General features: G+C 45.9%; 4 protein-coding genes across 7 annotated transcripts; 1 reads left to right on the top strand and 3 right to left on the bottom strand.

Annotated features, from left to right (window-relative positions):
• Positions 1 to 37,974: 37,974 nt before the first annotated feature.
• agap3 (ArfGAP with GTPase domain, ankyrin repeat and PH domain 3) lies at positions 37,975 to 108,508 on the top strand. Of its 3 annotated transcripts, none has more exons than XM_067252663.1 (18): positions 37,975 to 38,317; positions 48,994 to 49,052; positions 50,601 to 50,688; positions 55,201 to 55,286; positions 60,594 to 60,735; positions 60,913 to 61,047; positions 62,143 to 62,270; positions 64,698 to 64,853; positions 70,560 to 70,643; positions 74,587 to 74,691; positions 76,874 to 77,045; positions 83,005 to 83,175; positions 88,811 to 88,972; positions 96,203 to 96,357; positions 96,943 to 97,033; positions 97,356 to 97,578; positions 105,471 to 105,726; positions 106,073 to 108,508. In XM_067252663.1, exons 1-18 carry the CDS (start codon positions 38,200 to 38,202, stop codon positions 106,292 to 106,294), a joined length of 2,553 nt encoding a protein of 850 aa, XP_067108764.1. In that variant the 5' UTR covers positions 37,975 to 38,199; the 3' UTR covers positions 106,295 to 108,508. The 3 variants fall into 3 exon arrangements, with proteins under 3 accessions (XP_067108764.1, XP_067108762.1, XP_067108763.1); XM_067252661.1 differs by lacking the exon at positions 37,975 to 38,317 and adding an exon at positions 41,297 to 42,447; XM_067252662.1 differs by lacking the exons at positions 37,975 to 38,317; positions 106,073 to 108,508 and adding exons at positions 41,297 to 42,447; positions 105,929 to 106,000.
• Positions 108,509 to 114,410: 5,902 nt separating this feature from the next.
• On the bottom strand, positions 114,411 to 115,873 carry gbx1 (gastrulation brain homeobox 1). The gene is made up of 2 exons (XM_067253775.1): positions 115,426 to 115,873; positions 114,411 to 114,925 (listed from the first exon to the last, which is right to left on the bottom strand). Exons 1-2 carry the CDS (start codon positions 115,871 to 115,873, stop codon positions 114,411 to 114,413), a joined length of 963 nt encoding a protein of 320 aa, XP_067109876.1.
• A 2,140-nt stretch (positions 115,874 to 118,013) lies between these two features.
• asb10 (ankyrin repeat and SOCS box containing 10) lies at positions 118,014 to 124,056 on the bottom strand. 2 transcript variants are annotated; one of them, XM_067253349.1, is made up of 5 exons: positions 123,625 to 124,056; positions 120,685 to 120,952; positions 120,021 to 120,525; positions 119,372 to 119,485; positions 118,014 to 118,953 (listed from the first exon to the last, which is right to left on the bottom strand). In XM_067253349.1, exons 1-5 carry the CDS (start codon positions 123,947 to 123,949, stop codon positions 118,768 to 118,770), a joined length of 1,398 nt encoding a protein of 465 aa, XP_067109450.1. In that variant the 5' UTR covers positions 123,950 to 124,056; the 3' UTR covers positions 118,014 to 118,767. The 2 variants fall into 2 exon arrangements, with proteins under 2 accessions (XP_067109450.1, XP_067109451.1); XM_067253350.1 differs by lacking the exon at positions 123,625 to 124,056 and adding an exon at positions 121,253 to 121,592.
• Positions 124,057 to 128,073: 4,017 nt separating this feature from the next.
• On the bottom strand, positions 128,074 to 128,698 carry zgc:92591 (uncharacterized protein LOC436997 homolog). The gene is made up of 2 exons (XM_067252867.1): positions 128,498 to 128,698; positions 128,074 to 128,424 (listed from the first exon to the last, which is right to left on the bottom strand). The coding sequence occupies exons 1-2, from the start codon at positions 128,615 to 128,617 to the stop codon at positions 128,188 to 128,190; spliced, it is 357 nt and encodes a 118-aa protein (XP_067108968.1). The 5' UTR covers positions 128,618 to 128,698; the 3' UTR covers positions 128,074 to 128,187.
• Positions 128,699 to 133,613: the final 4,915 nt, after the last annotated feature.

Raw genomic sequence — 133,613 nt, 5'->3', positions numbered from 1 at the left:
AATATGTTCATGTAGGATGTGTTAAGACAAAACGAAACAATATGAAGCAATGAAAGCTGCATCAAGTGCAGAAAAGTGAAGAGCATAGTGACAACGTCAGACATATTCTACATGTTCTCTTGCTGATGAATCAAAAAGTAAAGGTCAGAAATTACAGTGTGCCACCGATTGAATTAAACATTGAGATCCAAAGTCCATTTAAATGGTCAGATAAAGTGAGCAGACAGCTCTAGATTTGTAATTAGTCACCATCTCTACTATGATCGATAATTCAAGGGGGTTTCATAAATATTGCCCCTCAAGGCTTTTCATTCTGTGCCATTGAACCCTTGCTGCTTACATATTCATGACAGCTCCCAGTGTCTTTGGGTATGCCCATCCAGATTATTGCTGACACACTCAGGAGCAATCAGCAGAGTGAGAAGCCTATTAAAGCCCAGCAGCATATCACAAAGAAGCAAAAACCTTCGTAACTTTTTTAGGGTTGAAATTCCAATAACGTGACTGTTACAATTATAGGGTGGGTAACATGGGGGTGCATATGTGTAATGATACTGGATAGTTGAAAACAATTATAATAGTTAGATATATCTTTCCTTGGCCCGAGTCAATGAGGCGGTGCTGTTAGGAAGTGTGAACTGTGAACTGTATTCCTAACAGCTTGTTGTATATTTGGCCAAAACCAAAGAGGAAAACCCTGCCGACTTAATCATATTCCTCATTCATTGGACACGGCATGGTCCCAGAGAGTGTCGCCAACACTGCCATCTGTCAGGATATAAATGGGCATAAGACTTGGCTGTGTGGTTTTCATGAAGAATAGTTTATGCTATATGCAGGCCAATCTACAGGCTGTGATTTCTTTCTTGGTTTATAGTACATATAAAATGTATTTGCTTTTACACATCAGAAAATAATATATCTATAAATAAAAGTCACTTTAAAAAGCCACACAAATATACACAAAGCTTCTAAATATGATCTATATTTACCTCATCCTGGTTTGAAAATTCAGCAGTCATTGAGCCATCTTCAATATACTTTTAAGCAGTTACTACGATAAAAGTAACTAGATCAGCCTACCAAGCATTGTTTCTGAACACATTCTGTGAGTAAGTGTTTGGCAGCAGTATGAATTAGGAATGAATATTTCTGGAAAATAGTTCCAGATTTGTTCACCAGATGGAGGCAGAAGGCTGTGGGTAACACATAGTTTGGCTTCGGCTGTGATGGTTTTTGCACAAATTGTGTCATTTCTATGTATTGTACAGACAAGTATGCATGTCTGGAATCCTCATAATCTCTTCTGGTAACCAGGGCAGTGGAGTTTGCTTAAGGCCCCATACAATACTGTTACACAAATCTAAAATGTAGAACTAAAATATTTTCGCATTTTAGCCTAGATGGTGTTTTTGAATGTGTGGTTTTCTTTATTTAGAAAATTAATTGTAAAAAAAATTATGGCCATCAGTCTTTCAATTTAAACATGTCCCTGCAAGAATTTAAATCCAATTTAATGTGATATTGAGGCATTGCTCATGAACATATCCCTTTTGAATTGAGTTGAAAGCAGCGTGACAGCTTCAGTCATACTAATTCTAACAACATACAATTACTAAGTTAACTGAAACATCATTTGTGTAACCAGGGTGAGTTCATTATCAGACTTCATGGATGATGATTACATTTTGGGAGTTAGTACCTACTAATATAAAGGTCCAAAATCAAGAAAGAATTAGGGGGACATTTCTACTTTCTACTACATACGTATGTTCTTAATTTTATATAAACCTAATTCATTTTTCTATCTGGGTTTTACTATCTATAATCAATGTTTTTAGAATGTACAGTATGCATTTTAAATGTATGGCTCTTTAAGCCTAAGTATTTCATGCACATTATTGTTTAGTTCTTATGACTCATTGGGTTTAAATAGAAATGTCCTTTTTCTTTACGCAGCAAAATGTTTATTAGTAAAACATCTACTTAATTGTGTTCATGATTAGATTTAGCACCCCAAGGTGTAATAACAGTACATCACTGTGAGTGTTTGAGATATGGTAAGGGTTTTTCAAGTTTTAATGACAAACAGGGGATGCTGAAAGTATAATCACAATAATATATCTGTGAATATTCAGAACGTAATGATTTGTTGATGTTTTATACTTAAATCTCACGAACGCAGTTAACAAACAAACATGAAACTAAAGTATACATAGTAGACTGTATACAGTATACAGAAATGAAACTGTGATATAATGTTTGGCTCAGAGTATACTGATTTGTAAAGTAAAAGTTGGTTTGTGAATTCACACATAAAGTAGAATATGAAGAATGAAGTAGACCATGTCGTAGCATAATATAACATATTCGCCAACGAATTCTGACCATGTTGTGATCAGCAAAGAACACAGCAGTAAAAGAATGGGTGTTGTCCACCAGTAGATGGCTCTATCTCCCAATTATTATGCCTGACATCCACCTCTTCCTGATGCCTGTATCTCCTATTCATTTGTCTTCAGTCACTGGAGAAAAATGCGAATCTGTCTGCTGTTCAGATATTTTTTTAGATGATTATTTTCTCTGTGTTGGCCTTTATTGAGAGAATTGTCTACACTCTGACACACCAACATAAGTTAATTGTTGATGCCTATTTGATAAGTTCATCATTTTACGACATACACATTGTTTGTGCATTGCATGTCTTAGATGCAATTAGAGCCTTTGCGAAAAGTTACATTGTCTCCTCTAATTCGACACCTAGAAACGTAATTCTAGGATTGTCTCACATCAGGTCGGCAATACAATAATCAAATCGTCAAATACATAATAGGTCTTTAGCCTATGTATGGATGTTTTTGCTGGTTGGAAAGGGATGTGTGCGCTTGTGTATAGGGAGGAGGGCGTGGTGTGGGTGTGATTGGGTAGGGTTATTTTTGTATATTCTCTTATTAGACCAATTATTTAGTTGCATAACAACCAGGTATGTCATTGAAATTATGTGCACGTTGTTTTATTCTTTCCTCGCACACGCGCCCAATCGAATTACACCCTCCCCCATCTCAAGTACAATTACGTGATGGATGACGTTTCAGCATGCGGAGGAGGGCGCTGGGCAGGGACCACTTGGACCAAAGAGTACTGAACGCGATCTCGTTTTAACGCAGTAATAACGCATTCAGTAGGCAGTGGACCAGGGCGCCTTGCCGAAGCCGAGCCCATTGTCTCCTTTATACAGAGCAAGTAAGGGAAACCATTCGAATTGACCATCAAAAACAAGCGGATAGCCCTGAAAGGAGTCTCTACTGACAGGCATTTCGGTTTGCGAGCCACAGAATAGAACAGGACACGTATTTAGGGCTTAGTGTAGCCGATAACGGAAAATGAATCACAGTCAAGTTTTAATAATATGAGAAAGAACCGCGTTTTGTTGAAATTGGCGACTAACTATTAATGCTTCTGCGCCGTTTCGCTTTCAGATCTCTGGTTCTCACGGACTGCTTTTGATCATCGTTTGAAATCCTAAAATCAGAGATATTCCAATTGTAAAGAGTTAGTCTTGTAACCCAAGATGAATTTCCAGTCGGGTGTCCCAGTATCGGTGTCCGGTATCTCGCAGCAGTCTCAGCCAGCCATGCCTACTCCAGGCACGGTCCCCGCGCCCGTTCCAGTACCAGTTCCCCAGTCCATTCCGTCCCAGTTCGGATCCGGATCGTCTGCAAGCTCAGGGGCGGGCCAGTTCGGTTCGGGGACAGTATCAGGCCAGGCTGCTCAACCCGGCCCAGGGTCTCAGTTTGTTTTGTCTAACTCGGCGGCCATCAGAGCTGAGATCCATCGGTTTGAGTCGGTTCACCCCAATATTTACGCTATCTACGACCTGATCGAACGTATTGATGACCTGGCCCTTCAAAATCAGATCCGAGAACATGTGATCTCTATTGAGGGTAAGTATGGAAAATGTAAAGCTTGTGTGTTTTCTGTGGAGTGGTCACCTCCTAGTTGGTGTCATTCATGGTCGGGCCAGCTCCTGTGATGGAGAATGACAACAATGTCGCAAAACAGATTGTCAACAAACAATGCTTTGGCTAATCAGGTTAAATGCACCATAGCATGTTCCACAGAACCATAGCATGTTCCACAGAACCATAGCATGTTCTACAGAACCATAGCATGTTCCACAGAACCATAGCATGTTCTACAGAACCATAGCATGTTCCACAGAAAAAAACGATACATAACACAATTCACCCAGCACACATTTGATCCTGCATGCTAAAACTTTAGAACCAACACAAAATACAAATTCAATGACAGTGCACTGCCAAACGTTTTTGATCCTTAGCACCCATGTGCCTTGAACATTCTGCCATGCTCTAAGTATCGCAACGATCAACATACATGTGCTTGTCTCTGTGGTGTAGGCCTGTTTGATTATGAATATTGCAAACGAGTATACCTTTGAAATGAACATGTGCCTCCTGTGGTTATGATTTCAATAATATTTGTATTAGTCTCATTTGCTTTCTCTGCATGTAGAAATTCTCTCACCTAAGATAAATAATGTGTTAAAATATGTCTCTATCAGGGAGACTTTATGTTCCAAATTCTTTCAGACGTGTTGCATGAATAGAAGTGAAAGGCAAAGTATGTGGTGACTGTTTGTCTATCGACAAAAATGTCTGCATACATGCCTACTTTGAGGCACGGCACAGGGGTCAGTGCAGGGACTTCACTGTTCATGAAGAACGTGTCAAAGTGCCTGCCTAAGACATTAGAGTAACAACGACATATTTCATGTGACTTACAACTCAAGCTTATGAATCAGTATAAGATTATACAAAAATCAGTAATCACTACAGGGTTATGCTGTAGCTTTTCATTCTGATTTGAATGATGTATGTTTATGTACCACATACTGGCTCCATAAATGTGCTTTTAATAATATAGCCTATAGCGTTGACATTGAATTTACATCTTGTTACATGACAACTTGATTACAATGGAACCACAAGTCAATTAACTCAGTGATCGTGTCAATACTTATGTTGTTACTTGTTAATGTTGTTCTTTAGATAGCATCATGTGGTTTGGTTGGTTTCAGGGCCAACCCGTCCCCCTCAGCCCCTGAAAGAGGTCAAGTCTGTCTGTCTGTTCTTTAGCCTCTCTTTATGTCAAGATAAACCATTGACTTATCGAGTCAGGGCTTGGATATTCTTACAGTTTAGGCTGGAAGGAAATGCACTGGTTTATTTGAATGCAAATTGTTACATCATCGTTGTAAGGAAGCCATGCTTTTATGCAATCGCTTGATAGGACAACACTAGAGCCTTTTATGTGTCTTCTTAAAAGATGCAAGCATATTTGTTTTAATGAGGACAAGCAGTAGCTTGGTTCACTGCCAACACAGCGCCTGACTCAGATTCCCATTGTTTTTCCATCTAAAAGTCATTTCCTATGATCATTTCTGTTGGTGGTATTCCGATGCGCCCCTGTGTTTTTGCAGCGTCCAAAGCATGCTGCTGCGATGTCTCCATCTTTTCAAGCATGACGGGCTGCAACAGGAGGCGCTGCACTCATATTCACCTGAGCTGTAGGGCTGCAGATTCCCCCTTCAATCTTGCATCATCGCAGGGTCTCTGTTGCTAAGAAACTAGTGGCTCATGCCTTCAGTTGAGAATACCAGAGAGAACATTAATTTAAGAAACGAGCCCTGCCCTCCATCCTTTCTGCACATGTTGGTGTCTGTGTGGATCATTATGAGCTGAGACGTATGTATGGTCATTCTCACACTCATGGACAAAATCCCAAGGGAAGACGAATGAAGCGCTCCGTGCCGATCATACCGAACGCTAGGTTAGGCTGTTTTCCATACTTCTCCCGCTCGCACTATTTGATATTCACATCACTAGTTGGTCTCAGCGAGCTTCTTTTTTTAATATACTGCAGTCACTCATAGCAGGGACGATGGAGGGCTAGATTTAATTCATGTGATGCCCATTGTAGGTTCATCAAAAAGCGATCTACAGGTTATGCAAACCACAGGGTTTGCAAAGACACACCGTGTACAGTAAATGTCATATTTCTTCTATCAGAATGATGAAATAGTACCAGACACATTTCTGGTAGCATGATAGGATGATAAGCCGAGAACATTACTAGAATCGTTGGCTCTCAAAGGCTGAGCAGTATCTGTCAAAAATGCCTTGCAGGTGCACATGCACTCTGGAGGATATCTAAATGAAAACGGAGATTTAGGTCACATGGTGACCCTCATGTATGATTATCCATTTGACAAAATGGCTCCTTGTCCCCTAGCAGGGATACAGAGAGGGTGAACAGGAAATGATGTGCAGTAGGATCTACCAATCAACTCAAAAGCAGTTTGCAAACAGCAGGAAACAATGGAACATGTAAAAACTCCAGTTTGACTTTTGACTTGATCTAATCACATAATACATTAGTGATCTTAAATGAACTGAATGAAATATGGATGAAACCACACAGATGGACTACACGGGCGAGATATGAGATGCTGTATCATTTTTGGTCAAATGATAGTATTCAGCTGCAGAGATGGGTTTTCATTCAGGGGTAAGACCAAATTGGAAGTGTGAATGAGGTATTTTTCTGAACTAGATTGGAAGCTAAGAAAAGAGTCTTGAAGATGGAAGTTTTATTATTCACACCTTGCACCCTCAGTGGAGTTAAACTAAATTTGATCAGGGGTTTGCCTGAAATACGTTGCTTGGTTAGTGGTAGAGAAAAGCATCTAGATCATTGAGATACAGAGGCAGCTGCTCAGATTGTGATCTAATGTGATGTAGGTTTTATTTTTAGATAGTCTTTCCAGTGTGGAGTTCTATTAAGAAGAAAACTCTCTCTGGGAATACTCGCTTTTATATCTACATACATTTCTGCTGGTTGTTACCCTGATTTATGTTCTTCCACCATACTTCTGAAGTATTAAACATAATTAGGTGGACCTTAACCGTATTACAATTTGTAATTCTTCATGTTGTTGACGTGTCTAGTTACATGATGACATGGTCATGATGTGTCAGACCATTTTCATGAAACACAGCAACCATGAAACAGCTGTTGATTACATATGAAATCCCGACTCATCAACAAACAGAATCCCAGGCCTCAGGTGTCAGGTCAGGGACCGAGACTCATCTCCTGATCCCAATTCTACCCCTCTGATTCTCAGGGAGGCTGTATGAGGAGCTGAAGCATGGGCTAACAAGCCTGTACTCACTTCAGCATTGACTAGAGCACAATGAAACATTGTACACAGAGCTGCCAGCAGAGACGACACAGAGAGATACTGAGGACACACACAGGACCCACGGGAGTCTACTGGCAGTGTAGCACCTAAACAGAACCCCCTGGCACACGCTGATTTTATGCATCTCTCCACCGTCAATTACCTCAGAGAACCTGAGGCCTCCAAGACCTCACAAAAAGATAACGGTGACAATAAGTTTCTGTAATAAATATGGTAATAGAAGATTGGTAATTATTCGCTCCCTAATAATCATAGAAATGTAAAACTATTCGATTAGTGTGGGGGTCATATGGCTGAGTGGTTAGGGAGTCGGGCTGTTAATCAGAAGGTTGTTGGTTCAATTCCTGGCTGTGCAAAATGACGTTGTGTCCTTGGGAAAGGCACTTCACCCTACTTGCCTCTGGGAGAATGTCACTGTACTTACTGTAAGTCGCTCTGGAGAAGAGTGTCTGCTAAATTTAATGTTTTTACCAACTATGGCAGACATGTAACTGGGGTTATAAAATACTGTTTGCACATCACTGCTCTCAAGGTTATGACTCGGGTCAAGTAGAGCACTCATTAAACATGCATTAAGATCGTATTAGAGCCATTGAGGATTAGGATGAAGGCTAGTCATTTTTTCTCATGTTCAGCTGCTGAGCCTAAATAGGTCCCCTAAGAAGAAAATATTGCCCAGAAATGATTAGACAAAGTGAGGCTTCAGACCACATCCCTGAGCAATAGCTTATACCTGTGGTTGAAATAATGACCTGAAACAATTAGCATTGAAAATTACTTAGCATTCATCTGGGATGATTAAGGCTGGTACATGATTGAAATGATGGATACGTATGGATCCAGCACAGGCCATCTTTCCAAAATCAAGATAAACACAGGTTCATTTTCAGTGTGTCTCTGATACTGATACCTTAGTGAAGCCTCACACGTAAACACATCTGTAAAACCTGGACTCAGCCCTCTGTGGGTGCATTTCACATGTACTAAGGTCAGACAGAAAGGAACTTCTATCTGAGGAAGACTTTAAGGATTGTTTCTTTACAGTGCAGCAGTTTCTTGTCTCCCTGCTGAACATTTTTGTCAGTTCCTCCTCACCTTTTCCTTAACAATTACAGTTTGGATTTGCATGTCTTTCGCAATCAGCCAAAGTCTTTCTCACTCAGTGAAGAGGAATAGGAACAAAGAGAACACCATCTCCCTTAGTATTCCGTTAGTAGTTTCTGGAACCTGTTCATATCGTACGCTCCAAAGGCGGTGGTACCAAAGCTCCCTTTCCTTCAAAGTAGTGGAGCCCTACAGAGCTCCACATCCCCTCAGGTGATGTAACATAGATTAAATAGAACACCTACAAGGTGTATGACACTTATGCTTATGTCACTCACCCTTGTGGGTATTGTTTTTCTAATAAGTGTGGTTGTGGTTGCCAAAAAACCCCTGTCAGAACAGAGCTGGTGTTGAACAGCACCCTGCTGATGGCCTCGAGGGAAACCAAGGCTCAAATGAACCGAATCCCAGTTGGAAATGGTTTGTACCGCTCATACAGCAAGGTCAGTCGCTTCTGATCTATGTCAGAATACAGTCGGCAGTGCACTTTCACTGGACAGATGTGTGGTCGTTGACAAGACTTGCAAACGCTTGTCACTCAAAAGCCCCATTGTCTGGCAATCACCCTCTTACAGTTCCCCTCGTTCTCCCGCGTCAAAACGCTCATTACTTCCCCATTCAGTTGAGGCCAACATTGGACTGGAGCTTTGACCTGCACCCGTCAGAGATGTACCAGGCTGTAGAGCTACACACAGGGCATGCGCCCCAGGGGTTGGGGGGCTGCCATTGCAGTGGTTTGTCTGTCCTCCTCTTCACTGCTGGGCCACGGCAAAGGCTTAGCGAATATGACGCTATCCTCCAGAGCAGAATGGCCTCCATTGTTCTTGGGAACAAAGACTCTCTCTCCCTCCCATTGGTGGACAGTTGAAATGTTCCTCTGGTTTCGCTTGTGTGGGGGTGAATGGCCCATGTTTTTATTTGGCGGCGGGGGGGGGGGGGGGGGGGGGGGGGGGGGGGGGGGGGTAATATGATCTGGTGCCTGGTCTAATTGAAATGCAGAAAAACGTTTTGGTGCTGTCCTCTCCTCTCCCCCCTCACGTCCTACCCCAGAGAGGCTGCACCCTGGAAGGCTTGTGTCTGACTGAATTGTGATCACTTAACTCCTTTCATTCAACCTCTCTGCCAGTGGGTCCTTTGCAGAGAGTTGAGATAGTGGTCAACCTCATTTGTCCTGTTGTGCGACCGGTATTAACGTCATTCAGATCCCATCGCTGAGGTGCTCGTCTTTCCTGCCAGTGTGGTTTGGTCTGGAAGCAGATGGCCACTGGAGGAAGGGGCTTTGGAAGGCAGTGAGAGAGCAACAGATGGAAAGGCGCATATGCCTCCAAGTCCCCTCAGCCTGCCAGCAGTCCTGTGTCTAGCTGCAGAGATCCATCCCTCCAGGATGGGATGGGGGCCTCGGTGGAGAGGGAACAAGAGGGACGGGCCTTGATCTATTCCCCCAGAGGAAGAGATTCGTACCGTGGCAATACTACCCCACGAGGCACACATTTCCCCTGTTCATTAGAACAGGACGCCAGGCATATGTGGGGCCAGGATGTAGCGTAGTATGACAGCATGCACTGTGACGGTGATCGCACGGGGAGTCAGGAATCTGTAACTCCCGCTCCTTGAAAGCCTATTGAGGACGCGTATTCAATTAATGAGTTGGTGGACTGAGGAAATTATATCCAATTTCTTCACGGAAATTATAGCAACAAGGGTATGTCACAGTGTCTGTGCATCAGTCAGTCCTCAAGGACATGATTTAGGTTTAAGTGTTGCCAACCCACTGTGGTAAAAAGAATGACTACCAGCTTGTGTGTTGATGGGCTGAAGACAGGGCTGTTGGAGGGTGCAGTATGAATGGAGTTTGCAGAGGACGAGGTGACATGAGAGTGTCTCACAGGCTGCCAGGCTTATTACAGTAACACCTCATTGCTTTGGAGTACACTAGAGATCTGAAAAGGGCCTGTTCTCATTTTAACTCCCTGTGGAAATATCAGGGAACACATTGGCATGAAATGATAAATCTGTTTTCTTCAAGAAAGGAATAGGGCCTTTTATCCTTTTAGTTTATCTTGTTTCCACCATGGCCAATGGGCAAATCCCTGTGACATGTTTGCCATTGGACATTGCCAACACTATTTATGTTAATAAAACAGTATAATGCAATGCTATATCACTTTCAATGCAGTGAAAACAGCCCAGTGTTATTCCTGTATAGGTACATGGTGTAGTGTAAGTTGGCTTGGTTCTGTTATCAGATGTGAGTCCACTGTCAATGCAGCTTGTTTAACACATGTCAGAGTAGAATAATCACGCAGGTCCTACATTCCTCATGTAGGTGACGTAATGTGGTGTTGACGCTTCAGCACTGTGGCCTTGTGTGTGCTACCTTCAAAGGGCTTACTTAGGCAACATTCCATGGATTAACTAACATAAACACAACATTTTTTTTCTTTCTGTCTTTACATGCACTGGATATCCTCACAATATATTGTACTTGATAAATAGGGTTTTAAAAAGATAAACACAAATGTGTGGCCCGGGTATACTTCCCTGTCCCACCATTCTAACTGGTATTTGAACATTTGATTCATGTAAATGAGCAGTACTTCAACCTTGAAGTCCTTTTCCATGGTTCCACTCTGATTTGTGTCTGTGGGATCTTGGCCTTGTTCCTCAGGAGTGTGGAGACTGGAGTGGGGAGAGACTGTGTACTGGAGAGACTGTGTACTGGAGAGACTGTGTACTTGAGAGACTGTGTACTGGAGAGACTGTGTTCTGGTGAGACTGTGTACTGGAGAGACTGTGTTCTGGAGAGACTGTGTTCTGGAGAGACTGTGTACTGGAGAGACTGTGTACTGGAGAGACTGTGTTCTGGAGAGACTGTGTACTGGAGAGACTGTGTACTGGAGAGCAGGCTCTGTGAAAGAGTCCACATGGAGGAAGTGTAATGTGACCCCATTGCTGTTTATTCCCCCGTTTCCTGCATTCCCTGACTGGAATAACCCAAAGTTGTTCCACTACACTCCCCCTGGCTTTGACCCGGCACCCCAGTCATGCGGTCACAGACTCACCCCCATGTGTACCAGCACTGTAGGAACATGTTGACGGTGCTGACGGAACTTCAGAAGGGTTTCCAGGATGGGACGTCTGTTAGCACTGGCCGGTGCAGCTCCCAACTGGAGGTTTGGTTTGTTTCCTGTTGAGGTCCGTCATTGGCTTCATGTTTTATGTCCCAACTGGACATGAGCCTCTTTTGGCCTGTACTTTTTTGACTTTGCTTGAGTAGTTTTACAATAACATACCTTGGTTGCTATGAACCATTTGTATGGACTTGAACATTTTAATACTTTGATGCATTTATAAGGCCTTGCTTCATCATATGGTGTCTTCTAATTCGTTACAAATAATACAAACTTGCTCAGGGCTACCAATAAAACACATCCTGAAAACAAATGTACCCATAAAATGTATATATACTGTATAATATAAACATATAAATATATACTGTATATACATTCACAATAGGATGCATTACAGCTGTAATGCTTTTTGCCTTTGACTTATTCCATGTTGGTCTCAGCCTATGGGTAAATTCTATATTACTTCACACACAGGTGGTTGCAGGCTAAAAGATTGTTAATATATTCTCAGCTTTTATATTCAAACAGCTAAGACCCATTAGTTATGCTGGTGGAACGCCTAATGACTGCAGTGCTGCAGCTTCTCAGAGACAGATACATACATCATGGAAAAGAATGTAGAAAGGACTGTGCAGCATGCTAAACAAGTAGACCTACTGGCAAAAAGACAACACATTTTTCAAAAGGGATCAGCTTAATGTGACTAAAGGGAGAAACAAACAGCCATAAACAACAGGAAAGGACCAGGAGGCAGTGTGAATGGAGAATTGAGCCAAGTCATGGCCACAGTTATTAGTTTTTTTCAATTGCATTGGCTCATTTCTCAAATGAGAATTTCCTTTTTTTTTCTAATAAACAATAAATTCAAATCTAGTTGTAGAAGTAGTTTCTTTTCACACCAGAGCTAAATTTCTTATTCATTCAAGCCAATACTATGTGTTTTCGCACAGTAAGTGCAATTGTATACAATTTGCATAATATTTACATGAACATGGCTTGCTACAAAATACTGATGAGTTGATTTTCAGTGAAACTGTCATACAATACTTTTTTGTAAGTAAGTGATTTTGTGACAAATTATTATGTTGTCTATGGAGATTTGGTAACAGGAGAGACAGAATGCTACATTGTTGAGCAGTCCTTTCACACCAAGAAAATTTCATAATTTTTTCTTTGATCATAGTTATCGTGTATCGTGAGGGGTTGGGGGTGCTTGTGAGGGTACAGTGACTGGTTAGTGGGGCTATTGTTGGCATGTGAATGGATGTTCCGCAGTGCCTACTTGGCAAAAAAGCATGCAAACCTTTCTCTCTCTTTGAAAGATGCTAAGCAACTCGCTCAGGGCCGACAGGATGCAGTTTTTCAACAGGATGACGAGATTCTCCTCATGGGCTGCGCAAAGAAGCTGGCAGCGAAAGTGCAGCGTTCAGCACCGACAAGAAAGCAGCCCTCAGAGGATGAGCTCCCCTCCATGTTGTGCTCTCACATGGGAGCAAACTGCTGCCCTCAGAGGAAAAACAAACATTCGAAAAGGTTACGTGAAAGAGAGAATGACAACACTTGCATTGAAACGCAGTGGAGCTCTGTAGCTGGGGGAGTCCTAGCTTGTGGTTCTTCCTGTGGTAAAACTGGCCTGACTATTGTCTCAGCCTGAACATGTTCACTACTGCTTTCAGACTTTGGACACTGGCATCCCTCTTTTACGTCAGTTTGCATGGTCATTTCTGAGGTATCGGCCTCCTTTCCCAACCCTGCCCTCTGAGTTAGCATTATAAAGGCCCTGCTTAATAAATGAGTATTAATGCCTGTGCTTATGTGTGGATTGGTGTGTGTGGACAGGATTTAGAGATCACCATCATTGTTGTACTAGCTGAGCTGGGCTGTTGTGAGAGAGAGGAGGTATGGTGATTACTGGTGCCTTGCTTTGACAACAATAGGCGGGTCAGATCACCCATAATGGATAGATAGATAGAGAGAGAGACATAGACAGACAGACACATAGATGCTAGGTTTGGAGAAGCCAGCTGAGTGGCATCTCAGTTTACTCGGTGCGGACAAACTGAGGTCACTCAGCATGACTTAGTGAGAGAGCTGTGTGTTTGTGTGAGTGTATGTAGGTGTATGTCTGAGGTGAGCCAGAATCAATCTATACTGAAGTAGCGGTAGGGGAAGCAAGGGCTTTCTACCTGCCTGCTTAGGTTACATTACAATGCCTGTTGTGTGTTCATTGCCCCGTAAAGAAGCCACGTTGGTGCATCTCTATCCGTGTTTGAAGACGACGTGAGGCGGGTGGTGGGCGGGTGGGCGGTGGCGTGTTATGTAACAGCCAAGGAGCTGGCCAGATCAGCTCTGTGTCGGGGGGCTTCCTTGAAGCGTGAATTTCCCCTACTCTCAACTCCCCCTTCCTCGTCTGAGAGGAGGGCTGCTTAGTGGGAAGTACCCCGGGGGGGTTCCAACGTAACGAGGCCTCGGCTGTGTTTCGGGTGGGGGTGGGGCAGGGTGCCGTCTCGACGGCCTCCCCTTACACTACTTCCCTGATGAGCCCAATTCTAACCACTTCCGCTACAGACCCCCGCTCCCCCTCCCCCTCCCACCCTACCCCACGACCCGCCCTCCCTCCCACCCCTCCTCCCTTCCCTCACGTCGAGTTTCTGTTGCTGCCTGCCTGTCTGACTCTCTCTTTTTCCCTCTTTCTTTCTCGTGGGCTTTCCATGGCCTTGTTATCACTCCCCCGATCACAGAGCGGTGCTGTGATTCCTTTTGTTTGTGGCTCACTCTGGCAATCTTCCGCTCCGACACAGATATGTTGTCAGATGCAGAAGGCCTGCGGGCAGGTCAGACAGCCTTTGTCGAAAGTAGCTGCTGTCTGTGTGCGAAGGGTTGTGGAAATAAAGCAGCCCAGTTCTCTTCTTGATGAAAGCCTATCACCTCGTCTATAGCCTTCACTCAGGTCAGAGACTATTGTTTTTTGAAAGGCATTACCATTTAAAAACAGGCCTCTTTATTGCTTTGTGGCTTACTGAAGTACTGTACAGGTGTGGGTTATCACGCATGAATAAAAACCTTGTCACCATGCATGTGTGTGTCGTGTACACAGGAATGGCAAATAAAAGATTCCACAGGAATCCATCTTCTTATGCATTCATATGGATCAGTGTTTTCAAAGTTTCTCTGTATTTATTGTGAAGTGTACCCTATTTGAACGTTGTAAAAAAAACATTGTTCCTTAAATGCATCAGTTGGTTGGAGTTGAAATGCTTTTGTTGTTAGTGGTAATGATAACTTGAATGCTAGTAAATAGGCTTCTCTGGAGGAGAGAGAGGGTACAACTAGAATTCAATAGCAAAGCAAACATGGCAGGGTTTTGGATACTTGAAGAAGAACCTTCACAACCCGTTACAAACCCTTCCATGCACTTGATGTTCTCTTCTTCTTTCTTCCATGGGAAGGTTTTCTTTTGGGGTGAAGCTTGAATTTGGAATTTGAAACCGCCCTGACCCTCTTCTATGTTGTATGCTCACTTTAATTCACTTGACAGATGGAAATAAACATTGTCAATAGCCTTGACATTTTCACCAGCCATTTTGCTCTCTCGGGGCATGTTAGGACATTTTATGAAGGTGAATCAGAAATACTCTCTTAACCTTTAAAAACCTTAGAGGAGGTGCACATCAGCTTGGCATATCCCTGCATGTACAACGCCTCCTGTCAGTGACAAGAAAAGCCCAATCCGAAGCCTGCAGACCCATCACAGTAGAGGCTTGTGTGATGTGGGTGGGTGGGTGGGTGGAGGGACAGTAATGTGCAGGACAGCACCGAGATGGAAATGTTCAGAGTTTCATGGGTTCTGTTGATTGGCATGCCTCGTGAGCCTCCACTTCTGTAAATGCGTGGATGCAGTAGGATGTATTTCCTGACAAGGCCTGGGTCCAGATAACAGCAGGGAGGAGAGGGGGGATGAGGACCAGCCCAGCATCTGTTTGTCAGACTATGTGGAAGACAGTTGAGGACAATTCTACTCTACAAGACATTGGGCTCTTCCAAAACACATTCCACACTTCTTTCTTTCCACTATCAGGAATTCTTAGCTGTCCATTTATTTAAGTCTGTATTTGGAAAAATACAAAGCGAATTAAAAAGCTAAACAAGAAAGACAATCTTAACACACAAATATACACAAATAAAAGATTCATGAGACCCCTCAAAATATAATGTCAAGCTTTTTAGCATCTGACAGAATGGCAAACTATCAAAATGCCAACCTTATGGGAACGTTTACATGATAAATCAGTTCTTGACAGCTTGCAACACTTGATGTTTTCATGAATCATTCATATTATTCTTTTGAGATACTACATTATGCAAATTGGATTTAATGAACTTACTCTGAAAAAATGTTGCACAGAGGAAAAGTAAACTGTAAAACTTTACCAAATCAAAGTAATGTGATGTCCAATTATTATTCTGCTGGCTTTAATGTCGATGTTGCGTGTCCATTGATTGATGTTCTTTTCTTTTTCCACATGTCCTTCCTTCATCACCCTACTTTGATGGATGCTGACCACTATCATAAACATCAAACTCTGAAGGTAAGTCCCATTTTGTGAATATACAGTAGGTACTAACTCTGCACACTGAAAACCCATTGAAAACCCACCCTACAGGGTCTCCAACCCGTGGAAAAGACAATAACCCCATTATAAATGAAATAGGTGACTAATATGTAGATAGTACCATCCGATATATATATATATATATATCCGGTTGATATGGACAGCACTCGAGGATTCTAGATTGGTGCTGTATGGACGGTTTACCTTTTGCGTGTCGTCTGCTGACCTCGGCAGACGGAGAGCTGCTTCCTCATTAGCAGCAGCTCAGATTGCCAGCTGTTAAAGTTAGGATTCAGAGCACTGGCTCCCAAACTGAATATGTTCTGGATCCTCACTGATGATCCTGACATTTGGTGAAGCAGGGGGCCTACATGAGGTTGCAGCCTCGACAAGCCCGAGGAATACTAATGCTTCCATTTTTTGAATCGTCCTGTCCCGTTCTCCCTCGGCCTTAGTCCGCCTTAATTGAAATGTGTGCGAGGCGTCAGCCTCTGCTCGAGCCGTCAGCCCAATCATCCCTGAGGACTCGGACGTGACGATGTCGATGATTGCTTGATGACTGCTCAAAAGAATGAAGGGCAAGACACGTCCTCTGAGACACTGCTGCACCTCCCTGGTCTTCTCCCATCCAGGCTGCACCTCCCTGGTCTCCTCCCATCCAGGCTGCACCTCCCTGGTCTTCTCCCATCCAGGCTGCACCTCCCTGGTCTTCTCCCATCCAGGCTGCACCTCCCTGGTCTCCTGCCACCCAGGGTTTGTGGCACCCTGCTCTGCCTGGACAGCAGAGGAGGAGGGGGTTGGTGTTTTGGGGGGTTGGGTAATCATGATACCGTATTAGGAGGTCTTAGGGCTGGAGGGGGAGTGCTCGGCTGATCCAGCACATGGTGTCTGCTCATGCCCAGCGTTTCCCCCCGGGGCTCCCAGATGATGGTGCCACCCCCTCGGCCCGCCTGGCCTAGTTCTCCAGGCCCACGGGCAGTGACTGGCAATTTGTCCAATCCTCCTGCGTTTTTTCTTCTTCTACAGGTTTTAGTCAGCCGTGTAATTACTGTGTACTCTCTAGCTCCGCTTGGCTGGCAGAGAGGGCGTCCTCCACGGCCAGGCAGGCGCTGGCTCTCTGATACTCTCTAAGCCCTCTGAGCTCCCACCGAATCAGACCACAAACCTCTGATCTGAGCATGCTCAGTCCACTCAGTGTTGTGGAACCGGTCAGGTATTGTAGTGATGACCAGTGAAAAGGTTTGTGGACCGTAGCAAAAGTTATTTCTCGATTAGAATTCGTAGCCGAGAGCTTGAAAGAAGGTTTGAGGTGGCGTGTGCTCCGGGCTCAGGGGGAACGTTCAGTGAGGAGGTTTTCCTCATCAACTTGGGTTTTCGGGGTGTTTTCTTTAAGCTCAACACGATTGCTCATTAAGCCGACCCCTCACGCACAGGCTCCTACCCCCCACAAACACACTCTAGTGATTTCCGCAGCCTGGATATCAACATAAGTGTCAAACAGCAGGACTGGACAACACCGCACACTCCCAAATCAGCACAGTTTGACTGCCGTTTTGACTGGGGCTCTGTAACCTCTGTACATATTTGTCACAGTGTTTATGAATCCCAAGTGTTTGAAGCCCTTCTGTTGAAATCCGTACATAATGATGTTTTTCTCATGCTCCTCTTGCATGTGTCTAAAACAGTCCTGGTGCTGTTCCCCAGGAGGGCAGTCCTGTACTGTTCCCCAGGAGGGCAGTCCTGTACTGTTCCCCAGGAGGGCAGTCCTGTGCTGTTCCCCAGGAGGGCAGTCCTGTACTGTTCCCCAGGAGGGCAGTCCTGTACTGTTCCCCAGGAGGGCAGTCCTGTACTGTTCCCCAGGAGGGCAGTCCTCTGCTGTTCCCCAGGAGGGCAGTCCTGTACTGTTCCCCAGGAGGGCAGTCCTGTACTGTTCCCCAGGAGGGCAGTCCTGTGCTGTTCCCCAGGAGGGCAGTCCTGGTGCTGTTCCCCAGGAGGGCAGTCCTGTACTGTTCCCCAGGAGGGCAGTCCTGTACTGTTCCCCAGGAGGGCAGTCCTCTGCTGTTCCCCAGGAGGGCAGTCCTCTGCTGTTCCCCAGGAGGGCAGTCCTGTACTGTTCCCCAGGAGGGCAGTCCTGTACTGTTCCCCAGGAGGGCAGTCCTGTACTGTTCCCCAGGAGGGCAGTCCTGTACTGTTCCCCAGGAGGGCAGTCCTGTACTGTTCCCCAGGAGGGCAGTCCTGTGCTGTTCCCCAGGAGGGCAGTCCTGTGCTGTTCCCCAGGAGGGCAGTCCTGTGCTGCCCAGAGCTCCATCAAGCTCTTTCTTTCCCCTGACGCAGAATAAAGCTCTCCACTCTTCATCTCCGGTGATGAGCTGAAATGTCATTCCCTCAAAATCCATTTGTCATCTGTGACAACAAAGAAAAAACAATAACACACGAGTGCCAGAGGAGAGGTGGGATGGAGAGGAGAGGTGGGATGGAGAGGAGAGGTGCGATGGAGAGGAGAGGTGGGATGGAGAGGAGAGGTGCGATGGAGAGGAGAGGTGGTATGGAGAGGAGAGGTGGGATGGAGAGGAGAGGTGGGATGGAGAGGAGAGGTGGGATGGAGAGGAGAGGTGGGAGGGAGAGGAGAGGTGCGATGGAGAGGAGAGGTGGGAGGGAGAGGAGAGGTGGGATGGAGGGGAGAGGTGGGATGGAGAGGAGAGGTGCGATGGAGAGGAGAGGTGGGATGGAGAGGATGCAAACGACTCGATCGTCGGTCGAATGGACTCACTTGGAGTTTGATCAAATCCCAATGTCAAAGGCAATCACGGCAACAGATGACTGACATTTTAAGAGTGGATAAACCGGGATGGCTATAATCAGGATCTGAGGTGTCCTGTGTGTTTCAGCGCTTAGTAGCCGTCGTATTGAGTCATCCCTGACGATCACGCACGATTGCTGACAAAAAGTAGTGAGTAAGACAGTGTTATTTATTTATTTCCTAATTTTTCACGGGGCCGACCCTTTTGCCTGGCCACCAGTCCACCCTTCCTCCGTAGCCTGTAATGATTATGGACTCACAGTCGGTGGCAGGGAGACATGGGTGCTTGAGACGGAACATTCATTCACCGCCACCCTGCAGATGCTCCAGATGAGTGGCGTTACGTAAGGACTGCGGCGCATACATGAACAGAGGTGCGCTGAATCAACCTGCTCGCAACAGCTCAGTCTGGGTGAGCTCCCCGCGTGGTCGGACACCTCCTCCAGCTCTCCCCCCACTTCTGTCTCTCCCCATCTCTTTCACTCTCCCTCTCCACTTCTCTCTCTCTCTCTCTCTCTCTCTCTCTCTCTCTCTCTCTCTCTCTCTCTCTCTCTCTCTCTCTCTCTCTCTCTCTCTCTCTCTCTCTCTCTCTCTCTCTCTCTCTCTCTCTCTCTCTCTCTCTCTCTCTCTCTCTCTCTCTCTCTCTCTCTCTCCCCTGTCCACACTGCTCTGTCTGTTTGGGCCGCTGGGACGGGCAGGGGTTTAAAGTGAAGGAAATGACAGACAGTTGTGGTTATGTAGGTTATGTCATGTCAAACACTGCCGGCTTTGGATGTTTTCTTCCATCCTTTGAGTGATGTTGAAGCACTTAACTACGGGGAAAGTACGACATGATAACAATGCTTTCTGCAAATGACTTAGTTAGGTCTGTCTCTATGAGAATATTTACTGGGATACTCAAATTTATGGCAATTGAAGATTTGCCTCTTTTCTTGTCTCAGGCAAAGGTCGATATTTGTATTCTGCTGTTCGTAAGCATTCTTTCAGCACCACGTAACAAAACTTTGGCTGGAGCACCCTTCAATATTACTCCAGAAGTTGGAAAATGGGAACTGACGCAACTGTTTCCACGCTAGTCAAGCTTGATGTTTTGGGCCAGAGGATTCTCTGTGCCAGCCTCTGAGTGTGAAATGTTCTGTGCCACTGTCAGCAGACAAACACATGTGTGCACACACATACAGTACCAGTCAAAAGTTTGGACACACTTTTGACTCGTACTGTACACACACACAAAGTCCAAATGTTCTATATCTAGCTTTTTCTAATACTTATGTTATCACCATGACATACAGGACGTACTATCAAACTGGTGTTGTATTCCTGTTACACAGACTTAACTGGTGTTGTATTCCTGTTACACAGACTTAACTGGTGTTGTATTCCTGTTACACATACTTAACTGGTGTTGTATTCCTGTTACACAGACTTGGAGAGCTGTTATAGAGATTTGAAATGAAGGATTTTCTTAGTAAAGAAGGGATTTGAGAGGTCGTCGTTAAACCACATAATCTGTTAAAAACTGCCACAATAGGATTGGACAACTTAACAGTATCACTTTCCTTATGTTAGGCAAGTGTATTGTTAGGGATGTTCATGGTCAGTAGCTTTACACCCGCTGAATTTGAGGTTCCTTTGAGAAATGAAAAGGGAATTAGGTTACTTTCTATCAATCATGATTATTTATTGAACATGGACAGTTTATCAATCATGACCATCTCAAATGGTCACTGTCCTTGTAGGGTCATCAACCACCACTCAGCCTGTGACCATATGCCTTGCTAACGCAGACAATAAACACACAATCCTATCAGAATAAAAGCACTCTTAATACATATATACATTTTACACATACAAGCATAACTAAGAGAAATTCCTTATCAGTAGGTAGACTATCAGCAATCATATTCTCACTGGTGTTTATGTAATTGTGGCCACAAATGATCCTGCCAAAGCTGTGGGTACAAACATGAGCTAGGCATCGTGCTGAAGAGTCAAGACCCAAGAGCATCCGCTTTCCCTGGTCCTGTTTGACGTAGGAGGAAGAGGAGGAAGAAGAGGAGGAGGAGGAAGAGGAGTGTGGGCTCGGCATGTGCAGTCAGGAACCAACCAGAGTCATCACTCAGTTCCAAATCTCTGCTTGCTCGCCCGCAAGCCCGCTCTGCTCCAGTCCAACCCCCCCGGCAGGGCCATCTGGAGAGGATGCCAGGGACTGGCCCAGTGGCACCACCACACTCGCGGGCCTAGGACGGCTGCCAGGCCCAGGAGGAGAGTCCTGGAGGGGGGGGGAGAGGGCTGTGTTCCAGTGGAGATCTTGCTGTCCTGCGCCCTCGCTCTCCCCGGTGTTGGACGCCAGCCCAAAGTGCTGACGTGGACTGTCACAACCTCGCCACATGACAACACCCAGATCATCTCTGATCCAATCATGTTCAACATGGCAACTTGAGCGCTTCCTGTCGGCGGCGCGGTCACTGGCCCCGTCAGGGCGCCACACACTGCGAAGGCTTCTACACCACCTGACGTGACGACATCTCTCAAAACCGAATAGGAAGTTTGGCTTGTTGTAATCAACGGGTAATTATTCTGATTGGGTGCTAATAATATGCAATTTTTGGGCTGGTTTTGTTTGGGAATTAAGAGGTCCCTCCTCCTATGCTGTTAGCTCTTCATTTGGAGCGGTTGGGGTCAGCTCCGAGGTAGTGAGGACCAGTCTCTCCCAGCCCTGGTCTCCCAGGAGTGTGCTCTATTGCTTAGTGTGGTCTTCCTCCACTTAATGAGAGCACTGGCTACCTGCTGCCTGCTCATAATGAGATCCAATATATGCATGTTGATAGGTGTCCGACCTGGATAGCTGTCCTCCATATTGTTTTTTAGCCATCGTACCACATCACTGTTCTGAGGGGAAGATGGGAGGGGAGGGAATCAGCAGGGGAAGGGACAGGAGGAGAAGGAGGGCAAGAAGGTATTTCCGACTACTGGACCCCAGCCAGTGTTTGTGTGTGTTCACAAATGAATGGCCTTGACTGCGTGCCAGGTGTCGTCTCCCCTGAGAGGAGCTCGTCATGGCCACTGATGGACGATGATGGGATCCTTCCCCTCTCCGTCGGATGGGAGAAGCGGCAACCCCGGCGAGCTCACGCCTTGAGTCCGACACGTAGCCCGCTCTCTGACAAACCTACGTTGAGTGGTGTTGTGACAGTCGCGCTCTCCCTGTCCCCACACAGCATATGCTGCTCCACCTCACGGCATCTGGGATTTTGAAGTCTTTTAGCAGAATTGGTGGTGGGAAGTCGGAACTTGATTGTTTTGGGGTTGTGGAGCCTGGCTATTCACTGCCGTCATATGGCGTTTGTTTGTATTTATCGTCAAGTGTTCTTTTCGCAAAAGATTTGAAGTTAGGGTACATAGTTCCTGTCATAGTTCCAATTTAAAGTGGACTAAGTTTGTGGCCTAGCCGTTAGTATACCATCAGGAACCATGGAATCCAAAGATGTGTGCTTTAGTCCTCTAGGGAGAAAGTTTGAAAACACGTATTCTTCTTTTCTTGACCACATTATCATTGATATTGTTGCAATGGACTGCGGGACAAACAGTGTCTGTCTTCTTTTAAGAACCTGCCAGCAAAGGGTCTTTCAAAACAAATCAAATTTATTTGTATAGCCCTTTTTACACGCAAGCATGTCACAGAGGGCTTCACATATGCCCATAGAACTGCCCCTCAACCAACCTTAACCCTCAAGGAAGACAAGGAAAAACTCCCAAAAAAACTCTCAACAGGAGAAAAAATTGAAGAAACCTTGGGAGGAGCAATTCAGAGAGGGATCCCCTCCTCGGGCAGGAGGGACGGTCTTTCAATATTTCAATTGTTTGTAGGCTTTTCTGAGGTAAACATTTTGCTCATTTTCCCATTAGAAAGACACAAATGTTACCTGTTTTTTCTGAGGCCTCTCTCTGAACTCTAGCCTATGCTAATCTGGGTCTGTGTGTGTGTGTGTGTGTGTACGTGTTTTGGTGTGTGTGTGTTGGAGTTGTTGTTTGTCAGGAACGCAGTATGGAGCAATGAGCCTTGTGTTCCTGCTGTGCATCTTTGGTCTCTCACTGTGAAAGCACTTCCGTTCCTGCACACGCACACACACACACACACACACACACACACATACACACACACACTCTCCCTCTCTCCTCTCTTTCTTTCTCTCACTCTCTCTTTCTTTCTTGCTATTCCTCTCTCCCACTCTCCCTCTTTGTTTCTCTCTCAGTCTCTCCGTGTTCTTTCTCTGTTTTCCTCCCTCCCTCTCTGCCCCCCTCCACCCCCTGTGCTGTGAGGGGGGACGGGGGCGGTTGTGCCGTGTGTGTCAGCAGCTGAATACAAGCTGGAGGAGGAAGAGGAAAGAAATTCGCTTGACTATTAGAACATGGAGACTCAAAGTACATCCTTGAAGTGAGGCAAAAATGGTGGATGTGTTTGTATGTCTGTGTCTTTGCATTGCATCTCTGGGAAAACCTCCAACCGTGACCTTGTAGGGCTGTATGTTGTGTGTGTGCCTCAGCCTCTTCTCTATGGGAGCTTGATTTGATGTAAGGCTGCCTTTTCTTTAGTTGTCAACATTGCTGCTGTGCGGTGTTCACTGAGGACTACGCAACAGTGGCACTGATGAGGGCAACACCAGCCTCCAGTGGAATTATGCGTGTGTGTGTTTCAATGTGAACTTTTTGTGTGTCACACCCTTCTGACAGCACACTAGCATTGATGAATGCCTCATCAGCCCCCAGCAGTAGGTTCACTATGCCACACACACACACACGCACGCACACACACACACACACAAATACACACTAGAGGTTTTCTACTTCTTTCTGCCGTTTGTGATATACAAGTCCCAGACACAAGCAAAGGGGCTCTACGATATTAGCATGGTCCATCAGTTTAGCTGTAAGCATCTCTGATCTAAATGTTCTGCTAATCAGAGATTGCCTCTGGCTGAGAAGGAACATTAGGCTGTAAGTCTGTGTTCAAAATGAGACCACTGTGGACAAACAAACCAGTACATCCAGCTTTCGCTTTTCTAGTCAACTCTTTTTGTTCCCCCCCCCCCCCCCCCCCCCCCCCCCCCCCTTACAGGATGTACAGTATGTACATGGGCACACATGGGAGATCTTGTATGACACATCAAAATGTAATGGCGACGGGTTTGGGAAATCTATTGTCATCATGGTTTCGATGGTGTTACAGTTAGTAGTGAACATAATACTGCCTTTTGTCCCTTCATGGGCAGCACAGCACGCAGCAAGAATGACGACAAAGGGTGAAATGGATCAGGTCCTGTACACGAGTGTACACGGGTGATAAGTATATCAATGAATGGATGAAAAATACACAATTGAACAAGTGCAGCGAAAAAAAACGACACTCAGACAGATTCAAGTGTGTTGGGGTTGCCTAGGCAACAGGTTTGCCGGTGGAATGGATTGGACGAGTGGGCGTGCAGTCAGCAGGGGTTTGTGGGCTGGTGAGAGCGGAGGCTGGCGATTGGCACATAGAGTACCTCACATGGGTGTCCATTGCTGGAATCCCATTGCTGCCCTATGGACGGTGACCTTTCTGACCTTTTCCCACTTGCTGGGACTTCATCGGAGGGTCACAACGAGGTGACATGTCAGTCCAAGCACCTCCACTATTGTTGTGCTCGGTGGGTGGGAGTTTGTACATCGCATGTCAATGGCGACCTCTCTGAAAGGCCTCGTTTTATTTGTTGACAGTGCATCCCCCGAAATCTTAATCGTAAACCTTAACCTATCATGTGAGCTGTTTGAAGAGAGCCTCGATTAAGTCTTTAAAGTTACTTTCTCAAAGAAGCAGAACCTGCTTTACTCATACCACTGTTTCATTTCCTATTAAGGTTTTCTCCTTCAGTTCTTGAGAAATAATACCACATTGAAACATCTGATACAGGATAAACCTGTTGTTATTATGTGTGGTGAAAACAAAGATGGTGGTTGGAAGGAACTCCTCTTAAGAAGGCACAACGCCTCCACATCTCTCCTGGGTTGAATGCTTGGAGACCTTGAAGACAAGACCCTAAAACATTCACCACAGGTTAGCCCCTCTGCTAACCAGTGGCTCAAACAAGGTTCTTATCTCTGGAGTCCTGTAAGACTCTTAGAGCCTGACTGAACATAAGACTGGCAAGCATTAGAAACGCCTGCAGTCAGGGGGCTAGTAGACATCACTGTGTATAAATATTGTATGTGTGACACGTATAGAATGGCCATCTGATCTGTGTTCCACAGATAGTCCACGCGTCCTCTAGGTATGGTTAACCATGCTGTATATGCTTGCAGATGCTGTTTGTTTCTGGATAACAGGGATATCGGCCAATGCATGCGACTGATATCCATGAAAAAACATTATGGCTCAAATGACAAGTGATATGTCGCTTTCTCTTATTTGTTTGCTGCCCCTTGCTGTCTCCCCTGCCATTTTGTCTCCAACTTGTGAGAAGGAGTGGAGAGGAGAGGGGAGGGGAGGAGAAGAGAGAAGAGAGTAGAGGAGTGGGGAGGGCAGGGGAGAGGAATGGAGGGGAGAGGAGAGGAGTGGGGAGGGGAGGGGAGAGGAATGGAGGGGAGAGGAGAGGAGTGGGGAAGGGAGGGGAGGGGAGAGGAATGGAGGGGAGAGGAATGGAGGGTAGAGGAGAGTAGAGGAGAGGGGAGGAGAGAGGAGAGGAGGGGAGAGGCAGTCAAGCCTTTAGTGTGAGGAGGCAGCTAGCTGCGTGGGCCACTGCCCCAGTGATGAGTCTCTTATGTAATAGATGTCACTCACCCGCTCTGGGCATGGGGATGGAACAGCCTCCTGTAAGCTGGGCTGGCAGACTTCAGAAGAATTACAGCCGCTGTTCGGTTAGTTTTATGATTGTTAAGACTTTTTTCTGCTCACTTTTTGACAATCTCTACTACGGGGTGCTATCTGATAGTAATTAGACTGGTATTGCTTGCAGCTGTCATTATGGTACGGAATGACTTAGGCAGTTGTTGGTTAGCTGAACTATGCATTGTAATTATGTTTTTTTCCCTATTTGGCTGAGAGGGAATGATTTGTTTTATAGTTCAGTCATTTTGTGTTTTCTCTACATTCAGTAGGCTCAGTCTGTTCCACTGTGGTGCAGGAGACACATTGCCAATTATAATACCCTTACAGAGGGCTGCCGTACAACAAATCCTCACAGTCAATTAGGATAGCTAAAATAAGTTGGTAAAATAATATGTTCCAGAAATGTCTTCCATCATGATTGTCCTCAGAAAAGAAAAACATGCAAATGTGGATTCTGAACAATTCCACACAGTAGAGCAACAGTGACACCATCTGGACATGGTTTGTCACCACAGGCACAGCACAGATACGGTTCCGTTTGACCTCTATCTGTTGTCGAACCCTCTGCCATGCCATCTACACGCCCTTCTCTCATTTGGGCATCGTGGGGAGGGGCCTTACAGCAGGACACAAGGAGAGAGACAATTATAGACCCACTGCTGCAAAAGGGAGCTGCACGCAGTTGCAAAAATAGAATATGTGTGTTGTGTAGTGTTCTGCTCTGTGCGCTACGTGGGCAGAGCTTATGGTGGGATTTATCTGGATCTCCTCCGTTTATTGTGGCAAGGCAGTGCAAGGCAGTGCTCAATTGTTGGCTAAAGTCAGATTATCTATTTGTTTACGCTCCGCAGCTGTCCTCTCCTCCAGGGAACCTGCATCTGAATCGTTACCATGTTGTATTGTCTCTGGGCCTCTTGCATCTGCTGCAAGTGTCACGAAAATACCCCACCCTTTAAAACAGAGACGCTAAATTCATTGTCGGGCAGGATGGTATTTTCCTGTCAGATTCGTTCAGAACGATTGTGTCCTCACTGACAGATATTCGTGGGGTGGGGGGTGGGGAATTTATAGTTTACCCTCAAGTAAAATATCGTCTTTGAGAAGCACGGGAAAGTTTGTGACATTGTTTATTGACAGTTGCTATCTGCCGGGGCATTGGCCTTTTGGTCCCCAATTTCCAAAGGACACATTCTTACAAAACAACCATTTTGAAAGTGAAAATGTCACTAGGAGTCCCTGTACAATCTCTGTCATGTTATTGACTGCAGGCCTGTTTGTGACAGTCCCTATTTGTCACACCCCTGTGGTTGATCTCATAAGAGAGGGTTCATGCACTTCTCGTCCTAATGCTGTCTAGCAGCAGGAGATGTCGAGTCACCTGTGAAACTAGTAGGCACCTCCGCTCTACACCTGAGGAGAAGATAATTAGGTCCCTTCCACCCACTCGCATCTGGGAATAGAAATGGTTGGATGAGTCAGAATAGGGTCGCAGCCCCACCATCACCACCAGTTCAACCAGTATGGACCAAATCTGAAGCTAATTACTGAGTCCTTTTTTGTTTGACGTCAAACTAATACTGTGACATACTATAAACAGTTTGTAGGCTTGCGACTAAGGAGCATTGATGTTTGTTATGTTGAGAGACAACTAGTGAAGTCGATTTTTTTTCCCCCAGAGAAAAGCTTACAGCAGAACAGCAGTGTCAGAAGATACATAGTCAGAATCACCTTAGCAGCGACACACATTTTCACACTAACTGGAGTCTACACAATAGCTGCAAGAGACAGGCAGGGTAAACATAGTACAGCATGACTAAGCCTTAGCACTGCATCACAATCTTGCAGTTATATTATATGGATACATACAACCTCACACTAGGCCAATAGAACATTGATTCATAACAGATGACCCCCTCATAACCTCTCAAGGGTTTCTTCATCAATATGTATTGGAATCCATTACCATCTAGGATCACTTCCTTGTTCCTGTAGTTGGAGGGCTTACAGCTGGCATTATTACTGTTGGAGACAAATGAAGGCAGATCTCACCTGAACCTGTCCGGGCTGGACAGCATGGTGAACCTCCATCTTAGAAATCCTCCTCTTCTCTTTCCCGTCTACACGTAAGGTAATGTCTGTTTTTCACAGCCAAACATTAGGTGAGTATGTGTGCTTATGGTCTCATAAATGATGCCCCTTCATAAAGCGGAGAGAATGTGTCCAAAACTGAGAACATGAAAATGCTGTTTGACGATGCCCCTAACAATTGATAGCTTCTACGGAAGGTCTTAAACAAGTAACACGTCGTAAGTTCATGCCTTCTTGAATGAGTTTGTACGGCGGCTTCAATTGAACCTTCTTTCATCTTTACTGAGGGTGTCCATCTTTCCATTTGGTGTGACACGGATGATCGCAGCCTTTAACTTGAGGTCAGTGGGCATCTGGAAAGCGTGCCTTTCTTAATGGCTAACTACCTTTTCAGACCTTTTCATGAGTATTGCATTAAAGGGTTTGCAAAGCCTCGGTATGTCTTCCGTAGCACGAAGAAACAGCATCAAAGACTCTGGCCCTCCTGGTCGCTCAGAGTGGTTTGACTTTTTCGGCTTCGAAAGACTTCAAGTAAAGACTCATTTTCAGTCGTGGGTTTTTCTGTCAGCTTTACCAAAGGTTTTGCCTTTCTTTAAGCTTAACGCTACTGCACCTTCTGTTCACTGAGACTGGGACACAGAAACTAGAAAAGGTTTTTATCCTAGAAACAGCTATGCAATGGTGTAGTGCATACTCTTATCCCTGTATGGCAGAGGGCCAAACCTGTTAGCCTAATCAGTCCTGATAAGGTTGGGTCTTGGTTTATCCTGGGTTAGGTTTGGGTGCAGGAGAGGGTATCTTTGTGGGCCTGGGGCAGTGACGCCGGGCAGTGTGCAGCTATGTGGATGATTATGAGGCATGAGACCACCTCCCCACCTCACCTCTCATCCCAATCCCACCTCCCCACCCCACCTCTCATCCCAATCCCTGGCTCTCACACAAAAGCAGCCTCTAGCCGCCTGGAATCAGCACCTTTATTTTACAAACTGGATAGATTCCAAATTAGCTTCTCCCAAGGTTACTCCTGTTTCCTTTCTCTTTTTGGTTGGGAGTTTTCTATCCCTGAGGGTTAGGGTTGTATGTTGGCGTTGATCTCAGTGTCGATCTGCAAGCAACACTAAATCCCTTGTTGTGACATGAACGAAAATGGATTCGGTTTGAAAGTGGGGGGAGGGGGGAATGACGTCATGGCAAAGCCTGGCTCCGGTCGTTTCTGCCTCCCTGGAGCAGTGAAGGTGAAGCGCTGTCCATTGTGTCTTAACACACCTGTCTTACGAAGCGCAGAAATAGACCAGTGCAGCGGTGTTAGCCCTGGGGGGGCGGGGGGCGGCTCCACCACGTGACCTACCTGTGGAGATGCCAGGGTAAAAATAGACCCTGCCCTCCCCTGGGTCTCTGAAGAGGCGCTACAGAGGGCTTCCCCTGAATCCGCTATGTCTGCAGTTGTTTATGATGCTAGATTACATAACAGAAGCCCATTAGGATACATTGTCACTTGAAGGGGCCGGTATGTACAATGCAGATAAAGTGGCTGGATCTCTATGGCTTGAGGTGGTAGTGCTACTTAATGATCTAGAAAAGGCTTCCCCTCTCCCAGGACCCCCCTAATTCAGTATTCAGCGGTACGGAGAGAGGGAGGGAGGGAAAGGAGGATGTGGAGAGGAAGGAGGAGAGAGAGAACACCTGGAGGAGAGAGAGAGAGCTCCTGGAGGAGAGAGAGAGCTCCTGGAGGAGAGAGAGAGAGCTCCTGGAGGAGAGAGAGAGCTCCTGGAGGAGAGAGAGAGCTCCTGGAGGAGAGAGAGTTCTGATCTCATTTCTGCTGCCTAAGGTGGTTTTCTCATGGCCCAGCTTCAGTTCTCTGCTCATTAGCTTGCCTTTCTCCCTTCGGATTGCTCCAGGAAGGACGAGTTCAGTGGATGTGTGTTCAGTGTCTGTGTGTGGATGTGTGGGTGGGGGAGTGTATGGGCTTGTGTGTGTATGTGGGGGGTGTATGTGTGTGTGTGTAAGATAAAAAATCAATTGGTGAAAAGTTACCAGGGATTTGGAGATTGGACCCTAGAGTAGGTGTAGGAGGAGATGACACTTCAAATCCCAATGAGGCATTCTGGGTAGACTAAGTGGCTTTATACTTGCCGAGCATACGCCATCACTAGCAACAGTCTCCAGCAGCTGAAGTTTCCAGTAGTTATACAAATGTGGAATCACTTTCCTCAGAGAAGCCAAATCCCTTTTTAGGAGGCAATGTGTTTTTCAGTGAACACACGGAGGTGGAAATGTCACTGTAATATTGATGAACACCAGTTACACCAGTCTGTGATGAACCAGTCTGTGATGAACCAGTCTGTGATGAACCAGTCTGTGATGAACCAGTCTGTGATGAACCAGTCTGTGATGAACACCAGTCTGTGATGAACACCAGTCTGTGATGAACACCAGTCTGTAATGAACCAGTTTGTGATCAACACCAGTCTGTGATGAACCAGTCTGTGATGAACACCAGTCTGTGATGAACACCAGTCTGTAATGAACCAGTCTGTGATCAACACCAGTCTGTGATGAACCAGTCTGTGATGAACCAGTCTGTGATCAACACCAGTCTGTGATGAACCAGTCTGTGATCAACACCAGTCTGTGATGAACCAGTCTGTGATGAACCAGTCTGTGATGAACCAGTCTGTGATGAACACCAGTCTGTGATGAACACCAGTCTGTGATGAACCAGTCTGTGATGAACCAGTCTGTGATGAACCAGTCTGTGATGAACACCAGTCTGTGATGAACCAGTCTGTGATGAACACCAGTCTGTGATGAACACCAGTCTGTGGGGACTGCTGAAGCGTGGGGTCATTCTGGATAAGCCGAGCGCGGTTATCGCACCAGTCCCATGGCCCTTCTGGTCTGTGACAGGGTGGATCCTCCAGGGAGTCCTCCTCAGGCAGCTGTCTGTCTCTGCGCCCACCTTTGAGCGCCCTGTATTGCTTAACTCTCTTTGGCACAGTGTCTCTGCTTCACCATGAAATTATGTATATTCTGACACCACCCAAGGGGAGATGTCTCTCCAGTCCAATAAAGATAACTGGTCAGCTTTTGTAACCGTTTGATAGCAGAGGGTGTAACTCGAAAGTGGTTTTTGCGGTGAACTCGTTGAGATTTCTTGATTTGTTTCTCAGCTGAAGATGTTTCCGGGGAAAGGGAGAGTGATATATTGTTTTGGTGATTGTCAGTAGATATTAATTGGTTTTCTCAGTAAAAATGCACCCATGTCTTGTTCTCTCCTGTCTTGTAAATGTTCCACTGGAGAAACATCCTGTTTCGTACTGTTTATCCCTTTCAGCTGTTTCACTTCCTCATTAAATGCCTCCGATCCCAGTTAAATGTACCTATTCAGGCTATTTATTTTTGAGATTTTTTTTCCGAACTGCGTGTGAATATTCTGACATTGCTTGCTTGGTTCAGCTGTTCTTCTGTGTTCACCTAGCTGGGATCCCGAGTGTGTGTGTTTTAGGCAGTACCAGCGTTGACAGTCTGCAGGGCTCTGGCTGACGGAGCAGAACCACTGCCTTCAGCATTTTGTCCCACCCCACAGAGGACCAGGTCTTTTTGACATCAGCGTCTGAATTTGATTACAGAAAAATCCAAAATTGCTGACGGCACAGATGAAGTAGAGAACTGGAAATAGTAATAAAAAAAGAGACATTGCTTTATTACAATGCAGTTATTTCCATTTTCTATGGATAGTCCTTTGGTTTCTCGGAAGCCGATTTCAAATTATTACCTTTTGGAGGGAGAGTTTCAATTATGCCCAACTTCCCCAGTTTTTGTAATTTGCAGGACAATGATCTGGACTAGTTTAATATCATCAACCTGTCACATTAAGAGGAACACAGGGGAGCCTTCTCCTGTATCCAAATCAATTTTTTGCCAGGAGGTCTTTGACCTTTGCCAATGTCACATGGAGTTGTAAAATTAGTTTTACATATTTGGGGGGGGGGAAATAATGAAACAGAGAACATGTGTGCCTGTCCCATAAGCGCAATGATGTTCAGGTCAAAATGTGTTTTTGGCCTCGAGGACATGAATCTGTGACCAATGGAGCTGTCACACACTGACTGAGTGGATACAGATGTTTTCAGCAGCCTTGCCAGCCTAAGTACCACTCAGCTGTGCTCTGAGCTGGAGGTAAGCCTGTGTCTGTCTGGACTGGGACATGTTCTCCTTCAGAACAGTAATGCCATATCATTCAGGGGGGCAAAGACGCTTAGTTTTTGACTGGAAAATGATTTTGATGTTATTCAATTTCACGGTAGTGCCTTGCTTAGCTGCACGAAAAAGATTTGAGATGTTCCATCTGTGGTAGAGATAGAAGGAGTAAACATCTGTTGATTTGGTCTCTTTGATATTCAAATATCATTAAAAAAAACGGCAGTAGACAAAGTTATTTATATATTTACTGACCTGTCGTCTTCTGTGATGCGGCCATCACTCATTCTGGACCGTGTAATGCTTTCTAACTGTTCATGCCAGTACCATTAGTAGGCTCTCAACTGAAGGGTTTCTAAATTGTCAGTCACCTGTGGAATTTATTCAGTTGTACCTAATCTGTTGCTGCTCTTTCCAAAAAAAAAAAGAAAAAAAGTACTCTCATAACTAGGACCAACAACATTCAATGTGCTTTATAGCCATGATGAGAATCAAACCACCTACATCCTACACATCTCATTCCTATATACGATTAGATGATTAGTAGATGATTTGTATTCCTTATTATCAACCATCTGTTTTCTTGTTTTCGTTTTATCACTTCTCACTGGCGTGTTCTAAAAGTAGCCTACACAAATGCTTCCCGCTTCAACACGGCAACGTTCTTGTAGCCAGTCAGTGTTAAGATGAACCCTATATCAGTGTTAAGCTGCAGACTGTGTCAGTGTTAAGGGGGCCGACGCTCGTGCAGGAATGATTGGATCCCTCCCGACTCCTAGCAAGGGGTTTGAGTGCTGTTGTCAGCCCCATAATGAAGCTACCAGCTCATTGTCTTAACACGCGTGGGCGGCGCAGGAACAGAGACAAAAGACAGAAATGACATGGGAGCCTTCCTGCATGCTCTTCTATTCTGGGCCCTCTCTTTCGTTCGCATAGAAGCCTTGAAAATAGTGGTCAGAGAATGGAGAGAGACAGGCATGTGTGATTTCTAAAGCTCGGAAGCATCGCTGGTCGAGAGAAAGGGAGAGCGGATCTTTTGTCAATGGTTTCCGTCGTCAGGACAGCCTTGGAGCCATGAACAGTTGCATAACATCTGCGTGGCTTTGGTTCACATAGGGTCCCGCTCTGTGTATGAATCGCTTACAAAGGCTACCACACATATGTTTAACAGTAACCGATTCCTATGTATTACGTAATATAAAATGCTTCATTGGTCTTTGTATTCATGTTTGAATCAGTTGTGTAGTAGTCGAAACCATGCCTATGTCCAAACTCTCTACCAGTCCTCTACTTTCTCAGACTTCAGCTGATGCTCCTGGTTGTGAACAGTCACTTTATACCTTGAAGAGTAAATATCAGGCCTGTGATGATCATCATTATTTCTTGTCTACTCAGGGTTGAAACCTCAACTGTTTGTGTGAAGGTTTGAATTCAGAAGATGACTTCTCATTCCCACACCTAGCTATGACTGCTTTTCGAGGCTCGTCTCTCTCTGGGTCTCTCCAGCTCCTCTAAGAGGCTTTGAAGCGGGGGTTGTAGTGGAGCTTGGAGGACTGGGAGCCTCCAGCCCACGCAAAGCTGCCTGTGAAAACTGTGCATCCGAAGATCCTCCTCCGTCTTCTGGCTGGGCTCCTAGTCATACTCTGTGCACGCGTGCAAACACACACACACATACCCACGTTCACACATGCACACCGCACACATACACATATACGGACACGCATTCACGCCTGCACACCATACACACACGCGCGCGTAGGCACACTTACCCACATTCACACATGCACACCACGCACACACGCACATTCGCACATGCACACCTCACACACGTGCACACATACCCACGTTCACATATGCACACCTCACACACACACACACGCGCACACACAAACATTCACACAAGCACACCTCACACACAAACATACACTCACGCACCTATTGTCATGGCCAGGAGTAAAGGAGTTTTTGGCCTTTCTGTTTAGAAACTCTGTCGTGCTCTCTTTGAAGGGATAAACATGATTGTTCACCTCGTCCAGTAGATTGAAATCCAAAAACCAAGCTGTAGATGATTTGCGTTGGGGTTCATTTACCTTCTATGCAGTGCACGCACTCACAAATGCGTGCACACATATGGTCAGACGAAGCACGTTTCTGAGATAGAGCACAGTCTGGAATTTTCTCTCTCCAGCAGCCTCCCACAGATGTCCTCGAACCTATCATTTTCTCTGCAGTGGAGGAATTCTGACGTACGTTCATTGCTGGTGCAGCTGAATTTTAAAAAGCTCCACTCCCACGCTCGATACCACTACTGCAAGTCTAATTATCATAAACTTCCTTCGCTCTGTAGACTCTTCTCTCTATCTCTGTTTATATTTCCTTTGACTTATTCATGTGCCCGGATTAATTCTGTATCAAATGCAGACTGGACAGGAATGCAATAGGAGTGTTCAGTGTTACTGTTTAAATGTAGTAGGGCCACTGTGAAATCAGTGATCCACACCTCTGTTGTTATCTGTCGATTGAGTATTTGTTCAGGGACTGAACATTTCTGGTTGCTGGTGATTAGTGTGTGGGTGTGGAAAGTGGGTGCAGCTCTACTTGGGTTATATGTGTGTTTATTTGTGTGTGCTTGTGTACTTTTTTGTGTAACCTGTACCTAAGGATAGCCTATGAAATTACACTTGTTCTAAATTCATTTGTTGACTTTCATCTCAGTTGACGCTTTACCTCTAGGTGAGGTAAGTGATACTCATTCAGGGTGTCAACAGTTATTCATTGTTGTCAAAAGGCACAAATATTTCTGAGCAAAGTAAAACTGACCTACAGTAGGGAAATTGAGAAAACACTTCAAACATGTCATAGTAAGGGATAGCATGTATTGATCAACACATTTGCACTGTTACACATTCTGATTATATCTATTTAAGGGGAAATATTTGAGATCAAGGTAATACATCTGAAACAGACCATTAAACTATTCTTTTATATTCAAACTGTGATATCATTGGGCTGATTTTGCTCCAGAAGAAGCTGACTGACTGGTTTGGCGACAGCTAAGGGTTGACTTTCTGACCTTCTCACCTTCTGTGCTAGTAGAGTGGGAGGGTCCCATAATCGAGGTATTCCAAGAGATCCTTTCGAGGGATTGGCCCTTACAAAGGTATTGACACTGTCAGTCATCTTGGCTGACAATTCCACATCCACGTGGACCACAAAAGCAGGGAGAGATGCATGAGAAAGTCCTGTGAGGAAGTCACCTGTCTTTTCAGACTAATGATGCCCTCTCCACCCCCTACCTGATTTATTTATATCCCTGTATCTTTACCTGTGCCCTCATTGAATGTGACCTTGAGTCTTATACAGTGAGACTTAGTGATGATGATGTCTACAGGTTCTGCTCAGAGCCTCAGGCACAGTTTCACCCTAAAATTCCAGAGCCTTCCACTTCCTTCCACCTCTGGTCTCTGGTGGGCCCAACCTACTGAACGGGCTGGTCATCGGCCTCCCAAATGCAAGGCTCATCGCTAAATAGCGTGAATAATGCCCTCAAACTATCTTCTGTTTCCCTTTCCACTTTATAGTAACGCGCAAACACTCGCTCGAACCCTTTCTGTGAAAGGCTGACACCCACGGAGGTGGTACTGGGTCCTGTGAGCTCTTGTGAGTCTGTCTGCTCACGCTGACATGCAATATGGTGAACTGAAGCAACTAATTGGCATGACGCGCACTAGTGGAAATGAAGGCAATTATTGACTGTGGTTTTCTGTCATGTTTCTAGGATAGCGGATGAAATCTGGGTTTGTCAACAGAGGGTATACTGCTATAGCGAAGGCGAACATGATCAGCCATCGCCTTGACGACAAAGAGAGCCACGAGTGCACACCTGGCTTTAACGAAGGCAGCGGGGATCATAGCGAGCGTGACGTGAGGGCTTTGACGAATGGTCTCTCCTACTAGCCTGCCGCTGGTATCAGAGGAAGCCGTCCTTCTCACCTACTCTTCTCTGGTCTGTCACTGGGGCTGTCGCTGCTTCCTTCAAGTGTTGAGAGCGCGTCATCCTGTCTGTCATACCACTGCGAACCAAGTTCAGTCGTTACCCCTTTGTAACCCTCCTCAGTGTTGCGTCTGAGTTGAGGTAGTTTGTTTTATCCTAATTCTCATGGTTGTTGTCTGTCTATAGTGGGGCTGCCCTTTTGGGTTTTGCTCCAAACCTAATCCTTCACATTCTTATAGTTAGCTTGTCGACAAGCAGAATCGGGTTGGTTACAACTGGGGTCGGAGGGAAAGCCTAGAGGAGGGTAGCTCTTCAGGAACAGGGTTGGACAGTCCTGTGATGCATCCTTTGTTAAGACTTGTGTTGGCAAGGTCAAGGGTCTGTGGCAAGGTCAAGGGGAAGAGTAATTGATAGGGCCAATCCTTTAAACCACCAGAGATGTGATCTGCAGGATCTGTCCAGTGTAACCCACATCCAAATGGGTTTTCACAGCCTTTCTTCTCAGACAGAGATCTCAAGCCGATCTTGTCTTTGGGAGCTTCCTATCTCCATGTTCAGAGTGACTACCTGCTGCTACCTTTGTGTTGCTATCTCCGAAAACCTTGTGCCTGCTTTACAATCTAGACACATCCCCGCGATGCTACACGGACTGCTAAGTATGTTAGTGCTTGCGTAACACGGTCCTTTGAAGAGTAGTCCGTCCACAGTTATCCAGTAGTTGTAAAGTTGTAGCTGGAGCGAGAGTGGAGTGACTGCCCCCCTCTGGAAGAGACATGTACTGCATCTGCCTTGCAGTTGAAGATGCAACGTGTTGGATTATATCGACCCTAATTGAATTCAGTGGAGTGAACACGGCAAAAGAGAGAGAGGAAAAACTCATTATGGAACCGTAATGAGTTTTTCTATAAAAACTATTTAATTAGACCTGTTCTGAATTAAATGTAGCCATTATTTCCCTACAGATAGATGCTGCAAATGTCTCTCTCCATTCCCAATCCAGCTCGTTTCAGATAAATTTATTTCTGACAGGTTTCATAATTGAGCCCTAACTGTGCTATGAAGACTATCTTTAAATATTCATTGTCTGGGATTCCACCAACAGATTGTGGGTTGTTTTCCAAGAGTAATTATCAGTAACTGAAATGTATGTCTGTCTAAACAGTTCTGAGAAATTGTATAAAAGTGTGTGAATCATTCCACTTTGTCTTATATTGCTGGATTTTGTTTCCAGCACTCGCTTTACTTGTTTTTCTGTTTTTACCTTTGTCTAATACACTACCAGTGCAATGCCAGGTAAAGATGATAGTCCTGTTTTCAAGGAGGCCATTTTTCTCTGTGCTAAAAGTTTGGCGGTACATATCAAAGAAGAACGATCTCAGTTCTCCATCTGTGCACCTTAAACATGGGCCCTCATACATCTCACCCAGACGAGTCACCACAGAGAACACAGACAGACACGCACCCAAACAGGAAAATTACCTCCTTCTGGAACCCCAAACAAGCCAAGCCTGTTTTTCAACCGAATTCTCAACCCAAGTTTTTTTTTGGGTGGGGGGAAAAAAAAAATTCTCCAACTGCTGTTCAGATAGTATTACAGAGACGAGGGCTAGAGGCAACGTATGTACCAGTCAGCACAGGCAGTAAGGGAGAGAGGGACACACAGAGGCTCTCTGTAGCACCCGGGAACAGGAGAGAGATCCTATCACTGACCAGTGCCCTCCACTGGGCCCATGGGACAGTGGATTAATTCTAATCCTATCAGTGCCACTTAGATAGAACCTAGACCAGCCCTCCATGGGGGATTACAAGGAAGACGCGTCTCCTCTCTGCACCTGACGACTGAACTGTCTAAGACACACTTCCTCCCGAGGTTAGTGTGCCATCTAGGACACATTTGTGTGGACGTCTATGGAACTGGAATCGAATCTCAGAGGACAAAACATATTTTTTCCGGTCTGGTAGTTGAAGAACAAATGTTCTGTTTGCGAGGAAATTATAGAGGAGGGAAAATAGCTCAGAAGAATGCAAAGCCGGTCTGTTGGTCATTTTGAAACTTTTAAGAGAAGTTGATGTGAATATATTGAGGGGAACTTTTTAAGAGCATAGGAGGACCATTATGCTCTGCTTCGGGGGTCGCAGGACGACCAGACACCATCACATTCAGTGGAGCGAGGATGACTGTTTACTGGATGACGAGCCTCAAGTCATAACCAACCCTTGCTACCTGGACTCAGGTACACAGGAGCTGAGTCACACACACTCAGACACAACACACATCACACACACATACATAAACACATGCACACAGGAGTACATCATGACTATCAATAGCACAGATAAACTTTCTATGAGTCATGCTGTAGTTTAATCAGCAACTTTTAGCAAAGAAGTCAATACATTAAAATAAACTTTACTATACTATACTGCACTGTACTGTACTATTACTATACTCTTGTTACCTGGTTTTGTTAAGGGTGTAGTGGGATCTTAAGCAGAATTCTTGTTTAAAGAAAGTTAGCTTGAAACATTAGCTTTTCACTGACTTAGCCCACATTTCCTTGAACTTTGCTTTTAAATAGCAATGTCAATGAAGTATCTTTCTACATTCTTACACAATTACAGATACTACCACCTCTTCATTTCTTTTAAATGTTCCAGCTTTTTAGTGAACTGGACTAACGGATGCTGTTAGACCACAGATGTGCTTTCATGTGAGAAAGGGCATGGCTGGCTAGAAGTACTAAGGTTTTCTGTTCTCTCTTTCAGTTCTATACTGAGAACTAGCTTACGCATATCTCTTATTGGGATCTAGTTGAAACATTGTTGACTCAGTGATACTTCTCTGGTATAGGCATTCTAGTACATTTTCCAGGTGCTACCTACCATATAGCTGATCCCTGATCATCTTTTGACATCCGTGGCTGCTCTTTTCAAATAGCTTTTATTTGATCTTTTTCTTCCAATGTGTAAGTATTTGTCATTGAGCAGTTGTCATTGTGGTTGATTTGACAGTTCCATGGGTGTCTTATGTAGCTGTGTTGTGTTGATCGTTGGGGAATTATTTTCTTCACAGCCACATGGGGGCAGTGCTCTTATCTGCACCACACATTAACTTGGTGTCCTGTGGTGTTTAGAATTGGGATTTAGGCTTGACCTAATTGGTTAGATTTCTGGTCCGCATGCCTTCTTCAGAATGGCTTCAAATGGATTGGACCAATGTCTGGTTGAAATGAGTTTTGACAATGCATAAAACTGGGATGTCATTGGAAACACGATTATTCACTATAGTGTATTTCAGTTACTGTTTTTCTCAAATTGTCAATGTACCCCCAATGGTCCTGAAACATTGTTTGTAATTATGGACAGTGTCACTTTACATAATCACTACTTCACACACTGTATACGGGAAGTATCCCATTGTTCATGGCATTCAGCCATTCCTGGAATTCTTAAGCTATCTCCAATTGGGAGTCCCGAGAACACTTTTCTATCACGATGAAGGATTGTCAGATTCAGTGACATCACAGTGAGCGTGTTACTCTCACACAATTACTTTTTGAATGCCTTTCTTCAGGTAGAACATTTTCTCTCCAGTCTTACCCATTCAAATCTATCCAACCCACCTGTGTGCAGCCCATGTGGTCTGCTTTTAGTAGAGCCTTGGATTAGCGGTGCTTTTAGAAGTAGCTAAACCCCGGCTAAATGAAGAAATGATGCCAGTTCCTGGCATTTAACCCCCTTTCACACACACACACGCACACACACACACACACACACACACACACACACACACACACACACCTTGTTACCTCTCTCTCTGTATCTGTCTCTCTGTCTGTTGAGCACAGGGGTAAAGTGTCCCCTTTCATTCTGTGTTCCCTCTTGCTTGTTTAGTTGCAGCAGATAACTTAATGGTGAAAGAATGATATAGAGGAGTAAGACAGAGACATAGAGAGAGTGAGATAAAGAGAGAGATCGAGAGAGAGAGAGGGGGGGGGGGGGAGAGAGAGAGAACGAAGCCCCCTGGCACAAAGTCTGCTTTCATAAGAGTTTGTTTGGGATCCCAGTCTTTGTTGACGAGAGCAGTAACGTTCAGCTCACTCTTCCCTCGACCCCGGAGCTCACGTCGTACATTTGAATCTCTGGAGAGCGGGTGAGCTCAGAAGAGCCTCCGGGGAGAGCGTGTGGAACACCAGCCGGCCCCTGGAGTCCATTCCTTGTTTTCCATGCGTCCTGGGGACTGGGAAGCTGCTAAAAGTTCAAACAGACACACTCCCTCACGCTCGGCACGGCGAGTGCTCAGAGATTAGGGGGTTTGTCTGCACCGCCGGCAAAAGAAGGATAGCTCACAACTTGCCAAGTTGCCGAGAAGGGAGAATGTATCAGTTTTTCATTTGGTGCAGGTTTCACAGGTATGACAAACATGAGTTGGTTTGCTCCAAAGCAAACACCGGCAAGGCTGTTGTTTCAACTGTTCTCACGGGACAGGTAGCGGGGACTGAGGGGAGAAGGAGAAGCCTGCAAACGCCATCCAGATGCTTTTGCCGGGCTGCTGAGTAAAAGACTAAGGGAGAGGTTATGGAGGTGGCACCGAGGCTTTGCTCAGGCTTGTTTGAAGTTGTTTTCTACGTGTCAAAGGTGAAGGATTATGCCTGAAGTTGGAATGCAGCCTGGTCAAGAACTCAGAGACCAGCAATAAACAGCACTGGGCAAAGAGTGGGTGTGTTAGCGTGCGTGTGTGTTGAATGAGCGTACGGTGTCATGCTACTACTGAGCAGCCACACAGAGGATGCTATCCCCCGGGGAGCGGCTGTGGGCCAGCAGCAGGGGAAGACGGTGTACCACGTCTCCGTCATCCTGAATGGGGGCCCTGGGGATGAGCTTGGGCCCGGGCCAGAGACGGAGCAGGGGCTGGGTCAGGTTGATGGCCGTCAGCCAGGAGAGAGCAGCCGGGCTGGTGCCCAGGCCCAGGGTGCGGAGAGCAGCCTGGGGCTGAGCAGGGCAAGGCGGGAGTTCGGCAGGTGGCCCTCCCTGAGCCGCACAGGGAGAGCCATGAGGAGGAGGGAGGAGGTCGTAATGGAGGAGGAGGAGGAGGAGGTGGAGGTGGAGAAGGTGGAAGGGGAAAGAATCAAGACGGACCGGTTTCTCCAACAGCCTTCAGCTACCTCAGCTCAGCCAGTCGAGGACACGGTACAGGCTAGAACAGAGGCAGCCACAGCAGCTCCGGAGAACCAGACCCAGGTGCCTACAGAGACTTCTTCTCCCCAGACTGCAAGCCCTCTCATTGTGGAGGATGGCTGCGCGTCGGGCCACGGTTCTCTGGCGCGGGTCGTACTGCGCAGGCCACCCCAGGAGGCAGGCCCACTTAGCCGGAGAACGGTGAGCATGTATGGAGCTCCAGACAGGCAACAACGTGGCTCAATAAGTGATCAGGAACGACCGCTGAGAAGGCCCAGGAGTGTGTGCATGCTTACAGGCCCCAACACAGCCTTGACAGAGTCCGGGCCCCATCAGGCCTCCAGCGGGGCTGGGTGTCTGGATCCTACTCAGCAGAACAGAACCAGGAGGGCTGAGCTCCGAGCAGTCGACGGCCTCAGGTCCGTCGCGTCCCAGCGGCCCGCCGTCCCCGAGCAGGCAGGGGCACCAGGGCTCCGCCAGAGGGGCAGTAGGCCCAGGCCCGTCAGCATGACAGTGCTGGAGCTGGGAAAGAGGGGCCTTCACGATGAGCTGGACAGCCGGCCGGGGGGCGAAGGGGCAGGCCTGTTCAAAGGTGCCTTCCGCTGGCGGCTGTTTGGCAGAGCTCCCCAGGACAAGGAGAGGGAGAAGGACAGGGGCGATGGAAGGGACAGGGAGGCCGCCAAGCCACCCAGCAACCCGGGGGCCCCCAAGAGGACCCTGAGCTCGCTACGGCGGAGCCTCAGCCTGCGTATCAGGAGGAGCCGTCCAGTCACCAGGCCGGAGGGGCCGGAGGGGGGAGCGGAGGGACGCTCCAGGACTCACAGTATTGGGGAGCAGACGGCTCTGCGACCCTTCTCCTACCTGACCGGGAGGACCTTGGGGGAAGGGGAGGAGGAGGGTGGCGCGGGGACGCAGTACATTGAGTACCAGAGCAGAGGGAAGGTCAAGGTGATGGAGGTGCCCCTGTACCCAGCCAAACTGTCGGCGAAACCAAGCCAGGAGGAGCCCAGCATGTGGCAGCTCATAGCCAAGCGCTTCAGGAGAAAGGAGCAGCCACCCAATGGCACATGTGTGCCTGTCCAGCCCCAGAGCAAAGAAACTGGCAAACATCCACCGGCAAGGAATATAAAGCCCCAGCCGGTTGCTATAGAGACTGTGGCAGGCATTGACTTCAACAAAGGTCAAGGTAAGAAGTCTTTCTTGTGAGGACTCGCAGACCCTGCACAGCCCCTCGACCACTGAACCAAAAGTTTTCTTTTTATAGTTCAAATGATATGGGGTTTGCACTTAGGGAAAAGGCCAAATGAAAAACACATGGAGACTTGTAGGTTTGGAAGATGTTCAAAAGCTTCGTCTCTTGTTTGAAAGAAGGAATTGCTTTTTAGTCGGTTAGGTTTCCTACTGTAGCAGTGTTTGCTTCCCTCAATCAGGGGGAAATAGACAACAGAAAGCCGCCTTGCATCAAAAGTGAGCAAGTGAATTGGTTCACAAGAAGGACTGTTCTTTGCATTGTGTTTTTGTGTGTGTGATGAGAAACAGTCAAACGACATTGTTCAGTCAGTGCCTGTAACCCAGACACAGAGGCCGGCAGGCTGGTAATGCTGCTGGCCTCAGAAAAAAACAGGCTTAGACGCCGAGGCGGGGGCATTAAAGCAGCCAGCGCCAGTAATGGGATGCTTTTGGCAGCTAGCAGGGCTAAATTAGGAGGGCTTACATACTGTAATGATGGGGAGCAGGAGACGTCTTAAGCACCACGTTTGAAGGTTAGTGCTCCGGGTAGCCATGGCAGTGCGCTGTGGCGGTGTGTTCAGTTACCAGGAGAAGCGAACTGGAAGAAGCCATAACTTGGAAGCTAGCTGTTTGAATTAGCTGCCTTTCGAACATGTCTTACAAAAGACGCATTGTCTTGTTTGTTGTGAGTTGGTAGACACCAAGCATGGATGAATTTTATTTCACAATTAAGGAATTTGGAGCAAATATACTAGCATTTTTGTCCACCAGGTTATCTGGAGGTCACTTACGTTATCCTAGGACCTAGGGACACCAAACCCTGTGTGGTGTTAACAGTACATTTTGTGATATTTGTTGATTGTATTCCACTGTGGAGTCAGGTAGTAGGAATGTAGGTGTGCCGATTACGCTGACTGAAGCCTGCTGTTCAATGCCCAGGGTGGGCCGAGGCGCCTGTTACTACCTGCCTAAAGTGTTTGACAAGCTGGCTGCAAAGTAAATCCCAGGCTTCTAGTGCCTTACTGCAAAAACACAGACGCACAGGCAAGTACACACACGTGTGCGCGCACACACACACACACACTTTTTTTTTAAACCTGTGTCATAGACTGTTTTTTTTATTATCAAAACCACCAACCATGGATACTACCATTGCTATTCGTGTAGCAGGCCAGAATGGGCTGTGCTGTGGTTAAGATCAGTGATGAGTATGTTTCTCTCTGGTGTTTTCTCTGGGAGTGTAAACCCACACCGGGGCTGAGGTGTCACGCCCCCGGCCTCCCCACCCCCACCTGTGGATGAACAAAGCCATTCCTGTGTGTCAGGCCAGTGCATGGGCAAGCAGTGAACCATGTGGTCAGATGAGGGCTCTCTGGAGTGGAGGAGAGGGCCGGGGGTGGGGGTGGGGTGCAGGGAGACATGACACAGTTTGAGTTTGACTTATTCTACAACCGAGTAACCTGAACACTTGAATTCCCTTTGGGAGAAATGCATTCAAGTTGAGCTGTAGTCAACAGTGCACTCCAGCCCCATGGGTCTTTCTCCATAGGCTGTTAGGCTGATAGACAGGTGAAATACCAGAAGTTCTAGAAGGTTTGGATTTTAATGATGAAATGGCATAGTAGACTGTGTTGCATTGTAGTCAACTGGCATCATGCCTTGCCTCGACTTGACATAGTTCCTCCAAGTTTGTCAAGAGTCTATGGCGTTTGTCAGACAGTTTGGTCTTGTTTGGTCGGTTTTGTCTTTCATCCTATGACTGACTGAACATGCATTCGCCAATATAGAATTCAGCATTCAAGCATGCAGCTTTCTCTGTATCACAGCCGAGACCTTTCTGGTCTTTAAATGTTAACTGCACTTTGTCGGTGTCTGCCGTTTCCAAAGATTGAGCGTAAAGTGAGTTCATATGAAAGATATAGCTACTGCATTTCTTCGATTCAACGCCGCCCTCAAATAAACGCCGCCCTCGAATAAACGCTGCATCAAAAATGAACATTGTGTATAAAACGCCGCCCTCAATTAAACACTGTGCCAAAAAAATCTGAAAACGTTTTTTTTTTAATTGGTTAAATTAAAACACGGTATTTATTACACAAGTAAATCACAAGTGTATTATAATTCCCTTGAAGCACTGGCAGACACAAGTGGCTTTCTTTTTACAGGTTTGAAGCTTCTTCTCCAAATCCACCGTGAAAACTAAACCCACAGTAGGGCCTATAACAAGAAAATAAAGACCACTTTAGCTTAATATGAACATACAATGACATGCGCAGCATGTAAATACCGTTCACCAAAGTAAAATACAGACACAAAACAACATACTGTACCTCGTTGGCTGCATGCTGTACACAAGGGAATAAAGGTTTCCTTAGATCGCTAACATCCGATAACTACCTTAAACCTTTTTTTTTTAAATTAACATTAGCTACATATCTTCGAATACACAATTTCTTTCTTAAATAAAACAAGGCTTTTTACATGAAAACTGACATTTGTGAATATAGAACTTTGCCATTAATATAATAAAATGTATCAAATAAACCTGATCACGATTGTCTCTACAGTCCTCTAAATTAAAAGACCGAATACTAAGTGTTTCCACATCAAAAGAAATTGGTCTTATCGGAGCATTAAATTGTCCGTGCTTCGCTTACTGTTAGCTTGTCGACTCTGTCACTCACGAGCGTTCCAAAAGACCTTCAAAATAAAGGCACTGCACTCTTACCAAATAAAGTCACTTAATAATACTGAATGTATTATATTATATTATATAATTCTAAATTATGACATTGGTTGAAAACAAATGATACATTATAATACCGTAATGTAATTGCGACAATTACATGTAGCCTACAAGATAACGAGGTAGCTGACTTCACCTGGCGAATTCGCCTTTCATCAACCCCAAGTTCGCGTGCTACAGATCTGTTGCTGCAGGTGAGTGCTTTCTGCACAGCTTTCTCTTTGAAAGCTGAAGTGTAAGAACGTTTTGGCATGCTGCTTCAGATTTCTACACAATGTAGACACACACAAGGCTTCAATTTTATACTAGACTTTGTGTTTGACCTCCTTGTCTATTCTTTATTTGTCTATGGCCGCACTGCAGCTGCAATGATCTAAATCTCTCTTACTAATTAAACGCCACCCTCGAATAAACGCCACCCTCGAATAATCACCGCACCAAAAATTATCATTGTGTAATAAACGCTGCAGCGTTTATTCGAAGAAATACGGTATATGTTTATTCACTTCCCCCAGCAAGGTCTCTCGAAGCAAGCCAACTTCCCTCCAACTTATAAGGTTTACTATTGTGACTAAGAAAATGTTTCACTTCCCAGCAAATGGAGGGAATATACCCTAACACTCTGATAATGCCATCCCACCTGCTGAGAGAGTGGGAGAAAGGGAGACAGAGATGAGGAAAGAGGGAGAGAGACAAAGGGGGAGTTGGATATGTTCTAGACCAATTGAGTCACCGTTGTTAATAATTGAATATGACTTCAGAATCTGCCACTGCAAATCCCTGCAAAGGCATCATTTTTCTTTTCACTCTGCAAGACCACTTGAGACGTCTGCTACAGTAGCAGATGAGACCTGCCCACTGTTACCCTTCTCTCCAGAGAAACGGTTTCTTAAAATCAAGTTATCAAAAGTTATTGAAATCGTATGAATTCAAGAGGCTGGGGTAGGACCTGGTTTTCATTGTGTTGGCTTAAGAAACATTTTCTCTGATCTGTTTCGAGTACGACCAGAAGCCTCAGAGGATCTTGGCCTGTGTGTGTCCATGTCTGCACATTGTTTGGGGGCCATTTTCATTTCTTAAACTCTAATTAGTCTTCCCCAGGGCAAATAAAGGTTTGGTCAGACACGGTTGTCCAATCTTTTTCCTTGGAAGAAATCAATACCAGGCTACGGACAGCACAAAGTTGAAATTCCTGCCTGCCAGTTCTTCGTGGAATCGGTCGACACAGACTGCCTTATGTCTGGTTCAGCACTGATTGTTTTTCATTTATCCTCCAGAGAGAGGTGACATTCTGCTGCTCGGAGATCGATGGATCATGATAACAGTTGTGAGTCGCACGCAGTTAAGCGCTTTTTCTGAATAACCCTATAGAGCACTACAAGATAAGGCAATGATTCAGGATGATCACGCCAAAAGGGAGCCTGTTTGTGAGAGTATAGGCCAAGTGTGAGGGAACAGCAGTGAGTAGCGAAAGCCGTGTGGTTTACAAATTAGGGATGTAAAAATACTCATTGAGAGCTAAATTCTCCCTCTGTAATTGTTTGGACAGTGGGAACGGATCTCAGACCTCAGAAACGAGGGGAGGTTCAGACCTCAAGGTTGCTCTCTCTCCTTCTGGAACGGACTCACACCCCCGTGCTTGCACACCGACACACGCAAGCACCTACGCACTTCTATGCACGCACACAGATGCAGAGGAGCCAGAGAGAAGGGTTTTCTGCTCCTTTTGCATTTTCCTTTCTCCGAAATTCAAGAGGGGGGCTAATCATGCCTCCACACCCCAGGATGGAATTGTAACTGTCATTCGAGATGACGTGAGCAGTGAGGTGAAAAACACGACAAACAAGGCTGCCATGCAGTTTACCCTCTCAGAAACAAAGGCACTGGTGTCCTCTGTGGGCAAGGCTTAGGTCGGGCCTTATTTTGTTTCTATAGGCATTCTAGGTCACTGTTGAAACAAATGATGTCATGAAAGCCTCAAACATCAAGTAGTTTTGTCATTGGACGACGCTTGCTGTATCTGATTGGTACTGATTGGCCATGCCATATGCTGCACAGAGTACTTACTGAAGATGTTAAGGAAATATCACATTATTGGATAAAAAGTGGGTTTCTTGTTGGGGGCAGGATCCATGGCTGTGAAATGTGATGCCAAGAGCCTGTTTCTTCACTCCTATTTTATTTCCTGCCGTTGGAAGATGGTAGATGATGGGTGCTGTTGTTATGGACAGCGGAAACACAGTGTCCTATAAGTGGACAACTCAACAGAGACCCAATTGTGAAATGATAGCCCGAGATGGCCTGTATATTTCCGACCTTCGGCCCATTTGTGCCATTAAGAAACAATGCTGTGGACTGTTACATCATAATGTCAGTAACATGAATTAAAGACTAACCAGTGCCTACATCCTCTAGGATCAGCCTAGATATGATCAACAGAAACATTTTCCAATATAATTTGCATTACAAATTGGATTATAATTAGATTTAAAGAGCCGAAACTCTGCTCCATAAGAGCAGGAATATACCTTCCATTATGCCTGTAGTGAATGTCACCCGCCCTCACACCCTCTCCACCCTGAGGAGCTAAAGAACACTGCGTGTCTCTGCTCGTGTTCTGACTTGTTCAAGGAGAGGTGTCAAAAACCAGTATAGAGTCTGAAAACTAGGCTTGTAAAACAACAGTCCTCCGAAAGAGGAAGTGGGAGAAATCCCTCTCAGGGATACCCCTCTCCCAAAGGCATTTCCATCCGGCCTCGTTTCAACTTCTGCAGGCATCCAATATAAGTCTCATTAGGATGTCTGCATTGTGTGTACAAAGTGGTCGAATACTGTGAATGGTTTCTCTCCGGTTCACTTAGTGAATCTGTTTAGGTGACATGTAACAGAAAGTGAAACGATTATACAAAGATGTTCAGGTTTTTCTGTGTTTCGTTGATTCCATGAACTGTTGCTCTTGTCGAGATGAGGGTTCTGTGGCGGCAACAGTCATATTCACTTTAAAAATGCCTCCGTGCTTGGTGCCTCAAGTGATCTCTGTTATGGTGTAGACAACAGAAGGGGAGGGGGACCACCTGGTTTTGTAGCTTGTTGCTTGGAGATAGGGTGTTTGCCCCCCTCCCCCCCCCCGGTCAGAGATGGTATCTCCATAAGCGAGATCAGCAGGTGTGCTGATGGTGTTAGGTAGGACTTGGACCTTCCTAAAGGAAAGTGGTCTTGTGTGGACTGGGTGTTTTGACTCATGCTGACACATCACCCCTGCAACCTCTCTGAAGAAAAGCTCTCCAGGTTTTGGCTTTCAATGTTATCTTGAACTGACCGACTTTCACCCCTATAATTGTTGTTATGAAGTGTTTTTATTTCTTTATTTTGGCTGTAATTTCTCTTCGAGCCATGATTATCCAGTCAGATGTTCTGTCGTGTCGGGTCAGGCCTGATAATCTGTGACTGTCAGTTCAAGAAGCCCCAGCAGGCTCATCATCAGATCTGGCCTCGAGGCTAGACTGAAGAATCAAATTGCTGTAATGCACCATTGCTTAAAAAACTGCCATGAATGACAATTGTGAATGAGGGAGTATTCCATGGTAAACAAACCAAAACCATTGTCCCAGATGAGTCAGAGTGGGTGCGTGTTGGCTCCATGCTTGATCAGAAAATCAACTGCGATATTTGACAGGGATAAGGTGTAAACAGAACACTTGCCCTCGGATGACCTGTGACCATAATAGTGTTTGTTCTCTCTCCCGCTTCTTTCAGATTCCTTCGTCAACAGCCAGGAATGGACATTGAGCCGGTCAGTGCCAGAGCTCAAAGTGGTGAGTATTCAGCCCCCCCCCCCCCTCAGAGAGAGCGTCACATTTAGCATTGGATTGATTTAAATGTCAATGGACTGAATGCTATATGCATGTTAAGCTGTGGTTTGTATTTTTGCATGGAAGAACCAAGTATAGAAATTGGCTGATATATTCCCTGTCAAGGGGGTGGGTTATTTTTAATGAGATGTGTTGGCATGGAGAAACAGGATGGCTTGCAGCAGGCCTTAGAGATGAGTGACAGTTTTGTGCTCGACTGGTGACACGTCCTGGACCCCATCCATGCCGGTGCAGCAGATCTAACCACTGCCAGGCTCTAGGACACCATCAGAGAACGCTTGACATCAATCACATAACACTGAAACAAAATACCTCACGTCAATACGGCCATGTCCATAGTTTGTTATTTTGGTGACAAATACAGGCATTTGAGCTATACAGTTTCAGCGCTCTACTGTGGTGTTGCATCACGGGATCCTTAAGTGAATATACAGTACTCCTCTTTGACAGAGAAACAGGCTTCTAGTTTTTATACTTTCAGACACACTGCAAGCTGTCAATTTCCTTTCATGTAGCCAAGGTGTTATTTGCCGTACAGAGGGGGTTTATTATCTAGACTGAGCAGCAAGACAGAATTAACCCTCAGATGAAGCACTTCATACTTTTCCCTCTCCCAACAATGGACATAATTGGAAAAAACACTGAATCTATGGCAAATGATTTATCTATAGGGAGTCCCTCTCACAAGTGACACTGATTTTTGCAGACTTTCCAAAAGACTCTACCTTTCCTGAAGCCTTCAGAACATTTCTAACTTGCACATGCATAATTAGGCCCAGATCTTGAAAGCGCCCAAGACTAGAGTGGAAATTACTTGCAAAATTCCTGCTTTCATCTACCTGAGCAGTGATGAGTCAGCAAGTTCCCTTAATGATGGCCACAAATCAGCAGGCTACAGAAGCTTGTTACCTTGAACAGCAACCCTTGTACTTCCGTTGTACCATGTTAGTTTGGACTCTCTAAATCAGAACACTACTGGACACATGCCTCATCCTCATCTCTGTTTCCTTAACCCCCCCCCCCCCCCCCTCCCACACTTTCCGCACAATATAGTTAACCCTACATCCAGCTTTTCCCAAGCTTAGGAGATCTTCCATAGCTCTCGCTCCCCTGTAATTAAAACCATACCTCACTCACTCTACCACCCACCGATGAACTGGGGGAGAGGGGGGTGGTTTGAGGGGTGGGATGTGGGATGGGGGTGGGGGTTGGGCAGGAGAAGGGTGTGGCCAAGCCTTTGTTTTTCACAGACAGGGCTGGCATCATGCCCCCCCCCCCACCCCGTCCCCACCCCCACACAGGATACAGGAATGTATGCCCTACTAGACACCTGGACAGAAGGCCTGAAACGGTTACATGTCACAGCACTATTTCCTTCATCTTTAAACCTCCCCTGTGAGACAAAGTCGATGAAAGTAAGGCTTTTACCTCTATCTCCCTGTGCTCTGAATGAAGCTGAGTGTTCATGTGGTGTGCGGTTTGTTTTTGCAGGGCATCGTGGGAAACCTGTCCAGTGGGAAGTCGGCCTTGGTCCACCGGTACCTGACAGGAACATATGTGCAAGAGGAATCCCCTGAAGGTGAGGCACAGGTGTCACACCACCTTTAAACACTCGTCAACTCAACTGTACTAGACAGACACCTTCAAACTGCTGCTATAAATATGTGTGGCTGTCACTTTAAAAACAAATTCACTGTCAACCACTGGTGAAATACTGGCGAAGAACTCCCCTGTTGGTTTTAGTTGTGGCAGGTTGTTTTAGCTTGGCAATAGATATGCATAAGAAGGTACACAGAATCCAACCATGCGCAAGATCTAACCTAATGATACGTTGAATGGAGTGTGTTAATAAGTATGACACGCAGACTGGAAAGACAGGAAGGCAACACCTTATTAGTGGCATTCCTTTGATGTTTGGGGGGGGGGGGGGTTCTGTTTGTGTTGTTATTCTCTAACAGGAGACTGTGTCGGATTATCTCAAAACTTCCGGATGTGGAAGAGAGATGGCAGGGAGATAATTGGCTTTCCATCCGTTTAACGGTTTGTTTTCTCCCCACTGTGAAGAGAGTGCTGGAGCACAGCCTCAGCAGTCACAGAGGGTTGGGTAGAATTCTAATTCCAGACACATCAAGGTAACACTAATACCTCGGCTTAAAGATCAAATCCTACTAAAACCTCCATTTTTGAGAAGGGAGATTTTTGTTTCAGACTGCAAAACATTTGACACCTTAGGAGTTCTGAGGTAGTATGAGAGGGCATGACACAGTTTTAAAGCAGAATCTCCAGAGATACTGGAGAATACCGAATTTTTCTTTTCGGCAGCGTAGTGATGAGTTTGACCCTGGTTGGACTTTGAGGTAAATGCTTTTCAAAACTCTAAGATGTTTGTGAACCCTGGGTTATAATGAAGAACTTTGTAATGTTTCTTTTTGGTGCAATTATTGCAAATATGAGACATGGAGCACATAATTAGTTCCTGGCATTTTGCACCACAGAGGGGGGAAAATCCTCATAGCTTAATTAGTCCTTGAGAAATCAATGACAAAGACGCTGGGAAGCAGAACCAGAGTGTTGTTTGTGTAATTAAGGAAACATGCCTTTTGTTGCTGCATTTTCTACAGATGGCTTTCAAGTAGCTGTGAATGATACAACATAACTCTTCCAGTAATGGCAGTAGACGAGACTTTCCTGAAGGCCTCAATCTTGTCTGGGTTTTATCCAAAACACAAGCTATATTTTATGACAAACTTCCGCTGCCAGCGAACAGCTACAGTACCTGACTTCAGAGGGTTCAGTGTGACTGTTTTGTCTCATTCTATTTGGCCAGATTTTGTACGTGTGCCATTGCTGTGATATCTGAAAACGTACTGGGGTGTGTTTCCATGGCAACAGCGAATGGAGCTTCGATGGATTGTGGCTCTGTGTCAAGGTCTGAGCCTTGACGCTAGCTGTACATGCTCGCAGCGTGCTAACTGAGCCCACCTCACACTGCAAATCCCAGACTTCCTCTTTGATCAAGCTGGACAACAGCAAATAGACAACCTGTTTTACTTTTCTCCCGTGTCTGGTCAAAGTGATTAACCCTCGTGCTGCCTTTGGGTCACATGACCCAAAGGTTCATAACGAACCATCGTTGTGTTAACCCAATTTTACCCAATACAAAAACAAATAAAAATAATTTTCTTTTAACCTTTGCAATGTGGGGGGTCTGAGACAGCCCAACGGTTAAAAGAAAATGCTTCACTTTGTTTTTGTATGCGGTAAAGTTGTTGCAATACGACGGTGGGTCACAATGACTGATGGGTCAGAATGACCCGAAGATAACACAAGGGTTAAGCAAAATACATCTCTCATTTGAGCTGTATAATAATTAGTGCCTTAATTAGCCTTTGTCTCTGTTTTGGGGCGTCCAACTGTACAGATGGTTGCTCTTCAGGAGATGTTTCAGGGCTCACAGCCAAACGACTTATGTAACCCAGATATATACTTCCACCCACATGCTATTTAAACTATTTAGCTGTAGACCTTATAGTAACATATAGAACAGGCTATGTTATTACAGTACATTTCTAATACTTACTCTACCATTCAGACCCTGTAATCTAGTGTTTGGAGCTGACATCATCCCTACTCTCTGATGCATCACTAGGCAACTCAGAATGGGGGATGCCCAGACATATGGCGACGTTGTCATCTCAATTCTCTTGAATCTCCATGCTCTGCTACTTCAATAAAAGAAAGCTGGCCAAGCCTCTGTCGATGGATCTCCCTCTCTCTGTCTTTCTCTCTCTTTTTCTCTCTCCCTGTCTTTATTACCATCCAACTGGTGAGCTGTTGGACGATCTGGGAGAATCCCGCGTTGGCCAAGTGTGTGTAGCAGGGTGGGGGGAGTGGCCCAAGTGGATGAGTAGTGCACGGTAAAAGTCGACCCTGGGACCTACCCCAGAAAGACTGCAGGGCCATTCATGTGGCCCCTGTTGGCCCCTGTGTGAAAAGAGATCTATTTCTTACTGGATACCACGGCCCTCTGTTCAACAGCCTCACCTTGCCCTCTTATATGATAGAATATTATGAGTACTTGAACTGATAAGTGTGTGATTACAAAAAAAGGCTGTATTTACTTTGTATTGACTTGGACAGACTTTTCAGCACTAATGCGTGTGCTTGGATTACAGTACTTCACCCACAGTCATTTGATATGCATTATAAAACCTTTTATGCAGCTACTGTAGTTCGCAGTCCTACATTATTTAATATTACTGGAACATTGCTTTAAGCGCGAATGCCTGAAGCGCATTTCTCTATTCAAAATGCTATGTTTTCATTGCCAGACCCGACTCTTCCTCTGCCAAGTTTCTCATTTGAATGTTTTTAATCTCCGCAGGATCTTAAACCATCCCTATGACAGTCAAAATCCAATTTAGAGGTACTCCCATTGGCCGTTGTGTTATCTGCAGCCAGCTTTGCTAAAGGCGATGAATACGAAGCAAAGTTACAAGGGAAAAAGAAAGACAGAAATTGAGAAAAACTGACTCTATAGTCGCTCCTTAATCTCCACTGTCCCTCGGACATAAACTCAAGACTGTTTAGGATAACGACCGTATTCTTTGCTACTCCCCAGGGGCGATTCTAGGATCAGACCTTTAGGGGTGGTCAGCCCTCAATGAGAATGTGACATATATAAGTGCCTTGCAAAAATGCTAAACCCCCTTGCTAATAACAGGCATACCAACAGGTCAGGGGCAAAAAAGGCGAGAAGGATACGGTGAACCCCCGACCCTCTAGGGGGGTCCGGGGGCATGCTCCCTCGGAAGAAAATGTAAAGTTAAACGCATGAATCTGGTAGCCTGGCTCTGCCCTCCTACGTACTTCCACTGAATTTTCATTTTGCTTCTGTACTGTGTCTTCTGTACTGTGTGTTAGATATATTTGTCAGATATCTCCGGTAAACTTTTTACCGGTCCAATCAGCGAACAGAGGGAGTGTCTGAGAATGATGACGTTGATGTTGTGCGCTAGTTTGAGTTGTAGTTCCATAATGGCGGCAGAGAAAGATGCGAGCGAAGGTTTAGGCATTAGGAGTGACGATTGGTTCCAGAGCCAGTTGTAAAGTTGGGAAGCAAGGGTAAAATGCTGTGTTGGCCACGGCCACTACCCGCCACACCGCTAATTTCACTGGATAACAATTAATACATGTATGTATTATTATGCAAAAATGTAATGAATGAAAAAACTAAGGATGTCCCTTTCTTCATGAAGTGCCAGCATCAAAAGATAATATACAACAATAATTTTTATTTTTTTATAATTATTATTTTTAGGGGTGCTGAGATGAAATTTAGGGGTGCTTGAGCACCCCTAAATTCTAAAGTGGTCTAAAATCGCCACTGCTACTCCCATCATCTATCTCTGTCTGAGGGCCACAACCATTCTGCATACCCTTATCAAGTCACAGTAAGCTAGATTCAGCCTCAAGCTGAAGCTAATGCGAGCACCATGCTAAGCGTGCTGCTATAACGCTATATAATATTGTGGAGTGGTTGTTGTGGAGTGTTTTCGTGGTCGAGCTGATCGTGTGCTGTTTGTGAGGAGGTGGGCTCCACTCTGACAGTAGTGTTACAGAGCCGGTTCCCCCGGCAGATGTGCGTTGGACATGCTAAAGGGCAATTTCCCTCCCCCGTAATTGTCTCCATAGAGACTCAGTTTCCTCCAGCATATGGTCCCTTTCGCCCAGACACAGTCAGCGGGTTCAGCGGCCCGTGTGCCGGATCTCTGCAAACTTTTGTATTTATTTTATCAAAACTTTTATCATATTGGAATCTGAAGCTGTAATGCGATGTACAAATTGGTGATGTCTGACAGACTGTGCACAGTTCATTCTCAGAGTCAAGGCTGTGACTATTTGCAGGCATTATGCAGACGTATTACTGTGCCAGTGCCAGTCCTTTGCCGGCAAGGCTAAGCAGATGGGTTCACACTTCCCTATTTGTCTTACACACAACACATACTAATACTGTGTATTAACATTAGCGTCTACAGAATTTTTGTTCCCCAGCTCATTCTTGGCTTCTCCTTCTTCCCTTCCTCCTCAGGCGGACGTTTCAAGAAGGAGATAGTGGTGGACGGACAGAGCTACCTTCTCCTGATCAGAGATGAGGGTGGACCCCCGGAGCTACAGGTGTGTAGACCATGCTAACCCAGTCTGCTCGGCCAGTTGATCCTACCTCAAGCCTGAAGGTGCCGATCCACTGGCCGCGAATCGAGACGAAATTCGCCAGCAAGGTTCCGCTTCCCATTAATTTTCAATGTACGTCACGTGACATGCCCCGCCTGTGGTATGGCTAGTATGGAAGGCCGTTTGTGCCAAAACCCCAAATTTAACGTTTGTGTACAGACGGCATATTTAACCGTGTACAGACGTCCATTTATATTGTCTGTACGCGGACATTTTTAAAGTCAGTACACGTTTAAAATTGGGTGCTACCACTTCATTTGTTTTTTGAGGGGAAACCAGATAACAATCATTGCAAGAGAGAAAAACTGTCCCTACTCAACCAATTTTAATTGAATTAAGGTTAAGAAATAGGCTAATATAAATTGACAGTGACATTATCAACAACTGTAGGCTATTTTGTAATCTACGGGTTACTTACATTTACATTTTACATTTACATTTATTCATTTAGCAGACGCTCTTATCCAGAGCGACTTACAGTAAGTACAGGGACATTCCCCCGAGGCAAGTAGGGTGAAGTGCCTTGCCCAAGGACACAACGTCAGTCGGCATGACCGGGAATCGAACTGGCAACCTTCGGATTACTAGTCCGATTCCCTCACCGCTCAGCCACCAGATTCCCCAAATTACTGAGAAAATAATTTGTAGCTTGTATACTATATCATATTCACATTTCAAAAAAGGTATACATTTAAGATTGCTAAAGTTCCCACTAGATGGCAGTGTGAGAGCACAAATGGTAAAGGCCTCTGGTAAATATGATGTGTATACCCACAAATAAATTGTGGCGCATCAGAAAGCAAAATAACATTACAATAAAACAGGTTAGGAATACACAGGGTTGAAGGCAGCTTACAGAGTAGCCTTATTCAAGAAATAAAACACAGGTAATACCCATGGCAATATACAAGTAATATCCAACACAGGGAATGTACAAAATACTCTTATGTAATTGAGACTATATGAAAATGTACAGGGTCTGATTTTCCCCCTCTAGATAGTAGGGGTGGAACGGTACACTGAAGTCACGGTTCGGTTCATACTGCGGTTCAGACATCACGGGTTGGTACGAGTTCGGTATAACGGAGGGAAAAGCAAAACAAACCAGGTTCCTCTATGAGTGAATACGGGCGCATTGAATATGACATGTAAATTCCGATTACGTCAGTGATGTATATGTATCTAATGGCTGGTTAAGCACTGTAGGTAAGAGAAGTTGGACAGTTTTTTTAGTCTCGTTCCAGTGATTGGCACACCTGGGTGATGGCGTCGGATATTTTCATATCATTTAGCACACACCAGATGCGTTATATGCGTTAGCATGTTAGATGTATTTCCACTCACATAACCCACAACCAGTGACCTGTGGTGATGTCAGTAAGAGGCTAGGCACTGAGTTTTGAAAGCCAGATTACCTAATTTATTGTTAGGTTAATATGTTTAAAACAGTAAACACAGTAAACAGTACAAGCAGTAGCCTACAGCGCTGACTGTTAACACAGCCACATAGCCAATCTTTTCTTCATACCAGTCTGTTTGAAACGATCAAAAACATGTTGTCCCTTTTGCTGCAGTAGTCCATCTAGGTCTGGCGTAGACCTCCCTCTTGCTATCAACTCATGTTTTGAATAAAATCGAGCTTGGAGAAATTCCTCAACTCAAATCGAGCTTGGAGAAATTCCTCAACTTCCTCAATGATATCGGCAGACACTGCTGCTGTAATTTTGACTTGAATTTTGCGGGGATTACATTTACATTTATGCATTTAGAAGACGCTTTTATCCAAAGCGACTTCCAAGAGAGAGCTTTACAAAAGAGCATAGGTCACTGATCATAGCAACGAGATAGCCCCAAACATTGCTAGCAGCCAAAACATGAGGCATACAATGTGAAGAACCAAATAAGTGCCAAAGGGAAGAACCATAAGAGCATGTAGTTAAACAAGTTACAATTAAACAACATGAAACTCAAAAAGAGCAAGAGTGTACATGTAGAAAAACAATCAACAGTAAAATATTTCACAGCGAGCACAAGAATTTAAAACCGTTACAACAACCCAATAAGAGCAACAAGTCTCTCAATAAGAGTCATTGTGATCCTGGAGGAAACTAACATCAGGTCCAGCCAAGCATTCCTAAGTGCTGTTGTAATCCCGGAACAAGTGCGTCTTGAGCCTTTTTTTTGAAGGTGGGGAGACAGTCAGTGTCCTTGATGGAGGTGGGGAGTTGATTCCACCATTGGGGGGGCCAGACAGGAGAAGAGCTTGTGTTGGGACTGGGCGCTCTTGAGCGGTGGGACCACCAGCGGGTGGCCGAAGAAGACCGTAGGTGGCGTTGACGCTTACAATGTAGCTGGTTAATGACGTTAGCTGTGCAAATGTCCAGTAATATCTCATTTTTAATTGATCAATGTTTGATACGTAACATAGGTGATTACTGGCATAACATATTTACGTGCAAAGGCACAGCAGAGTTGTGCTTTTCAATGTACATGTTGAAGAATAGAGGATCGAAGTGCGCAAGTGAGTTTTTCGCTTGTTGTCTGCAGTGAACGGACAGTGCATGCTTATTTTACAATTATTTTGGTATTTGATTATGCGTAACTGCTACATTTGTCATCGTCAAGAATAAACAGTAAAAATACAAATACAAGTTTATTAAATAAAATGATTTAATAAACATTTTTACGTTTGAATTTTGGCAGGGTAGGCAGTGCCTACCCAGCCTGCAGGTCACTGCCCACAACTGCTGAACAATGCCGACACACAGTGCTTGTCTTATCCACCATTCTCTCGCGTGTAGTGTAAGTGAATGGGAAACCAAAGTTTTCCCAAACTTGCAATCTTAAAGAGTCCGGTGGGTCCTCTATCTCTCGTGGGTCGCCACCACTCTCCATACTCGTCCTGAGTGCTGCTAGCTATCAATGACTCACGGCGGCGCCAATCAGAGCTTCAGAGCTACAGATTAGATATCCTTAAAGAACACGAGTATCTAACAGTAGTTCCGCATTACATTAATTAATTTGCACGCAAGTCTTTTTTTTTTTAAATACCGTGTATTCTCCTTGTAATTTCATGCACCGAACCGTGATGCCTGTACCGTACGGTTCAATACGAATACATGTACCGTTCCACCCCTACTGGATAGGGATGGGAACCTAGGCTATAGAGGATAGAGACCTGTGTTAGTCAGAGCATGTTTGAACAGAGTTGTAAATTAGTGGAGCAAGGAACAGAGTGCCATTAATTAAACCTGAGCAAGGAGCGCACATTATTAATGGCCCAGTGTCCCAGACATGGATTAAACCTGTAGTCCAAAAGTAAGAGAAAAAGGACTAGTCTTAATCCATGTCTGGGAAACTGGGCCATATCGGCTGTAAGAACAAATACAGTATGTAACAAACCTGTACAGATTTAATCTCCATGCCGCTATGTTGCATTGGCTGAGCAGCACCTTTGGCCAGATATGGTGCATTATTTTGCCTATTTGGTAGGCTATTGAATGTTTGAATCCCCTCTGACCATACATGGGGCATAGTGCACACATCGTTTTTTCACTCACACTTTGGTGGTTGTAAAGTTTCCGCACAAGTTCGTCTCCCACACACAAATGGACTGTCCCAAATAGTAAATGATAGCTATGTAAGAGCCCACATGATCACAGTAGGACTATGTACAGCCTAGCCCAGACACTACGTCAAAAGGGGGGTGGCTATGTTGGTTCCAGCGTCAAAAAGGGGTGGGCATGTTGACGCCAACCAATAGCATGGAAGCATAGATGGTCCAAACGTGTACAGACGTTATAAACGGCCGTGTATAGACGACATAAATTGACGGTTAGATATGCCGTCTGTACACGAACGTTACATTTGGGGTTTTGGCACAAACGGCCTTCCATAGGCTATAACGCGAGTCAGACAAACAGGCTGCCTACCAAGAGAAGCAAATCCTGTTGTATGCGTTTCTTAGGGCATTTGTGGACGAGGAACAAAGTATGTTACCAGTCAAAAGAAAACTATCAAGCAAAACACAGCTAGCACAACAAGATGCTAATCCCAGCTCCACATCTGGACACTGCTAGTAGCTTATGTTTGTGGGGTGGATGTAGTTCATCGTTTCTTTGCTGTGTATACAATCTCCGTGCCCGATTTAGCAGAGCTCCAAACCGGGATCCTAAGTAACAAACTAGCTTTCAGGTTCCAGCCCAGACACTCATTGTATATGGATGAGCCTGGGAGGCTGTATTTCTGCCAACACCCGTCCCCTCCCTCCCCGGCTCCCCCCAATTCTTAAATGTGTTTTGAGGGTCCACATCGCGTTGATTAGGGATACACAATGTTGTTCCTGGCCTGTAAGGTCCCAGAGGAGTCCGATTGAGTAAAAACCGCCTGACGCTACGGCCTCCCCTCAGAGCCAGTGACGGAAAAGTCATTGATACCTGGCCTGCCAGCACTGAGTTATGCTAGCATTACGCTAATTATCCCCTAGATGAGGGAAGAGAGACGGCTTGAGCTCGCTCGTCAGATGCCTGTGTAATTAGCGAGGCATAATTAAAGGCCTTCATTGAATTCCGACTCGCGGGAGGCTGAGCAAAGCTATGACTCGGACGCTGTTTGTTCACTCGGGGGAGGAAATGGGATGGGGTGTTTAACGCTGGACGACACCAACCTTATTCTGCTTGAGGGAGACTGACCACATCGTTCATCCGGTTGAGAGTTTCACGTAGCATGCTGGTAAAGCACATGCACCTACGCGCTGGATAACTGAAGACAAGTGGGTTTCTGCAACAGAGTTTTATATTACCCAGGAAACTGGTGACAAACACAGTAGGTGTCAGGTCGATAAGAGCATTGCTGCGGCAATGCTGCCCCCTCCTGACCAAATATGGAATCTTTAGTCATTTCCTCCACTGCCAGATGTGGTAAAAGTGTTGTGTTTTGCATATTTATATCCCGACTCCGAAGGTAATTTGAGGGTGGTTATTTATTTAATTTGTAGTTCATTAAGGTTGACTTATTCATGTGTCAATTTAATTGAACATGAAATTGCTCGATTATTAATTTTCAAACCCTTGGACCCTGCCTTTCCCAGACAATTCAGCTGATTATTAAAAAGAACTTTTACTGTGAAGCCATCAGAAAAGCCTTGATTTGACCTTGCTCTGCTTCAGTTCTTTCAGTATAACAGGAACTGGGTTCAGACAACAGAGGAGATACCGCTAGCCATGTTCTAACCGGGTTCTGTATCTCCAGTTTGCAGCCTGGGTGGATGCCGTCGTGTTTGTCTTCAGCCTGGAGGATGAGATCAGCTTCCAGACAGTGTACAACTACTTCCTGCGTCTGTCCAGTTACAGGAACACAGCGGAGGTCCCCATGGTCCTGGTGGGGACGCAAGGTGACCTTAAAAACCAAAAAAAATGACATAATTAGCCAAGATGGGCCTCGGTCTGGAACACCGGTTTTGTATTCCATGCAGAGTTCCTGTGACATGTGATAAGGAAGAGAGTCTGACTGGATGAATATCCGTGTGTGACATGCTGTAACCCCCACCCCTCCACCTGACCTTTTCCAGACGCCATCAGTGCTGCAAACCCCAGAGTAATCGACGACTCGCGGGCCAGGAAGCTGTCCAACGACCTGAAGCGCTCCACCTACTATGAGACCTGCTCCACCTATGGGCTGAACGTGGAGAGAGTCTTCCAGGACGGTGAGAGGGCTCTGGGAGGCCGAGAGTAGCGTAGACCAGGCTGGGGAGCCAACCACTGGAGCTGTGCTGTTTGACAAGATGTTGCAGGATGTTGACACTGAGGTAGTCAGAGTCGAGGCTCACTCCGAGATATTGAAAAGATCTGTGAGAACTTAGAGCTATGAAAGCCTTCTCTAAATTGATCGGAACATACTGAGGCTGAAGTGTTTGTGACAAACAAACTCAAGTAAATAAATTGAGAGCTTATATGCCAGCTCTTGGTTATGAATAACTGTTTGCTTACCCTGCAGGAAGCACCACTTAAAGCTCTTTCTTTTCAAACATGTTTGGGTTTTCGAACGCTCAAACATTTCATCATCTCTTTACAAAACTTGTGAATCCGTAACACAGCCGGTATCAGCATGCTCACGTGGCCTCTCATCCACTGGTGCTGCTCAGGCTTGTTGTCCCCCCCCCCCCTGCTTTAATTACTTCCTCAAGCTCCATTTGAAATGATTAAAAGACGTTGAAGTGTTTGCTGTCTGGAGGATGCTCGCTCTCTCTGTCCCCGTCTGTCTCTGTCTCTCTCTCTCTGTCTCTCTCACTCTCTCTGTCTCTCACTCTTGTTCGGTTTTTGTGTCTCACTCTTTCTGTCGCTCACTCTTTCTCTCTGTCAGTACACTTCCAGCTGTCAACCCAACCTGAACTCATCTCCCCCCGCCCCCCTGTTTCCAGAGCGACACTCCGTCTGCATGGGAAATTAGCCCCCCCTACCACTCCCACCCCATCAGCCCCCCAGTAACGGTGACAGGCTCATTTGATTAACACTGCGCCGCACATCTCAGAGGACAGACGACTCGTTTTGGCGACATCGTCTCACGTTATTATTTATCTCCGGGAGACGGGAAGGCAGGGTCTCTCCCGAGACTGGTATTGGGCCTCCTTCCCGTATGTCTCTGTTTACCCAGTTGGAAAACAAATCACCCTGCGGTTGTTTAGATAATGCACTAATGAACCAGTTCTCCACTGGCGTGTCGATGTGAGATTTACCCAGTGGATGAAGTGGGTTTCATTCACTTGATGATGCCGATGATGTGTTTTATTCCCTCAACACAGTGGCCCAGAAGGTGGTGGCCCTGAGGAAAAAACAACAGCTGTCTATTGGTCCGTGCAAGTCCCTGCCCAACTCTCCCAGCCACTCATCGGTCCCTTCTGCTTCCATCCCCTCAGTGCACATCAACCAGGTAAGGCCTTGGGCTGGGTTCCTCTAAACCAATGGGGTGAGGCCTTGGCTGGGCTGGGCTGGCTCCATCTAGACCAATAGTGTAGGGACATGCTTTAGGGTCAGCAATGATGAAATTAACTTAGGTGGGTAACGTTAGCACTACAGCTTAGCAAACAAACTATCGTGATTCAACTCAGCCTCAGTTAGCTCTATCTATCTTGCTGTAAAATAGATCTGGACAAACATGCATCTTGAATTGTAGATTTACATGACAACATGGGTTATTTATTTGAATGAAACACAGTCAGGAACATGTAATAAAGCCCCATTGCCAATAAACTAAATCATCACACATTCTACCGATGCTAGGATACGTTAGCATTGCTAATAACTGTCAGCGACAACATAATACTACAGCTTGTGGTTGTGATGAACATAAGGTCGGAACAGCACCTCTTTTCAGCAACAGCTTCATAGAAAATCATGCTTTACATTGTCCCAGATATTCAAAACTGTCCTCGGTGAAATAGTTAGAGCAAATGTGTAATTGAGGGTTGAACTGCACAGGGATCTTCTCATAGACAAACATCACAGCCCGTCGAGTGTTTACCACCGTAATCCATTTTCAACATGCTAGAAAAACGTTCTTCTTTGTAATTATGTGGAAATACACAGAACAGCACGGAGCAAATTTTGGGGTGTGACAAAGGTACAGACTACAGCCAAAAAAGGTGGAGCCACCGAACTGACGTCAATTCGATGGCTTTTTCAAAACCTACCGTTTTACAGCTACATGTTTTAATTGTGAGATTTGCATAGGAAAGAGGTGTCAATGGACTTTGGGGTTCACTTTATGTCCATTTTACCCATTGAACTGTCGTTAATCAACTGTGACAAGGTAAATTCGCTTCTGCAATCAATGACCCCTCATATTCGACATGATACAAAGTAAATATCAGTTGGTGCCTATTTCAACTTGTTGTAGCAGTTACCCCCAACAGAATGCTTTTCATCACAGGATGATGATGATGATGATGATGATGATTAAGATGACAAAGAGACTTTGACTTCTGCCACAGAAATGGATGCAGAAAAGCTTATGTATGGTAGCTACTGGTAGTTCTCTCCCCATGTACTTTTAGTTACAGGCTTGTGTGGAATTGTCAGTTACACTGAAATTATGACAATAATGAATATAAAAACGATTTGCACATTCTGATCCTGTTGAACAGAGCATGGATGGGGTACGCATTGAGATGTTCATTTAATGGCAGGTGAATTCTGCGTGTGGAACTGTGGAATTTAATGTAATCTCATGTATTCCAAGTTACCAGTAAATGAGTTGTACAACCTGCATATCATGATCAAGTGCAAAAAACTGACCACGAAATTGTGTAGGCCTACTTGGGGCAGAAGAATAAAGGCTAATCTTGAAATAGATTTGCTGGAACACCAGTTACAGGAGGGTGCATGGTCACAGGTGAATAATGTTACTTTTAGGAACAATAGCCTATATAAATACTCGTTGTTGAATATCTATTTGTAGGCAATGAATGATTACATTTCAGTGATTTGTCTTCATTTCAGTGCCAAAAAGCATTTGGTCGGTTCTGAGTGCATGTCCACGGTGTGTAAAATTAGCGATGTAAGGGCTATGAGAATGTTGCTAAAATAAACTATGGAGTGTGACGGGAAACAGTAACGGTAACGTTAACTTAGGTATTCATCAGGGAATTAAAGCACATCGAATCGTGGTTTTATAATCCTCTCCCGACTTATAACTAAGCAAATTCAATTTTGTTCGAGATCGGTTGGCTGAACCAGGAAAGGACACCCCCATGACTGCCAACTGTATCAGGCTCAGAAAGTGGGAGGGGACAGATAGAAATGCAGAGTTTGTTATGGAAGGTTAGGTCCACAGTCAGTTACCATGGACACTCACCACAAGTTTGCGTTACCTCTCTTTCTGGAATGGAAAACCCAGAGTTAGCCTCATTTCAGGGTTACCCAAACCAGGGTTTTCACTAAACCCGCTTTCTGGAATACCCCCCAGGTATCTGTCTTTTCTGTTTACCGGTTTACCTGTATGTGGAACAATAGTATCCTTGTCTTTATGGTCTGACCTGGGACCCTGTGGATTTCTATTCTGTACAAATTCACTATCTCTCTTGTTCTCTATCTCTTTCTCTCTCGTTCTTTCTCTCTTTCTCTCTCTTGTTCTCTCTCTCTTTCTCTCTCTCTCTCTTTCTCTCTCTTGTTCTCTCTCTCTTTCTCTCTCTTGTTCTCTCTCTCTTTCTCTCTCTTGTTCTCTCTCTTTCTCTCTCTTGTTCTCTCTCTTTCTCTCTCTTTTTCTTTCTCTCTTTCTCTCTCTTTCTCTCTCATTCTTTCTCTCTCTTTCTCCCTTTCCGTGAATCTCTCTCCTCTCCTCCCCCTCTCCCCTGGGCAGGCGGCTAACGGCGGGGGCGTGTTTAACGACTACTCCTCGTCCGTGCCCTCCACTCCCAGCATCAGCCAGCGGGAGATGCGCATCGAGACCATCGCAGCCTCCAACACGCCCACGCCCATCCGCAAGCAGTCCAAGAGGCGCTCCAACATCTTCACAGTAAGTATGCGGCAGCTGATGCAGAGCAACACCCATTCACACTACTAGAGCCCCCCCCCCCCACCCCCTGCCAGGCACACGATGTCCACCAGGGGGAGACAGGCAGATCACAGTCCACCTAAGCTGCCCTTCAGAGGCTCCGCCGCAGGCAGAAACGCCTGGCTTCACTTCATACAACACGATGGACAAAGGAGAAAAATAATGATAACAATGCGGTTATTTCAACCTGGGTTGTATTAGACCCACGGAGAGAGAAAAAAAGCTTCAAAAAAAATGCTTCATGTCCTTGCTTTTTCTAAAGCAAATATCAAAGCTAAGCACTGTGGAAAAAAAGAAGAAATCTCATCTTTCTCAATCTTCTGTCTCGTTTACTTTCCCTGTTACTTTCCAGTTGGTAAAGTAAACGAGCGCATAAATTCATCTTTCACATGATCCCCTGGATCCTTTCTCTAAATCAAAATCTTCGACCCCCCCCCCCACCCCTCTTATCTTTACTAGATCCTTTCTTTGCAATGACCCTCACTGTGGAGAGAAGGAATGAGACGACCCTCCCCGCTCACCCCCCTCCCCCCCCCTCATCCCTACCCAACCACAATAAAAAAAAGTGAGGGCCAGGATTTAGACTTTGCTGTCACCACTTAATAATGCATGCTCAATTTTGTCCCCCAAATCCCCGATTCCCCCTAGCTAACGAACCAGCAGATCGACCGATGCTTGCTCTGCTCCCCTTCTCTCACCCCTGCCACTCACGGCCCTAGTTGATCCTCCAGCCTTGTGTGATGTACTGATCCCTGCCATAGTCGCCCCCTTTCCCCCCGTAAACCTGTCAACTGCCCCTGCTCTAACCTCTGCTAAACCTTTGATACCCCTTGTACTAATCTCTGCTGTCCTCTCCTCATCTCCTCTAACACAGCCTCCTCTCCTCATCTCCTCTAACACAGCCTCCTCTCCTCATCTCCTCTAACACAGCCTCCTCTCCTCATCTCCTCTAACACAGCCTCCTCTCCTCATCTCCTCTAACACAGCCTCCTCTCCTCATCTCCTCTAACACAGCCTCCTCTCCTCATCTCCTCTAACACAGCCTCCTCTCCTCATCTCCTCTAACACAGCCTCCTCTCCTCATCTCCTCTAACACAGCCTCCTCTCCTCATCTCCTCTAACACAGCCTCCTCTCCTCATCTCCTCGAACACAGCCTCCTCTCCTCATCTCCTCTAACACAGCCTCCTCTCCTCATCTCCTCTAACACAGCCTCCTCTCCTCATCTCCTCTAACACAGCCTCCTCTCCTCATCTCCTCTAACACAGCCTCCTCTCCTCATCTCCTCGAACACAGCCTCCTCTCGTCCTCACTAACTTGTTCTCTTCTATCCTGACCCCGGCCTCCTACGCTCCAAAGCTTCCCTTTCTCACTTCTACACCCTCTGTCCACCTCGTAACCTTGTCGCCCTGTCTCAACCTTGCCCTGAACCTGTCCCCCCTGCATTAACCCTGTCCTCTTGTCCTAACCCTATTCTGACCCCCACCTCAGCCATGTCCCCTTCTGTCCCAACCTTGTTCTAACCCTAACCATCTCCTAACCCTATTCAGACCCTGTCTGTGTTTCCTTACCCTATCTCTCTCTCTCTCTCTCTCTCTCTCTCTCTAAGCTCTACATTCCTACCCCAGCCCTCCCTGTCTACCCTTTCCCCAGGGCTGGCTGGCTGGCTAGTTGGCTGGCTGGCAGCGTCAGAGCAGTTGAGGCTGTGTGCTAGCTCCCCTTGTTCTCTCCGTCCCCCCTGCTAGGTAGTGACTAACCCTGTCCACCAGAGAAATGAGCCTCTGCCTGTCCGCGTCATGGAGGTGCCGAAGCACGCCACCTATCCCGTGTGGGTGCCGGAGTGGCAAGCCGAGCGGGAGTTTCAGCTCATGACCTTCTGAGGAGCAACGAGAGGGGTCAGGGGGGAGGGGTGTGGTGGGGGGGAGTGGCTAGGTGGGGGAGTGGCTAGGTGGGGGAGGGGAGTGGCTGGGTGGGGTGGGGTGGCCGTGAGAGGCGACGATTGAGGGTTTCAAAGCAGCAGTTTTGGTTAAGTTTTTTCTCCTCAAATGACACTTCAAGATCACAGCAGGCCGAGGAGAGGAAGTGATGCAACGTTCTGTTCTGCCGTTTTTCTGTTTTTTTTCTCGAAACCGAGAGAGTTCGAAAGTTTGCCTTGTGAAAGATCCACTGTAAAGACTACCCCTGTCTCGCCTTTCATCAATCTTAGCTCGGATGACTCCCTGAACAGATAGCAATTATTCACACACACACACCATGCAGTACTACTCCAAAGCTCTGTCTGGCAACACATCGTTTGCTAGTCAGCATTAATAAGCCCATGATATCCACTTCTGCAGTATTAATTTGGACCCCTAAAATGTTTGATTCAAATGTGGAGCTTCATGTAAAATGGAGAATACGCCTTAATATCATTGATCTGGGATTCATTCAGATACCACAACACCATTGATAGTGTCTCACCAACAGTTCTTGAGGAACAATGTATTATTTCTAGATTTGCATACGCAATCTGATTCAAAACAGTTTGAAGGATTTAATTAACATCACTCTAGTTTGGTATTATAGAGGCAATAGCATTTTTCACTTCTTGAAATGCCCCAGAAAAGCACAAAACCAATGTAGGATTATTAACTAAGTTATGGCCATATGAAAAAGTCTGATTTTTCAGCACTACCTGACCTAATTAGTTCTGAGGTGCATAGGACAAAGGCAGCTTTTCATTTGATATTATTATTTCCGATAATTTGCCTCAACTGTTTTGACCATTATATAGAGAGTTAATGGTTAAAGATGTCACATGATATGGATAACAATAGGATCTTTTTGTGTGTGTAACCATTACCTACACTACTAGTACAACTGCTGGCCAAATTCTTCTCTTTTTGAAACTTTTGAAGTCATTTTAGGGTTATTTTTCTTTTTAAAGGTCCTAAAAGCTTTACTCTGAAAGATGTTGGTTTGTCATCATCTTCACGAGTCAGTCTCACAAGCCATGATCATTTCCGACGTCTGTCATAACTATCAATGGCCACTAGGTGTCAGTCAAATACACAATCTTTTCCTAGTGCTTCCATGGTAACTAACCTCAACAATATTTTCGGAGGTGTTTTAGGCTGTTTATCTTTTTGGTGTTTGCAAGCACGGTATTGAGGAATTTAGAGTAACTACTTTTTTCATTTCCCCCCCACGTCACAACTTCTAAACGTCATCCGCATCAACCCTGTCTGTCTATCATGCAGTCCTTACGTTTTTACTGGATGTCCACCAAAAAAAAAAAAAAGAATAACCATCTGATATTTGTTTCAGTATTTACAGATTTGTGCAACTCGTTCCAACCTTTCTTCAAATAAAAGGGCTTTCCAACTCCTTCCGAATTAGAAGAGCTGGGTGATAACAAAAGTTAACGTTGCACCCCTCAAATGAGGGTGCCCCCCCCCCCTTTTGCCCTCCATAATGATAGAGGACGTTTGAGGAAGTGTCCTGCTACCCTAGTGTCCCTGAGCATATGGGTCAAACATCACAAGTCAGAAGGGGGCGCTAATGGAAACCCCTAGAACTACGTGGCTAAAGCTACCTAACGTTGGAAGCCGAGTAGATTTTTGGAGTTGATCGCACACGCTCAAAGCAGACTGTCTAATTAACCCATTAACTGGGACACCAAGTAGGTACTTTTCTCTGCTGGACCGGCGACCCCTCCCCCTCCCCTCCTTCCCACTATACCCCACCCATGCGCCCTTGCGTCCTTTGCCCCCACCTTCCCACGAGTCATACAAGAAGTGTTTGTTCAGTCAAGCCACTCCTGGACCTATTCTCCGACCTCTTAAAGGACAGCCCCTTACATCACACTGCCTTCTGCCACACACAAGGACTCAAGGACTAGAGGTGCCAAGTACATTGCATTTGCATTTAAATCTCATAACTTTTTGGTCTTTTTTTTAAATTTTGTTTTCACGGAAAGTCTTGACTGGACTAAAAAATGTGGTATGTTTATGGGTATGGGAGCGTATCAGGAGTAATATTGGGTAGTTTTATGAAGGCCTTCATAAAAATCAGAGTAGGTTTTCAGGGCGAGATGGGGTTCAACCAACGTAATAATGAATGGAACTGGTTTGCACCGACTTGTATGAATGTAGTTTAAATTAATTTGATTTTCTTTTAACTTAATTTTCAATTCGTTGTTTATTCACACCTCCTTATTTATATTTATTTACTTGAATTTAAGTTATTTCCATTTAGGGTTGGTATGAAGATTATGAAGTATTCCATAATCGCTTTTCTATCATGAAAGGATTGACAAATTATAGACTGCTGTATATCTTGTATTGTATTTTATTTACAATGGTACTCTATTAAAAGTATATTATAAACATATATATGAAATATATGAAATAATGCCTTTATTGTCCATCCTATATTTTGTGGGAACTGCAATGTTTGGCTCAATCTGTCAAATATTTGGAAGTGAACCTGTGACTTAATTTGTATGGTGTCTGTATAGAAACAAAAAATTATAACTATAATAAAAAAATGAAATGTTGAAAAATATAAACCAGAGTTGGTTTACTTGAAGTCAGACTCTACCTCTCTCCATGGCGACTGGGCATGTTTTCATCCTGTTCTGAGTGAGACCATAACAGTCCTGTCTGTCGCTTTGAGTGAGAGCCTCTGTACTTCATCTCTCGCTCTGTGTTTTGGGGGTGACCTGTGTTGCGTACACTGAAATGTTGCCTAATGTGACAAGCCGTCTACTCTTTGACCAAGACTTCCTCCACAGCCTAACCCTGAAACCTGAAATGTTTGTGTGGTTGACAGTTGTTGACTCTGTTGTTTTTCTGACCTTGTCAAAACGTCTAACCCTAACACCTAATGGTCTAAAGCGATGTTTACAGAATGTTCCGACAAGTCCTTATAGGTTATAGATGTGGAGAAATGCCACATCAAATCCAGTGTCCTGGATAGTAACTTTTCTTCTCCCTATTTCTCCTGCTAACCTCCCTCTCTTCCCTTTGATGGTTGACTGGTAAAGCTGTCAGTTTATCTATGCAAAAGTCCAGGGTCTTGCTCGGACCTCGCAGGGTCCGACCCTACTGTCTAGGCCCAGTAGGGTCTGTCCAGGCCCAGTAGGGTCTGTCCAGGCCCAGTAGGGTCTGTCCAGGCCCAGTACGGTCTGTCCAGGCCCAGTACGGTCTGTCCAGGCCCAGTAGGGTCTGTCCAGGCCCAGTACGGTCCCATCTGGGCCTGGGACAGATGGAAGGATCTCCGTATGGGTTTCAGGGCTGAGTCATGACTCGATGTGTGGTTGTCTCCTCTGTGTTGAAATGGTGCTCTGTGTCTAGTCTGGTCCTGGTCTGGTCTTTAAGTTCAACTTGCACGTCAGTGTACTGCTGTTTTCGTTTCCGCTGGTCTGCTTGTTTGTTTCTTTTTTGAGCTTTTCCTTTTTTGTTGACTTTTACTTTTGCGACCGTTTGAATCCACACCACCTCCTCTCCCCGAACACACTCCCTCACACACACACACCCACACACACACACACACAACACTGAGCCCTTCACCCTGATCCCCACACTCACTTCACACACACTCACGTCCCATCTGCACTCAATCCACCCCCACCCCCCAGTCACCATGGTAAGTTCCTGTTGTCGATTGACTCTCTTGTTTTCTTGCAGTCGCGGAAAGCCAGTGATCAAGGCAAGAGCACTGACAGTAAAACTGACAACATAGGCAGTGGAAGAGCTATACCAATCAAACAGGTGAGTGTCTGTCCACACACACACACCATTCTTAATTTAAATGGTACCAATATACATTGAGTGCCCATACTACATATGTTTGTCTGGGTTCATTAGACAGACATTAAACTCCAGATTAGAAAAGACCCTTTCCTACCACTAGATGGGGATATAATGCAGCACTAGAAGGACATGGAGAACTGATTGGGATTGAGATTGAAAAAATGAACACCACTGAGATAATTTCCTTCCAAGTATTTGTATGACGAGCACTTAAAAGGCAGTTAAGATGCAAGGTTCTTATGATTCACGTGTAATGGAACTTGATTAAATGAAATAATTCACAAAATGTTTGGAAACTGCTCAACATTCCAGTAACTAAAACAGGTCTGTGTAACTTTTCATGTGTTTTAAATTTTTTGTGTATGATATTTAGATAATTTATAACAAGGTACCAAATCCTGTATCAGAGGGAAGGTCACTTTCCCAGGTAGCAACATCGGGAGAATATAGTTGACACAATTCTGTTCACTCCTGATTGTTTAAAGGCTTTTCAACAAGGTCCAACATCCTAGCATCACAACAAGGTCCAACATCATGAGAACGGTTCGGGGGTGAATGTCCTTCTGAAAGCGATGATCTGTGGTTCTACATGGCGTCCTTTGGCCAGTTGGGTTGTTAAGGAAACCAAGGGTTCTATCCCTCTCTGCTCCTCTATCCCAGACTACATGTATCAGCCTTCAAACACCACTACATCAAATAACAATATTACATTCAGCCCAGGTCTAATCAAGGTCATGTAACCCACCCCCACTCCCCAGAAAAGGTCCTGAGAAAGGTTCACTTAAATCTTTCTTTAACATTCTTAAACCAAGTGATCTGGTGTGGGTTACATTTCATGTGAAAATATCCGTTTGGAGTAACTGTTGACTTTTAAGGACTATTAAGGAAAGAGAATGATATTGTAAAACCTGTCCCCAATCAAGACCTTTCAAATGGATCCCTGTCAGTTCTAGAGGTGACGATGATGATCAGGGATAGACCCTCATGAGCTGCTTGGTGTTATTGGATTAGACCCTCAGCGACTTAAACCCTTAGAGACAGGTGAGAGGGAGGTCACCCCCCCCCCCCCAAATAAACAAACAAAACATACTTACTTGGAAATCTCTCATTCTTCTAGCCAGCCTTTTCAATAGAGGGGCCGTTCTTGAACAAGAGATAAGACCAGCTTTAAGACTTGGGGTAGGAAGGGAGGGGAGCCTGTGTGTGTGTGTGTGTGTGTGTGTGTGTGTGTGTTGGGGTTGGTGGAGGGGGCATTAAAGAGCAGTGGATGGCCTGACCAGTCAGATGCACATTCAGGAAGATCAAAGAGCCAATGTGAGCTTAATTACCCACCCATTGGGAAAATTACACACTGCCTGCCCCCCCCCCCCCTCCCCACCTTCCAACCCCCCCCCCCCCCCCCCCCACCTCCTCTGTTAAAAATGATAAAGAAGGAACTACAATACACTCACTGCCAAGGGGTGGAAGGCGGGGGGGGGGGGGGGGGGTGGACTGTCCACACTGGGCTTTTCTTCCTGGCCCTCTGCCCGACCCCCTCCCCTCCACAGAGTCCGACCCCCTCCTTCTGCTCTGCTCTGGGCTGTCACAAAGGCCCGGACCATCATTCAGCCGCGTTGGCAGGATGCGGCTGGAGCGGGACAATGGAGGGAAAGCCACTTATCTCCTCTGTGGAGATATGACGATGGTCTGGACACAGAGTGTACATCTGAACACCAGCCTGCTTCCTTATGTCACACAGGCTGAACATGGTCATCACGGTTGTGTGTGTGTGTGTGTGTGCGTGCGTGTGTGTGTGTGTGTGTGTGGTGTGCATAGCAGAAAGCAGCAGGAGAGTGGTGGGCTTGCATAATTGCATAACAGAATTCCTCTTGACTTTAAACCATGTACGCAAAAGCATTTTTTTTCCTTGCTAATTGAACTAATTAGAAGAAGACATATTGCTGCAGCAGTTAACATATGGCCTAAATATATTTAAAATTGGACCAATAATTGGTGCTTATTAGAGTCACTTGCAACATATTTCTTTGAAGCAATTGCAGAGAAAATGTGGATAGCAGCAACAGAGACACTGTAAACCTTTATTCCCCAGTGATGGTATTGATCTCCGTCAAAGCTCTGATGAATTTATGTACGTCCTCTCTGATTGAATTTATAGATTCATGAAGGCTTCAATACGCACTGGAGATGAGAAACATATTTGCTTGTAAAACATGCATTATGCAGTCACCATGGGCCCCGGGACAATATCATTTGCTTTAAGTGATCACAGGGCTGTTAAAAATGTGTTAACAGCTTTTTTATTGACTAAATCATGAACAGTATTTGTACAACATAAATATTTCACATAAATCCGCTGTTTGCTTGAGTAAAACCCCATGAAAAAATATATAATTATTACTCCGTAATACTGTACTGCAGCTAAACTTACAAATAGCGCAGGGAAAAGCTACTACAAAGTACTACAATGTTAAGAAGAACATCCATAAATATCTTTATAGGGACTGCTAATCAGTCTTTATTTCAATCACTTGATCAAACAAAGGTGTATACACCTGTAGGTCCATGTGGACTCCCCAGTTTAAAGGCCAGTGATCAGAGTCCTGCCCCCCCCCCCCCTCCTTTACAGGATTAAGATGATTGTCGGCTAACAGCCTGGTGCCCAGGTCACCAAGGGTCAACTCCTGCCTGATGTGTTAATCAGGATTATAGCCCTGCAGGACAGGCCAGGCTAGGAAAACATTTGAGGGTCCCTTTTAACATTCCTGAACAACACACACACATATACTTTGACTGTAATTTACAGCACAAATACAGCCATCCCCCTGGCTTTCACATTCACTATAGCTGGTACCTCATGCAAATTCTCTACATGGACGCACACACACACACACACTGTTCTTTCTTTCTCTCTCTCTCTCTCTCTCTCTCTCTCTCTCTCTCTCTCTCTCTCTCTCTCTCTCTCTCTCTCTCTCTCTCTCTCTCTCTCTCTCTCTCTCTCTCTCTCTCTCTCTCTCTCTCTCTCTCTCTCTGTCTCTCTCACACACACACACACACACACACACACAGGCCTTGGCTGGAAAAGCACAAACATCCCCCTCTTAATCCCCTAATTAAGCGAGCCCCTCCTCAGTCTTTAGCCCCAGAGAGCCCCCCTCCCAGCGTTTGGCCACCTCCAGCCGAGAACCTGCATTGTTTTCTGTGGATTCCCTAAGCAGATAAGGGAGGTTGTGAAGATCTGAAGTGGCCCCAGAAGATAAGGCAGGACAGAGGAGTGAGCCTGGTTTAGATCACACGCCCTAATCCCAGGATTGAGAAGGTCCTCCAGAGGTCAGCTCGCAATGAGAATGGAGCTCGGAGGGAGGTCTAGCAAATTGGATTGTCACTGCTCACTTTTTGAGTAGAAAGACTCGCGGAGGGGCAAGGCTCTATAAAGCTCTTACTCTGGAATAGGATGGCGCAAGAAGCCATGGACATGAAGTTGGTTGACTGTTTCAGATCAAAATACTGACTATATATGACAGAACCATGCTCCCGCACTTTATGAGAAAAGATCACTTCATCAATGAATCACCAAGAGATGTGGTGTTGCTTATGAGGATACTTATTAGTTGTTAATGATTTACATATTTAGTTATTTATTAGATGCTTCACTCCAAAGCCACATACAGGGTAGTGAGACAGAAGCTACAATGTCATCTGTACAGTAATCAGGAGAGGAACCTGTTTGGGGTGTGGGACTCCAACCCACAATAGAAATCCAGCATTGCGGAATCTGACTCAGCTTCCTTAGGCTGAGCGGGATTCAAACGACCACGATCCAGGAAGAACAGCGAGATCCCAGCAAGCTAGCCACCGGGATGACGTCCTCACCTCAGGTTGTCCTCCTCTCTCCCTCGTCCAGGGCATCCTGCTGAAGCGGAGTGGGAAGTCCCTGAACAAGGAGTGGAAGAAGAAATATGTCACCCTGTGTGACAACGGCCTCCTGACCTACCACCCCAGTCTACATGTGAGTACACCTACCACCCCAGTCTACATGTGAGTACACCTACCACCCCAGTCTACATGTGAGTACACCTACCACCCCAGTCTACATGTGAGTACACCTACCACCCCAGTCTACATGTGAGTACACCTACCACCCCAGTCTACATGTGAGTACACCTACCACCCCAGTCTACATGTGAGTACACCCACACACATGTCTGGGCTGCGACGGAGACCATGAGTGAGTGTGTGTGTGTGTGTGTGTGTGTGTGTGTGTGTGTGTGTGTGTGTGTGTGGTGGGTTATAACAAAGTAGTCACCCTGAACGCGGTGACATGCGGATGAAAATACAGCTCTGATGCAGAAAAGCTCTGTTTTGCCTTAGAAGGTCACGAGAGAGAAATATATTTCCCCACAATTGGAGCTTTTGATACAGTCACCCGACAGTGTCCGAGCAATAATATGACATCAGCGCAAAGGGTTTCTATCTAAGTTAACTTAGACGAGTTAGCCACAGACAAGGTAGCTTCTACTGTATTCAAGTTAGTGAGCTAGCGACTGAGCTAATGAGAACGAGAGGGAGGTGTTGGTGGGGTGTCGTGGTCATCTCCGCCCGCCCTGTGGCGCCCGGCGCTGGTGCTGGGTTAATGGAGACGTGGCGGCGGCTGTGCTGCGCTCCCCTTGCTGCCGTCCCAGCGCCGCGCCGGCTTGTATTTATAATGGCGCTCGCTGCGTGACGGCAGGGCCTGACCGGGCCGGCTCATCCATCTCTGTCACAGCCCCGCTGGGACGCTAATGCCTCTTAAACACTCTGCTGCCGGCGGACAGCTCAGGACCCCCCCCCCCCTCATCCTCCCACACCTTAATTCTCCCTCTACACCCCTTCATCCTCTTACGCTTGCATTCAAACGCGCAGGCTCGTCTTGCCATGGGTGTCTTAGCTAAAGAAGTCACCGTGAGGGTCTCAATGCCGCACTGACGGTACACCCGTTGGCGTTTGCAGGGCGTGAGCTACACGTCCTTGTGGGAAGCCGGAGGGTTTCTCTCGAGCCGCAAACGGTGACTCGACGTCACTGTCACAGCGTTGTTCGCACGGCTACAGAGGTTGAGTCTTAGCCGGTTTGGCAGGTTTGTCCGTTGACTAGACACTGAACGCGCTCATTCACCTGCTGCTGCTAACGGTGCAGTGCCGATGTATGTCATTGAGTAGGACAAGCAAGACGTCTGTTCCTCCTCCGGGAGGGTCAGAGCTGTTTCAGGTCACCAGACCAGCCTGGAAATATTGGCTCCTAGAATGTTCTAAACACCTGAGGGGCAGAGGTGAGACAGGAAAGAGTGACTGCTACATTAGCAGCTACACGCTCGCCACCATCTTGTGCGCCAGAGCAGGGAACAGGAGACGGGAGAGCGCGGGGGAGTCAGACAGGCGAGGGGGCGAAGAGAGCGAAGGGGGGGGGGGGGGTGGGGGGAGAGGGAGAAAGGTAGAGAGAGGATCCCTTTAATTCCACAGTCAGCCAAGCCATCCACACAATCACCTTCTGTTAATTCTATCTGCTACATCAATTAAATTGTTTGTAGAAACTAATTGAATGTGGCTTAATCACACATCTTAATAGCTTTGCACGCTTCGATCTGGCTGTTAATTCCAGCAATAAAATGAAATGAGTGCGCTCACTGGGTAATTAGCGAGGAGGCTTGGGAAGAAATGAGTGCTTTATGGCAGGGTAATAAAAGAGAGAAGCTGGCGAGAAGACCGTCGAGGCCGGGCAGGGAGGAGGTAGAGCACTCCTCCGGCACTTTCTGCTGAGCCCAATGATTTTCACCTTGGCTTACCCCATTTGGGGTGGCCGGCGCTCTAATCCAAATAAAACGGCCAAATTAGAGGAGAAAAGGGAATGAGAGTAAAAAAAGAAATAAAATGGTTGTGCATTCATCAAGCCAAACGCACGTTGTCGTATTTCTGCGTGACTGCGTGGGCACAGGTGATGTGTAATGGTTTCTGGCGCCATCATCTATCTTTAGCTATCAGGGGGTCTTAAGACCTGTCTGTGTAATGGCTGGTGATTAGGGGATGCAAATAATGTGTCGCTCGTAGGCAGGTCATTTGGTCACGTATGTCCAATACGCTGGTTTCACTGCTCTATACACTGTCCATGGAGTGCCTTCGAAAGGTTTCGGTGCATTGTTAGTGTGTGTGTGTTGCAGGACTACATGCAGAACATACACGGGAAGGAGATCGACCTGCTGAGGACCACGGTGAAGGTTCCAGGGAAGAGGCCACCCAGGGCGGTGGCCACCGTGGCCCCCACCGCCAGCCCCAAGACCAACGGGCTCACTAGAGACCGGAGCACCCTGCAGCTGGGCGTAGGAGCCACTGGTGAGAGCTGCTCCCTCGTCTCTACAATGGGGGGGGGGGGGGGAGAGGACAGCCTCTGGACTGCTGGGGAGGGGGGGGGGAGGGGACCAGCCAGCCCTGGACTGCTGGGGAGGGGGGGGGAGGGGGGGCGCTCAACCACCAAAGAGCACTGCTCTGCATCTACTCCATGATTCACTCTTGATTCATTCCGCAGATGTTTTTATCCATGTATATTTAGAAAGAGGCATTCACGATTTTCCCGATATTCCCCAAGGTGGGACGTCCCAAGGTAAAACGAGGTGCCATCTGTTCAGGTGGATGTTTGCTTTATGACTGTAACTTCCTGTCAACCGCAGTGGAAACACGATTTGCTTTCTTACCTAGAGAGAAACCTTAAAGAGACCTAACTGAAACTAGATGATCTACGTTCTACAAACTATCTTGAGGATTAGCAAAGCGATTAGAAAAGTCCTCTGATGGTTGGTGTTTAATACGGTCTTCCTTTGATAATCAGCACATTACTGTACATTTTGAAAGTTGGTCCCTATGAGCCAATTATGCCCATTTATGATTTTTCATTAATGCAAATGAGCTGTCTTGCTGTATACTGTACATGCAGTGATGACTTGATAAGTGCTTTTGTGCAGATTATTAGTTTCTCAAATGACTAAACAGGGAATTTTACTTATGGTTTGAATTTAAATATCACAATTGCATGTTACTAAAACAAGCCAGAACATTGAATATGCAGTACATTGGTAGGTTCTCTGAATTCTGGGTATCTCTATCTCGATCAACCTTACATCATTTGATAAAACCAAGGTTGGAATGTCACAGTTACATCGAGGGCACGTTATGTGTCCGGGCTGTGTCACCTTCCCACTCAGGCAGTGACAGATAAGAAAAAAGCATTGCTGCTTATCAGCCTCCCTGGTTGACTGGCTGCTGGCTGCTGGGGTGTGACTGTCTGGCTGGCTGACTGACTGGCTGGCTGGCTGGTTGGCTGGCTGGTTGACTGTCTGGCTGCTGACTGGCTGGCTGGCTGACTGTCTGACCGGTTGACTGGATGGTTGGCTGACTGGTTTGACTGGATGGTTGACTGGATGGTTGTCTGACTGGTTGGTTGGCTGACTGCCAGTCCAGCTGAATGACTGGTTGACTGGATGGTTGGCTGACTGGTTGGTTGGCTGGCTGGCTGACTGCCAGTCCAGCTGAATGACTGGCTGGCTGACTGCCAGTCCAGCTGAATGACTGCTGGCTGACTGGTTGGTTGGCTGACTGACAGTCCAGCTGAATGACTGGCTGGCTGACTAGCTAGCTGGCTGGCTGAGTGACCATGCAGAGTACTGCTCTGGCAGACTCAGGGAGGCGAGGCTTGTGATTGGGATTCAGGGGTCAGGATAAGAGTAATTAATACTAATTAGCACGGTAATCACCAGAGGGAGTGGGTTTCCACCATCGGCCACGGAACAACCTCTCAGGGCCGCCACTGCTGATTGGTGGAGCATGTGGTCGCGGCGGTAACGAGGTATCAGGAGAGAGCGCTTTGGTGGCGTTCCCGGCTGGACCTGGGCCCTGTGTCTCTGGGTCGACCTGGCTTAGTCAGACGGACTGAAGGGGTAGGAGTTTACCAGGGGACGAGGGGGACGGGGTTGTTCCGTCCAACCCAGTAACAATTAACCTTCAACGGGTTAGAGGAGAGCCATCAGACCTGCAGGGGGACAGAGGCATGGAAAGGAGGCCACACCAGGCTTGGGGTTTGGGGGGAGGGGGAGAGACCACAACAACAACAACAACAAAAGGAATTGTCCGTTTCCTAATTGGAGCGACCCTGACGCTCCTCCCGTGTCAGCTGCAGTTGTCCGCTGGCGTTGCACGGCCCGCTCACGGAGGACGGACACCTTGTGACACTCTGGAGATGTTCAGCCTCCCTTTTATTGTAGCGTCAGGGAACAATACGGGAGAGATTTGAGTTTATCTTCACTTAGGGAAGAGAAAGGTTACAAATCACAAACAGGCCTCTATCCTGTTTGAGGACCCTCTCCTGATTATCCTATCGGGAGTTTGATTTCATTAGACATGCAATTGATGAAGGGAACAAAAGGGTAATTTTTCATTCATGGCGCCTGAATCACAAACCCTGTCTGTGCCTTTGGTAATTCATTCACTCCTTGGATGTGAAGACCTTTATAATCACAGGGGGGACGAGAGATGGACGCGAACGAAGGGAGAAAGAAAGAGGGAGAGAGAGGGGGGGGGGAGAGAACGAGAGAGACGGAGAGTAAATGAGTGAACGCGTGTGTCCTGCGAGTGTGCCGCGCGGCTACCCACGTTTAATTTGTTTCCGTCGGTTGCTGAGCGGAACCGTTTTAAATATGATCCCCCCCCTCCCCTCCCCCGTTAACGTTGCATCCCGTCGTGTCACCGGCGGACAGATACATCGTATCAAAGTATTAATGGGCCCCATCAGTTTTAATCAATCCTGTGGGTGAGAGAGATCCATTTAGAGAAAGGCGGGTGGGGGGGGTGGGGGGGGGGTGGGGGGGTACTGCTCTGCCAGTCTGAATCAGCCTCCTGTTCAGTTCTGCACACCACCAGTGGGCCACCAACTCTCTGAACACCGGGATGGAGGATATCTCTGGGCCCAGCACCCCCTGTAAGTGAACCCCCATGTGTAGGGCATGTGTGAGGGATTTGACATCTGTCCATCTGCGCGCGGGTGCGCATTGAAACTGTATTGGCGTGTGCGCGGAGCTTGCGAGTCAATTCCCACCACGTGGCGGGGGTTTAGGTGTGTGTGAATGTGTGTTCGGAGGTGTGTGTGTGGAGACGGGGGGGTTATGCATGTAGCAGGGATGGGCGGTGATGGCGATAGTGATGGTGGTGAATTACACGGCCCCGTGTCAGATGATATGTGCTTCTTCCCTCACATTAGCATGAATGCTTCATTATCTCCCTACTTGTACATAATGGCAACAACTCCAGGGAGGGGTCAGGCATCGCCACGGCTCATCAGCCGCCTGACGCCGCGGCACACACAGAAGTGAGAGGCAGGCCTAGGCTGCTCCACGCCACGCTAATCCATCGCCTCTACTTAGCACCCAGGCCACACATGCCCCGGAAAACATACTACAACCTTCACTTATCTCATGTATGCTCTGGATGTTGCATATGGTTCTTTTTCTCGAGAGTTTGTATATTGGGCTGTTTGACAAGTTGTTGGTGTCACCATTTGAATTGGAATTGACAGGCATAAAGGATGGAGTGGATTTATTTCGGGGAGGGGCTTTGAGCAAGAGATTTATTTTAAGCTTGCTTTTTGACATTTCTATGGCAATTTCCTCCTTAACGACTTGAGCATTATTGCAATGATGGTATTGGGTATGATTGTCTCACCAATGGGTCTGTATTTCACCTCCACCTACAAACGTTTTTTCTCAGACATTACTAGTGGAGAATGAATGACTGAGCCTCGGGTGATAGAGGTGAGGTGGACTCTTGAAAAATGAACACAGACATGCTACGCTCAGTCTGAGGAAAACCTATAGACATTCAGATGTGAACGGCACATTGTAAACATTTCTGAGAAACCAAGAGTATTGGAACTGCCTAATTCTGGTACACGGACATAGAGTCAGAGTGGTTAGTCAGGCTGTGGGGAGCACTGCTCTTTCTTCTGATGCCACAAGCTGATTATTGCACGGCTATAATTACATTATCCTCCCCTTTATGCAGGAGTGGTCTGTGAAGACTAATTGATAGAGCCATGTTTAATTCATTAATCATTAGCATCGAATTTGACAATTAGAGATGATTGTTGAATTTTTAATATGAATCCAAGCAGGTTTATGTTTTTTTTTATATTATTATTTTTGTATCTGTGAGGGCCAAGAGTCAAACTTCATAGCAAGTTCATGTTTTTTTCCTGAAAGATCACTGATATATTTAAGTGCAGTGTGTAATACTGTGTGTAACGCATGTATTTTAGATTACATTTGTCTCAGCAATTATGTTTGCAGTATTATTGATTGTTAAACTAAACATCAGAAATACAGTGTCCATTTAAAAAGGGTTGAGTCTGTTTAACTTGAGATTTTTTTGTATCAAGTTGCTAGTATTGATCAGGTCATGGCCGACCAATAATAGTCTGCACCAAGTAGTATTAAACATTTGTATTTTTTTTTCTATGAAGTTCTAAAATCCTGTTCCCTTTTCTCATCATTATCTCTCACTTGCTCTCTTTTTCTTTTCTCTTTTTTTAAAAGGAGTTTCACTCACTCACCCCCTCACCATTCTCTGCTCTGATTTAGGCAAGCTAATTTAGCCTGCACAGCCCAGCATGGTTCCCTTGCGCTCTCTCCCAGCTCGCGCTGTGATTCTGTTCTCTCCCCTGTGGGACCCTAAGATTAATATTCCCGGGCCCAACAAGATAATTACTGATACTAATTAGACATGATTATGTGAATTTGATACACTTATTACTCCAGCAAATGAGTAGGACGTATTATCCTAACAAGGGCCTGCGCTGTTTAGTTTGCTTTACACACGGCACACCATCAGAGTTATTGTTACCCCAATCAGAAATGGATATTCTCCGGCTGTTTGTAATTATGAAATAAAAGGCCTTGATGTATGGTGTTAATCAGTCTTAAATACCTCCATTGTATCGTACAATGATCTAAATCAAGGTTTTTATTTCTTTTACCAAAACAAAATCTTTGGCTTTTAACCTGTCAGATTTGTAGTTTTTTTTCTCTGAGTGAATGAAATTGTATTAGATGCCTGATTAATGATCAGCTATCTACGGTCGTATCTGGGAGAACATACAGATAGTAAATGGTTCTCTTTTAAAGCTGCTCAATAATGCCTCATAAATATTGTTCCACTCCCAGATGTGATGTACTGTAGCTCCTTCTCTCATTCTTGAAATCCTTGATTTAAGACAATGAAGTTGTAAAAAAAAAAGAAAAAAGAATGATAACAACATAAAATACTAAAATGTCAAATATCAAGCTCATTTCTTTCTGGCGAGGCAATATTGACTGTTTGAAGGTGTTCTCGTCTCCTCGGAGCAGAGTTGTAGCTGTAACTGGGGAGTAGTTTGGTGACGCTGTATGGCGAGACGGGAGCAGGAGGGAAGGACCCCACGCGGTGCAGCCTAGCCCATGAATTAGTAAAGAGAACCGGGCGTCCGTGGCTCGCCTGATTGGAAGTCGGGGAGAGAGCGCCCGCTGACGCCGGGAGAGATGGATGTGGCAGTCAGAGGGATGAGGCGAGATAATTAGCGTTCCGAGTGTATCTTGTTAATTAAGGGCTAATTAGAGGCAGAGACAGAGGGAGATGTGTGTGGGTGTGTGTGTGTGTGTTTGTGTGGTATTCTACACATGTATCACAGAGATGAGCACTCTAGGATGGAAGGAACATTGTACAGCTATACCACCATTACCCCAAACATGTTGCGGGTTACCAAGAATAGAGCTTAGGAATATTCTATTGATATTAATATATTGTTTTCTTAAACATTACCTAGACTGCTAGCCAGCTAGCCTACTTGGTTTATTCAGTGCCCTGCTAGTGTTCAGCTAGCGTAGTTGAATCATGTTTAAATCCCTCACTGCCCATGCAATGGTGTCACATGGGTTTCTCTCAACCTGCTTGTGCCTGTGCAACGTGTAAGTCTAGGAAGGTGCACAAGATGACGATGCATGACTTCATTTTAAAATGTATTTTCCTTTCTCTTTTTCTTTCTCTCTCCATCTGTGTCTCTGTCTCTCTCCCTCTCTCCCTCTCCCTCTCTCTCTCTCTCTCTCTCTCTCTCTCTCTCTCTCTCTCTCTCTCTCTCTCTCTCTCTCCGTGTCACTCCCTGTCTCTCTTTCTCTCTCTCTCTCTCTCTCTCTCTCTCTCTCCCTCTCTCCGTGTCTCTCCCTCCCTCTCTCTGTCCGTGTCTCTCTCTCTCCCTCTCCATGTCTCTCTCCCCCAGGTGCCCCTCACTCCAGCAGCAGCACGTCTCTCCAGTCGGGGGTGTCAGTGGGGGGCGGCCTGGCTGGCTTCGGGGGCAGTAAGGACGGCATGCACCAGCGCTCCTTCTCCGTGTCCAGCGCTGACCAGTGGAACGAGGCCTCCATCAACGCCAGCGCCAGCTCCGGGACCGGTGAGCCGTCCTCTAAAGACCCTGTCCCCCTCTTCTCCTCCATCCGCTCATCTCCTCTTTTTTTTTCCTTTTTCTTCTCAGTGTCGTTTTCTCCCAAACTTTCCTCCTCCATTTGCAACATCTCTCCACCCAGGTGGAGCCAGATTGAGTTGCTAAAGTGGAGGTGACAGGCTGCAGCTTGAGGTGGTGTAGCTAACAGAAGAGGAACAGAGCCCTCTGGAGGGAGGGAGGGGGGGAGGGGGGGGCAGCAGTGTTGTACAGACCCTCGTCTTGTTCTACAGTTGGTGGGCTGGAACAAAGCTCATTTTCATAATGAGGTCATCAGGGTCGCTGATGGCCCTGACCTTTTCATCTACTGTTGTCTGACTGAGGCTTGAGGACAGCGCTGGGAGATGGAGAAAGGGGGGGGGGGTTATTTTGCCATCCACACTCTCCTTCGCTCGCTTCAAACACCCCGCTCCCTCCCTCCCCATCACACTGCGCCTTGTCAGCGCACTTGAGTGAAGTAAAATAATACACTTGCCGTGCATGTCCGCTTTTTCGCTCTCGCTCTTTCTCTTTAAGTCTCTCCTTTTTTCCTCTCTTTAACTCCTCTCTCTCTCTCTTTAGCTCATCTCTCTCTATGTCCCCCTTTAACTTAGCTCTCTCTTGCTCTCTCTCTCTCTTTTTAACTCCTCTCTCTCTCTCCATCTATCTCTCTTCCTCTGTCCATCTCGCACTCACTTCCCGAATAGGAAAATGAATGCTTTTCGAGGGCACCATTCATCACCAGTTATTTCCCTCTCTTTGTGGTTGGCAGTAAAAAAGCACTTAAATGCACATCAACAGAATAACAGTCATTTCCATGCATGTTTGCACTCTGGTAGTTCTCATTAGCGCGCCGGCGTCTCCCCCCCCCCTCCCGTGGGTTCCCAGGGGCCCCGGCAGTTTAAAGAGCGCTCTTTACGAGCGCTGCTGGAGTCCAACGGCACGGCCCTCGTGGTTCGGCAGACAAGCACGTCTCTCATTTGGAACTGCCAAACGATCAATTCTGCCTGGACGCAGGCATTTCCATCACCCCCTACCCCTCGCTCCCATCAGTAGCACGCCCAAAGCAGAATTACTTAGATTCGTGGGGTCCTCAAATAAATGAGCGTGTGTGTGAGAAAGAGAGAGATAGAGGGGTGTTAGTGTGTGTGTGTGTGTGTGTGTGTGTGTGTGTGTGTGTGTGTGTGTGTGTGTGTGTGTGTGTGTGTGTGTGAGCTTGTGTATGTGTTTCATGTGGTATATGCTAGTGTGTGTTGTCACCTGTATATTTATATTTGGAGTGTGTGTCAGCTTGTGCAAGCCCACACATGGATGAACAGTGTGTGCCCAGTGTTGAACAGTGTGTGCCCAGTGTTGGATAGAATCAGGATTAAGTTACTAAGTGAAGCTACTACCCAGACTTAAACAGTACTGTGTTTGCACCCTGATGTTCAGACAGACAGACAGACAGACATACAGACAGGAGGAGCTGGTTATGGTGCAGCTACAACAAAAAATCCATGTCCTTGTTTGGTAAACTGACAATTCTTCATTTTATCATAGCTCATTAACCATCATCCAGACCACAGTTCCACAATTTCATTTCTTTCAATTATTTTCATGCTTCTCTTTAAGGTAACCACAAATGAGCTCAAATGAGCTGAGGACAATATTATAGAACTGTCTGCCCAGTGATAGATATATCACCAGTTCTTTGTTCTGGCAATCTCATAAATAACTATGTGAAAATGCCCAAAACGCTACAACAGTAGAAAGCGCATAGACATGAAAAAATAAGACTCTTTTGAATGTTTCATTTGAGTATCTCTGCCATTTGCATTACCTCCATACAAATGGAGGCTCCGGAAAGATGTAGTGGAGAATCTGGTTATTCACGCTGTGATGTGGTGTGACTAGTGAATCAGGTAGCATAATACCTGATTGAAATGTGAGCTCTTATCTTGCTTCCTAATGGGGCCTCCTGTAATCAATAGAGGGTGGGCCACCATGACAGAAACTCATGTTTTGCCATTTGAATAGACTTCAACCAAGCCCAATCACTCCATTATCCTTGGCGAAGGTTGCATGCTAACATAAAATGCGATTCAGAGACGCCAAAAAAAAAAAAAAAACAGCAGATTGATGATATCCTCAAGAACGAATGTGTCTTAGCCAGGTAACCATCTCCATATTATTTAAAGGCTGTTCTCATTTGTACACCTACTGAAATAAGACAGAAGCTGGAGAGCCACATCTCTTGAATATTGAACGCAGCTTTTTTGATTAAATCGCCGGGCCCATTTTGTCTATTGCTCGCATCCATAAGACACCTTATCTTAAACTAGGGGCTTCTCCTGCTTGTTAAGCTGCCTAGCTCTCCTTGGCAAGTTCCAATCTTTACTCCTGAATTAAAAACAAGGAAGTGAGAAGTCACCCACGCAATGTGACATGCCCGCAAATGACTGTAGGTACATGACAGAATGACCTCCCAGGTGAAGGTTTTGTCGCAGCGTACGCCACTAACTGCGTACGCGCCTCACATCCTAGCTCCCTGGTTCTTTGCTGGCCTTGTGTGTTGGACGTGTTTCTGCGTGGGCTGACTGGTGTTGGCTTAGGAGTAAGGTAGTCGAGCACACAGGTAGCCTTCCCCCTCAGGCTCCGAGTCGCATTTCTGGAGCCTTCTCTGCCCTCCTGCCGCGAGTGGAGAGCGTGTGAGGAGTTTGATTTCCGCGGCGGGCCATAATGAAGTTTGACATTTAGTTTGGTGAGAGCAGCAGAGTGCGATCAGGCCTTGATTAGTGCAGACTAATTGAGGATAATAAGGGGGAGGCGGTGATTGTTTCTAATTTTTGCCATGAATTGCAGCCGTTGCTTTTGATTGAGGACAGTGCTGCCGTGTCAAGGGGCCTGGCCAAATCACAGTGCTCCGCACCCGGAGCTCCTTGAATTACAGCGGAAAAGAAAGCTTTCCCCCTCTTTCTCTCTCCCCCTTTTTCTCTCTCCCTCTCTTATCTCCCTCTCTGGTTCTCATTCGTTCTCATGGAGCCGACGGCAGGGCCAAGAAGCTGTTACCGGTGGCAACCCCCTCTTTGTCTCGCCCACAGTCTTCATCGTGAAGCAGGTTTAAACTGTCATTTGCACGACGGGAGTGTAATGCTCTGTAATCACAGGTTAGCCCGCTACCTAGCCTGGTGCCCAGGAGAGGCTGTACTCAGCCGAGTGGGAGAGAGGGAGAGAGACCCCCTCATTCCACACGCTCCCAGAGGGCCTCAGACGGCGGTAAGCGTAGGTTAATAACAACGTATTGAACTCTGGGCTCCCTCACACACCTCCGTCTGAGAGACTAGCTGGAGACCAGATCTGAGCCTTTTAACTGTTACCTGTAACCCAACCCTGAAGATAGGGGGTCTGGAGAAGGGAAGAACATTCCAGAGAAACTGGTGTTTATGTCATGGAGTATGAGTAGGATTTGGTCAGATGTTGTTACTCATTAATATTTAGGGTGGCTGCAACCAATGATTTTACCACTTTGAATCGTGTCCCTTTGTGTCGTTTTCCAAGGCGGTATTACTTAAAAAGAGCTATGTTTGTGCCACAGACAAAGAGCTGGTCAAGGCATCGTGTTGAAGTGATAGTAGACCCCAGGGGATCATTTTTCCACAACACCGAGGGGCAGAAATTGATAATTAGACGTGTGTATGAAGCCAACCCTCAAGGCAGGGGGCAGCCCTCCCCTTTCACCTCAAGCGACATTAAACAAACGGCTGACGTCCGTTCCGGAGTTGTCGCCAGTCGTCTCTCAGAAACCTCCGCCATAAGGAGCGGGGCCCGGCTGGGACAGATGCTGGGGGGGGGGAGGGGGGGGGGGGGGGTTACGTCGGACCCCTGTGCCCCCAGCTGTCTGCGCCAGCTAATGACTTGTCTCTGGGGGGCTGTTGTAGGGCAAGGCAGGGAAATTGAAACAGACGCCGTCGACACGCCGGGTTCTACATGTGCGTCGGTGGCCTGCGCCCCGCCCCTCCCCCGCCCCCCCCCACACCTCCCACAGAGCGGCAGCCTAAGCCATGTCGGCCAGCCCCAGACTCGCTTTAGCTTTATTGATCAGGCCCGTCCATAATCCTATTTGGTTTCGACGTCACTGTGCGTTTTCTTCATGACTGGTGTGAAGTGATGGAAGAGAGAATTCAAATGTCATTAATTACAAGAGCTAACAAAGATCAAATTATGTTTTATTCCCATATTACCAATCAACCTTTAACCTGTAGATATAGACAGGGATATACTCCAACACCCATAATGCTATTCCTATAGGTGTACCGGTTCAGTTAACCGAGACACGCATCAAAGCTCAACAGTATAGTTCTTAATGTGTGTGTCTGTGTCGGTGAAAACAATTCCAGCCTATTACGTTGGCTCCTGCAGTATATTCTTGCCCACGCTTAAAGCAGCCAGCTCGGGGCTCTTTAAGGATCTCTAGTCTCCCTCCACTTGAACATCCTCAACCTCCTGCTGGGTTTGTCCCACTCATCCTCGACAGCCCCATCTCCCTAAAGGTAATGACCAAATTAGGCCTAATGTTGTACACTAGCTAATGGCACAGCTACCACATTATAGAATGCGCGACTGGCAACGACAACAGCAATAATCCCTGAGCCCCCTTGTCCTGGCTCTGCGCCCCTGGGGCCAGCACGCTGCACGGGGAAATGAATGGAGTTTGCCACACTACAATGAGCTTTTGATGGGAGACAATGGAGGGAGCTGGCAGCACCACACGGGGTGGGACGTGGAGAGCAATATGGGGCCCCATCCACTGGCCCTCCCATCCTCCATCCCTCCATCCTCCGGGCCCCCGCCCCCCCCCCCCCCCGGCCCTCTTTTCTCCCAGATCCGTAATGGCATCCGCGGGGGGAGGGAGAAAAAAAAAGAATGAAGGGAGGGGGGGGGGGAAGTGATGTCAAATGTCAGGAAGGCAGAAAGATGGCAAGCTGACAACCTTCCATCCTCCCTCCATCCCCTCCGTCTCCTCCCTCGGTGGGCCCACAGTAGCGCAGGTTATTATCACATTTATAAAGTCACTTACGGGAAACCAAGCGGCCTCTTAGCCCCCTGTCACTCGACGGCAGCCCACAGAGAGGCTGGCTGGGGGCTAGCCTAACCAACCATTTGTTAGCTGAGCGCTCCGTGTACCTGTTCCTCACCCACTGTCTCAAGTCATCCCTTCCTGAGTGACCTCCCCCTCCCGCCTGCCCCCCCCCCCCCCCCCCCCCCAAAACACACACGCACCTTCACACACATTTTCTCAATCTAATGTGCAACTCTGTGTGCATCCGTTATCATCCACAGGATGTGTACGTCCTGGTGATGTATTTATATTGGTACTAGAGGGAGTTTTTATTCTGTGTTTTTATGATTTGGGACTCCGAATTTTATTATTTGGATCCCCTGTGCATTCAACATACAGAAGTTTCTGTACATTACATTATTTGCATTACATTTTGCATTACATTTCATTATTATCATTTGATCTAGTTATAGGTGTACTAGTTGATTGGGTGAGTTTTCCCCCCATGCTCACAGAATGCATGTGTCTACCTGTCTGTCTGCCTGCATGTGTCTGTCTGTAATCCAGCCAATGGGATGGGCGATGCCTCCACAGGCAGTGCCGTGGTGTGCAGCGCCACCAGCCCCAAGCTGGAGCCGCCTCCTTCGCCACACGCCAACCGCAAGAAACACAGGCGGAAAAAGAGCACAGGCATCACAAAGCCAGACGGGCCGTCCACGGGCAACGAAGGTGAGACACCGACTGGAGCTAGACAACGCTGTCGCAAAGTAACAACCCTCTCTCTCTCCACCCAATGACATCAGAATCTTCTCCCAGGCTCATGTCTGACGGTCAGTTGTAATCATATTTCACCCAATATTTGGCTTTGCACCCAAGTGGCTGTTCTTGATTAGAGTGTGGTGTATTTGTGGTCAGCCTACCTGTGTTTTGCCCCCGACGGTGACGTCGTGTGAGCCAAAGAAGCTGTGATCCCTTCGTCTCAGCAGGGGAGGGCCATTAAACCCTCTGACCAATTAAGAGCGATTCTGTAGGCCCGATGATGAATGGAGCGCTTTAATTGGATGGCATTGTGAAAACACAGAGTGGCCTCTCAGAGGCCATCAAACCGATGTCACCGGAGCAGGGATCAATCAATCAACATGATTAATAGGCCGCATCTTAACAACATTGGCACAGGCGTTTGGTGACGAGGTGTGGTATTTATAAGTATTGCACTTTCAGCGTGAGGCTCTGACAGCATCTCTTGGACTTTGAGGGAATCTGTTGGCCTCTTCCTTTAAACACACAGTGTGGGTATTTGAGATCAAATGGATATTCCCAAGATTATTTTGGCCCTTGTTTCCTCAGTGAACTTGCTTTCACTTGCATACCATTAAATAGATGTTAATGGTCCAGGACTGGGACTATCACAACCACCCTGCTGTTGTAATGGGCCGGGGCTGTTGAGTGACTGATGGTGGACATTAGGGACTACGGGGTGAAGAGTCACAGCGTACGGAAGGGATCGTTAGTGGACATTAGTCCCTCCAGATACCTCCTTTGATAATTGAGAGTAGCCTGACTTCGGAAAATAGGCTACAATACCTAGCCTTCAGCCGTGGTTGCCAGCTTGTGTCACTGTGTGGAACAGGTCGACTCAAAAGTTTTCTTTCCCATCAAAGAAACACATTGTTTTTCCATCCTTTCTCTTTCTCTCTTATCCCCCCTCCCTCCCCCCTTCCTCCCCCCTTTGATATTTTCTATTAGCATCAGCTTGTCTGTTCTGCTGAATGCCTCAGGAATACAGACATATTGCTTAAATATCGGAGTCAGTCAGCTGTAAGATGCGGGTTCTGTGTCTCAAAAGAAGGAGAGGAGGAGGAGAGACGGGATCCTTGAATAAATTGCGATCAGTTTATCTCATTTACGGGGCAATCAGAGCCCCGGAATGCAGGCCGAAATTGAATTTGAGTAGTTCTGAAGCATCATAAATCAAAGGACCTGTGTGCGTTTTTAGGTGAGCAATCGTTGGGAAATGTTAGACAAGACACTGGTGAATCTGTTGCGCTAATGCCTGTAAACCAGAAACAGGACTTAGCAAGCTAAATGTTGTATGTCACAGAAATGTGGGAGACGCCGACAAACATCAATGGCGACAAAAAAACAGATGGACGGACATGTAATTGTCGCTGAAGCTGTGTCGTGGAGACATTTTCGGAGAACCGCTTCCCCTCAGAGGAAGTGTCAGCTGTGAACTGTGCAGCTTTACCCCTCGCGCTTTAAGAGACGCGACGTTGAAAGACAGCGCAAACGTTTCGCCGCGTCGACTGCCGTTGTGCGCTTTCACGCTCCGACCCAAGCGCCGATAACCTGCTCGCTGTCTGAGCTGTGCAGTGTAATGAACTTCTCATGTGCTTAAAGAGTGATGCAGGATGCATAGCGGGGCAACTGACAGCCTCTTAATGTGTTTCCCAGCAGCCTCCTTGGCGATGAGCTCTCTCAGCGCGCCGCTCTCCTTAAAACCCACTGGAAAATCGATGACCGATAAAGAGTTGTGTTCGAGGGGAGCTCCCATTGATTAATGCAGACTGTCAGGGAACGCCATTAACGTATCTTCTTTTTGGGGTGGAAGGTGTATCAAGTTTTTATTTGTTGTTTGGTAGGGTAGCGTGTTGTGTGAGAGCAGACAAGGGTAGAAGTGGAGAGAGCGAGTTGGAGAATTTTGAGAGGTGAGACTTGGCACAGACTGGAATGGCTTTGGAAATGAAGATATTCCCATTGGCAGGATCTTGTTGGTGTGGGAGATTTAGGTTTGGATGGGTAACATTCTTAATTGACGTTAGGTTGCCAAGGTCTTGATATCTTCAAACTGTTTACTCATAGTAATACTAATACGTGAACTGACATGTTCCTGCCTGCTGTCACTCACACTGTAAGCCCCTGACAGACAGGTAGCAGGTAACCCACTATGAGAGGCCCTCCTGTAGGTCTCTCCACCTCAGTGAGGTAATGGTTAACATCCTCTTGAGTCCAGCTGAGGATTAGAAAATGGAGGTTTAACTGCCTGTGCTAATGGTGGGTGTTTATCTCAATACTTTGTTTTGTCACTCCCAGACTCTGTCTCATTTCCCAAAGCTGTCCCTGGAGCCTCTGTTCCTGTAATGGCTCTCCTCGGCTTCTCAACACGGCGCTTCGCAGGGAGACAACGGAATAACAAGATTCTCATTTGGGCTCCATGCACACTGCCCACAGATACACGTATAATTGACCGTGTTTTCCTTTTGCCGTATCGCTAAGTGTAACTCCTATTAGGATTTTGTGTTGGTTCTAGGGTTTTTTCTTCTTCACCATCAGGTTGTTGAGCACTGCGTGTGTGTGTGTGCGGGTGTGTGTGTGTGCGGGTGTGTGTGTGTGTGTGGAAAAGTGTGAGTGCGGCTCCTTCCACGTTTCCGTGTGCGAGTGCGCGTGTCAAAGAGATGGAGAGTGCACTCTGTCTCCGTGCTCGCCTCTCGGAGGTTGCTTGTGTGTGTGTGTGTGTGTGTGTCGTCCCCCCCACCTCCCCCCGAGGCCCCTGTCCCAGTAATGGCCTGCTCCTGATTGCTCTGATACAGGTTAGGAATATTGGCTTTAATGATGTGTAAAATGAGCAAGCAGCCGCTGTGACATTTACAGATGGCACCGCCTTGGCCTGTTCTTCCCAACTGCTCGTTCATTTACAGGAACGGGGAGCACTTGTTTAAGTGACCACCTGACGCGGGCCCCTACACAACACACAGCGGCAAGGCGACGCACGTTTCGTACCAAAACAAAGTGTTGTGGCGCAGTGTCATCAGTTCAACCAGACATACACACACACTAGCTGTTGTACACACACACACACACACTAGCTTCTTAAAGCCTTTCTGGTTTCCCCAGGGAGATGGATCTCCCCAAGGTGCAGGTGGAGGGTGATAGAGTTGAGACAGAGGAGAGGCTGGCTGGCTGGGCGCTGGAGACGGTGCCGCTGGCCTCCGCCCTGAACCCCAGACTAGAGGGCCTCCGCCCTGAACCCCAGACTAGAGGGCATCCGCCCTGAACCCCAGACTAGAGGGCCTCCACCCTGAACCCCAGACTAGAGGGCCTCCGCCCTGAACCCCAGACTAGAGGGCATCCGCCCTGAACCCCAGACTAGAGGGCATCCGCCCTGAACCCCAGACTAGAGGACATCCGCCCTGAACCCCAGACTAGAGGGCCTCCGCCCTGAACCCCAGACTAGATGGCATCCACCCTGAACCCCAGACTAGAGGGCCTCCGCCCTGAACCCCAGACTAGAGGGCCTCCACCCTGAACCCCAGACTAGAGGGCCTCCGCCCTGAACCCCAGACTAGAGGGCCTCCGCCCTGAACCCCAGACTAGAGGGCATCCGCCCTGAACCCCAGACTAGAGGGCATCCGCCCTGAACCCCAGATTAGAGGGCATCCGCCCTGAACCCCAGACTAGAGGGCATCCGCCCTGAACCCCAAACTAGAGGGCCTCCGCCCTGAACCCCAGACTAGAGGGCATCCGCCCTGAACCCCAGACTAGAGGGCATCCACCCTGAACCCCAGACTAGAGGGCCTCCGCCCTGAACCCCAGACTAGAGGGCATCCGCCCTGAACCCCAGACTAGAGGGCCTCCGCCCTGAACCCCAGACTAGAGGGCCGCCGCCCTGAACCCCAGACTAGAGGGCATCCACCCTGAACCCCAGACTAGAGGGCCTCCGCCCTGAACCCCAGACTAGAGGGCATCCGCCCTGAACCCCAGACTAGAGGGCCCAATCCAGCTCTCCGCTGGAGCCCCTGCTGCCACTCACCAGAGCAGGGCAGGACCACCATCCTGTTGGGTCTAACCCTACGGTGCTCCAGGGACGACGTCATAAAACAGTTAACGATAACCCATGACTGACTGATCATAGTACGGTTAACGATAACCCATGACTGACTGACTGAGGGGGCTGTTCCAAGTTTGCAGATTTGTTAGTTAAAAGTGGGTGTTTATAGTTGTTTAAATGATGACATAGCGACATTTCTGAATCAAGGGCCTTCCAGGTTAGAATGGTCGTACTTTAGGTCAGTCTTACTACTAAACTTGAAAAGGACCACAGCATATTTTTTATGCACGTTTATACAAGCGCTTGCAAGGCAGCTCTAAACTAAACTAATCTAAACTAATGTGTTCACAACCGCAAAGAACAAATAGTTACAGTCAATGTCTGCCCTTGCCTCACTATTCTCCTCATCGCTCCCTTCCAAATGTTGGGCCTCTCTCTCCCCCCTTTGAGGTCCCTGTACCTCTAGCTCAAGGTCAGTGTGCCCCTAAAACTTCATCCATCTCTGACTCATCCAGTACATGCTATGGATATTGTCTCTACTCTAATCCACATCACCCATGTGATTAACAGTCACATGCTCATATTCAACCACTTCATGGGTCTTTAAGTAACTTTGTTACTTTAAAAACGTATATTCTAAGTATCAATTCAATACAGTAAAGCTTAGGAATGTCCGTATTTGTCTTCAATGACATCCAGTTGGTTATTACACCTCACACATCTCTCTCTCCTCACAACAACATTACAGTCTTATCTCCATTTTATTATGCCATGTTAATTAAAGCAAATCATCTTTGCCTCGTTCTACCCAGTTGCCCCCCCCCCCCCCCCCCCCCCCATCACATTTAGATATTATTCCTCCATATCCTCCCACTGGCTTCAGCTATGTTAATCCAGTTCTAATTGACAGGGACTTGTTGATTGTGTAGCTGGTAGATGATACGGTGGCGGGGGGTCAACGCTGATGTTAATGTGACAGAACTGCTTGCTCCCCAGTTAGCGTGGCGCTAACCTGACCTATTGGGTAGCATCAGGAGAGCTAATGATGCTAGCAGCCTGCCATCATGGGCAGCTGCCCGTTCCATAGCAGGGACACCTCGGCCCATCGTTCACGCTCATATCCTTGCCTTGGAGGAGGATGTGCTGACCCTCGTCATCACATGCCATGGAAAGGGGGATTACTTTGGTTTACGCAGTGGAATGGCCTTTTCAGTTGCCTCTCCTGCATTAAAAAGCAATATGCGATACTGCATCTGCTCCTAACGATGTCGCTGGTGGGGCTACGACACTGCAAGAGAACCCTGCTCCCTTCACACCCTCTCCCTCCTCTCTGGTCGGGTTAATGTCCCTCTCCTCTCCTCCTGGTGGTTCTAGTACCGTACTCTTGTTATAGTACACATGGAGACTTGTTTTTGCCGTCCCCTCATCAGTTTATGAAGGCAGCCATTCGTTGCTTTTTTAATCTCCATAATGAAAGTGTTTTAATGCCTCCAATTTATTGCCTGGTCAGCCAACGAAATAATTAGCTTTGTTCAGGTTTTTCAGAGACGAAACCACAAGTGGAACATCATTGGACTCTAAGGAGAGCCACACAAATTGAAGCATTTTGAAGGGATTTTGAAGGCCATCTCAGAGGTTTTTAATGTGTCTGTAAAATGACTACATTATTCTTTGGCGTGGTTTTCTCTGTATTGTTTTTTTGGGCGCTGAAGCAACTCCATCTACTGAGCACCAACTGCAAATGTCACATGTGGTCTGTGTCTCGAGCACCGTGACTCTAACTGCTTCCATAAACCCTCTTGCCCTGTACGTTTATATAAAGACCCTCCGAGTCCTGTATTGATTCTGTGACCTGTAGTCGATCTCACAAACTAAATCAGATAATTGAAGTTGGTGTAGGGCTAATTGGATTATAGCTTTCCCCCTGCAGTGATGGCCCTCCACTAGCACGTTGGGATTGCTCCATTAGTGCTGTCTGTCGGGCATCTGTCATCTGGCAATATCTCCTGTGCCAGAGCGAGGTCATTTCTCCAGACAAGGAGATGGAATTGATTAGAAATTCCAGCTGTGATCATATCTCTGATGAAGCAGACCAGGTTATGTAATGATTTCGAGTGACACAAGGAGATGTTTCCGTGGTGAAATTGGTCATTCAATTGGACATCTGTTTAGCTTTTGGACGTGATCCTTTTGTGTGGCACATACTCACACAGTCACAGATGCCTGTTCCCCCCAAGTTTTTTTTTCCAAGAACTACACAATAATGGCTCTGTCTTTGATAAGAGTTAACACCTAACTTGTCCCACACGCACTCAAACCATTTGAAGAGGTACGGAGAGCTGTGTAGCAGAGCGCCGTCCTCCCCTGTGAATATCCGCCTCCAGTCCTCGAAACATGGTTTATGCAAATGACGAGCGCTATTTGCATAGCCATAATTAGGTAATTACAAATCGTTTGGCAATGAGATCATGCATGAGCAGAGAACAGAGGATTTACATCACTCACATTGTACTGTAGCGGCTTAATGAATTGCCTCTAAGCAGAGGAAGCATTATGATGCTGTGGTATAGCATATGTCGTGTCAAAGCCCCCAGCCCATATGACAGGTGACATTTCCATAACGGCTGCTTCATCATCAGCAGTGTATTACAGATTAAACGTCTACATCCCATAGTTAATATCCTACAGATGTGCTCCTAATTAGGTTAAATAAACAGGATTCCTGGAAAAGGCATGTAAGAAATGGGACACTAAACAGAAAACCAGGCAGTATAAATGCACAGGATGTATAAATGCTGTGGTTGTTTGTAACAACCAGTTATGCTAAGTGCATTATAGCACTGGTCATTATTTTCAAGGGTGCACAATCAGTTTTGAGTAGGGTTGCCCTCATCGTGCTTTAACAGGACATCCATGCCCCGACTATCAATTACATATCAAAGAAATCAACAACAAAAAATAACTTAATTCAAGCACTTGACCGTCTGCCTGCGGTTTTTGCGGCATTGTCCGTAAATAGCCCAGCCATTTGGAAAATTACAATTCTCGTCACACACCTCCAGCTTTTGACATCTCCATCCACTGTAATGTATCCCGAGCATCAGTGGGTAATTTGTGTCGTTCTGTTCCAGAGCAAGAGGAGTCGTTTGAGTTTGTCATCGTGTCCCTGACCGGCCAGATGTGGCACTTCGAGGCGTCCACGTTCGAGGAGCGAGAGCTTTGGGTCCAGGCCATCGAGAGCCAGATCTTCGCCAGCTTGCAGTCCTGTGAAAGCATGAAGAACAAGGTGGGCGCCCGCGCCAGCCAACACAAACAGAACCCTGAGGTCCACCTCAGCGTTCTTTCCTGTTTGATCTCTGATGACATGAACTCCATGCACTCCACACGTGTTTAGTTTAAACACAGCCATGCCGTTACAGCGTTAACCTGCGCCGTACCCCCCCATCATCCAGAAGAGGGTTATATGTTGTCACACAGACAACCCCCCTCTCTCTCTTCTGTCTCCTGGACTGTCTGTGAGCCGTCACTCGTGGGAGGCTGTCTTGTTAGCCAGGTTCAGTACATTGTGGGGGATCTCTTATTAGGGCTGACAGACATCCCAGATAGGAACACAGGCTGTGTCAGCGTGCTGGGGAGACAACACCTCATTTTTACATTCCCCTCCCTGCCTCCCTCTCTTTCTTTCTTTCTGTCTCTTTCTCGCTCTCTCTCTCTCTCCCCCTCCCTCTCTTTCTCTCTGTCTCTCTCCCTCCCTCACTCTATCAGCATTCAAAGCCTCCCACCCCCCCCCCCACCCCCGTACCTCTCCTCCTCCTCTCTCCCCCGTCTGCTGGGATGTTTCTGACCTCCTGTCTCTGTGACCTCCCAACAGTCTCGGCTGGGCAGCCAGAGCGACGCGGTGGCCATGCAGTCCGTACGCAACGTGAGAGGGAACAGCTTCTGTGTGGATTGTGATGCACCCAGTGAGTACTGTCTCCACACGTTCTGAACCACCTCAGGGATCAGCAACGCACCGAGCGGTTGTCTCAAGCCTGCCTTGGGAGTGGTATTTGCGGTGGCTCACTGGATAAGGACGCATAGCACATCGGCTGAGGCCTTACAGCAGTGGCATGGGTTCGAATCCAGCCTGGGACCTTTGCTACATGTCTTCCCTTCTCTCTCCCTGCCTTGCCACATTTCACTGAAAGCTGTCCAATAAAGCATAAAAACGCCTCAAGATTTGTGTTAAACCTAAAAGATTGCGGTACTATTTGTCTGAAACGACTTCCTCTCCCATCTCTCCAGATCCAGACTGGGCCAGTCTGAACCTGGGGGCTCTGATCTGCATCGAGTGCTCGGGGATCCACAGGAACCTGGGCACCCACCTGTCCCGCGTGCGCTCCCTGGACCTGGACGACTGGCCCGTGGAGCTCAGCATGGTGATGGCGGCCATCGGGAACGCCATGGCCAACAGTGTGTGGGAGGGCGCTCTGGAGGGCTACAGCAAGCCTGGCTCAGACTGCAGCAGGTCTGTTCACACACACACACACACCTCTATTGTGTCTGGGTCTGTCATTGTGGTATAGCATGGGCCTAGATTTGAGTATACATCTGACAATATTTCAGTATACGTCTGACATACATTTGAAAACAGCTAATCTGTCCCCCACACTTTTTTGCAGAAAATATTTATCACCCACATCCTCAGTTTAAAACAAACCTTCGCCCCTGTAATATAGTATGCAATTGTTTTAGTTTAGCCTCTTGTCCTTTGATATATTTCTCTCTCTCTGTCTGTCTCTCACTTTGTTTCTATCATCTGTCTTGTCTTAAGACCCATAATTCACAGCGTGTCAAGTGTGACATCATTTGGAGCCTAGGTGTTAAAGGCTCCACTCCGAGTAAACTGAGCCTGTCACTTGGGGTATGAGTGTCACTCTGGTGCTGGAGACCAGGAACCCCTTTACATGACAGCCCCACCGGCCCTACGTTCTACCAATGAACCAGAACTTTCTATTTCATCAACACATCACTGCTGAAATAGATGTTCAGTGCATTTGCAGGAAATGGGAAGCACCTCCACAATGATTTTGAATCAGTCTGACAGTTCACTTTGAACTAGGTTGTGGACAGGTGGTCTATCAGACTGAGTTGTACTTCCCCTCTGTACCTCCCCTCTGTATAAACCAGTAAGAACCCAGACCAGAACATTTTTCAGTTTTGGGTTGTTTATCTCTGGTTGACAGGTTAGGCCAAGCCAGCCCGCCTGTCTAATGGCCTGGGATGAGGAGGTGGAGGTAATTAAGCAGCCCATTGTAGTGTTGGCCCCCCACCCCAGGGGCCAGGCCCCAGGGCTCCTTGCCTGCCCTGTCACATATCCATCACTGGGGGGGGGGGGGGGGGGGGGGCTCGCTGTGCCTGTCAGAGAAGACAGAGGACAGCACTGTTCAGGTCATAGTGTCAAAGACCCAAACACACCACACACACACTGAGTCTGTCGTGCTCTTTGAGGGTTAGAAGTCTGCTTCGAACCGCCATCGCTTCAGCAGAAACAGAACCCCTCCATAGGGAACCATTGGAAGGTGATGTCAGATTAAGGTTCTAGATGTTTTGTAGACCGCAGACACATTTGAGTCGATTGTCGACAGGACGGCGTCCTCTGTCTGTCTGGCTTGCCCACGGAGGTGCCGTCTGAATTGAGCGATGGCCCACAGTTATGTATCGAATGGCCAAAGCGCCTCGACGTCGACTTGATGAAAGATTATCGATGTTGATTCCTCTCCTTCCCCCCCGTCAGTCTTCCCTGAGTCGCCTCGGGGCGGAATGTTTTTCATTGTCAGGAAAATCTGATCTCATCCTGGGGGGGAGGAGGGAGGGAGGGAGGTAATTTCTTCATCCCCCCCCCCCCCCCCATCAAACAAGCATTTCTCTACTTACACCCATTAACCAACCCTGGGAGGAAGAAACCACCACTCGTTTATCTCATGGTAATCACTGATTACTATGTGTTCCTTCTTTTGCTTGTCGTCTTGTCGCGGGCCTTGTTCTGGGGAATAAAAAACATCCGTCTCCACCTTGCATCTGAAGTACATGTTTCCCAGGTCGTATTCTGGAAACGTGAGGGAGGGACGTTGACTCACCTTGTCTCGCCAGGCCTGTCAGACACGTCCCGTCCCCCGCCCTCGCCGGCCCCCCCAGAGAGGCCCCGTGTTTTAATTGTGTCACCGTGTTGACGCCGAGCATCTTTGTGATGGCGCCCAGGCAGTCGAGCCGCTGCGTCCTCCGTCTGCTAAACATTAGTGACACCTAATCTAAACGATTCAGTAACTACCTGAAGATGGGGCCTTGCCGACTGATCGAATGTCTCCTGCTACGCTAGTTTTTATACCCCCTTTTTTGGTGGTGGGGGGGGGGTCTTTTAGAAATTGTATTTAAGATGCATTCATCCACAAGATTGGTTTAGCTTCTAGAATCCAGAATTGAGAATGGGGAGAATTCAACATGCTGGTTGTTGTGGTGAAGATTCACAGACGCTCCATAATAGATGTGGCATTGTCACTTTTGGTCAGGCTATCCCATATCTTTCCATATCTATGTTCAGGTGGATGTAGTCCTTTTATTATCTGCTGCACATTTACAATATACACTACTATACGTCAATGTGGGTAAAACCGCCTGCTGAATGAATGCATGTAAATGTATATTCTGATATAACAGCTTAATAATATCACGCCAGAAGAGTTCAGATTAGATTCATATCTTGGATTACAATGTATGTTTGAAATTATTCATGTGTTTGAATGCCAGTTAGGGAGTGGGTCCATCAATAGATCATGATGACATAAATGACTCAGCTCACATAAATCTCTGAGAGCGATGTGTCCCAGCAATGTCTGCAGTCAGCATATTGGTGGGGAGTTGTTCTTTTAATTAGCACCTGGCTGTCGTTGTGTTCTGCATGTCTTCTCTAATTGGCTGGCACGCTCGTGAGAGAAAATTGCGCGGACTGTATTAACTGGTACAGGGGAAGCCACTGGCTCATATTAACCTCAGACCTCACGGAGTCTCTCTCACACACAAACACACACTTAGAGCACACACAGACCAAACCTCACGCGCACACACACTCGCAGAGAGACAAAGACAGACAGGCGCACACAGGAAGAAAACACACACTTCCAAACACGCACATGCGCTCTCCCTCACACACACTCCTTCTCATTTGGGGCGATGTCCCGGAGCGTGGACGGATGTGGACGGCTATCCCTCACCGACGCGGGCCTCTCACTGTCACCCTCTGTGGGCTCGCGGTGCCCCGGGCGAGGGCCAGGTAATAGCTCTGATGAGAGCCCTCCACTTTGTTTCAGAAATAATTTGCCACTCTCACCGCCTGCAGGGCCCGCGCTGTAATAAAAATGAATCACACCGCTAACCTCTCCAGACCTCGGCCTGCTCTTTAACTCCTTCCTCCCTGGAGAACTCTGCGTGTGGCCGTGCTCCTCGGCAACGCGACGGCGGCGGTGTGTGTTACTGGCAGAGAGCGTAGGGTTCCCGGGCGGGGTAATGACTCTGGCGAGCTCACTCCACCCCCACTCCCACCCGCGCTCGCTCGCTTCCAAACCTCTGAGCTCGGAGACTCGCTGGCTACTCACAGGTTAGGGGGGGGGGGGGGGGAGCGAGAGCGCCAACTCTCTGAAGAGGCTTTAGAATAGCTGGCCTTGCCAGGAGCCCTGGTGGAGGTGGGGGTAATTAATTTAGACAAATGAATGGCTGGGACCCCCTGTCCAGGACGCTCTCGCTTTCTCTCCCTCTCTCACACACTTTCTCTCTTCTCTAAATGAAACCCAGAGGTCAGTAATTAGCCTCGCCCGGGAAAGGGACACGCCGTGGTCACTAATTATCCACGTCACTGGGTTTCAGGACCAGGTAGACAAGGCCACAGCTAGATTTAGGGAGCGTTCGATTCTGCTATATTAGAGCTGTGATGAATTCCCTGGCTAACAAAAACGTACCGTCGCATCACCAAATAGGAGATGCATTCCGATGCAAAGTCAACTTCACGTTGAAGGATTTGTTTGAGTTAGGGTTAGCATGTGCGATCCTCTGCATGGGTGTGTGCATGTGTGCATGTGTGTGCGTGTGATATTGTCTGGGTGCTTTGTGGCAGAGGGAAGGGGCAGTAGGGGTTAACAGTGAGAGCGTTTAAGGGTGTTAGTCTTGCTGGCACAAAAACACAGGCACTCCATCATGGGGGCTCTGACAACCTCATTAATGTCACAATATATTCTAGTCATCTCGCTGCCTGGGGCTCACAGATGCTCCTCTCATGGCCCCTCTTAAGAGAGGCCACTCCACAAAACAACCTTTTGATTCCAGTAGGAACGATTAGGTCTGTCTAGACCCCGCTATGGGCATGGCTGAAAAAAACCACCACCATTCGAGTCTATCCCCGAAATTCTGTTTCCTGGTTGAATTGCTGTGTTGTTGTAACCCCTAGCGCAGGATAAGGGTTTGAAACTGTACCCTGTTGACCATAGGGAGCCTTATTTAGCACTTTAACAGTTGTCCTTTAATGTGTGGCTCGCTCATTGCTCGCCCCTAGCAACCTTTGAAGCTCTGGGGCCCAGTTTTCTCTCTCCCTGCGTGTGTGTGTGTGTGTGTGTGTGTGTGTGTGTGTGTGTGCGTGTGTTTTTTTTTCCTTCTTTCCTCCTTCTCTCTTCCATTTTCTGTCCTCTTCTTTCGCTCCCAGCTTTTCAGCATGGGAGTAGTGAAGCTGTCTGCATGGGAAGCAGTCCCGTACGCGCAGGCCGCCCCCACGGAGAGGCCTGTTTGGATGCCCCCCCCCGCCCCCCTCCCTTCTCAGCGTATCTATTTGATGTCTCCACCGTGAATGTTGAGGAGCAGGGAGGGGGAGGAGGGGGTGGGGGGTTGGTGTCCCTGATTGGTTAGGAGGGCCGGGCGTTGTCCCCGTTCTGAAAGACGGGGCGGCAAGGGATGGTGGGATGGACATCCTCCTCTTCACACAGGCCACTGAGGGCACCTTTACATCGGAGAGGAGCGCACATTCCCCGGCCTCCCCTTTCCTCCGACGCCACGCCCCCTCTGTCACACTCTCTCTTTGCCCCAATAAATCCCCATTTGCCTTTTGTCTTTCAGGCTTGACTAATTACCCTTGTTTGTTCCTCTTTATGTGAATGCAGTCATGTGTTCTTGACTCTGTGGGCTGGGTTCAGGAGAATCATTCCGCCATTTGCCACTTAATTATTTCAGGGTCAGAATCCATTGCTCAACTCGGGGCTTGGCGAGCCCATGGAATTATAAGGAGGCTTTTGTTTCAGTATTTTCTGTAATTCATGCTGCCAAGATTAGAGTGGACGGCACTTAAAAGCAAATGTGAAGTAGTATTTTTCACTTATTTGTTACTTATTTCTCTCTCTCTCTTTACTGTCTACCTATCTATGCTCCCACTGACTTGGGAAGTTCATGCTGCAACCAACTACAGTGTTCATAGTTCACAGAGACAAAGGCACAGCTTTTCATTGACCCCTCCTTGGTCCCTGAGCAACGCAATCATTTTGAGCAAGCATGTGCGCAAGACTGGGGAAGGAGGTGTGTGTGTGTTTGTCTGCAAGCGTGATGGTCGTATTGTCTGTGCGTGTGCGTGTGTGTGTGTGTGCGTGTGTGAGAGAGGGTGAGCGTCGGCTTGATTTCCTGAATCTCCCCCCGCTGAGAAAGTTCCCTCTCTATCTCCTCTCAGCCCCCCCCCCCTTCTTTCTCCCTGTGCTTTGACATGCTAAATCAGCTGATTTTATTTTCTTCCTCCTGTGGAGAGGAAGTGTCCTTTTCAAGGGTCTCGGTTTTCCCCCTGCCTGCCTAAAACCCTACCTCTGTTTGGATAGTTTTTTTTGTATTCCAAACAAAAGACGGAGGCGGGATTACCATTTCACATCCTTTCACACTCTACCTTTAAAGTGGCAGCAGTTGAGGAATTTGAGACACCACTGCCTGACCACTGCTCTTGTTTTTTCTTCAAAAACCTCTTTAAAGTTGTGTGGTTGTTTTTGGAACTGAAGTACCGGGGTACTGTGGGCTTCTTCTGAAGTATTTGGCCCCGGTCTTGTGGCGGGGGCTAACAAAGTGTCCTCCAGGCTCCTTTCTCAGACGTTGACATCTTCTTAATGGTTCTCCTCAGCCTTTTTGCTTCCCATCTTGGTGCTCACTTTCTGCCTCATTTACCTCATGTCACTTCATTGCGTTCTTTGGTTATGGAACCCCATTCAGTAGTTACCTTCCCGAAGCCAACTTTGGACAACTACCCTCGGTGAATTTTAGGACCAATTTCAAATATTAACAAATACTGATTTGTGGTTCATTTCAAAGCAGAGATGTGCTCTCATTTTGCATACATCTGGGATTCCCAGAAGCAGAACTTTCATGTTTTGTGAATCAGTTTTCTGGACAGTAGAAGGAAGGAAGGCCAACACCCTCCTACCCTGAGCTATCCACAAAGAGCTGGGGCACCATTGATCTCCTAACAGGCTTGTCCACACATAATGACAGACTAGAGTTTGATGGAGGGCTCACACCATAAAACTGCTGGCCACTGCAATTGCCTGTCATTAGGACTACATTGTTGCTCTTATAGCCCCTGCAGTCTGAAGAAAAGACTTATTTGAACTGTGTACAAAAGGGAAAGGTAACCTTTCTCAGATTTGAATATACAAATTTCTATTCAACTGGTCCTCACCGGTGGTCATAAAGCTTTGAGCTAATCTGAAAACCTTTAAAAGGACGCCTGTGTAAAAGCTAATACTCAACAATTTAACCTTTTCCCTGAAAATGTTCCGGTCTTTTAATTAGCGATGGACAGTAAGAGGTGGAGGTAACTGTTTTATCAGTAAGGCTAAGTGGCTTTATGAGCTTCTAATGGCTCTTTGCAGTTCATCAAATTCCTAGGCCGGTGCTGACAAGGTCTGGCCTCTTGTTGGACAGATAATTAACCCCTGTGACTGAGGCCGGTGCTAGGGCTGTGTGTGTGTGTGTGTGCGCGCACGTGTGTGTAAGATGGATCCTGGCGAGGCATGAGCCTGGCAGGTGACATATGAGTCTGGAATGTTCTCTGTCTGAAGAGGGCAGGCTACTACCCTCAGCCAGCTGCTATCATGAGGTCATAACGAGAAGTGTCAGGGCTGAGGCAACTGTTACCGGGTTGCTGTCATCACAGCTCCTGGGATAGAAGAGGAACACGCAGACAGAACACACCAATAAACCAATCTACGACGATGACGGCGACCAAAAAAAAAGAAGTCGGCAAATCTTTGTACTATGTTTTCCACACACGCTGAACTGAGCCCTGTTTATTTTCACGTTCTCTCAGCATAATTGAGTGATTGAATGAGGTGAAGTAGCGTGTTGGCTGTGCTTGTTGGTGGATGGTGTGAGTGGTGTAGTGAGTGATGTTGGTGCCCAAGCCCATGGCAGGGTCTCTGGGGAGCCTTGTCACTCTAACCAGCGGAGCCGCTGGGCCCCTATCAGCGGCAGCCCTCTTCTCTCTGTCACTCACCCACACACCCAAACAACGGCCCCTTTCTACTCCCCTTATCAAGCCGCCCACGGGGTCACAGGGTCAGCACCACACTGGGCATGCTCAACCATTCACGTATTGATTTAGAATATTTTCGACCCCCTTTTTTATTTTTTTTTGGACAGTTTGTGTGTGGGAAGAGAAAGAAACAAGAGGTCAAGATTGAGAGCGATAGATAGAATTCGGCCTGGCCGCGGAGCGAAGGCCTTCTATTCTCTGCCTCCGGCTGCAGTTGAAGGAGCCCCACATCGCCGCATCCCTCTCTGGCTGCCATTCAGCCCCATCGATCGGGCTCCGGGCCGGGCCACCCCTGGGGAGGCCTGGACCCACCAAACACGAAGCCTCTTTTGTGGCAATCCACCGGTTCAGACTGACGACTGACAGCACTGATAACAGCATGTCCCCTTCCCTCCTGTATTGTCCACAGCAGACATGCTCTGTTCACAATGTGTAACCTTTAGATAGCTGGCCAGACTTGAACCCTGCTGCCGCAGACTGTAATCAGCGGGAGGTGGGGTAATCGCTAGGAGAAGCATCTGGCTCTTCAGTGCTCCCTCATCTCAACAATGGCCTGACAATCAGGGACCTGGGGTCGCTCTCACTCCACCGCCAGAGAAAAATGGTGCTCATTCTCCAGTGCTTTTGGATCTGAAGAATAACTATTAGGACTAATGGGAGAAATCCCTCCACAGTATTCCGGTTAAATACGACCTATTATGTTAAAGCGGGCCCAGTTTCTGCCCGGTGCAGCAAACTGCAACTCATCTGTTGGGGGCTCTGTCTCCGTCCTCCCAGAGCCTCTCTCTCTAACCTGTCTCTGTTTTTCCCGCCTCCAGGGAGGAGAAGGAGCGCTGGATCCGGGCTAAGTATGAGCAGAAGCTGTTCCTGGTGGGGCTGCCCCAGTCCGACGTGCCCCTGGGCCAGCAGCTGCTCCGGGCCGTGGTGGAGGACGACCTGAGGTTGGTGGTGCTGCTCCTTGCCCACGGCACCAAAGAGGAGGTGAACGAGACGTACGGAGACGGCGATGGCCGCACCGCCCTGCACCTCTCCTGCTCCATGGCCAACGTGGTCATCACCCAGCTGCTCATCTGGGTGAGTCGGCGGGAGGGGTTGAGGGGAGATGAGGGTTCGAAGGTCAGGCGTTTGTCCCCGGATGGAACGGGGTGACGGTTGATTTGGGATGGGGAGGGAACTGGAGGGGGTGGTTTTGGAAGGGATGGATGAACTTGAATGGTGCTTTTTGAAACTTCTTGGTGTCTAGACGCTGACAGGGAAGCTCTTTTCTATCCACCAGGGACCGCAAAAGTAATTATAAGCTGTATTTCAGCATGTATGACGCTTGTCCACAACTTGGGTTTGAGAAACGCTGAACCAGACCTGAGTTTCTCTGTTTTTCAAGTGTTCCCCCACTGCCTACCTCACGGGCTTCTCTCCACAGTACGGCGTGGAGGTCAAGAGCCGGGACGCTCGCGGCCAGACGCCGCTGTCCTACGCCCGGCGGGCAGGAAGCCAGGAGTGCTCGGACATCCTGCTCCAGCACGGCTGCCCCAACGACGCCAGCGGCCAGGCCAACACCGCCACGCCCAACATGAGCCGCCGGAACCCCAACGTCAACAACAATGCCCAGTGCGAGCTCAACCGCAGCGTCAGCATCATGTAGAGCCCGGAGGAGGAGCGGACGAGTGTCACTCACTCTCGCACATACACATACACACACACACATGCACACACACACACACACACTGTGTTCCATATACTGTGTCCCTCCTCCCCCTCCACCGTCTCATACTGTGTAAACTAGACTGTGTCAGTCAGAAGCCATGGACAGAATGCTTTTATTAGATGGCGAATGTTGGGCGTCTGTTTTTATATTGTTTTTTGCTTTTATTTGTTTGTGGAATTATCATCGCAGAGATGTGACAGGCGCAAACGATCATGATAAGCTTGAAGAATTTTGTGATTAAGCATCAACCAAACAATTGTCAAGCAGCATCCCTACGAAAAGCATTTTTTAAATGCTTGAATGTTTATTTTATGTGATCCTCTTTTGAAGCAAAACCATTCTTTGTTTTTAGTTTAATGAGCAACTCCATTCTTTCACACGTCCATGCTGGAATGTAGAAGGACTTTCATTGTTTGGGAATTATTGGCTGAAGGGTACCACACATGCACTCACCAAGAAACTCATGTAGAGTTTAAAAGAAATGGGTTTGATCCAGAAATTAGGGCTCAAACTCTTGACATGCCATTTCTACCAAGAGGCACAGCAGGTCCAGAAGAACATTCAAAATGATTGAAATATTTTGCTTCAGAGGAAAACAGTTGAAATCATTTGACATAAAAGAGTTGATTGCACAATGCGTTGTGGGAGCAGAAAAAAAAAGTCATTTGTTCTTCCACCCTTATCGTGATCCTCTTGCAAATCATCCATGATTATAAGGGAATAAAGAGGAACACTGTTTTATGACCATCAAGCCGAATGGTTTTGTAAAGATGCCTCTTCAATCAAAAATCATTGAAAGGGTTGATTGAAAGAGGGAAATTGTATCATTATGACATCTTTGTTGAAGTAATTTTCTGACTGGTTAAAGTGTTTTGATAATTGTTTGACACAGAAACCCTATCCCCGTTTTCCAACCGCACACGTTATGGAATATCTAATCTCCTCCTGTGGCCAAAGGTTTGAGATCGCTATACACAACAGCTTCTCCTGTTGTTGCTGTGAAAAGTGTGGTACTATGTGTGCGTGGAAGTGCGTGTGTGTTCAGAAACCTGTTTGTGGACACTGTTGGGAGAAAATGTAAATGCCTACAGTGGTTTGGCCTGAAGATTACAGAGCAAAAAGCTGTGCAGACCTGTACAAAGTAGTTCTTCCTTCAGTTTGTGGATTTTTGGAACTGTTGCCTCTCATTTCTTAAAATGTGACTTAAACTAACCCTCGAGCCCCTCAACCCAATTCAGGGCACCTAACCAAGAATCTGTGTGTTGAGATTGAGCTCTGTCCTGAGATTTCAAGGGCCAACAAGGGGTGCTGGGAGAAGTATAGATGACTTTACACTCTGATTCATCATGTGTTTGTGTGTATATATCATTACTTGTCATTATAAACCAAGGCGAGGTAGTGGGATAACAGGAATATTGAAGTGGCACAAACATTTTCTTTATTTTCTTCTGCCATTTTGAGATAAAAGGTCAAGTTTACAATGGCACTGTTTATGTTTACAGAGCAAAGCCTCCTCGAATGAATTTGGTACATTGATCATCTACATGGTTTTGTTGAATCTTTCAGTATTGCATTTTTTAGAAGCTCTACAAAATCGAGTTGTGGTCAGTTAGTAACAGTGTGTAATAAGACCAAGGGAATTTATTTCCTTATTCTCTTCAATTCAACCAAATCAAATTCAAACTGAAAAGTCAACAGAGCTTGTAGATAGCCTTAATTTACTATGGTACAATATAGTTGTCCTTCTCTCCAGTCAGAATGGGTACAGGTGGCTGTTGGACCGACATATTTCAATTAGTTTGCTAAAGCATTTCAAGGCATGTCTGATGAGAAGTTCATATCGTAGTATGCAGTAGGACTACAACAACCTATGTCCGATTTCCCATATAAACTAAGAGAAATGTAAGAAACTTGCTTGACTAGAACCCTTATTCAATGCAAGTGATTCCCTCTCCAAAGACAGGATATACTGTAAGTGTAAATATTAGTTTAAGAAGCTCAAATTCGCAATAGCTGCAACCACGTACCACTGGGGACATTTTTGTGGACCGACCGACAGAGCAAGCTGCAGAGCGGCTTGTCACAGCAAGCAAGATGTATTCCACCAGACATGCACCCAGACAGCAAGATGTATTCCACCAGACATGCACCCAGACAGCAAGATGTATTCCACCAGACATGCACCCAGACAGCAAGATGTATTCTACCAGACATGCACCCAGACAAATACATTGAAATGGTTTTAGGTCTACAGTCACCATATTTGACTTGTAAACCCTTTTTTGGTATGTTGCTTAAAAAGGTTTTGTCCTTGTTTTTAATCATATTTTAGGTACTTCTGTGTATCTACATTATGTGACCGTTTGAGGTACTTTGTGTATAATGATGTACATTTGACATATTTATAATGCAGTATGTAAATATTGTTTTTTGTTTGTTTAATTTTCCTATTGAATTTTGTTTTTCTTTTTTTTACGTTCAGAACGTGAAACAAAGCAAAGCTAAAGAGTTACCCATTGTGTGCTTGGACGCTTGGCTGACTGTTGACCTATTAATAAACACTCCAATAAAACAATGCAGCCTTTTCTGGATTTGGGGAATAACTGTGTGAAATGTCTTCGTATTCACCCCTTGATATTCTATTTGGTACCATAGCTGAGATTACCTACTAATACTATGTCAGTATTCTTACTTTGAAACCTCTTTCTAATATACATCTTTACTTTGATGTACACACGTCCGTCTAAAGGAGTCCCATTCTGTTCTACATGACTGCATATGCGTGTTGTGAGTGAGTGCTACGACCTGTCAAGGTAGGTCGGACCACAGGACTGACACATTTATCTGCCTCTGTCCCCAAGAGCCATGAAGGGCCATAAGCTGGTCACTCTAACATGCCACCCCACAGGTGTGTCACTGTGAGAAGCATAGCCAGCCTGACCTGTTGGTTTGTGCGGTCGGGGGAGGGGGAGGGGCGGGCCACTGAGGCGTGCGAGAGGGCAGGTCTCAGACACTTCCTCCGCCAGTGTTTGGGGTAAGGGGGGGCTGCCCCCTTCGTTTCCTGCTGGCGAGGCCCCCCAAACAGGCTCTGAAAGAGGATTAAGATAAAGAGGCAGCCTCTGTGTCAGGCACAAGGAGCCGGCAGGGGGAAAGTGAAAGGTCTGGGTGTCGAGAAGAGTCAGCCCCACACTAATCCACTCTTTACTTCCAGCTAATCTCGGCACAAACACACACACACCTTCTTCCTCCCCCTGTTTTCTCTCTCATCGCCTGCCTCTTTCTAATGGCTTGTCTTCCTTGAGACACACCAACATTTACTTGTTACATGTTACTCTTCGGTGAATAAAGTGTTTCCATCGACATGTTTCTCTGTGATACCAGCGGGTTAAGCCATGCAGCTACAGTCAACTTCTATGCTGAATGCTACTGATAGACCTCAGGATGTCACCACAGATCCACAGACTGGTTTTTCCATAGCAGATGACTGAAAAGAGAGGAAGACTCGCAACTTCTCAGTTTAGATAAATGACCTCCCTGATTGCAGAGGTGGACACCCTGACGCATGGGCCCACAAGCACCTGTGTGTCTACATCTGCAAACCAGTACATCCATATTTGCAGAAGCTTGCTTGTCCGGCAAGGGACTACCCTGTCACACTTATGCACGGTCACTCTAACACACTACCCTGTCACACTTATGCACGGTCACTCTAACACACTACCCTGTCACACTTATGCACGGTCACTCTAACACAACTACCGCAAAGGTATGCTCGCATAACGATTTGTCGAAAACCAAAGTGTCCGTGATTGCCTACGCTCTTTCTTCTAACATCCTTAATGTCTTCAAGCCTTCACTTGTCCTCTTTGCCTCCCAGTGCCAAATGTTGTGTCTTTTTTAGCCAGCCTTTTATTTTGACCTGCAATTATACAACGAGTATCTTATTTTCAGAGCTTCCTCCTGACAAGCCTTAGATATCCATTCATCAATTTCCCCTCCATCATGTGTGAGCAGCGGCCTAGCAGGCTTTCGTGTTCCACCCGACCCCTACTGACCCTGCGCTGGATCCATGTCTCCACACTCATTTCCATATCCTTGAACCTCTCGCTAATCAGTGGATCTCTCAGCGCATCTTTCTCCTCTCTCCTCACCTCCCTCCCTCTCTGTGTCTCTCGCGCCCTCGCACGACTCGCTTGCTCCCCTCTCTCACTCCCCTCTCTCATCACCCCTCTCGCTTTCCACCTCTCTATCTGCCACATCCTCTCCATCCTCCATCCTCTTGTCCCTGTCTTTCCTTCTTCGCTTCTGTTGAAGCCCTCGTTTCTGTCTCTCTCTCTCTCCTGCTTTCTTGCTCTTCCTCTCTCTCTCATGCACTCTCTGTCTCACTCACTCTCTCCCTCACTCCCTCTTTCTCTCACACTCTCTCTCCCTCACTTGGTCTCGCCCTTTTTCTCTCTCCCCCCCCTCGGCTTGTGCGCTTTTCTCTGTTAATTTGCCTGAGAATGCATTAGCTGTAATGAAGGCTGAGGGCCGAGGGAATCCTCCAGGGTTCCATTAATCATCCCCCCTCAGACAGGCAACCTTGATTACAAGTGGCAAGAAATTCATTAGAGCCAGGCCTCTGACAACTCTTATCTCCGCCACTAGATCTGACTCATTAGGCAGCCAAATTAAAGCTATGATGGCCCTGATGAAACTCATCGCTTGTTTATCTTGTGCGATTTGATGCATCTGCCCATACATCACTGTAGCCTGAAAGTCCAGCAGACCCTCCCACGAAGTCAGACCTCCAGCCGGAGCACACACAAGCACTGCCCTACCGAGGAGGAAGAGCTGGCATGCTGTGTAGAATGAGAGGAGGATTGATTCAGAACATGCGCCTTACATGTCAATATAGGGTTTAAGTACTACATCGATTTAATGGATAGCCTACACTGCCCTAAGAATGAGATGAGCAGAAAAGTAACATGAATAATATGAGTGCACAACACAAGACTGCTTGTAATATGGCATCAGACAAATTCACAAAATAAGATCAACGAATCACATTACTTTACTGGTTCTGTTACTCTTAGTTGTGTGTAATCTCACAAAGCCTGAAATAGCTATTATACTGAGGCAGTATGTCATGAACTTGACATCCAGTATTAGTCAGTTCAGGGACCACTGGCTCACAAGACCATCAATCCTTACCTCCCCATCTAAGTGTGACAATCTTGATGCATGAGGCAGACACTAATAGATAACTTCATATTGCACTTGTGTTTTTATGTTATATTTTTATTGTTATTTTTGTTATTATTATTAAACGAACTGACAGTATTATCTTTTGGACTGAATGTTTACCTTGATACTGTCTAAAACGTTGGAAAGAAATTTGATGTCTTACAGCTTACATTGAGTGAGGTGATTTCAATAAAATATAGGCATTATTTTATTCATGTTATGGTGACGGAGATCAATGATGAGCAGTGACGATTGACGAACATCAATGAAGCCTGCCATGGCGGGCTTCTGAAAAGAGAACAGCTGAAGTTGTGTAGCGGTCAATTGTGTCCTTAATTATCTTCGGTAAGTACAAACCCGATAAAGAATTTAAGGGAGTCAAAAATGTATACTGAAAGATAAGGTTATGCTTTCATAGTGACACATTTCTCTCCTGCCCTGCATGTGTCCAAATTGACTCACATCAACAGGTGCCCGGTGTATTTCAAAGTGAAAACTAGTGCGTAGACACTTTACCTATGAACTCTGAAGTGCTCAGAGTAATAGTGCGGTCAGTTTTCAGTGTTAAAGTTGTGGAGGTGATGAACGCGTTGCCGCGCTATACATGAGCCCTATTTTGGCGACATATCCAAGAGATCTGTTCAACCCACATCCGGCTGAAGGGTCAGTTTTCAGAACACTTGAAGTCCTCTGTATACATTTGGCAGTGGTCACTGACGTGTTAGGAACCGTCCAAAAGCTACACATTAAACCACATGAAACCACTAGAACGATTATAAACTTGTTCTTTTTTTAGGAATGTTAGACGATAAATGAAGGGGCTTCATTTCAATTTTAGCATCCAGAGTTCAATTATCGGATGATGAGATGTTCAAGCACAGTGTTGGTGGTGTTCCTACACCTGCGCTAACTCGATCCACTAAATCGTTTTGTACAAAAAAACATATATTGCATTAACTACGATTCTCAAAGGGAAGATTTGATCAGTATGCGCAAGAATATTATTAGTTTAAATCGTAACAATTAAATTAGGGTGAACTGAAGTGAAGGCTCTATCATTGTAAAATTGCCTCATGACATTTTTTGCTTCCTCATCCGACCAAATTTTGCAGGTGTTACTAATTAGCTAATTGATTGACTCAAGCGTTGCACTTAATAATTTTGCATATCCAAACAAGGATAATATTTAGGTCGACCTATAAATTGTCGCCCTGTGCAGAAGTTTCAATTAACTGCCACCGTACTGGTAGCATACCCTACCAATCTCTGTAGTCATCTCAGGTGTGAAATATAGCACGGAAATCTACCCAGACACCGACATCAAAAAGTTCAATTTTTTAATAAAGCCTATTTTTTTGCGTGATCATGCTGCACGTAAAACACCTCCACACACACACACACACACACACACACACACACACACACACACACACACACACACACACAGTGTAGCTCCCTAGTCTCTTTTCTTAACAGTGATTGATTGTGAAGTTCATTACAATGTGTTGGATATGACCATTCTAATGGGGATCCATCACTCCACCTTGAGACAACATGGCCTCCTAAAGAGAGATAAATGACTGCTGCTGCGATTAACAAAAAAAGTGTTCCTCTCGCTTTTTCTTTCTCGACTGCTTTGTGAAAATCTTCATTTGTATCATGAAGAACAAAGAGCTGCTGGACAGGCATAAGTGCAATGGTTTTCATGCCTATTCAAAATGATCAAACCATTTGAATGTCTACCCAATCCATAGTGAGGAGAGAAGTAGGCCATGCGATCTTAGGCCCTAGTACGCGAGTTTATTCACCCATGATGATAATCATTGATTTACTTTATTTTCTATAAATAAACTCTAAAATCTTATTCTGAAAACACAATTTAAATGTTTAAGACGGAGCTTGAAATTAGACATCTCGTCTAATTTCAAACATCTCGTCCAATTTCAAACCGAATTAAGGCTCAAAATTGTCACTCCACTGATTGTGAATTAGGCCTATTTTATGGTATTGTGGCTTATGACAATAACATGTTTTATTATTATAGTGTTTCATATTGTGATTGGTGATGTTATTGCTCCTATTATAATTTGTATTAATACAATGGTAGCGTTGTTATTCATATAAACCCTTATTGGCCTATACTGTTTTTTGTTTTGTTATGTTTTGTTTTGTTTTTTGTTGACCAAAATAAAATAAATGCAGTGACAACAACAAATAAATATTCGGAAAGGTGAACTACCTTAGTAATAAGTGTGCTTACAGATGTATATTTTCGATATAAAATGAATTTATTACGTCAATATACTTTACAGTGTTACCTTGTTCGGTTACTTATTTCCTTCATATTTTTTTCCACGAACAGCTGGCGAGTGGGCTACAGTTCCTACAGTTTCCTATCAAAATTAACTGTGTAAGGTACATGCAAAATTTGACCAACAAAACGTACCAAATACAAGTGAGAATAGCTTTACTGAGTGAGTAAAGCACATGCAATAAGTAACAGAACATTTAGGCCCTACATATAAATACTTTAAAAAAGAATTTTTACAATCTTATTTTATAGTGCCCATGAGTGTCACTTGACACATGATCATATTTACAGATTTACAAAACAATAAATAAAACCCAAGCTTGGGTTATATGACAAATTGATTCCTCTGCCAGTAAAGTTGGTCCTCAATATCGAGTTTATAGAACATTTGGTGATGCAAAAGTGTAACTTGACACAGACCAAATTAATCCTTTTTTGTGCTTCATGCATTCAACAAACCGGCTGGGAACTTGACTAAACCAAATGTAATTGTCCCCTTCAGGCTATCAGAATAGTTCATGGCCTGCTCCCTTGCTCTATTTGTTGATGTTGACTCCTCACGGCAAACCTGTTGACGTGGACTGGAATGGGTACAACAATTTTGGGATTTCTCACAGGTTCTCCCGACCTGTTGTTTACGTTTCCGGCTTTGATCCTTTTCCACTTCGCCCTACGGTTCTGAAACCAAATCTTGACTTGAACCTCGCTCAGTTTAAGTGCATGGGCGATTTGAGAACGTTCAGTGAGTGAAAGGTATTTTTTACAATGAAATTCCTTCTCAAGTTCAAGTAACTGTTCGCTTGTAAAAGCTGTTCGTCTCCTTCGACTCTTTCCCGCCGAGTTTCCAGGTGGTAGGGGCTCCTGTGACCCAGGTTTGAGTTTGTTCTTTTGGGATAAAGAACCGCAGTTGTTCCCGTCTGAAAAACTCTCGTTTTCACTGTCGGCGGAGCTGTCCTCTCTATCACTCAACACTGTATCTGCTGATTTCATGTCCAGTTTCTCATCGTCTGAGCTGTACAACTTAGTTTCACCTGTAAAATGAAAAAAAACGTCGTTATGGACACAGAAGTGAACTAGTAGCCTAATCAGTTTTTAGGCATATGTTTAAAAAATAAAGAGGTTCTGGTCCTGTGGTTTCATTCCATTTGTCAATCCCTGAACTAAATAGGCCTAAATTAGATTAGAGCCTGTTATTATGGCATATGAAACTTAAAGATCTATCGAATGAAGTCCAATACTATTATTTTCCATTTCACAAGGGCCTACATTAATTATGCACTTGAAGTACATTTAAAACTGAGACTACATTTAAGAGCTACATGATTAATGTCACAATCCAAAAATCAAGTCTGTGAAACACAGTAAACTTGTCATTATAGTGAAATCTTTTCACACACTTTCGACAGTTATCCAAGTAGGCGAATATAAGTCAGGCACAATACAAATTTATTAGATTCATATTATTCTATTGGTGGGCAACAAGTCTCCTCAAAGTACATATAACGATGCCGTACAGAAAAGTAAAGCTTACCTGAAATTGTTTTAAAAGTTTCTGAGAAATTGAGTAGGTCTGATCCCTTCTCTCTCGCATGTAGCTCTTCTGAGTGGGGGCTTTCTTGCCTCCTTGTTCCTGGATCAGCACTTAATCGAGGTCCGGGCAGCTCTTGGGGTGGATAGAAACTGTCTGGCGGATCCGAAAAACTTGGCAGTGTTGTCGTGAGTGCAACCATAGATGGCATCCCCTGCCCCAAGCTCGCACAGAAAGTGTTGGTAAGACGTCCAGCGAAAGATGCCAACGGAGCTAGAGGAGGTATGCCAGATGGTAAAGGTGCATGAGATAATGCTTGCGGAATCACTAAGGGTCTGTATGGCATGAACATGGGATACCCCGTATAGAGCAGGTGTCCCGGCCGAGGTTGAGGAGTTCCTATTAATGAATCGATAGAAAACGCCGTCCCTTGGCCGCCTGGTCTCTGCATGTTTATGCAATTATAGTCTTTTACGTCGAAAATAGTCAGGCGTCCTTGCCCTCAATAAATTACTTCGACAAATCGAGTCAAGTTGTACGTCCTCTGTGGTATTATCCTATGCACTGGGCAGCTAGTCCGAAAGCTCCTCAGCTTACTGCGAGTTGACGCTGTCTTGTTTGGTGCCCACTCCCTCTCCCTATTTGTCACACACTGAGACATAAACACACACGCTCTCCCTTCTACCTCTCCCTACTTTCCTCCCTCTTACTCTACCGCCCCCCCCCCCCCCCGTTCTCTGTGTGTGTGTGTGTGTCTGTCTGTGTGTGTGTGAGAGAGAGAGAGAGAGAGAGAGAGAGAGAGAGAGAGAGAGAGAGAGAGAGAAAGAGAGAGAGAAAGAGAGAGAGAGAGAGAAAGAGAGAGAGCTTGTCGTCTGCAATACAAATGGAATGAAAGGGGGTGTTTCCCTGGGGACTCATCCATCTTCCTCAAATTACGCTTCATTTCCTTATTCAGCTTCTGACTTTTTGGCCGCCTTGAGAGGCGGTAGTTTCCCAGTGGATACCAAATAGATGGGTCGCACCCCCAGCCCTCCACCCCTTTTGGCCAGTCCACATGACTAGAAGTGGTGTGAGAGACTGCCTCAACCCTTCCCCTTCTATAATCGTTGACCACACCAACCCAATCAGCTATTATTAATTTTGATTGATGATAAGTAATTACTTTGGATTCAAGGGACGACGTAAAACAACGATGCTTTTGTGAAAATGTTGGGACGGATGGCATCAGAGTCGGGAGGGAGGAGAGGCAGATGTTTCTCCTCTCCTGAGAGAGAAAAGCTTTTCAACTCCCCTGGGTTAAAACAATGAATTTGGCCTTCGAAAAGTGCGGCAACAATTATTCCCTGGAGAGAGATTTTCTGGCAAAATTAGATTAGGATAATGGGCATTTATGTGAGGTCAACGGCTAACCGAAGCTGAGCAGCTTTGAATAGTCAGTTTGAGTGACTTTCAACTTTATTGGATTCAACGTAAAATCTAAAGCATTTAGCCTACAAATCCGACTTTGCTAGAAAGGCCCCTTTAAAAAAATAAAATTGATCTTATTTAGAATTGCACATTGTTCCGATGTGTTTCATTTTTTATGAGTCCACAAAACAACGAATAAAAAACACTTTTCTCCTTTCTTTAGGTTTTGATTTAATCGGAGATCATTTTACCGTTTAAATGCCAATCCGTGCTGATGATGATTAGCCTCTATTGAGTCCTGGGGGCGCGGACACTCCAACTGGCCGTCTGATTGCATGAAGACATGAACATATCACCACCGACTCTGATTAGCAATGGAGGACCGGGCGATGCTAATTATTCGTATAATTGCAAATGACTCCATTCAGCAGCACCCCTCTTTGATCTATTGAAACCAGATAGCTTTCCTCTCCCGCTCTCCTCTCCCCCATCTTTTCGAGTGGACTTTATCTCTAAATGGAGGCTAGTCTACAATAAGAATCCCCCACATGGAATATAACCTGTGTTTAATACATTTTTATGTATTTAATTCCTTTTCCTTCACATTGTATATATTTTATATTATAGCTTATGCTACTTTCATTCTTTCATGTATTTTATCATAATTTTTTACAATAACTTATTATTATTAAGAAGCTCTAGAACTATTAGGCTATAGGCCTAACTATTATTTTTTTGTTATTAGGCTACATTATAATTAATTACAGGCACTGAATTTTTACAGAGTTTGAATATTATAGTCACGTTTTTAAATACTTTTTTATTTCAGAGGTTTGTGCTAAGACATTAATCTGATACGGTCTGTTGTTGCCGTAGAAGCTGAAAATATCGTCCAACAAACTGTGACAGGTTCATTACCCAAGTCAGCGTATTGTCTCCGTGTCACAACCTTTTGTCGCAGGTTCACCATTCTTCTCCGAATGGGTAGTTGGTATTCAAAGCCTTATGCTCACTATACAGTCACACATGCCGTACATATGGCCCAACACAAAACTAGCAAAGCCTTTTAAAGTTAAAAGCAAAAATAAAGATATAAAGAATAGCCTAACAAAACATTCCATGTAATTGCATAGCCTTGTCATATCATCGGCTATTTGTGGCGTTTTGCGACTATAAGATATACATTCTCGTTTGATCTTTAATAGAATTATTTAACGCATTGACAATCAATATCCTATATAAATGCAATTATTTACAATTGTATTGATAGGTGTATTACTACTCAAACTAAAGAGCCCCCAAAAAGTACATTCAATCAAAACAATAGGAATGGAGGCTGGGCAAAATTAGGAATTTCCAGGAATATTGTTGTCTTTTCATCCAAAGCCTATTGGAAAATGAAAACACAACTTTTTGAAAATGTAAATCAATTTATAATGATACAAATAGATATTTAACAAGTTTAGTCTTAAACGTTTTGCATACGATTTCCGTCTTTCCAAGTCTCTTACCAAGATAGTGGAAACTATAAAAATTGCTTTAGTTTAGGCTGTTTGGCCTATTACTATTGAACCGAACCACCTGCACATAATGCACATAAAAGTTACGATGGCATTAAAGGTGCGTTTTTCTTCTTAATAAATACAAAATGACAAGCATCCCAAAATTCAATCATCTGGGAAAATGCAGTTAACTGGTAATTTGTACCAGTTAACTTAATTTAAGACCACAGCACCCCCCTGTGGTACAAATTGGTTATACATTTCTTTGTTGGAAATGAACTTCCATGAAATTGAAGGCTGTTATCTTCAAAATAGCCCCGATCTCTCTAATCAATTAAACAATTAGCATCCAGATAGACAGAGGTGAAAATAACCAGTTCAGTACAAAACAATCAGTGAGCTAATCGCTGATGTAGTTTATCATGGGGTGTCTTTCTCAGTGGACATAGTCCCTGGACTCCAAAAGCAGGTAGTTGTTGAGAAAGGTGGGAAGGTTTAGTTTAGGGACCACCTCAATCAAACGACCATCAAGGAAGTTCCTCAGCTTCCAGCGTGCCAGGTGCTGAAGGGAGCGAGGGCTCTCTGACAAGGAAAACAAAGACTCATAGAACTCCTGGTGCTCCTAGGGGGAAACAGGACAACATCAGTGACACAAATTATTGATTGTGATTGTAGTGCAAAAATGTACTGGGTTAAAGGAACCATCAAGACCCCATGTTAGTAACCATATTTACATCTGTTATGACTGCTGGAGTCAGGTGACTGAGCGGTTAGGGAATTGGGCTAGTAATCTGAAGGTTGCCAGTGTGATTCCCAGCCATGTCAAATGACGTTGTGTCCTTGGGCAAGGCACTTCACCCTACTTGCCTCGGGGGGAATGTCCCTGTACTTACTGTAAGTCACTCTGGATAAGAGCGTCTGCTAAATGACTAAATGTAAACTGCTAGTAGTTGAAAGAGTCATTAAGAGGACCACAGTTTCAATGAAATCTCAAATCTCTCTACACTATTTTATGGTTCAACAGTTACCTAAAAACTCACCTTAAAAACCTCAGGGGGAACAGCCTCCACCCAGTCATCTGTCACTTTGATGCGGGTGTATGCGTTTATGAGCGCCTCTATGGTACGTGGGGAGCCACAACAGTACTTTAAAACCTGAAAGATGCAGTCGATTTACAATCTGTCAGTTCACATCATGTTGAAGTTGGAAGACTGCAAAGCCATAGTACACAAAGTAATTAAACACTTGAATTAAGTTACAAATGAAATGAACAGCTCGGTCTTACCTCCAGGGGTTTAACTGGAAATTATGTAATTAGTGCTAATTAATCTCCTATTAACACTTGCCTAATTAGGAGTCAGGCATTTTGTCAAGAGCACGTGGGTTCAGTGAATAGTCTAAGAGTTTATTTCCCACTGAGAATGCATTGCAGTACGTGAAAACAAGCGGCATATTGAATCTGAATTTAATTTCTTCAGCACATTCTCTTCTGTACAGTGTGCTGTGCTTGCATCATTGGCTGTTTGATGCCAGGTTGATTAATCACTGGTAAACGCATACCTACCGGGAACCCTTAAATACTTCATAGAGGGCACACGAACAGCATGCAAAGTCAGTTTGAAATATTTGCGTACAATGGCGCCGGTTTGAACTGTGTACAACCTATTCCAAAAGCCTGGAGCCTCTCACCTTGGGCAAGGCTCCCGGCCACACCCGTATGGATCCGTGATTGAGCAGCGAGCGCACCACCCTCTCTGGCTTGTGGGAGAGCTTGTAGCACACCACCTTGAGGATGTTGTGCATGGGAGCTTGCCCCCCGTAGTCCATTTCGTTGACGCAGGCGCCGCGGGCCAGCAGCAGGTCCACCACCTCCGGGTTGACGTTCTTACAGGCCATGTGGAGTGGAGACTGCTTGTCCTGGTCCACGGCGTGGAGGTCGGCCCCGGCCTCCAGCAGCAGGCGGCACACCCGGAGGTAACGCTCCAGGTCCTGCAGCTCCTGGGGGTGAGAGCACGCCGAGTTCAGCGGCGTCTTGCCCTCGTCGTTCTTCTTATCCAGCGCCGCGCCGTAGCGCAGATACAGCTCCGTGTGTCCCAGCAGGCCGTTCCTGGCCGCCACGTGTAAGGGCGTGTCATCCTCATCTAGGCTCCGCCCATTGATAGCAGCACCGAACTGGAGGAGGTATTTGGCACACCTGGATAATCCAGCTAAATTAATTCCACAGGGAATTGTCCAGTACAACAGTCCTAGTACTCAAACAGCAGGAGTTATTCCTAACAGACCAAGCATCATTATGTACAGTACAACAAGTCATTTTAATACAATGCGTCTCAAAAGGTGAACGAGCACTTACTCAATGGACTCGGGGCTGGTGCACATGTGCAATGGCAGGAGCCCGTCCTCGCTCAGCGCGTTGGCGTTGGCTCCGTAGGACAGCAGCAACTTGACACACTCGGGCTGGCAGCTCTGACAGGCCTCGTGGAGGGCGGTGCTTCCCCCGGGGGACAGGTCCACGCTGGCCCCCCTCAGCAGCAGGTGCCGCAGGCATTCGGTGAAGCCCCGCCCGGCCGTGATGTGCAGCGGGGTGGTCAGCTCCTGCTCGTAGGTCAACGACCACAGCCCTGCGGAGGGAGAGGGGTCACAGGCACGTCTGGTCACTCACCTCTGGCCCAGGAGGGTGGCTGTCATGCGGGCCTGGCTATTGTGTACATGGCTTGCTGGTAAAAAGAATGCTTGGCAGGCCTTTAAATAAACATCTGCCATGATTGAGATGAACACCCGCTGCTCATGTATGATCTATCAGGTTTAAACCTCGCAAATTATGTCCGTATCCTTCTCTGTCAGATTCGGAATGACCAAAATGACCCACGCTAGAACTGGCCAATCACACATAGCAGAACTCCGAGCAGTCTAGGACCTACTCAGCCCTCTGTAGTTGAATCTGAAGTTCTTCCACTCCTCGATGTTGCTGGTGTCATAAACAGCATCGATAAGGTAGCTAAACTGAGGGTCATCCATGATGCTGATGAGGTTGAGGTCATCTCCCACGAGGAGACAGTTCCAGAACTGCAGAACAGGGCCCGTGGCCTGTGCTGTAGCTATAACATCGTTGCGGTAGTTCTTCGCTTGGTGCCGCAAGAAAGCCATGCATATGCAAAGCAGACCCCTCTGTCAAGTGGAGCAATGACTTCAAACCACTGCCAACCGTTGGTTGTTTTTGTTTTGATGTTGCAGTTGCAGTAATGGTGGTGGTATCTTGTGGGTTTAAATGCTGTGCTCTTCTGAAGCCTGTTTGTCCTGAGGGGGCTATTTCAGGGAGGCACGGTGTTATATGATATTTTCGATGGCCCAGAAACCTGTGCCGGTGGCGCAGGAGCAAATTACCACTCACCGCACATGTAACACACTCTCTCAGACATGACCACTCACCGCACATGTAACACACTCTCAGACATGACCACTCACCGCACATGTAACACACTCTCAGACATGACCACTCACCGCACATGTAACACTCTCTCAGACATGACCACTCACCGCACATGTAACACACTCTCAGACATGACCACTCACAGCACATGTAACACTCTCTCAGACATGACCACTCACCGCACATGTAACACACTCTCAGACATGACCACTCACCGCACATGTAACACACTCTCAGACATGACCACTCACAGCACATGTAACACTCTCTCAGACATGACCACTCACTGCACATGTAACACTCTCTCAGACATGACCACTCACCGCACATGTAACACTCTCTCAGACATGACCACTCACAGCACATGTAACACACTCTCTCAGACATGACCACTCACAGCACATGTAACACTCTCTCAGACATGACCACTCACTGCACATGTAACACTCTCTCAGACATGACCACTCACCGCACATGTAACACTCTCTCAGACATGACCACTCACAGCACATGTAACACACTCTCTCAGACATGACCACTCACAGCACATGTAACACTCTCAGACATGACCACTCACAGCACATATAACACTCTCAGACATGACCACTCACAGCACATGTAACACTCTCTCTCAGAAATGACCACTCACAGCACATGTAACACTCTCTCTCAGACATGACCACTCACAGCACATGTAACACTCTCTCAGACATGACCACTCACAGCACATGTAACACTCTCTCAGACATGACCACTCACAGCACATGTAACACTCTCTCTCAGACATGACCACTCACAGCACATGTAACACTCTCAGACATGACCACTCACAGCACATGTAACACTCTCTCTCATACATGAACACTCACAGCACATGTAACACTCTCTCTCAGACATGACCACTCACAGCACATGTAACACTCTCAGACATGACCACTCACAGCACATATAACACTCTCAGACATGACCACTCACAGCACATATAACACTCTCAGACATGACCACTCACAGCACATGTAACACTCTCTCTCAGAAATGACCACTCACAGCACATGTAACACTCTCTCTCAGACATGACCACTCACAGCACATGTAACTCTCTCTCAGACATGACCACTCACAGCACATGTAACACTCTCTCAGACATGACCACTCACAGCACATGTAACACTCTCTCTCAGACATGACCACTCACAGCACATGTAACACTCTCAGACATGACCACTCACAGCACATGTAACACTCTCTCTCATACATGAACACTCACAGCACATGTAACACTCTCTCTCAGACATGACCACTCACAGCACATGTAACACTCTCTCAGACATGACTCTAACCCTAACCCTGTGTGGTATCACTGGACAATGAAATCATGTTCCATCCAAAGGTTACCTTCTTTTAATTTAAATATGTAAGAATACAGTATATTTTAAAAAGCCTAAACGCACACAAACTCAAGTTATAGAATTGGATTTATCCTTCTCTCAGACAACAACACACAGCTGTTACTGTGTGTATGCCATCATGACATTTGATTGGACAGCCATCTAGAGACAAATGAAGCACATGACTAATACTCTAACCTCTCACTGGCTTGAATGTTTGTTGTTGACTGGACCTATAATTAAGCCTATAAATTATGAATTGATACCCCCATGGTTGAATTCTGTCTCAGGACTATTAAATACTAAACTATTTTAGTATTATGAACCTAGTTCAGTAAAAGAGAAAAGTCTATTGGAAAAGGTTTTTCCACAACCCTTACTCTATTTGTGCTTGAATGTAGTATGTACGTTTACAACACACAACCCAACCAGTCCCTGAGCCACACGCTTCACATCTGATCTCAAATGGTCTTACCTCCCCCCCGGGCCACCCAGCGCATATCCCCTCCTTGTGGTTCGATGATGAGGTTGGTCCTGGCTCCTTTAGGGAATACGCGCTGCACAGCTTCCTTGTCCCCTGTATACAGAGCATTCTGGATGACCAGGTCGTGGCACACAGCCGGAGCCGTGGCAGTAACCAGGGTGCGGGTGACCCGCTCGCGGGCCTCCTTCTTCAGCAGGTATCCGTTCAACTGATGTGTGGCCAACTGCTTCCTGTACCGGTGCCTCTCCAGCATGTCCTCGTCTAGCTGGAGGGAGCGCAGGGCCGTGGGGCTGAAGACAAAACTGCCTTGCGACATTCTCGACTCCCGGCTTGTTCGGTCTGAGAGAATGACTGAATGGTGGAGGCTGGATGTAGGAGGCTGAATCAGGGCTTTGGGTCTCTGTCCGTCAGTGTATCTGAGTCTTGTCTAATGTCCACTTTCAGGCTCACAGGCTTGTTTTGATATTCAACCTCCCTGCAGAGCGATAGAGTGGTTATTTTTACACCTCTCACGTGGCCTCTTTAACCGCCGACTTCTAACCCAGTGTCACATTACGACAGACCTGACCAAAATCTACTAATGTTTAAGACAATTCATTAAATAAGCACAGACTCCAGATTGAGTCACAGTGCAACATGATATTCAAGTGATTCAGTATCCTACTGAATCTTTACGTACCATTCAGTTGCTTGACGGTCACGTAAAAGTTGTTATTTAAACAATTCAATTTCTCCAAACTGTTTTTTGGCGTTTTAGCATTTTATTTGTCCAGATTCCCTTTTGCAGGCAACAGCTGCTTAATGATTTGACCTAGTGCATGTTATATGGTAACAAATATAGCAAGTGGGATTTGAAGGTCAAGTGCTCTCTCAGTAGAGTTTCAGTGGACTATGAGCTCCCACTAGCTACCTATCAGTTGTGTTAAACATGGACTAGTGTCACAACTCATGAATTCATTACAATGACTTCTATCATTTCAAAGAAAATATACACAAATCTGCATACTTTAATACATGTCTTGGTTGCGGTTTTAAAATCCATCCTCGGCAGAGCAAAATGAAAACATGAAATCTCTGCAGCTCAGTGAGGCTGTATGGTTTGTAAAATGGGTCTGTTTTGCTTGGGCCTTAATGGACATGGCTCCCCTGCACCCACATGGTTCCTAGGTACATTAAGGACATCAGGCTGAACGAGTGGCCACCACTGTTTCTCCTCTACCCCACGGGTAGTGATATGATGGTGGAGGGAAGGCACACAATTAAGCCTCTTAAACCTACTTGCTGGGCATCTGACACACACATATCTTTTGAAGGATGGGCCTCCATTTTCCTGGACTGGCCATAATTTGTGCCCATCAGTACACTCTGCTCTCATCCCCTTCCACACGTTTTCCATGATGATGTTTGTAGGGATGCAAAGGATTTGCAATATGGAATCACGTTTTCTGCACTGAGCATGTTCTGGCTAAAGGACCCCAAAGCCTAGGACTTCTTTGCTTGTCTCCTTATCTGTCACATGTTCCGTTTTCATATTTATCTTATCTATCTCATCTATGCATTTATGTTTGATGCTCTTAGAGTCCGAGGAGACTCTGAATTGAACCCAGGAAGACATCCTGATGATATTTAGTCTTTTTCCATTTTCAGTTTTTTTCTTTCTCATTTGAAAACAGACTCAGTGTATCCTCATCTGTACTTCAATGACTGTGCTGCTGGTAGGAAAATCAGAGGCATTTATTTCCTGTTACAGTGTTGGTAATAGATGGCACATTAAACTGAAGGCGTGTAAGAGTTTCAACTTTGCAAACACACATTACTAGAGAGAGACTGGGAATATTGTTTTGCTGCTGGAGTACATCCTTTTAAATGATATCCATAATGAGTTTATAATATGCATCTGGGCTACCTCCTCTCTACTTTGATGTCTTCCAAATGGCCCGGGTGTCATCAGGAAAACATGTAGGCACTTTCCCGCCTCATTGACTCCCAAATGTATTTTAAATATCATTCCTGGTAACGCAATTATTTAAAACGCTGAACTAAACACTTACTAATGGGGAAAAAGACAGTGACTTCGATAAATTCATTTCTCAAATGGTGGGCATTCATTTTTTTTTGTCTCCATGAAGCGGGGACTATTTTCAACAACAACAAAAAAATATTTCCAGTGGTGCTGTAGCACCCCCTGCTCTCATAGCCCCTGTGGACATGTTCAATCTCCAGTTTCCTCCAGTAGCTTTTCACTTTGAGTTTGCTGCATTGTGGTCCACCTCGTCTGCTACAGTAGTTTCTGGACATTGAAAACAGCTAATGAGTCTGTGGTACTTCATTTCTGCAATTAGTCAATTAGTTCCCTCTGATTACCCCCCTCTTAATGCTGTTTTGAGTACTATGGCACACAGTGATACAATGGAAGCGATTAAACTGTGGACCTCCTTCCACACTAAGCAGTCTTGTAATATCCTCAGAACATAATAGAATGTATTTAACACTGCAGTTAGCTTGCTGAATATGAAAAGTATATCGCTTTGAACATTTATTTGGAGTCATGTATGTATGAATGTACAGTACAAAGAAAAACTTCCCTGGAGATAAGAGTTCCAGGACAAATTTGCATAATTTGCATACCTATTTAACAGTAGTAATGCAAATAGAATTGAATGAAGAATTTGCAATAGTGACGAGAGGAGGACAGTATCTTTACTCAGGGTTGGGTTTTAGGGTCACTATTAAAATCAGGATGATAGATTAGGAGTTATAGGAATCTGTTTTGCTAGTGAAGGGGAGTTGGGGAGGTCATTTCAATCACCCTCCCCATTCACTTTAACCTACTCGATAAGATTCATAAAGTGTCACCCAGTGTAGTATAATCTGACTGGTTGTACTATCTCTGAAAGCTCATGCTTGAGGTTTTTAATGGCCCACAGGTAACTTTGATGACCTATAATGGCAAAGGTTTTCATATATATACTGCCAGCCACTTTCCTCACAAAGGGTTTACACCATGACACCCCATACAGCAGTCCCTCTCAGCCTCACCCCTTAGCTCCAAATCTAAGGGTGCAAACCTGAATGGATTTATAGAGCCTTGAATTGAATGGTAGCTCAGTGCCATTCTGTGATGGCGTGATTACTACTTCTTCTGCTCTCCTGAAGCCCTAACCCTTCCACCTATAACACATTGTCCCCGTCGTGGAGGATTCCAATCGTCTCCTAACGCACTGATCGCCACGCAAATAGCCCTCTGCTTCATTATGACAATTGAGAGGTTCATATTTCAATCTAATAGTCCCTCATAACTTTAACCATCTATCACAACCTCATTTCATTGCGAGTGCAGTTAATACGCGCTTCCCCACCAAGTGGAACATTTTCTAATGATGCACTCTTGCACCAAAACAAGGCGAGCCCAGACACTGCATCAGTCACTAATGCATCTATCCATAATGTGTTTATAACACTCTCCCTAAAGGAGACAGCAATGACTACAACCACACAGAGGATACTGCAAGGGTGTATGCAGAGAGTGCGATACCACCGGTGGCAAATGGTCATGATAATCAGGAACAAAAACAGTGCAGTTAATGATGGGATCGCTCACGTGGTGATATGTCTGGAGATGTTGTGTCATTAGCAATGTATCAGGACCCGTCTGAAATGGATCGACTGCGATCATAGGTGAAGTCCCATTCAAGCACATTAAGACTGAATGCTTGACTTTCGGGTTGTTGATAAGGGTAATAGATATACGTTCTGGGTGATATAAACATTATCCTAATCGGAGAGACCTCTATAATTTTGTCTTTCACACACAGATGGCATTTATTGACTTCCTTAGTGCTATTATCATGTAATCAAGAACTATTCAATAAACAGACAATTAGACAGATTTCCATGAAATTAAAACATTGGATAACAAGGCTCTATATTGTTCATTCTCTTTACCTATTCTTCTGGTGTAAATATTAGCCATTTGAAAATGCACACATGGACAGTTTGACCTTGATCAAATAACCCTTTCCACACAACAAAGGTATTTTCGAATGCAAATGTAGGTTTTAATGTAGGTCAGTCGACTGGAGCAATTTGATTTTGATTGACAAGATTAATCAGAATTTTAGATCAGCATGTTCATGTCCTGTAGCTCAAGCTTTAGTTGCATTGCAACTGTTTTAGTTGCAGTGACAGTAGAAACCTAAGTAGGATTGGCGACTGTTGAATGTAGCATTGTATGGGTGTCAAATGAATGCAGTTTAATATGGGTTTAGTCGTTTGATGAGTTGGCTGTTAGAGACTTCAGTGGCAGAATCGTTAACATTGTCCCACCTAGTGGTGAAAATGTATCATTACTGTTGATACAATTTTTTATACGTGACAAACACGCTTGGTTCAAGCCTGAAGCAAAAATATATACGTGAAGACAAGTTTCAGTTTTGTGCATTTATTTACCCCAAATAATCAAAAAAATGAAACAACTTAATTTAAATCAGTAGTGCTACTTCGGTTTGCCAAACTTTGTGCCATTGAAGGTAGGGCATTTGTAGACTTGGATATTTATTTTGAGCTAGTGTACTTAGTGACAGCTTTGGTTCCTTCAGACACAGCATGCTTTGCGAGCTCTCCAGGTAGCAGCAGTCGGACAGCGGTCTGAACCTCACGGCTGGTGATGGTGGACCGTTTGTTGTACTGGGTCAGACGGGATGCTTCTGTGGCAATTCGCTCGAAAACGTCGTTGACGAACGAGTTCATGATGCTCATCGCTCTACTAGAGATGCCCGTATCAGGATGAACCTAGGAAGCAAATAAGTTCTCATGAAAACACACAAAGAAAACTACTTGAAACTGTTTGTCGTTGGGAGCCCACCTGTTTCAATACTTTGTAGATGTACACCGCGTAAGTTTCTCTTCTTTTGGCCTTTCTTTTCGTCGTCTTTTTCTCGCCTGATACTTTTCCTTTCTTTTTGGTAACATCATTACTCATCATTGAACGTTTGTGTTAAGTTATTAATATTTAGTAGAATAAACATTGAGTTGTTGGCTACTTGATGTCGCACACTTTAATTGCGTATCAAACACCCTATTTTGTAACACTATGTCCGGGCATCCCCAAGCACAATATATGTCCACCAGTTTTTAACGGCTCATTAATTAGTTTACGCCCAGGTGGGGCTCAACTACAAGGTAATTGCCAATCAAACTAATTATGCATTGATACACAGGGGTGCGTCTGAATGTGTTTTGGATTCAATCAAACTAAAGCAGCGGCATACTATTGTGCTACATGTGTACTATATGTGCTACTTCCTGAAAAAAAAGGATGATTAGATAATCCTCTATGCATGGGGCCCCAAACTACTTTGTGTTCTCCAAATGGTACTATGAACGCGAAGTTTAGGTAGTCCACTTGGTGTCGCACTTGCACTGGGATTTAATGCATGAACCATAATACATTGAAGTACTTCTATTGCAGTCCATGTAACTTTTTTAATTAATTAAACATAGCTTTGTTAAATCGCCACTCGGTACTAGCCTACTATAAAATGCAGGCTGGTTTACATTATTCGAATAATTTATTTGGATTTGGATTTGCCATTGCAGGAAGTAAACAAGATTTATTAAGTCAACTATGAACATCCCTTGAAGGTAAGCTTTAAATTTTTTTTTTACACATATATATCGTCACTCTGGATAAGAGCGTCTGCTAAATGACTAAATATATAATGTATCATGTGTTAAATTACTATTGTTATTTTTAAAAAGAGTTAATCATCATCACTATTAGCTTGGAGAAAAGAAGCACTGCAATATTATATATGAACTTTACTGTTATACCAACATACGGCGACCAAACTATAACTGTCAGAGAGCAGTAGGAGGGTCTAACTGATAAAGTCAATCAATGGGCACTGCCAGCAAAAAAAGTGCCCATCTTCCACATGCTGTGGAGAGCCGGCATTAGATATATTTTGATCCATAGAGTGCCTGTGCCGTCTAATTAGAAGCACCTCTCCCCAAACTCAGTTGTCCTCAAGCCCACTCATAGTAGATTGGTATTCTCATCCAGTATCCTAGACCCTGCGCTCACACTAATTGCTTCTGGATTTTTCCTGGGCAAGCCTGCTGCATTCTATCAGCAGTAGAGCACCAGATTAACGCTGCCCTTATGGAGAACACGGTTCTATGCAAGGTCACCCATGGCTGCCATAACCACACATGTAGCCGTTTCCTAGATGAGCAAGCGCTTGTTACTGAAGGGGGAAATCGTATAGGATTACCTGTCCCATGGTGTCATGGGTAAACATCAGAAAAGAACGTACAGTAAACAGTGGGGTTGATATGTTGCTGGTTAAGCATGAATCACCTGCTGATTATGACGGTCATCAGATTATGACAGTACCCAGCGATGCACAACTTGCTACCCAACAAATTTCCAATAATTAAGATCTATAATCATTTTACAGTCACTATGCATTACACAAATCTTCGGTCAAGGCATTCAGTGTCTTCATTCAACCGTTTTGTTGATAGCTTGGCAAGTTTTTATACAGGTGCTAATAAACCAGATTAATAGAATAGCTTTCCCCCACTATCGATTTGAATGTTGGGTGGTGCACATCTCCTTTGTCACTAATCACTGACTCAAAACAAGGAATAGCTAGACCACTGGGAACATTTGGTGAAAGAGTCGTTCCTATCAAACAAAGATAACACCATTCATTGCCTTCCCTAACTACTGTTGCTATGGATTTATAGATGTCGGCTTGGTATCCATGCTGATTTGATTTGTTACAGGAGACTCTCATCTTTCCTTTTATGTTCATGGGTTTCAACTGATCACGTGCGCTACTGGTTTCTACTCGAGGGATCAGGTTAACAGATTGTTCTTCTACTCCTCTTGTGTCCGTTGCATTCTGAGAGTGTCAAGGTGCTGATGGTACAGCATCTACAGCATGTGGTCTGTGTGATGGGATAGCCACAGCTATCGAGGGTAGAGTATAATGTCCTCCACGCAAGGCTCGATCTGACCACTATAATCTAAACCTGCAATCTTGTCACTGCATCGTGGGTGATGTTGCATGGGTGGCTGTCTCAACCCGGGTATCATGCTGTATCTCAGTGTCTGTAGTTAAAAACCCTGACATTAAATTGTTTTAGAGAGGGATATAATATCTTCTCTCAAGCCCAAGACATCTCTGTAAACAGTATAGTGCCCACAGTACGCAGGTGTGTTAATGGATACGGTTGTTTCATTATAGATTGTTTCCATGTCTACATCTTATTTTCAATGCCAACGTCATTGACATCATATCCTAAGTAGGCAGATAACAGTAAAATAAACACACGGCACAAAACAGGCTGAATGAGAATACTGTCTGCCACCTCAAGGACCGAGTCTAAATGAACACTTTACCAGCTGGCTGTTTTTCATCAATTCCGGTCTAAAGTTATATTTTCTGTGTTATAAGATTAAGAGAAAGAGGGTACAAAAGGGAGTCTCTAAGCTGTTTAAGAAGTTCCTAGCCACTCCCAGGTTCTGGCTGAAGCTATGGAGAGTTTTCTTTTGGGTTTAGATGAATATGTTTGCAGCACTGAATGTGTGGATGTCATATGTAAAGATCTTGGCAGGATATGGATACAGAAAATGAAATCCACCAAATTAGTGCACTGATGGAAATGCAGTATTATGTTTAAGATTGGCCTTTTATGGCAGGTTATGATGTCCTGGAGTCCGTGTTGTCCACCCTTAATAAATTACTTGTTCGGGAACTTAGCCCAAATGCAGGCATTTTGAAATTTGTGTTCTACTCTGTCAGAGACACTGAAATACTTACGGGTGTATTGAATGTCACACGTTCTGACAAGGCCAAACAAGGCTAGTTTAATTTAGGTTACCTAACCAATGAACCTGCACCCCATCTGTTCAATGTCTGATTCATTATTATTTAATTGAATTTACTCTGCCCTGCAGCGACCCTTAGTAGAAACAGGCAGTGTAATATTCTTGCTCCTCTCTCAATCTCAATGAACATTGCAGTGGTTAAGTTATGCTTGGGTGCTGCCTCACTGGGCTGGTTGACATTGCAGTGGTTAAGTTATCCTTGAGTGCTGCCTCACTGGGCTGGTTGACATTGCAGTGGTTAAGTTATCCTTGAGTGCTGCCTCACTGGGCTGGTTGACATTGCAGTGGTTAAGTTATGCTTGAGTGCTGCCTCACTGGGCTGGTTGACATTGCAGTGGTTAAGTTATGCTTGGGTGCTGCCTCACTGGGCTGGTTGACATTGCAGTGGTTAAGTTATGCTTGGGTGCTGCCTCACTGGGCTGGTTGACATTGCAGTGGTTAAGTTATGCTTGAGTGCTGCCTCACTGGGCTGGTTGACATTTGACTTGTCCTGTTGTACAGATGTGTGATGCCGGACTTAACTTCCACCCCCTTCTCTTTCTAAGTTAAGCTCTGTGTGAAGGGTGGCCAGGTGGTCTAATAGTTCAGTAGTGTACTGAACCACTAAAGCACAAAGCCAATAGTTGTTGCTTGTAATCGGGAAACAGAATAGAAAAAAATGTATAGATATATATTGGGGATCAATTTGCTAATATAAGCAATGATCATTTGGCAGTCTGGCATTAGTGTACCTGAATGCAGATGGAGTACAAATGTATTCTTAAGTGTTATGAGTATGAGGTAGAATTCTATATTTTAGAGGCCAATTATTCATACGCAATGTCACAAGTTTCATAACCAAACGCATAACACTGAGGATTGAGTGTGTCAACGTCTTTATGTCGCACCACACAGGTGGATTGGATTCCATTCTTGGTTTTTGAACAAATAGAAAACTCGGGTGTCTCGGTTTCTGACAGCTTGTAGCCTCAAAAGAGGGGGTGCATCTCTTCCACCTCCCACATACAGTACTGTACAGCACCCACGTAAGTGATGCATGCCTAGGTATCGCGCCAACATGCTTCCCATACATTGGCTTTCATAGTAGAGGTGTTGATTGGAAGCAGGAGCTGGCTTGGTGGTCAGGAGTGGCTTTGTTATGTGTTGGGGAATATGGGTTTGAACTGGGAAAAATATGGACCGCCCTTTGAAGTACTTCCCATCGCTCAAACCACTGCACACGCCTTCTCTGCCAGACTGCCAGTGTGGCACATGTGGCACCTCAGCCGTCTTGTCGTGTCTCCCTCATAGAACGTTTTGCAAATTGCATTTCTTTGGTGGCAATATCCGTTTGACATTTCTTTCTCTGAGAAGCTGATGGACGAGGCGGTATTTTTGGTATCGTCTCAGTTTCATGTTACAGTAGGATTGTGGCTAACGGTTGCTATGTCGTGTGTGCCTGGTTACTAGGACAACGTATTGATGAAATCCTCCTGGGTTGCGGTCATATCCTTGGTAATGCACCTACTGTCATGATAATGTGGCTTCGAGAGGTAGCCAATGAGTGATAATCTTTTTTGCTCTTAAGAGAAATTGAAGGGTTTGGGTTATAGATGTGGTGAACCTTTGACCCCAAATAATGGCCCAAGCCCATTATTGGTCAAACCTGACTCCTATCGGTCAATACTCCTACACGTAGGGCTGCAGGCCAGTCTTCCTTGACTGGGAAAGGGGGGTGAGCCCTGATTCATTAACTCAGCAATACGCCACCCCCCCACCCCCCTCACCCCCACCCAAATCTGAAAGAAATGAAATGGCAACATCTTTCTCCATCCTCTCGCAAAGTGCACACCCCTTTCAAGCAGAAGATCTTCAGAGCAGTGTCGGGTTCACATCCTAAATCAATAGGCTTCTTGAAAAAAACAATGTGTGGTTCATCTGTGTCTCAGTGAAAAGGGTAAAGTCAACGTCCGGGTGCGAGGACCGCATCCTTGCAATAAAGATGAAGCACACGCTCATGGTTCTGTATCATTACAACCTGTGGCTTTGCACTGGGTGATCGTTAACGCTTTGACGGCAGAAGACACACTCTGACTGTTGA

This window comes from Osmerus mordax, chromosome 16 (assembly GCF_038355195.1).
Source record: "Osmerus mordax isolate fOsmMor3 chromosome 16, fOsmMor3.pri, whole genome shotgun sequence".
NCBI lineage: Eukaryota > Metazoa > Chordata > Actinopteri > Osmeriformes > Osmeridae > Osmerus > Osmerus mordax.
Note: the sequence above shows the minus strand (reverse complement) of the source record. Positions and strands in the feature narration are given on the sequence as shown.

What these genes read in the sequence shown, in the direction of transcription:
- agap3 (XM_067252661.1), top strand. Translation starts at nt 41,469, where the DNA reads ATGTATGGAGCTCCAGACAGGCAACAACGTGGCTCAATAAGTGATCAG. An exon ending in GCTGGGCGTAGGAGCCACTG is followed by an intron (nt 77,046 to 83,004) that starts GTGAGAGCTGCT and finishes TCTCTCCCCCAG; the next exon opens with GTGCCCCTCACTCCAGCAGC. An exon ending in GCCGTCCACGGGCAACGAAG is followed by an intron (nt 88,973 to 96,202) that starts GTGAGACACCGA and finishes GTTCTGTTCCAG; the next exon opens with AGCAAGAGGAGTCGTTTGAG.
- gbx1 (XM_067253775.1), bottom strand. Translation starts at nt 115,873, where the DNA reads ATGCAGAGACCAGGCGGCCAAGGGACGGCGTTTTCTATCGATTCATTA. An exon ending in AACTTTTAAAACAATTTCAG is followed by an intron (nt 114,926 to 115,425) that starts GTAAGCTTTACT and finishes TTCATTTTACAG; the next exon opens with GTGAAACTAAGTTGTACAGC.
- asb10 (XM_067253349.1), bottom strand. Translation starts at nt 123,949, where the DNA reads ATGTCGCAAGGCAGTTTTGTCTTCAGCCCCACGGCCCTGCGCTCCCTC. An exon ending in CTGGGTGGCCCGGGGGGGAG is followed by an intron (nt 120,953 to 123,624) that starts GTAAGACCATTT and finishes CTCCCTCCGCAG; the next exon opens with GGCTGTGGTCGTTGACCTAC. An exon ending in ACCAGCCCCGAGTCCATTGA is followed by an intron (nt 120,526 to 120,684) that starts GTAAGTGCTCGT and finishes TGGATTATCCAG; the next exon opens with GTGTGCCAAATACCTCCTCC.
- zgc:92591 (XM_067252867.1), bottom strand. Translation starts at nt 128,617, where the DNA reads ATGATGAGTAATGATGTTACCAAAAAGAAAGGAAAAGTATCAGGCGAG. An exon ending in TCTACAAAGTATTGAAACAG is followed by an intron (nt 128,425 to 128,497) that starts GTGGGCTCCCAA and finishes TTTGCTTCCTAG; the next exon opens with GTTCATCCTGATACGGGCAT.